This window comes from Schistocerca serialis, chromosome 4 (assembly GCF_023864345.2).
Source record: "Schistocerca serialis cubense isolate TAMUIC-IGC-003099 chromosome 4, iqSchSeri2.2, whole genome shotgun sequence".
Lineage (NCBI taxonomy): Eukaryota > Metazoa > Arthropoda > Insecta > Orthoptera > Acrididae > Schistocerca > Schistocerca serialis.
Window position 1 is genome coordinate 606,870,872 of NC_064641.1, and position 144,179 is coordinate 607,015,050.

General features: G+C 42.6%; 1 long non-coding RNA gene across 1 annotated transcript; it reads left to right on the forward strand.

Moving 5' to 3' along the window:
• Window positions 1-11,289: 11,289 nt before the first annotated feature.
• LOC126475416 (uncharacterized) lies at window positions 11,290-107,716 on the forward strand. Its single transcript, XR_007586725.1, has 2 exons — window positions 11,290-11,506; window positions 107,548-107,716. It is a non-coding gene; the product is annotated as an uncharacterized LOC126475416 (long non-coding RNA).
• The last annotated feature ends 36,463 nt before the right edge of the window (window positions 107,717-144,179 follow it).

Below are 144,179 nucleotides of genomic sequence, written 5' to 3' on the forward strand. Positions count from 1 at the left end.
GCTACTTACCAACTACAAAATGGAAGAATCGTCAATCTACTACAAGTTGTACCCTCAGGATTCCTACTGCTACCTGCAAGCAGAAAAGGAAATAGGTCTACATGGCTTACTTTCCGTCAAGTAAGGGAGCTGTCCTCAGAGTCACACAAGTCTGAGCCTCTGTTTCTGCATTAAAACTTAACAATTTCATCAATTCTCTATGAATAATGGCATAAAACGCTAAATTTATATGAAATAATTGCTGCTCAATGAAAAGAGACAAATAATACTTTTAAAATAATATTTTGGAACATAAGTGCGCTATTTCACCATGGCATCTGTTGAAGTGACGCCTCTTTTATACTGTCCCTTTTCTATAAAAGTTAATTGTAGACTGTATTTAAATACTAACATGTTTTGCAAATTATACATACGAGCACTACTCTCTCCTTCAGTCGTCATCTCCAGCGATTTGGATTCCTCGCCGGAGTTTGGTCAATGTTTCACAATATATGTTTGAGTTTATTGTCGTCCCAGGTTTCATGAAACTGATGAGGAGTACCCCCTTCCGATCCCAAACCACAGTCAACATAAACTTTCCTGCTGACTGTATTTGTTTGAATTTCTTTGGTGGCGGTGATCCGGAGTGACGCCACTGACGAGATTGTTGCTTTTTCTCGGGGGTGTAATGACACACTCACTTTTCATCTCCCATGATGATAGAGTCTAACAACTTCTCCTTGTTGCCTCCCCCCTCACACTGTTGAAGAAACTTGCGAGCACAGTCAAGGCGTTGCTCCTTGTGTCCATCAGTCAGTATCCGGGGGACCCAGCGAGTACACATCTTGCGATAACCCAACCTCTCTATCAAAGTTCTTTCAGTTGTGCCATGGGAAGTTTCAGGAATGCGTTCAACAAGTTCATGGCCAGTGGCCTTCCCATCTTTGAGCAGCTCACTGTTGATCTCCTGGACAATCGCATCCAAAACCGGAAGTCTTCCACTCTGTTCTTCATCATGAACTTCCGTGCGACCCACAGCAAAAGCCCTGTGTCATTTGCAGATGTGCTGAATGGACATTCACTCTTAATCGTAAACCTCCGTCAGTTGCCAATGAATCTCCACTTAATGGATTGTTACTCACAGATACACTGACGGAAAAGAAACATCGCAGCGCCAGGAAGGAGTTGTGAGACATAAAGGTGGTATGCGTGTTTCTACATCTGGAAGATGATATCTTTTCATATTCTGCACCAGTCGCATCAGAGTGGCTCCAGTAGCGTCACTGTGTGGACGTAAATCAGGTTTGCTTTAAGTACACGCTTTAATGATGACTATGTTCGGTGATGACATTGCTTCCTGAGTGAAATTGAAGAAGAATTAAATGATCTGCTGAACGGAATGAACAGTCTAATGAGTACACAGTATGGTTTGTGAGTAAATCGGAGAAAGACGAAGGTAGTGAGAAGTAGTAGAAATGAGAACAACGAGAAATTTAACATCAGGATTGATGGTCATGAAGTCAATGAAGTTAAGGAATTCTGCTACCTAGGCAGTAAAATAACCAATGACGGACGGAGCAAGGAGGACATCAAAAGCAGACTCGCTATGGCAAAAAAGGCATTTCTGGCCAAGAGAAGTCTACTAATATCAAATACCGGCCTTAATTTGAGGAAGAAATTTCTGAGGATGTACGTCTGGAGTACAGCATTGTATGGTAGTGAAACATGGGGAACAGAAGAGAATCGAAGCATTTGAGATGTGGTGCTGTAGACGAATGTTGAAAATTATGTGGACTGATAAGGTAAGGAATGAGGAGGTTCTACGCAGAATCGGAGAGGAAAGGAATATGTGGAAAACACTGATAAGGAGAAGGGACAGGATGATAGGACATCTGCTAAGACATGAGGGAATGACTTCCGTGGTACTAGAGGGGCCTGCAGATGGCAAAAACTGTAGAGGAAGACAGAGATTGGAATACGTCAAGCAAATAATTGAGGACGTAGGTTGCAAGTGCTACTCTGAGATGAAGAGGTTAGGACAGGAAAGGAATTCGTGGTCGGCCGCATCAAACCAGTCAGTAGACTGATGAGAAAAGAAATGTTCGGTTTGTGGGGTGCTCAACTGCGCGGTTATCAGCCCCTGGACAAAGTCACAATCTTTACACAGTTCAATCTCGGCACGTTCACGAATGATAATGAAATGATGAGGACCACACAAACACCCAGTCTCTGCGTAGAGAAAATCCCCGTCGTATCCGCTAGTTGAGACTAAACTTGTGGAGTTGATATTAGTCAAGAATGCCTTTAAGGCGACAAGACTCCACTAAAAGCACCATATTGAAATTGAACGAAGTCGTGTAATGAAGCTATGTGAAGTTCTCTGTTCCCTGTGCAGGAAGACTAGGCAGGAATGTAGCTGCTGTATATGATTGCTGGCAGTGGTGATCACGAAACTTAACTGTTGCAAGGAGACCAGGCTCTTACAGTCACATGACACTACCAAGAGGAAAGACCATCGCGTGCGGCGTTTGGCTCTGGTGCATCGCACTGCATCTGCAACAGCAACTATTATAAATCAGTTGCTTCGCCGGCCGGAGTGGTCGAGCGGTTCTAGGCGCTTCAGTCTGGAACCGCGCGACCGCTACGGTGGCAGGTTCGAATCCTGCCTCGTGCATGGATGTGTGTGATGTCCTTAGGTTAGTTAGGTTTAAATAGTTCTAAGTTCTAGGGGACTGATGACCTCATCCGTTAAGTCCTATAGTGCTCAGAGCCATTTGAACCAAATCGGTTGCTTCAAGGACAGCTCCGAGCCAGACTCCCAGAAGCGTGCATTCCATTGCTACCAAATCACCGCCACCTGCGACTCCAGTGGCGTCATGTGAGAGCGCATAGAACGGTAGGGTAGAGATCTGTCATATTTTTTGATGAAAGCTGGCTCTGCCTTGGTGCCAGTGATGTGAGCGTGTTGGTAAGAAGGAGGTCAGTTGAGGGCCTGCAACCAGCTATCCCAGTGCTGGACACACTGACCCTACACCTGGAGTTGTGGTCTGCGGTGTGATTTCGTATGACAGCAGGCGCACTCTCGTCGGTATCCCACGGACCTTGAATGCGAAATTTTACTTCAGTCTGGTGATTCGACATTTTTCCCTGAATAGCATTAAAGGGGGTGTTTTCCAGACGGTTAACGCTCGCCTACATACCGCTGTTTTAGCCCACCATGCTCTACAGGGGTTACCTTGACCTGGTCGATCACCAAATATGTCTCCAGTCGAGCACATTTGGGCCATCATTGACCGACAGCTTCATTGTCATCTACAAACACCGTTAAGTGTCCCTGTTGGTTGGTTGGTTAGTGGATTTTGTGGAGGAGACCAAAATGTGAGGTCGTCGGTCCCATCTGATTAGGGAAGGATGGAGAAGGAAATCGGACGCGTCCTTTCAAAGGAACCATCCTGGCATTTGCCTGAACGATTTAGGGAAATCACTGAAAACCTAAATCACGATGGCCGGACGCGGATTTGAACCATCGTTCTCCCGAATGCGAGACCAGTGTGCTAACCATTGCACCACCTTGCTCGGTAACTGTCCCTGTATTGACCGACCAAGTGCAACAAGCTTTTAACTCCGTCCCACACACTGATATCTGGCACCCGTACAAAACGATGTATGCACGTTTGCATTCAACAGTCTGGTGGTTACACCGATTTTTAGTGTGCCAGTATTTCACATTTGCAATGGTTTGTACCCCACTTACATTAACTGTGATCTTGCTGTGTTAATCACAAATATGTTATCTAGAAAAATGTATTCCCAAAATGTCGTTAATCAACATTAATTATTTTTTGTTGTTGCAATTTTTTTCTGTCAGTATAATATGAAATGACTGATTCTAGATGTGACACACTAATCCTATAATCAAAGGAACAGAAGATCAGAACTTAACAAGACACAAACGACGGTTGACGATAAGATTATCGCAGGTGAACCACACGACAGGATTGCGAACAAAGTGTCGGCCTTGACGTATTCAAAGGAACCATCCTGGATTTTACTTTACGAGATTAAGGGAATCCCTGCTAAGAATACATCTGGATTATCGAACGGGTTTTGAATTACTGACTTCGCTAGTTTTCCCACTCGACCACCTCAGTTGGTTTTAGTCAAAATATACCACGCATTTCCGTTTCGTGAAGTGCACAGTTTTGCACTTCACTACATTAACCGCTTTTTAGCAATCACTGCAACAGGCTGTTGTTCCGTCGAGACCTTACTGGGTGTCCATGTAATCACTGAATAAAATTTCCTCATTTAAAACTGCGTCATGTTCGGAAAGCTTGTGAATACAAGTAATACTATCAGCTAACTAGTTAACGCACACTCCCTAACAAGAGAAGTGAAGCATCGGAGGACGTTAGATGTCACCGTAAATTTGTACACGCACACACCATCAGTGGGAATACAAATGACTAGAGCTTCAACTCTCTGTGACATGCTGAACAGCCACCTGAGCGCATTAGTGCTGCTTGTATTTAGTGTTGTTACCAAGCCTAGAGGGGTACATAAAGGATGACAGCAGCGTCAGGTGTTAAATGATCCCTATGAAGGGAGAGAAATGACATGTACTCATATGAGACAGCGTTATCAGCCCCTGACAGAGTTTGAAAAGAGTTTGGTTGATGGTATCTGTTCGGCAGGCTGGTCGGATTGCGTAGTAGCCACATATGTGAGGTGTTCGGATGGAATGCGGCCCGATGATGGACTTCATGAGAATGTGAGGGCCAGATACTCATAAGGGTTGCGGTTGATTACGTCTGACTATGATCGCCAAATTGTGCACCCTTCACTTCGGTACTTGCCATCCGAGAACAAGTAGTGGATTACATTCAAGATTCTTTATTACCTTGCACCATTGTTCGGAGATTAGCAAAAGCCATACTTGGGTATTACCAGCCAATGCGCACGCTGCAGTATACACCACAACACGGCTGCTTTGGAGTGGTACCGTGTGGAAGAAGCGTGGAGTGCTACTGAATGTAACATTTTGTTCATCCATTAACCGCAGTTTCGCACTACCCCAGATTACCAGCGTTTGCGAATATGTAGCGACCCAGGGAGGGGCCCAATTCATCCAATGTGTTGAAGACGCACATCACTGTTAGTCCTGGCGTCATGACGTGTGGAGCCATTGGGTATGGCTACAAGTCAGATCTGGTAGTCATTGAGGGAATTCTGACTATACAACAGTACGTCAGGGCTACTCTGGGTTCTCATGTATTGCCTGTCATGCGACGATATCGTACAGCCATTTTTCAACAGGCCAATGTTCTTTCACGCATGGTATGTTTCTTTTTTAACTGTCTGCTTGATGCTGATGTGACCAGCAAGGTCCGCAACAGAACATGTGTGGGACAAGCTTCGACACAAACTCCATCCAATTACAGTCTTCTCCTTATTTTTCTTCTTAGCGTAGCTGTCCGCTTCGTCCGAAGCGATCATCATTGCTATTCTGCCTTTATCAGTTGCCATGCGAAATAGATCTTCAGAGCTAACATTAAACCAAGGTCTAAGGTTGTCGAGCCAGGAAAATCTTCTTCGTCCCGGAGGTCTCTCTCCGTCGATTTTTTAGTGTATGATACATTGAAGCAGCTCATATCCTCCTTTTTTGATTCCTCATGAAGTGGCCAAGGTATTGTAGTTTGCAACACTTGATGATGTTGATCAGCTCTGGGCTTTTGTTAATTCGAGGTAGAACCTCGACGTTTGTCACTTTTTGAGTCCATGATATTCTCACCCTTCTTCTGTACAGCCAGAGTTCAAAGGCTTGGAGTCTAGCAGTGGTTGCCTCTGCATGTGTCCATGTTTTCACACCACAAATGGTTCAAATGGCTCTGAGCACTATGGGACTCAACTGCTGTGGTCATTAGTCCCCTAGAACTTAGAACTACTTAAACCTAACTAACCTAAGGACATCACACACATCCATGCCCGAGGCAGGATTCGAATCTGCGACCGTAGCAGTCGCACGGTTCCTGACTGCGCGCCTAGAACCGCGAGACCACCGCGGCCGGCTTCACACCACACAAAAGAACTGAGAACACACAGCAGCTGAGGAGCCGTATTTTTGTTGAAACGTCCCCTGAGAAAAATTAATGAATTACTATGCTGATAAACATCTTATGTTATTTGATTTTCAAACAGCTGAGCAAAACTGAACGTACTCAGACATTCACTGAAGTGACACACAATATTTTTAGCGCAACGGAATCTGACTTTCAGAAATCCCTACAAAAGAATGGCCCTGACTAACAATAACCTATACCTTTCATGAATTCTTACCTCACAAAAATCTTTGTTATTCGAACTACTGCAATACAGCGAGCGCCAATACTACCAGCTAAATAAAAGATTCTAACTACTGAAGGCACTAACTACTGATAGGTATAGTTAGCAAATGAAAGATTTTGATAGAGAACAAACGATGTATTTACCTTAATAGTGTTCAAAAGTCATTATATATATATATATATATATATATATATATATATATATATACATCCAGTCTTACAAATTTACTGGTTCTGTCCAGATCATCTGCTCTCAAAACTCCGCCATCTCACTCCCCACATCCACCACTGCTGGCGGTTCACCTCCAACTGCGCACCGCTACGTGCTGTTAACAACCAACTGCCCAACACTACAATAGCAGTATTGCAACAATGCAGACCAGCCACAGACTGCACACAGCACAGTCAGTGATTTTCATATAGAGCGCTACATGGCGTTACCAACATATAAACTTAAACAGCCTACTTACATTGTGTCCATGGTAAGATCGTGACTCTTGAAGGCTGAGCTCATCGAGTTGAAATCACTCCTCGCTTTTCTGATGCGACACCATCTCCTGCGAGTTGCCTCAAACTTCGAGTTGTCCCAAGATTCGTTAATGATGGTGCCCATATACGGGTCCTGTGAAACCCACTCTATGCTTGTGCCATTGATGTACAGATTCACACCTCTAATATTCTTCCTGCTGATGATCATTGATTTTGTTTTGTGTCTGTTGATGTCCAGGTCGAATTTATTGTTTGTTTCAAAAATTTTGTTGTTCAGCTTCTGCAGCCCTTCCATTGTATCCGCAAACACCACGGTGACATCTGCATAACGAAAATTACTGAGTGTGACCCCATTCACTGAGATTCCTTCTTCCACGTCAGGTATAGCTTCTTTGAATATGTGTTCTGAATACAGGTTAAAGAGTATCGGTGATATTATAAAGTCCTACGTGACGCCACGTGTTATTCCCACTTGTTCTGATCTTTTCTCAAGACTGCAGATTGGTTCCAGTATAAAATGGCTATTATTCTTAGATCTTTCCATCAATTCCTGTTTTCTTTAGTACTTCTATCATTTGTTCACGCTTCACACGATTACATGCCGTCTGATAATCAACGAAGCAAGCAAATACATCACAATTGATCTCCCAACATCTTTGGATCAATACTTTTATACTAAATACTGCTTCTCCTGTGCCAACTGCATGTAGAAACCCGAACTGGTTGGGCGCTATTTGGACTTCACAAATCTTGTATATCCGCATGTGGATCACTTTAAGAAACAGTTTTAGCAGTTGGCTCATTAAACTGTTGTTACGGTACTCCGCACATACTTCGGCATTCGGTTTCTTAGGTAGAGCAATGAACTCTGATGTAAACCATTTTGGAGGGATTTTGCCCCACGAGCAAATGTGGTTGAATACTTCTGTGATCATTTTTACTTTTTCTTTATTGAGTAGTTTGAGGAATTCTGCTTTTACGCCATCTGGCCCAGCTGCTTTCCCTTCCTTCATTTGATGTATGGCCACTTCCAGATGACTTACTAGAATATCTGGTCCCTGCGTGTCTAATATCTCAGGTTGTTGCCTCCTCTGGTCATCTCTGAATAACTGTTCTAGATATATCTCCCACTCTCTCTCTCTTTTTCTTCCTTATTGATTATGAGGTTGCCACTGTCATCTACTAGCTGCCCACTGTTTGATTTGTGATAATTTCCTCATGCATGTTAAAATCATCATACCTACTCTGATAAGGCTCAATTCCTGCGCTTAATTCAGTTTTTCCTTGGCTTCTGTAAAGAATATTAATGAGCAATTACAACAGTTGTAGACCTGCTAGCCTGAGGAGAGGGTAAATTGAATTTATGACACAAAATCAAACCGAATCCTGCATAAATCCAGGCCAGATGGAGTGCAACATCATAATGAGAAGTGGATTCATACTGCCAGTTAATTATAAATGTATATATGTAATCACTAAAAGAATATGAAATACACCCTCAGTCCACATTGCTTCAAATCGTTTCCTCTTCCCCTTCTGGGTGCTTCACGCTTTTGTCGGCAGTGCATAATATGAATGGCACCGATTCCATCACTGCTGAGGCCCACGAGAAAGACAGGCCACGGCGCGTACTTCGGTAAGGTAGGCCTAAAATCACTCGCTCGCTCATCTTGTGAGGGACATGTGGGTGCTCTTCTGTCATTCTGCGCAACGGATTAATCAGAGATGTACCCTTTACCCTGTGGCTCCTGCAAGATGTAATTTCCACCCCCACACTACTACAGAAGTCAGACAGACGCTCCTAACGTTCTAAGGAGAAATGCCTGAAAAACGTTCAGCAATAAATATCTTCTGGAGTCGTCCGCTGTAAGGAAATGACACAAAAATTCACGGAATTTCTTACGTAACTAGTGGGATGCTTGGGTACTGGAGTAGTGGTAGTTAGTGTAAGAAAAATATGAAACTAACGAAAATTATTATTTTTTTTTCAAAAATTCTGACAAATCACAATGGCACTTTTAGTTATGAACTGAACAAATTATTTCCGGGTTATTTTTGGAATGTAAAGTTACCTCTTAAGGATAGGATTCATTAATGAAATTTCTATACAAAGTTTAAGATTGTTGTTGACTTGGCAGAATGGCTGAGAGCCGCGCCTACTCAACTTGAATAATTATCCGTTAGAATGTTGCTAGGTACAGTTGAGGCTGTCGTGTGTGAAATGCAGTGAAGTGTACTGTTGTGGAGGAAATACGGGGCTCGCAACAGCTGTAGCGCACATTAGCGTAAGCTGCGATGACTACTGTCTGCGCCGCTCACTGCTGACAAATAAGATAACTCTCGTTCTATCTGGATTGACCTTCTTCAGTCAAACTCTCCCTACACCTTGATGAAGTGAAGGACTCCTATTCGCCCCTAGTCTAACTATTGGCGTGGCATACCAGTCAGATAACGAGTCCACTGCGATGCCACTCCGTTCACACCGCACAATAAGTGTGGCGGCCAACACAGTGAACAAAGCTTAATCGCAATGACTCAATATAGAGTCGCACTGTGATTCGCTCTCGACAGAGGTGCTCTCCCATTGAGGTACTGAGGAGAGACTTGTTCTTCGCTCTTTGAGTTTGAGTACATATACGAGAGCACACGCTCTCGTTACGTGTTCTCGCTCCAAGAGCGACAATGGAATGTCCCCTCTCCACGCCAGACGTGAAGGGGTATATCTTTTTGTCTCTTCCATTACTCCTTCAGCTCAAGGCGACAGGCATATCGTCTGCCAATCAGCATTGCTCTTCTAAAACGGGAGAATGACGTTTCGTTTAAGGCGACCAATCCAGAAATCTGTAGCATTGGCGTTTGGCGTTTGCTGTCTCCTTGTGAAAACCTCCCACACAATGTAGCGGAATTTGCTTTTGAGCCGAACACGGGGTCGTTCTCCCTTTCACTTGGGCAAACGCTGTCTGCTCTAAGGGCGGTCACCGGCCGACATAGATAGGTTGACTCGTCCTCTGAAGGGACTGGCCTCCTGGCGTGCGGTTTGCCTCTCCCGAACTAAAAGCTCCTGTGACCGTCGTGTCTTGAATATGTGTGTGTATGCCAGCCTCGAGTATTGCAATCTCGGTGCGCACTTGCGATTTACTTGTTATTTGCAAATCGCTTACATGAATTCATGCAAAATTGACTTTATCTTATCGATTTTGGGTTCGAATGAAGGGTCTTGATGTGCAGAATATGTTTGTGAGGGCGGAATATGTAAGCAATGAAGGTCGGGAGACCACGAGGTCTTACAGTCTCAGCAGACAAAATGCATTTCTAAACCTGTTAATTGCATATTGTACTGGAATATGCTATTATGAACTCTTAATGATTAAGAGTGCTACAATAAAATTTATGATCAATAATCGATATAAATGATAATACGTCTTGTTTATGGCATTTAGTCTCTCTTGCTTAACAGTTCTCGTTTCATAAAAGAAGTGGTGCTTTATGCTACTAATAATCATTCTGACATGATTTTAATTTTATTGTACTCCAGCACAGCCACAACAAATTATAAGTAGGCCTATGGACTTCCGATCATTGTAGGACTAATAACAGTAAAACTCCATAACAGCAGATTCCAGTAGAAGATGCAATTGTCGTTTGTACATTCACTCCCAACAGGTGCAGAAACGTAGTTTGTCTGTTGAGCGAGCAAACGAGCTCAGGCCTACCTTCATGACGTACGCGCCACGGTCTGTCTTTCTCGTAGGCCTCGCATCATTGCATTGTGGCAGTGTATTTTAGTTCAGTTTCTGTACTTCACTCTTCATCGAGGATAACGTGGCGCATCTTGCCTGTACGGTTGCACCAATTAGGTGTCACAAGAGGAATGTATTTTCTTTATTATGTATCGGTGTGGTAATAAATCAAAGCTTTTAAAAAATACAGAAATACCAAATTAACTTGGATTCGTCTATCTATGGGACAGAGACTATAATGAGTCATAGGGCGAGATGGGTGGTATATCGAGAGAGCATCTGTGGAAAAAACTCACTGAAAACATCCTCGAATAGTGTAATTGGTATTGCATAGACCACAGAATACAGATGAACAAGTTCAGCATATAATTTTAGCATCTACTATCAATGCAGTATATACCATACAGGCAATAACAGATTGCAATTTCCTTCACCTATTCATAAGCTCTTTTTCAGAAACCTTACATCAACGTTCCTATACAAAAGATTACAAAAGCAGCTTTAGAAACAGCACACACATCACAGCACCTGATTCTGGAACACGATTTGTTTATCGATTTTATGGAACTGTGGGTGCGATGTGTTATCCATACGCGTGCTACTGCAAAAAGCACAGTAGCAAGGATCATCTACTCCTTAACCATTCTATGCCGAAAACGTGTTCCTTCTCCGAACCTGTTTGAAGTGCGTAGCTTTCAGGCGAGGACGAGCGTGCGGGAAGACCTCGACAGTCTGCGTCATTCGTCTGTGTGAGCAGTGCGAGTAAGCATGTGGTCGCGCCGGCTCTGCATTGTGCTGGCTGTACTAGCGGCGTTCGCCAGCGCGGAAGACGACGGGTCTTCGACAGAAGAATCCGTCACAAAGAGACCTCTTGCTGTCGATTTGCCGGACCGATGTCCAACTGGCACTGTTTCTGTTAACGATCAGTGCATCAAGACCGTCAGCTTACCACCGGTGAGTAAGTAGTTTACCTGTTCGAGTCGTTCAGCAATTTTTATCGGAACTTCAAGTTGACTTCGCGTCTGCAAGCGCTGTCTCATCCAGAGTTATTAGTGCATTAGAACATAAACTTGCAGTAGACCATGACCTGGATTAAACTCAAGTGATGGGACATGACGACACACATAAGTGAAAATTTAATTACTTCTTGGTTGTATAGTATTGTATGTCAACCGGGGAACTACAAACGATGGAGAGGCTCCGTCCCCGTCGCAGCCGCAGTGGTCCACAACCCCACGACGACAACCGTAGTCCACTTCAACCCTCCGCCGCCCCACACCGAACCCAGGGTTATTGTGCGGTTCGGCTCCGGTAGACACCCCCCCCCCTCCACTAGGGAACGTCACACACCAGACGAGTGTAACCCCTACGTTAGCGTGGTAGAGTAATGGTGGTGAACGCGTGCGTGGAGAACTTGTTTGCGCAGCAATCGCCGACATAGTGTAGCTGAGGCGGAATAAGAGGAACCGGCCCACATTCGCCGAGGCAGATGGAAAACCGCCTAAACGCCATCCACAGACTGGCCGGCTCACCGAACCTCGACAGAAGTCCGCCGGGTGGATTCGTGCCGGGGACCAGGCGCTCCTTCCCACTGCGGAAAGCCGTGCATCAGACCGCTCGGCTAACCGGTCGGGCTTAATTACCTCTTACTCAATTCACGAGCATTGTTATTACCTTTCTTGTTCTTACGCGTAAAACAGACACAAGGCGACACAACTGCAAACTGTAACCACGTAAACAAAAAGAATGCTTTAATTGGAGGCTATTGTCTCGAAATCTTTAGATGACTTTCAACCAGAACAAGTGGCCGGCATTGTCAAAGATTCACTTTATATTGCTAGTGGCCACGAGTAATGGAGGTTCGAATTTTGACAATGTCAGCCACTTGTGGTTGCGAAATATAAAAAAAATCGTCAAACTGACGTTGACCGGAGATCCCGAGACGATAGTCATCCGGCAATATGTTAACAAGTGACCACGAAAGCCTCTACAGTTTTGTATAAATGGCTACGTCACATTCACTGTAAATCATTTGACATCCACTTTTAGGTAAATGCCCCTTCTTCAGCTTTGTACATCTGTTGCAGTAAATCATACGTACTCAAGTTGCTCCTAATGTCTTCTAATCTCATCTATCAACATACCAATGAGTCATGCTACCTGTTCTTTCTTATGTCTTGCAAAGCAGCTACATACTTCTACAGTCCATCTACCGTTAATTTGCCTAGTTGTATTCCTCGATGGTCTCCATTTCAGTTACATCACTGTCATAACTACATCTTTCTCTCGAATGTGTTCCTTGACCCATTTTTTCGCTGAGGAACCCTTTGTTTTTGAACGTTTTTAATATCAGAACTTCAGGTCTCACGGCCATCGCTCGAAATTGGTAATATCCACTCTTAAAAGCCGGCCGGTGTGGCCGAGCGGTTCTAGGCGCTTCAGTCTCGAACCGCGCGACCGCTACGGTCGCAGGTTCCAATCCTGCCTCGGGCATGGACGTGTGTGATGTCCTTAGGTTAGCTAGGTTTAAGTAGTTCTAAGTTATAGGGGACTGATGACCTCAGATGTTACGTCCTATAGTGGTCAGAGCCATTTGAACCAACTCTTAAAAAAGTCTGACTGCAATTTTAGTTATAAAAATCGTATTTACTTCATCAAACCGCTGTCTATAACAGAATCATTAGGAACAGAGCACAATGAGTGAATATGGCGTAAGATATTATCAGTGTTCTTTTCACATGAGCAGTCTCGCCATTCATATTTATTATTTATCGAAACTACGGGAAACCTTAAATCACGATGCCCAATTGGAGTTTTGGAGCTCTCTTTTTGCGACTAGGAATCCAGTGGCCTGATGAGTGAGCCACCTCACTGTGTAACTGACGTAAATAGAAAACTTGAAGAGTTTCTGTAACTTCTGTATTACATTATGTCATTTATATTTCGATGCGTTGAATGTATAACTTGTGTTAGCCCTCTGCGTTCCAACTGCAGAATTACTTAGAATTGTTCAGTATAAACATTTTCATTAATGTTTAGTGTAATGTAAATCCTCGCGGATTACTAGCGTAGCATCAGCAGAGAATTCCTTAGAACCAAATCACCCCTCTGTTAGCCAAGTGTATTCGGCCAAGTTTTCAATATCAATTTCCATTTCTCTACGCATCTCCAAATATCTCCATGGTATTGCCATGGTTTTACGAAGTATAAATATTTACTAAAGAAAACCGTATAAACTATACTAAAATAGAAAACATAGTAATATAGTCTAGACAACTATCAAATTGGGTATTAGGATAAGGTATAAACATGTTATGAAACTATCATCCATTAAGTCTGAGGCAACCCATGATAATTAAAAGATAACCGATATTTTCTCATAGCCATACAACTAGCTCAACTGGCGCAGCTGAAGTTTTCATTTAACAGAAGAAGGCAGCTGGATGAATCTCAGATCGCAAACAAAAAATGAAAAAAAAGATTTAGAGGCAAGAAAAGCCAAAATTTAAAATATTTGTTCCTACAGTCATGAAGTTTATTTTATATCAAAATATCTTTTATTGTAAATTTTGTAAGGCATTCCTGAAAATGGGGCACAATATAGTTGTGAAGGTTTAATGCCCAGATATTTTGCTTAGTAGGGACTGTTTAACTATCTGGTTAAGACACGTAACATATTGGTGAAATGGCACTCACAACAGGCCATTCTATTGATTTTCTTTTCTATGTAGCAGCTAAGTGAGTGTAAATAATAAAACAATACGTCTGTTTGCCTTCTTCCGCCATATAACAATTGTTACTGCACCAGAGAAGCTACAACACAGCATTCGGCAGCGTGCAATCCGGCAATGGAGAACTATGTAGTACGAGTTTGTGACCTTTTTTTTTTTTTTTGATAGATAGTTTCTTACGTAGTCTACACGACGGTTCCATGTTACTGTCACTGCACAGTAACAAAAAAAAGTGAGTGAAATCTTAGGGGACTTAACTGCTAAGGTCATCAATCTCTAAGCTTACACACTACATAACCTAAATTATCATAAGGACAAACACACACACCCATGCCCGAGGGAGGACTCGAACCTCCACCGGGACCAGCCGCACAGTCCATGACTGCAGCACAGTAACAGACGTTATCCTTGTTCCAGGTACTATATGCGCTGTTTCTCAAAGATAATCCATCTTATAATCCAGATATGATTTCAGAATATCTGTACTAGTTTATTTTTCATTGAGTACTGCTTTTTGTGTCTGCTTACGGTAGCCTGTCTGTCTGCTAAAATGACACGTTCGTGAAAAATAGATCTTGAAATACAAATAACAGGCAAATGAGGTAGTACTCAAAGGAGACAAAGGAAAATACAGAATTATAACAAAAAATATTTCCCTGCCTTTCCCCGCGTCCGTCACTAACGGTGCTGGCGTTATCGGAAAATAAATGCAAATGATCATTGAATATGTGTAGTATAAGTGACATGGTACATCGCATAAGGTGGTGTGATTTCAGTAGTTCCTGTACAGTATCGCGATAGTTCTTTGTCCTATGTTTACCCAAAAGTATCTTGCAGTTGCTTAGGAGGTACACCCATGCCGAGCGGTTCAAGGCTCTTCGGTCCGTAACCCCGCTGCTGCTACCGTCGCAGGTTCGAATCCTGCATCGCGCATGGATGTGTGTGATGTCCTTAGGTTAGTTAGGTATAAGTTGTTCTAAGTTTAGGGGACTGATGACCTCAGATGTTAAGTTCCATAGTGCTTAGAGCCATTTTTAGAAGTACATCCAAGTCATCTTCCAACATCACTCAACAAATCAAGGAAATCTTCATCAGGCATTAATTAACTGGTATACCGTCCTACAAGTAAACCTTCCTTTATTTTGGGTTCACTGAACTTTGATTTCTTGCAAATACATGAATCTACGTGAAGTTTTTCCATGGATTTTTATCAATGGCTTTCAGTTTAGACGAGACCTAATTTAATGTGAACTACACATTGTCAGTCTCAGGCATAGTTTACTCAGAGAAGGCTATTTTCTCCATTATAGTAATTTTCCTGTATCTGCTGTGATATTTGCGTAGAACGTAGCAGTGATCTGTGTACTCGAGCTGCATGCGGATATGAGGGAATTGACCTTGTAATCTTCACCTATATGGCATTTGTATTTCTCACATTGAATAAGTGCGACTAGCAGTTCCCATATCTGTTCCTTGAATTACCTGAACGAGTACGGAACATAAGAAAATTTGCTCTCATTGTAGAGACGTACTGCTTTCACACTAACTGCGCTACAAACTGTAAACAATCGTCTCTCATTTAATCTGATCATACCAGTGTCTCCGTAAAGGACTCGATATTACTTCAAAATGCAAATAGTGTGGCTCATTTGATACACATAGACCCTGAAATGTTAAGTTGGCCTGCTGATCACCTTCGCTGACTTCTACTTGCCCGCCACTGTACTCAACTTCACCGAGTGTCACATTCTCAGGAAGCAGTGGTACCGGCAAAGCTTCCCTGTGACTTTTTTTTTCATCTCACAGTAGTAACTGCAACGTATGCCCTCAATTATTTGATGGATGTATTCCAATATCTGTGTTCAACTACAGTTTTTACCCTTTATGGTTACCTCTAGGTAACTTCTAGGACACCTCCTGTCCCTTCTTCTTGTTAGTGTTTTCCACAAGTTCCTTACCTTGCCGATTCTGCGGAAATAATTCCTCGTTCCTTACCTTATCTGACCACCTACTTTTCAATACTCTTCTGTAGAACCAAATTTCCAATGCATCATTGTCTTCTGTTCCGATTTTCTCACAGTCCATGTTGCACTACCATATAATGCTATGCTCCCGACGAATAATCTCAGAAATTGCTTTCTCAAATTAAGGTCTATGATTGGTTCAAATGGCTCTCAGCACAATGGGACGTAACATCTGAGGTCATCAGTTTCCTAGAACTTTGAACAACTTAAACGTAACTAACGTGAGAACATCACACACATCTATGCCCGAGTCAGGATTCGAACCTGCGACCGTAGCGGTCGCGCGGTTCCAGACTGAAGCGCCTAGAACCGCTCGGCCGGTCTATGATTGGTACTTGTACATTCTATTGGCCAAAATGACATTTTTGTCATTGCCAATCTTATGTCTTCTGCTTCTTATGTCGTTTGCCCTCGAGGTACCAGTATTTCATAACTTAATTTACTTCCTGCTCCCAGTTCTAATGTTAAATTTTTGGCTATTCTCGATTCTGCTACTTCTCATTACTTTCTTCGATTTACACCTAATCCATATTCTGCATTCGTTAGACTGTCCATTCCATTCAAGAGATCCTGTAAGACCTATATCAGTTTCACTGAGTATAGCTATGTCATCAGAGAATCTTATCACTGAAATCATTTCACCCTGAATTTTATTCCCAATTAATCCCACTTTTGAACCTTCCTGTCACTGCTTCTTTGATGTATTCATTGAGCAGTGGTGATGGAAGATTGCATTCCTGTCTTACAACCTTTTCATCCCGAGAACTTCGTTCTTGATCCTCCACTTTTATTGTTCCCTCATGCTTCTTGTACACACTGTACATTACTCAACTTTCCTTATACCTTACTCCTACTTTTCTCAGAATTTCGAACATCTTGCACCACTTCACACTGTCGACGCTTTTTACAGGTCAATAAATCCTATGAACGTATCTTGATTCTTCTTCAGTCTCACTTCCATTACTAATCGCAAGAGCTTCTGGTGCCTTTACTGTGGGCTCCTGCCCACTCTTCTCGAATAGGGAGCCTAAAGGATGCTGCATTCTGGGAATGCTATACAACAGTTCAAGCAAATAGCATTAGTACTTTTACTTCAATAAAGCAGATTGGCAATACGTAACTTTGAATTTACAAAGGTGTCGCAAGCGATGGGCGACATGCAAACAATTTAGAGTCCTTTGCTGTTTACAAGGTTCATGAAAACAGCTGATATGGATCACACGTCACTGCTATTGTAGTGCCGGCGTACTACTGTTCTAATAATGTCCTAATAATGTCCTAATAATGTCCTATTAATGTCCTAATACTGTCCTAATAGTGAGCGGCCGAGGCTGGCAGGTGCGGTGCTTACATTCCCTTCTCGTAGAGGCCGCTACTGTCGTGGTGCGGTCCTAATCAGCGCACCGCTGGCGAACGTTATCTCACCGCCTTCTCTTCTCTTGCATTCTTCATCTTCGTTCGGGCGCTTGCGGTTACGCCAGAACATTTACTTTTCGTAAAGCCAAACTGATGGCCATATAACAGACCTCAATTTTCTATTTCTTACTCTTGTCCCGTTAAACAGACGGCGAGATGATTCTTATGCTCCACGGGTCTTCCTATCTTTAGAACTGCGTGATTGATGTTTTTTCGAATGTTTTGTGTTATACCGCCATTCTCATACATTATACGCACCAAGGTCAGTAGTCGTGTTGCCACTTCCAATATTGATTTGAGAAATTCTGCCTGATTTGATCTGAAGTCCTCCAAAGCTATTTTAAATTCTGATTGTAATACTGTATTCCCTATAACTTTTCTGTCAGCTACTGTTTCTCTTTCTACCAGGTCATCAGAGAACACTTCCCCCTAATGCCTTCAGTGTAGTCTGTCCACCTATCCGCCTTCTACTCTGCGCTGTGGGAGGAAGGATAATTGGCCCCCATTTTATCGATGGCAATCTAAATGGTGCAACGTATGCTGATTTCCTACGTAATGTTCTACCGATGTTACTACAAGATTTTTCACTGCATGAGAGAGTGGCGATGTACTTCCAACATGATGGATGTCCGGCACATAGCTCGCGTGCGGTTGAAGCGGTATTGAATAGCATATTTCATGACAGGTCGATTGGTCGTCGAAGCACCATACGATGGCCCGCTCGATCAACTTATCTGACGTCCACGGATTTCTTTCAGTGGGGAAAGTTGAAAGATATTTGCTATCGTGATCTACCGACACCGCCAGACAACATGCGTCAGCGCATTGTCAATGCATGTGAAAACATTACGGAAGGCGAACTACTCGCTATTGAGCGGAATGTCGTTGCTCGTATTGCCAAATGCATTGAGGTTGACGGACATCATTTTGAGCATTTATTGCATTAATGTGGTATTTACAGGAAATCACGCTGTAACAACATGCGTTCTCAGAAATGATAAGTTCACAAAGGTACGTGCATCACATTGGAACAACCGAAATAAAATGTTCAAAAGTACCTACATTCTGTATTTTAATTTAAAAACCTACCTGTTACCAACTGTCCGTCTAAAATTGTGAGCCATATGTTTGTGACTATTACAGCGCCATCTATCACAAAGCGAAAAAAGTGGTCCAACTAAAACATTCATATTTCTTTACGTGCCACACGAATATGTAGAAAAAGTTGGGGTTCCTATTTAAAAAAAAAACGCATCTGATATCCGTTTGACCTATGGCAGCACCATCTAGCGGGCCAACCATAGCGCCATCTGGTTTCCTCCTTCAAGCTAGACAAGTTTCGTTCTTTGTAGTTCTTTCGTTTGACGCTTATTTCGTGAGATATTTGGCTCGGTCACGATTAATGGACCACCTTGTATAGCGTCAAGAAATTTCAAGCGTATCTCTTTCTTCCTTAATACTGCTGTACTCCAATTCTTTGCACGCTGGTACTTCCTGACTAGTCTCTTAAATTCAATCCATTCTTCATCTTACTGAATTGTGGTCTGAGTCTGTATCTAATTCTGGGTGCGCCTTATAATCCAAAATATGATTCCAGAAACTAACTATGATGTAGTCTTACTGGAATATTCCCGTATTTCCCGCCCTTTCGCAACCTATTCCTCCTCCTTTTGTGATTTTTTAACGGTATATTCGTAATTACCAGCTGAAATTTATTGCAGAACTCAATTAGTCTTACTCCTCTCTCATTTATTGTACAAAGTCCGTAACCTCCCGTATTCATTTCTTCTGCTCCTTCCCCTACAATAGCATTCCAGTTCCCGATGCCTGTTAGATGTTCATCGCCCTTTAGATACTGAATTAGCCGTTCTGCATCACCATATCCTTTCTCTATCTCTTGAGCCTCATCTTGGGACGTTGGCATCTGTACAAGAGATTCTGTCGTCGGTGTTGGCTTGTTGTAGATTCTGATGAGAACACCTCTAACACTGAACTGTTCACAGTAACTCAATCTCTGCCCTACCCTACCCTACCCTACCTTCCCACTCACAACGAACCCCCTATCGTTACACCATTTCTACTGCTGTTGATATTACCCTATACTCATCTGACCACAAATCCTAGCCTTCCTCCCATTTTACTTCACTGACCACCACTATGTCTATATTGAGTCTTATTTTCCCTACCACTTTCTAACTTCTGATATTTCACGCCCCGACTCACAAATAACGTTGTACTTTCGTTTATTAATCAATCATTTTTTCATGGTCCCCTCACCATTGGCAGAGCATTCCTGGAAATGCGAATGGGGGACTAGTCCGAAATCTCTTGGAAATGGAGAGATCATCATGATACTTTTTCAATTACAGGCCACATGTTCTGTGGATACACAACCCCATTGCCTTCTGCATCCTGATGCCTTTGATCACTGCTGAGTCTTCCGCTTTTAGGTTCAAAAATGGTTCAAATGGCTCTAAGCACTATGCGACTTAACACCTGAGGTCATCAGTCCCCTAGACTAAGAAACCTAAATAACCTAAGGACATCACACACATCCATGCCCGAGGCAGGATTCGAACATGCGACCGTAGCAGCAGCGCGGTTCCGTATTGAAGCGCCTAGAACCACTCGGCCACAGCGGCCGGCCCGCTTTTAGGGGTAGTTTCCCACCCCAAGGGCAAAAGATTGTCCTGACCCTGTGTGAGCTCCTCCGCCCTCCTTCACAAGGGCGTTGGCAGAATGTGGCGTGACTTCTTATCTTGGAAGTCTTCGGTCACCGTTGCTAATGATTTTTGTTCAATATGTAAGCGGTGGCGGGGTTCGAACCCGGGACCGAGGACGTTTCGATTAGTAATCAAAGACGCTACCCTCTTTTTTTAAGGGCTTTAAGATGTAAGGTCGTGGTTAGTGGAGGCAAAGATCCTCGGGATGTGGTCCAAGGGATGAAATGATGTTTACTAATTCTTCATTTTTATTTGTATTTTATTTTAATATATTTTTTGCGAGTTATAGATGCAAAACACAACATTAATAAACTAAAGGTACCGTTTAACACATCCAAACGTATACGGATAGATTTAATGGATTCGCTAGCAAAAGAAAAACAGGACTCTGCAACGGCTCAGTTCGAATGTATCCAGGTCAGCTTCTCGCTAACTTAGAATCGTTATGTAGTCCCTTAAGTACATCAGGCGTGAACATTAGTTCCAGAATCTTGATCTGCCACCTCATTTCACTTCTCGCACCCAGAACACCACAGCTAACCGGAAGTTCCGTGAATAAATAACCCAAGTAATTAGCAAAACGTGCTCTATATAACCCGTGTCGCCGCAAGATCATTTCTTGCACTTGCTGTATGTACCAGAAGTCCATGACGTCCTAGTCAAAGTAGCGACACATATAATACCTCGCCACCACCTTTATCCGGTTTACGTCGTTTGTCCTGGGGGGCCGGCCGGGATGGCTGAGCGGTTCAAGGCGCTTCAGTCTGGAACCGCGCGAGCGCTACGATCGCAGGTTCGACTCCTGCCACGGACATGAATGTGTGAGATGTCCTTAGGTTAGTTAGGTTTACATACTCCTAAGTTCAAGGGGACTGATGACCTCAGATGTTAAGTCCCGTAGTGCTCAGAGCCATTTGAACCATTTTTGTCCTGGTGGTGGGAAAGTATGTTTCGTGCAGGAAGAGTACTTCGTCAATTTTGATCACCGTGTGGGCTGTACGAGGTAAAAGGGCGAACATTTTCGTCGTGAGAAGCCAACACTCGATTGCCGTGCCACAAACAGAACGTCGGATTCGACGACTGTACAGTGGGATGAAGTCGGCGTGTCGACCAGGTGAATAGAGGGCAGTCATCGACCGCAAATTTGCCGTTCATCGCTACGTACCACAAAGTACTTACCTCCGTAGAAAGAGAGGGAAGAAGAGCTTTTCTCCATATGGCCTGCCAGTGCATTTCCCGGTACTTTTGTTCGACCACGTTGCGAAGATGCTGTTGAAGCAAACTTCGATCTACATCTTTCGTTGTGGGCAGCCTGATCTCCGGCAAAACACACTTAATGTAACTGTAATGGACTAAGAAGACCTGAAGAGTGCGAGCGGTGCCGTGATGTGGCCAACATTGTCTGATGCGCAGAGTGATTGGGGAGGTCGGGGCACTTAGTCGATAACAGCGCCCATAAAGGTGACGAGCTCGGCTCTCCAAAAGCGTTGCAGCGCACTAAGAAATATCGCACGCGGCCTGCTCCTAACTCTTAGGAGTCCCATACCCCCCTCTCTCAGTGGCAGAGCAGCGTCAATGTATCATAGCGGATTTTAAAAAAGGAAGTCAGAGCTCATTAAATGTTCGAATTCTAACTGTAATGCGATAACGGCGGCTATTAGGTTGACGCGATCGTTGTGGGCAACGGCAGTATTTGTGCCTAATGACCTATTTTTGGTGCCAAATGGACGTTGACATGCTGTGCATTCTGGAACATATCTGTTGCCGGCAGTGTGTGTTGTCGTATCAATGAGCAAATCTGCCGCAGTAGGAGTCGATAATTGTCCGCTGCTGTACGTCGTCTATTTCCCAGACACTTGAGAGTGGACACGTAGGTAATGGACACTGCTGCCCCTGACGGCAGCCCTCTGCCCACTTCCATACATCATATCTTTAGTAGGTTAGTGTTACTACTCGCCACCGCCTCATACTGCTGAAGCCATCCCAGCGCCACCTGGATGTCGTCTCCTGACCTGACCAAATGAACGACGACGCCAGCGTGTGCGCGGCATAGGAGAGAGGCGGTCCCTAATTGGACGCCTTCAAGACGCCGTCAGTGTATGTGTAGCGTTCGTGCAACAGTGACTGCTGGTAAGATGACCGAAGGGGGAAACCTTGCCACGCTGAGCGCTGTATTGTGATAGGCTCTGAGCCAGCATCGTTTACCAACACTATCGAGCGTGCACCGAGAATCAACCGCACGATCGTCTCTACAGATATGAGGTTTAATCCCATCCGTTCCATGACCGCACGAAGAGACACATGGGCCACGCGGTCGAAAGCTTGATCGAAATCCACTGCCACCAGGGCTCCTCGTAAGCTACATGCCGTTATCAATGCTGTGAGATCAATGTATGCCACTAGTGCCGTGTGTATTTTGCACTCCGCACCTAGACACGTTTGATCGTATTTTGTTCTTTACTGCCGCTTGAAGACGGACACAAAGAATACGTGCAAAGATTTTGTGGTCTACGTTCGATAACATCAAAGGCCGGTAATCTTCTACGACTACAACGGTTATCACAATACCCTCTGTGAACTCGGTTGGGAACAGTAACGTAGGTGTGAAGACTTCATTGTACATCTGTAACCATGTCGTTCCCATATGAAGAGCAAAGGTGTGGTAGAACTAAAGAGGGAATCCGTCCGGTCCTGAGATTTGGTAAACGCACCACACCTTAGACCAGTGTCCAGATCATCAACGTTAATTTCAGCCTTAAGGCAGTCCACTTCATTGGAATGCTTGGACGCTGGCATTACTCGCAGTACCCCTGCGTGTCCAGCTCTGTCCAGCTGATCCTCAGCATAGAAACAGCGATAGTGCTGAGTGAAAATAGACGGAATAATCTTCCGTAACGTGGCCCGCAATCCAACGGTTATTTCGACGCCCATATAAGTGTACGCCCCCACAGCCGCCTTTCTCTCACTACATAGTGTAATGACGGTCGTTCGTCGCCTAATCCTTCGAACATCCTCGCTCGTGCTTTACCTCCTTTCATATTCACTGCTGTAAAAAGCAGCAGTTGTGCGTTGATATGTTGAACAGCCCGCTGGCGGTTGTTGGACGGAGTCTGCGTCACCAACTCACGTAGGGCTCTGAAATAAAATTCGGAAGTCGTCCGTTGCCAGTGTGAGTTATCTTCGAAAAATAGTGTGAACGTTCTGCGTAGAGCGTTTCACACAGCAGACCCCCATTTAATACACTGACGCCACGTTTCTTCAACCTCCTGGAAAGAGTTCCATACACCCTTGCTACGCCATGTACTTTGTCGTGGCAGAGCGCTGGTGCAGGTGTAAACCTGATAGTCTATACAGGCCATAGGCCACACTTAGCGTCAATCCTAGCGCTGCGAAGCCCACGCGCCACACTTGTCGTCTAGCTGAATGGCTTGTAAGGTACGCATTTCCGTGGCTGTAGCCTCTGCTTCTTTTCCCAGGTGTCATGCAGTGCAAGGCCCCGGACCAGCATTTGTAACGCCGGGCAGGCGACGATGTGTGGGCGTTGGTCCAGTGAAACAATGCAGGAACTACAAGTGGATGCCCAAACGTCGAATCGAACCCAATGTCTCAAAAGCTAGTAGAAGAACTTTTCATGTTCCAAAGGAACATTCCACCGTTCTTTTCAGCACTACAGGCACTGCCCTATCGCACTTATCCGGCGATGCCCGACAGTGACTTTCAGTTAAAATGTGCTCACTTGTGAGGGAACTACATAGTGAGTGTTCGAGTAGAGGCTGTGACGAGGCAATGTGGAAATTTGAGTATGGCCGTTAATCGTGCACGAATAATCAAAGCGGTTAAGTTGACAACTCGTGTAAATCAGAAAAACTGGGTTCGCGTCCCGCTCCTGCCCAAAATTTCATTGTCGTCATTTCCTTATATAGCTGATGATGGTCATATTCGCAACTGCGAACACATTTAGTGTATGTGATTCGTATACTTCACATATCGCGTGACACCACGTCATGTGACGCAATAGTGCTGCCCCTAGTGCATAAAGTGAAAAATAAAGAGTGTGTGACGTTAATGTGTATGGGGGTAACGCAACGATGTGAATGACACCCCTTGATCAAAAAGCCACGCCAATAAATGCCGCCTAAAAACCACCGGTTTTCTTGGAGTAAACTCGTTTTACTTTCACCTCATCTTAAGACACTTAAATTTACAAACGCGTCATAAACATTGTTTCTTTGCTTCTTTGTTAGAACACAAATTTGACATTTACATCGTAAATGAAATGTAGAATCAAATGCATCGAAGTTAATCGCAAAAACAGCTTGATGTTTATGGAATCCAGTGGCATTTACCACGAATGGGAAACAATTGGCGTGTAAATCCGATTAGCCGTCCACTGTAACCGAGCAGTTGTAGGCGCTTCAGTCTGGAACCGCGTGAGCGCTACGGTCGCAGGTTCCAATCCTGCCTCGATCATGGATGTGTGTGATGTCCTTAGGTTAGTCAGGTTTAAGTAGTTCTACGTTCTAGGGGACTGATGACCACAGACGTTAAGTCCCATAGTGCTTAGAGTCATTTGAACCATTTTGAAATCCGATTAAGGAATGAAAATACAATGTTGACTCCTACCACGCAGGACGGTTAACAAGGAGGTGCCCCCTTCACTAATATTAACTTTTCACATAGAACATTTTTTTCGTATGATGCTCGGTTTTCGAGAAATTTAGACTTTCAAGTTAAAAGAGACACTCTGTGCACTATTTGACCAGAAGTGTCTAGATACATATTAACTAGTGCGAGATGTGTTCACACTTTGGCATTATGATGGACTGAACTGTGTTTGTGACACATTCAGTGAGGTGTCTGAATGCTTACTGAAGAACAGAAACCAGAGAACGTGAAGATGTCGACGTTCTAAATCATTTCAAAGGTGCTTCTTTGGATTCAGGTCAATCCGTTTCAGAAAAGTTATTGTCCACAAAATACTGACTCAAAGAAACTGCTTTGTTTTAGAATGCATTGTTGTGCTGATAAAATCAGCGTCAGCAAATTGTTCCTGTGCACAGTACAAACTGTTGTAAAACATATGCAAATGCATCCACATTTAGCGTTTCTCGACGTATATAACAGAACCACATCCTAACCACAAAAAACACCATCATACACTAACACCACCTCTTACACTGAGGTGACGAAAGTCATGGGATACCTCCGAAAATGGTGTCAGACCACATGTTACCAGATGTACTGCAGCAACTCGACATTGCATGGACTGGCTCAACAAGTCGATGGAAGTCCCCTAAAGAAATATTGAGCAGTACTGCCTTTATAGTCGTTCATAAGTGCGAAATTGTTGCCGGTGCAGTATCTTGTGCAGAATGCGACCTCTCGATTATGACCCACAAATGTTCGATGGGTCTCTTGTCGGCAATGTGGGTGACAAATTATTCGCTCAAACTGTCCAGAATGTTCTTCAAACCAACTGCGGAAATTTGTAGCGTGGTGACATAACATCGTTGTGTGGGAACATGAATTCCATGAAAAGCCGCAGATGGTTTTCAAGTAGCCGAATACAACCATATTTCCAGGCAATGACAGGTTCAGTGGGACCAGATGACCTAGTCCGTTCCACATAAACACAGCACACACTATTATGGAGCCAATACCAGCTTGCACAATGCCAAGGGATTGTCAACTTGGAACTTGAGGTCTGCGCCACACTCGAATATTACTATCAGCAATTAACAGCTAAAATTGGGGCTTATCTCACCAGGCTACGGTTTTCCAGTCGTCTGTTGTCGAACCGATATGGTAACGAGCCCAGGGGAGGCGCTGCAGGCGATAGGTTGCTGTTAGCAAAGGCACTCGCGTCGCTCGTCTGCTGCCAACTCCCATTAACGCCAAATTGCCAGTCACTGTCCGGACGGATACATTTGCCATTCTTCCTACATTCATTTCGACTGTTTTTTCATCCAGTGTTGCTTGTCTGTTAGCTCCGATAACTTACACTCCTGGAAATGGAAAAAAGAACACATTGACACCGGTGTGTCAGACCCATCATACTTGCTCCGGACACTGCGAGAGGGCTGTACAAGCAATGATCACACGCACGGCACAGCGGACACACCAGGAACCGCGGTGTTGGCCGTCAAATGGCGCTAGCTGCGCAGCATTTGTGCACCGCCGCCGTCAGTGTCAGCCAGTTTGCCGTGGCATACGGAGCTCCATCGCAGTCTTTAACACTGGTAGCATGCCGCGACAGCGTGGACGTGAACCGTATGTGCAGTTGACGGACTTTGAGCGAGGGCGTATAGTGGGCATGCGGGAGGCCGGGTGGACGTACCGCCGAATTGCTCAACACGTGGGGCGTGAGGTCTCCACAGTACATCGATGTTGTCGCCAGTGGTCGGCGGAAGGTGCACGTGCCCGTTGACCTGGGACCGGACCGCAGCGACGCACGGATGCACGCCAAGACCGTAGGATCCTACGCAGTGCCGTAGGGAACCGCACCGCCACTTCCCAGCAAATTAGGGACACTGTTGCTCCTGGGGTATCGGCGAGGACCATTCGCAACCGTCTCCATGAAGCTGGGCTACGGTCCCGCACACCGTTAGGCCATCTTCCGCTCACGCCCCAACATCGTGCAGCCCGCCTCCAGTGGTGTCGCGACAGGCGTGAATGGAGGGACGAATGGAGACGCGTCATCCTCAGCGATGAGAGTCGCTTCTGCCTTCGTGCCAATCATGGTCGTATGCGTGTTTGGCACCGTGCAGGTGAGCGCCACAATCAGGACTGCATACGACCGAGGCACACAGGGCCAACACCCAGCATCATGGTGTGGGGAGCGATCTCCTACACTGGCCGTACACCACTGGTGATCATCGAGGGGACACTGAATAGTGCACGGTACATCCAAACTGTCATCGAACCCATCGTTCTACCATTCCTAGACCGGCAAGGGAACTTGCTGTTCCAACAGGACAATGCACGTCCGCATGTATCCCGTGCCACCCAACGTGCTCTAGAAGGTGTAAGTCAACTACCCTGGCCAGCAAGATCTCCGGATCTGTCCCCCATTGAGCATGTTTGGGACTGGATGAAGCGTCGTCTCACGCGGTCTGCACGTCCAGCACGAACGCTGGTCCAACTGAGGCGCCAGGTGGAAATGGCATGGCAAGCCGTTTCACAGGACTACATCCAGCATCTCTACGATCGTCTCCCTGGGAGAATAGCAGCCTGCATTGCTGCGAAAGGTAGATATACACTGTACTAGTGCCGACATTGTGCATGCTCTGTTGCCTGTGTCTATGTGCCTGTGGTTCTGTCAGTGTGATCATGTGATGTATCTGACCCCAGGAATGTGTCAATAAAGTTTCCCCTTCCTGGGACAATGAATTCACGGTGTTCTTATTTCAATTTCCAGGAGTGTATATTCAACGCAAACGCAACTGCTCTCGGTCATTAAGTGAAGGCCGTTGGCCACAGTGTTATCCGTGGTGTGAGGTAATGCTTAAAATTTGGTATTCTCTGCAGAGTCTTAACTCTGTAGATCGCAGAGTACTGAATGCGTCAAGCGTCTAGCTGCAGCTACCATTCCGCGTTCGAAGTCTATTTATTCCTGTCGTGCAGTCATAATCACGTCGGAAACAGTGTCACAGGAATCATCTGATTACAATGTAACAGCTCAACCAACGTTCTGCAAGTTTATATCTTGCGCACGCGATTCTACTGCCCTATGTATACGTTCATATCTCTCGCCCTTGAAGTTTGTCGTCTCAGGGTAAGGAAGACTGTGGAGGAATAGCAGTCCGCTCTTCCTCAAGAGCCGAATGAGGAAAAGGCAGTGGTGTTGGAGGATGAGATGTGGAGCGAATTCGCGCTACGAATACATCCCAAAGGTGTCCCATTGGGTTCAGGAATGTTATTGCCCACGAAACATCGGTACATGGATGGCACTTCATGACAAGGTGCACTTTGATAACAAATGGTCTAATGTAGCCCACTCTGCGTACACAGTCACTGTGATGGCTCGATTGCTGGTAGGCTTCCGAACTTGGGAGTCATTCCATCCGCTGTTTTCAAGCGTTTTATTACAACTTGTCTCAACAATGCCTGACGGTCTCTGTCCGTTAATCCGTAAGTTCTGCTAGAATTTGGTTTTATTGTTGTTGCTTCGCGTTTGCAGTTCACAAGTACGTCACCAACAATCGACTTGGACAGCTTTAGGGGGGTTCAAATATCCGTGATCGATTTTTTATTCAGAGGACTTCCAATGGCTTTCGCCTGACCTGTTCTGCTGTTTCTGCTTCGCTACTGACAGCAGAATTCTTGCCCGCCCTTTCTGTAATGATGGGTCGGCCACTTGTGTCATCTAGCGATCATTTCCGCATTACATAGGTGTGTCTACATCAGGTGTGTATATACATTCCGCTCTTACACTGAGGCGCCAAATAAATTGCTATATTTCAAATAGAAGAATAGAAGAATTTGGCACTGCGGCCGGCAACGCCTATGTAAGACAACAAGTGTCTGCCACAGTTGTTAGATCGATTATTGCTGCTATAATGGCACGTCATCAAGATGTAATTGAGTTTGGAGGTGGTGGTATAGTCGGCGCACGAGAGATGGGAGACAGCATCTTGGAGGTAGCGATGAAGTGGGGATTTATCCCGTACGACCATTTCACTGGAGTACCTTGCATATTAGGAATCCAGTAGAACATGAAATCTCCGACATCACTGCGGCCGGAAAAACATCCAGCAAGAAAGGACCAACGACTACTGAAGAGAATCGTTCAGCGTGACAGAAGTGCAAACCTTCCGCAAATTCCTGCAGATTTCAGTGGTGGGCCATCAACAGGAGTCAGGGTGCGACCCATTCAAAGAAATATCATTGATATGGGCTTTCAGAGCCGAAGACCCACTCGTGTACCCTTGATGATGACGTCATGCCACATAGCTTTACGCCTCGCCGCGGTCCGTCAACATTGACACTGGACTGTTGCTAACTGGAAAAATGTTGCCTGGTCGAACTAGTCTCGTTTTAAGTTGTAACGAGCGGTTGGACGTGTACGGGCATGGAGATAACCTCATGAATCCACGGATCCTGCATGTCAGCAGGGGACTGTTCAAGCCGCTGGAGGCTCTTAAATGCAGTTGGAGTGATGTGGGACCAGTGATACGACTAGATATGACTCTGACCAGTATACGAACGTAAGCATCCTATCTGCCCACCTGCATCCATTCATGTCCATTGTGCATTCCGACGGACTTGAGCAATTCTAGCAGGACAATGCGACACCCCACACATCCAGAATTAATAAAGAGTGGCTTCAGGAATACTATTTTGAGTTTAAACACTTCCTCTGGCCACCATACTTCCCAGACATGAACATTATTAAGGATATTTGGGAAGCGTTTCAACGTGACGTTCATAAGGGATTTCCACCCAGTAGTGCTCGAAGTAACCCGTGGTCTAGGGGTAGCGTCTCTCATTCGTAATCAAAACGTCTTCGGTCCCGTGTTCGATCCCCGTCCCTGCCTAAATTTTGATAAATAATCAGCATTGGCGGCCGAAGACTTCCGGCATAAGAAGTCAGCCTGATTCTGCCAACGGCCTTGTCAAAGAGGGCGGAGGAGCGGATAGAGGTTCAGGGTACTCTCTTGTCCTAGGGGTGGGAAATTGCCCCTAAAGGCGGAAGAATCAGCAATGATCAACGACATGAGGATGCAGGAGGCAATGTAAACAGCTGCATTAAAGACACGTAACGTGTATCCACAGGACATGTGGCCTGCAATTGAAGAAGTATCATGATGATCTCTCCATTGGCAAAAGATTCCGGAATAGTCCCCCATTCGGATCTCCGGGAGGGGACTGCCAAGGGGGAGGTCACCATGAGAAAAAGATTGAATAATCAACGATAGGATAACGTTCTACGAGTCGGGGCGTGGAATGTCAGAAGCTTGAACGTGGTAGGGAAACTAGAAAATATGAAAAGGAAAATGCAAAGGCTCAATCTAGGTATAGTAGGGGTCAGTGAAGTGAAGTGGAAGGAAGACAAGGATTTCTGGTCAGATGAGTATCGGGTAATATCAACAGCAGCAGAAAATGGTATAACAGGTGTAGGATTCGTTATGAATAGGAAGGTAGGGCAGAGAGTGTGTTACTGTGAACAGTTCAGTGACCGGGTTGTTCTAATCAGAATCGACAGCAGACCAACACCGACAACGATAGTTCAGGTATACATGCCGACGTCGCAAGCTGAAGATGAACAGATAGAGAAAGTGTATGAGGATATTGAAAGGGTAATGCAGTATGTAAAGGGGGACGAAAATCTAATAGTCATGGGCGACTGGAATGCAGTTGTAGGGGAAGCAGTAGAAGAAAAGGTTACAGGAGAATATGGGCTTAGGACAAGGAATGAAAGAGGAGAAAGACTAATTGAGTTCTGTAACAAGTTTCAGCTAGTAATAGCGAATACCCTGTTCAATAATCACAAGAGGAGAAGGTATACTTGGAAAAGGCCGGGAGATACGGGAAGATTTCAATTAGATTACATCATGGTCAGACAAAGATTCCGAAATCAGATACTGGATTGTAAGGCGTACCCAGGAGCAGATATAGACTCAGATCACAATATAGTAGTGATGAAGAGTAGGCTGAAGTTCAAGACATTAGTCAGGAAGAATCAATATGCAAAGAAGTGGGATACGGAAGTACTAAGGAATGACGAGATACGTTTGAAGTTCTCTAACGCTATAGACACAGCAATAAGGAATAGCGCAGTAGGCAGTACAGTTGAAGAGGAATGGACATCTCTAAAAAGGGCTATCACAGAAGTTGGGAAGGGAAACATAGGTACAAAGAAGTTAGCTGCGAAGAAACCATGGGTAACAGAAGAAATACTTCACTTGATTGATGAAAGGAGGAAGTACAAATATGTTCCGGGAAAATCAGGAATACAGAAATACAAATCGCTGTGCAATGAAATAAACAGGAAGTGCAGGGAAGCTAAGACGAAACGGCTGCAGGAAAAATGTGAAGACATCGAAAAAGATATGATTGTCGGAAGGACAGACTCAGCATACAGGAAAGTCAAAACAACCTTTGGTGACATTAAAAGCAACGGTAGTAACATTAAGAGAGCAACGGGAATTCCACTGTTAAATGCAGAGGAGAGAGCAGATAGGTGGAAAGAATACATTGAAAGCCTCTATGAGGGCGAAGATTTGTCTGATGTGATAGAAGAAGAAACAGGAGTCGATTTAGAAGAGATAGGGGATCCAGTATTGGAATCGGAATTTAAAAGAGCTTTGGACGACTTACGGTCAAATAAGGCAGAAAGGATAGATAACATTCCATCAGAATTTCTAAAATCATTGGGGGAAGTGGCAACAAAACGACTATTCACGTTGGTGTGTAGAATATATGAGTCTGGCGACATATCATCCGACTTTCGGAAAGCATCATCCACACAATTCTGAAGACGGCAAGGGCTGACAAGTGGGAGAATTATCGCACAATCAGCTTAACAGCTCATGCATCGAAGCTGCTTAAAAGAATAATATACAGAAGAATGGAAAAGAAAACTGAGAATGCGCTAGGTGACGATCAGTTTGGCTTTAGGAAAAGTAAAGGGACGAGAGAGGCAATTCTGACGTTACAGCTAATAATAGAAGCAAGGCTAAAGAAAAATCAAGACACTTTCATAGGATTTGTCGACCTGGAAAGAGCGTTCGACAATATAAAATGGTGCAAGCTATTCGAGATTCTGTAAAAAGTAGGGGTAAGCTATAGGGAGAGACGGGTCATATACAATATGTACAACAACCAAGAAGGAATAATAAGAGTAGACGATCAAGAACGAAGTGCTCGTATTAAGAAGGGTGTAAGACAAGGCTGTAGCCTTTCGCCCCTACTCTTCAATCTGTACATCGAGGAAGCAATGATGGAAATAAAAGAAAGGTTCAGGAGTGGAATTAAAATACAAGGTGAAAGGATATCAATGATACGATTCGCTGATGACATTGCTATCTTGAGTGAAAGTGAAGAAGAATTAAATGATCTGCTGAACGGAATGAACAGTCTAATGAGTACACAGTATGGTTTGAGAGTAAATCGGAAAAAGACGAAGGTAATGAGAAGTAGTAGAAATGAGAACAGCGAGAAACTTAACATCAGTATTGATGGTCACGAAGTCAATGAGTTAAGTAATTCTGCTACCTAGGCAGTAAAATAACCAATGACGGACGGAGCAAGGAGGACATCAAAAGCAGACTCGCTATGGCAAAAAAGGCATTTCTGGCCAAGAGAAGTCTACTAATATCAAATACCGGCCTTAATTTGAGGAAAAAATTTCTGAGGATGTACGTCTGGAGTACAGCTTTGTATGGTAGTGAAACATGGACTGTGGGAAAACCGGAACAGAAGAGAATCGAAGCATTTGAGGTGTGGTGCTATAGACGAATGTTGAAAATTAGGTGGACTGATAAGGTAAGGAATGAGGAGGTTCTACGCAGAATCGGAGAGGAAGGAATATCTGGAAAACACTGATAAGGAGAAGGGACAGGATGATAGGACATCTGCTAAGACGTGAGGGAATGACTTCCATGGTACTAGAGGGAGCTGTAGAGGGCAAAAACTGTAGAGGAAGACAGAGATTGGAATACGTCAAGCAAATAATTGAGGACGTAGGTTGCAAGTGCTACTCTGAGATGAAGAGGTTAGCACAGGAAAGGAATTTGTGGCGGGCCGCATCAAACCAGTCAGTAGACTGATGACCAAAAAAAAAGTGCTCTTACGGATTTATGGACAGCCCGAAGGATTTCATGGTGTCAGTTCCCTCCAGCACTTACTTCAGACATTAGTTGAGTCCATGCCACGTCGTGTGCGGCCTTTCTGCGTGCTCGCCGGGTCCCTACAAGATATTAGGCAGGTTTACCAGGTTCTTTGGCTCTTCAGTTTATTTTCATTCTTATATAAATTTCATTTTTTGCCCAGAAACATATGGATTACTGTTTCAGATCTGCCTCATTATATAGTTTATTTACTTCGTGTCCACTCCGAGGTGGGGTTAATGGAGCCCAGAGGCGTCCTTAGTTGGGTATATTTCGTAAGCGGTTTCCAGATGAGGCATTCTCTTGTAACAGATGGAAACCGACCACAGAAAACTGTTCCCGTAAAAACTATGAAGGATTAGTGTGTATTTCTAGAAAAGTGAAGTGAGTAATTCGTTCTTAAAGGTCTGCTGTGTACCTGGACTGTCGAGTCCTCAAGTCCAGTTTGCACTTGGCTCTATGGGACTCCCACTACAATAATATGATCGATAATGCAAGGCAGTGATCGTAAATGTTGACCTAGTGAAACTCGTTCATGCAAACTGTTGAGTGACTGGAAGCCGAAATACGATGTGACCAAATTATTTTGAGAAAAATGTGTCAGAATCAGTTTCTGAATCATTAATTTATAAGAGATTCAGTGGATAGAAAAATGTGCCGCATAATGAAAAAGAATTGACAGTAATGTTGAGTAATGCCGTCCTCAGCCCAAAGGTTAATTTAAGCCTCTCAGTGCATGGTCACAGTCAGAGCTAACGATTTCTTGCCGTCCTCCGACTTTGTAACATAGTTGCCAAGCCAGTTTAAGAAGACTTATAGTTTAACGTGGACTCAGCGTCACATTACCGCTTGGAATTGTTCACGTACACAAATCACCACCGGAGTTGAATACAAATTACGTAAAAAGCCTTAGTATCGATTGAAGAATCAGCACTGGGCTTTTCGAACGTGCTATATGACACACAAAATTAACAGTTTTTAGACGTCCCAGTTTCAGTGGAAATTGTGGCATCAATAACAATTGCACTGTTTATCCCCTCCTTTTCTTCTGCGACGGATGTTATGAGAGCAGTTCGATTATGGTCAGGGTCCATCTTACGCCGTTTATGTTGTGTCTGATTCGTATGGCTGTTGATTTATGTTACGGAACCGCAGGGGAAGGAGGAGGATTGGGGTTTAATATCCCTTCGACATCGGTGACTTTAACCACGGAGCACAAGCTCGCTTAACGAAAGGATAAGGAAGGAATTAGCTTGTCCCCTTTCAAAGTAACCATGCTGGCATTTGCACTTAGCGATTTAGTGAAACGACGGAAAACTTAAATCTGGATGGCAAGATGCGAATTTGAACCATCGTCTTCCAGAATATTCTTCCATTGTGCTAACCAATGCGCCAGTGACGTGTCCATCACAGAATTGTTTACGATTGGAGTCTAAAACAAGGTAGTTTTTAACTAATTTCGTTGTATAAATATACAGGACGATTCAGCTGGCCCTACCTGTGAATTTTATGCAACCTGCAACGCCTTCAAATACCACGAGTGACATTTCCATAGTCTCTCCCACGCTACGAGCAAACTATTAGTCTTGTAGGAAAAATGAACAAGACCTCTTTGTAGCAGATTTAAAGTAGTTAGATTTCGTACTGGGATACGTTTTCGCCAGAAGCCGGAGTTTTCAAACTATTCAAGAAGTACAAAAGTGATTTTCAAATGTGTTTTCCTTGAAAAATTCAAAAACTGTGGCCCCCAGTGAAAACGTATCCCAATACAAAAGGAAAACTACATTAAATTTCCTACGAAAAGTTCAGATTATTTTTTCTGTAGGACTGACAGTGTGCCGGCCGACGTGGCCGAGCGGTTCTAGGCGCTTCAGTCCGGAACCACGCTGCTGCTACGGTCGCAGGTTCGAATCCTGCCTCGGGCATGAATGAGTGTGACGTCCTTAGGTTAGTTAGGTTTAAGCAGTTCTAAGTCTAGGGGACTGATGACCTCAGATGTTAAGTCCCATAGTGCTCAGAGCCATTTGAACCGTTTTTGAACTGATAATTTGTGCACGTGGCGACCGAGAGGACATGAAACTATTGTGCGTGGGTTTAAAAGCGTCGTGGGTTGCATAAAACCTATAGTTAGGGGCAGCTGAATCACTCTATATATGTAGTCCTAGGCTTTCTATAGCACAATATGATGTTGTTCATTATCGTTTCACATTTATATCTGAAACTCTTTACCGAAAAGCTAATCTCAGACTGCTCTCAGTTCTGAGGTAATTGCAGTTACTTTCAAAAAAATAAAAATTGGACATTGTTTTAATGATTTCGCGATGCCTTCAGCTGTCTATCTCTTTAGTTTTTGTATGGTTGTACAATTTCAGCCTTAGGCCATTTGCAAGTATCTGAAACGGAAGCATTATGCATTGGATACATTAGTGACACTTGTGGTTTTGAGATAGCAAAAAGTCATGTCTAAGCGCATTATAATTTACTTTATGGACGACTCGTTACTAATATATTATGTCATATACGCCCTTGTTCATAAGACTGCATGTAATGGTCATAAAATAATTTTCAAAAGTTTTCGATATGTTAGTAGCACTTTACTTTCGAGCAGTTATTGCAAAGCTCTATTGTGTAAGGTCGATGTTTTAACACATTTAACACTAGGAAGATTATAATTATTTAACAGAAATTTCTTAGTTCACCTACATATACCTTGATGTCGAAGTAATCACTGAACAAAATTTTCTCATATAAAACTGCGTCATGTTCGGAAAGCTCCTGAGTGCAAGCAATACTATCAACTAACTAATTAAGGTATACTCCCTGACAAGACAAATAAAGCACTCGAAAAACATTGGATACCACTGTAACTTCGTACAATCACTCACACCATCAGGAGGTATACAAATGACTAGAGCTTCAATTCTCTGTGATATGGAGAACGGTCACCAGAACGCATTAGTGTTGCTTGTATTTAGTGTTGTTACAAGGCCTGGTGCGGCGTATAAAGAACGACAACAGCGTCAGATGTTAAATGATCTCTACGAATGGAGAGAAACGACACGTACACATCTGTGACAGCATTATCAGCTCCTCAATGAGTTTGGAAAGGGAGTCCTTGAGGGTATGTGTTCGGCGGGCTGGTCGGATCGCGCAGTAGCCACATATGTGAGGTGTTCGTATGCGAAGCGGCCCTATGATGGACTACATGAGAATGTGAGGGCGGGATACTCATAAGCGTTACAGTTAATTACGTCTGACTACCACAAATGTTGATCGCCAGATTGTGCACCCTTCTCATTGGCACTTGCCATCCGAGAACAAGTAATGGACTACGTGCAACGTTCTGTATTACCTTGCACTATTGTTCGGAGATTAGCATCAGACATACTTGGGTATTACCAACCAATGCGCAGGCTGCAGTAAACACCACATCACGGCTACTTTGGAGTGGTCCCGTGTAGAAGAAGCGTGGAGTGCTAACGAATGTCGCATTTTGTTCATCCATAAATCGCAATTTCGCACTACCCAAGATTACCAGCGTTGGCGAATATGGCAGCCACCCAGGGAGAGGCCCAATTCATCCAATGTGTTGGAGACGCACATCACTGTTACTCCTGGCGTCATGACATGTGGAGCCATTGGGTTTGGCTACAAGTCAGATATTCTAGTTATTGAGGGAATTCTAACGATACAACAGTATGTCAGGGTTATCCTGCGTCCTCATGTATTACCTGTCATGCGACGAAATCGTAGAGCCACTTTTCAGCAGGACAATGTTCTTTCACACGTGGTATGTTTCTCGTTGAACTGTCTACTTGATGCTGATGTGGCCAGCAAGGTCCCCGACAGAACATGTGCGGGACTAGCTTCCACACAAACTCCATCCAATTACAGTCTAAAGAATATTAATGAGCAATTACAACAGTTGTAGGCCTGCTAGTTTGAGGAGAGGCTACAACGAATTTATGACACAAATTTTAACCGAATCACAGCGTGAATCCAGGTCAGATGGAGTGCAACATCATAATGAGAAGTGGATTCATAACGCCAGTTAATTATAAATGTGACTCGGATATATAACCACTAAAAGAAACTGAAATACATCCTCAATCCATTAAACGTTGTGACAGTTTCTTTTAGTTCAGGGTCTGTACTTCACTCTTCATCGAGGATAACGTGCTGCACCTTGCCTGCACGGTTGCACCAATTAGGTGTCACAAGAGGAATGTATTTTCTTTATTATGTATCGGTGTGGTAATAAATCAAAGCTTTTAAAAAATACAGAAATACCAAATTAACTTGGATTCGTCTATCTATGGGACAGAGACTATAATGCGTCATAGGGCGAGATGGGTGGTATACCGAGAGCATATGTGCAAAAAGCTCACTGAAAACATTCTCGAACAGTGCAATTGCATAGACCACAGAATATAGATTAACAAGTTCCGCATATAATTCTAGCATCTACTATCAATGCTGTATATACTACACAGGCAATAACAGTCCGCAGCTCGTGGTAGTGCGGTAGCGTTCTCGCTTCCCACGCTCGGGTTCCCGGGATCGATTCCCGGCGGGGTCAGGGATTTTCTCTGCCTCGTGATGACTGGGTGTTGTGTGATGTCCTTAGGTTAGTTATGTTTAAATAGTTCTAAGTTCTAGGGGACTGATGACCATAGATGTTAAGTCCCATAGTGCTCAGAGCCATTTGAACCATTTTTTTTTTTTTTTTTTTTTTTTTTTGGGGCGAGGACGAGCGTGCGGTAAGACCTCGACTGTCTGCGTCATTCGCCTGTGAGAGCAGTGCGAGTAAGCATGTGGTCGCACCGACTGTGCATTGTGCTGGCTGTACTAGCGGCGTTCGCCAGCGCGGAGGACATCGGGTCTTCGACAGAAGTCCCCAACATCCAGATACCTCTTGCTATCGATTTGGCGAACCGATGTCCAACTGGCACTGTTTCTGTTAACGAACAGTGCATCAAGACGGTCAGCTTACCACCGGTGAGTTAAGTAGTTTACCTATTCGAGTCGTTCAGTCATTTTTATCGGAACCTCAAGTTGTCTTCACGTCTGCACGCACAGTCTCATCCAGAATCATTAGTGCTTTAGAAATGGTCTACGGCAAATAAACCTTGACCTGGATTAATGTCAAGCGATGGGACATGACACACACAAGTGAAAATTTAATTACTTCTTATTCAGTACACGAATATTGGAATTACCTTTCTTGTTCTTACGTGTAAAACATAAAAGGCGGCACAACTGCAAACTGTAATATCGTAAACAAAAAGAATGCTTGAGTTAGTGGCTATCGTCTCGGAATCTTCAGCTGAGCCTGCCGGTGTGGCCGAGCGGTTCTAGGCGCTTCAGTCTGGAACCGCGCAACCGCTACGGTCGCAGGTTCGAATCCTGCCTCGGGCATGGATGTATGTGATGTCCTTAGGTTATTTAGGTTTGAGTAGTTCTAAGTTCTAGGGGACTGATGACCTCAGATGTTAAGTCCCATAGTGCTGAACCATTTTTTTCTTCAGCTGACTGTGGTTCAAAGATCTGACTTTCTGTCAGAACCTGTGGCTGGCATTGTCAAAGATTGACTTTATACTGCCATGAGTAATGGAGGTTTAAATTTTGACAATGTCAGCCACTTGTGGTTGCGAAATATCAGAAAAATCGTTAAACCGACGTTGACCGTAGATCCCGAGACCCAAGTCAACCGGCAACCACGAAAACCTCTAGAGTTCTGTATAAATGGCTACATCACCTTCACTAAAAATCATTTGACATCCTCTTTTAGGTAAACGCCTCTTCTTCAGCTTTGTACATCTGTTGCAGTGAGTCATACGTACCCATGTTGCTCCTAATGTCTTCTAATCTCATCTATCAACGTACCAATGAGTCATGCTACCTGTTCTTTCTTATGTCTTGCAAAGCAGCACATACTTCTTCAGTCTATCTAACGTTAGTTTGCCTAGTTTATGCCTCGAAGGTATCCATTTCATTTACATCACTGTCATAAGCACATTTTTCTCTCGAATGTGTTCCCTGACCCATTTTTTCGCTGAGGAACCCTTTGTTTTTGAACGTTTTTAATATCAGAACTTCAGGTCTCACGGCCATCGCTCGAAATTGGTAATATCCACTCTTAAAAATGTCTGGCTGCAATTTTAGTTCTACAAAACGTGTTTATTTTACAAAACCGCTGTCGATAACAAGATCATTAGGAACAGAACACAATTTCGGATGTAGTGAATATGGAGCAAGATATTATCATTGTTCTTTCCACATGAGCAGTCTCGCCATTCTTATTTATTATTTATCGAAACCACGGGAAACATAAATCACGATACCCAATTAGAGCTTTGTGGCTCGCTTTTTGCGACTTGGAATCCAATGGCCTGGTGAGTGAGCCACCTCACTCTGTAACTGACGTAAATAGAAAACTTCAAGAGTTTCTGTAACTTCTGTGTTACATTATGTCATTTATATTTCGATGCGTTGAATGTATAACTTGTGTTATCCCTCTGTGTTTCCACAGCAGAATTACTTAGAATTGTTCAGTCTAAACATTTTCATTAACGTTTAGTGTAATGCGAATCCTCGCGGGTCTCTAGAGTAGCATCAGCAAAGAATTGCTGCTTGCTTGCGGCACAGTGCATTCGGCCAAGTTTTCAATATCAACTTCCATTTCTCTACGCATCTCCAAATATTGCACGCATTATCTTTTGGTATTGCCATGCTTTTGCGAAGTATAAATCTTTACTAAAGAAACCCGTATAAACTAGACAAAAATAAAAAGTCCAGACAATTATTAAATTGGGTGTTAAGGATAAGGTATAAACACGTTATGAACCTATGATCCATTAAGTCTGAGGAAACCCATGTTAATTAAAAGGTACCCGACATTTTCTCATAGCCATACAACTAGCTCAACTGGCGCAGCTGAAATTTTCATTTAACAGAAGAAGGCAACTGGATGAAATTCAGATCGCAAAAAAACTATTTAGAGGCAAAAAAAAGCCAAAATTTACAATTTTTGTTCCTACAGTCATGAAGTTTATTTTATATTCAAAATATCTTTATTGCAAATTTTGTAAGGCATTCCTGAAAATGGGACGCAATATACTTGTGAAGGTTTAATGCCCAGATATTTTGCTTAGTAGGGGCTGGTTAACTATCTGATTAAGACACGTAACATTTTGGTGAAATGGCACTCACAACAGGCAGTTCTATTGATTTTCTTTTGTATGTAGCAGGTAAGTGAGTGTAAATAATAAAACAATGCGTCTGTTTGCCTTCTTCCGCCATATAACAACTATTATTGCACCAGAGAAGCTACCACATAACAGTCGGTAGCGTGTTATGCGGCAATAGAGAACTATGTATTACGAGTTTGTGACTTTTTTTTCACTCACTCATACTCTAAGTTTGCTATTGATATTTAGTTACTTGCGCGATGGTTCCATGTTACTGTCACTGCACAATCCTTGTTCCAGGTACTTTATGCGCTGTTTCTCGAAGATAATCCACCTCATAATTCAGATATGATTTCAGAATGTCTGTATCGGTTTATTTTTCATAGAATAATGCTTTTTCTATATGCTTACGGTAGACTGTCTGTCTGCTAAAATGACACGTTCTTGCAAAAAACACCTTGAAACACAAATAACAGGCAAATGAGGTAGTACTCAAAGGAGTCAAAGGAAAATACAGAATCAGAACAACATATATTTTCCTGCCCTTCCCGCGTTCGTCACTAACGGTGCTGGCGTTATCGGAAAATAAATGCAAATGATTATTGAATACATGTAGTTTAAATTACATGTTATATCGCATAAGGTGGTGTGATTTCAGTAGTTCCTGTACAGTGTCGCGATAGTTCTTTGTCCTATGGTTACCAAAAAGTATCTTGCAATTGCATAGGAGGTACACCCATGGCGAGCGGTTCTAGACTCTTCAGTCCGTAACCCCGCTACTGCTACCGTCGCAGGTTTGAATCCTGCCTCGGGCATGGATGTGTGTGATGTCCTTACGTTAGTTAGGTGTAAGTAGTTCTAAGTCTATGGGACTGTTGACCTCAGATGTTAAGTCCCACAGTGCTTCGAGCCATTTTTTGAAGTACATCCATGTCATCTTCCAACATCACTCAACAAATCAAGGAAATCTTCATCAGGCATTAATTAACTGGTATACTGTCCTACAAGTAAACCTTCCTTTATTTTGGGTTCACTGAACCTTGATTTATTGCAAATACATGAATCTACGTTAAGTTTTTCCATGGATTTTTATCTATGGCTTTCACAGTTTTGACGAGACCAAATTTAATGTGAACTCAGGTAGGTACAAATGTTGGATTCAACAACACATTGTCGTCAGGCCCAGGCATAGTTTACTCAGAGAAGGCTATTTTCTCCATTATAGTAATTTTCCTGTCCCTGCTGTGATATATGCATAGAGCATAGCAGTGATCTGTGTACTCGAGCTGTATGCGGATATGAGGGAATTGACCTCGTAATCTTCACCTATATGGCATTTGTATTTCTCACATTGAATAAGTACGACTAGCAGTTCCCATATATGTCCCTTGGATTACCTGCACGAGCACGGAACAGAAGGAAATTTATTCTCATTGTAGAGACGTACTGCTTTCACACTAACTGTGCCGGAAACTGTAAGCAATCGTCTCTCACTTACTCTGATCATACCAGTGTCTCTGCAAAGGACTCGATACTGCTTCAAAATGCAAATAGTGTGGCTCATTTGATGCACATAGACCATGAAATGTTGACCTGCTGATCACCTTCGCTGTCTTCTACGTGCCTGCCACTGCACTCATCTTCACTGAGTGTCACATTCTCAGGAGGCAGTGGTACCGGCAAAGCTTCCCGATGACTTTTTGTTTTTCATCTCACAGTAGTAACTGCAACGTTTGCCCTCAATTATTTGCTGGATGTATTCCAATATATGTGTTCAACTACAGTTTTTACGCCGTGCGGTTAAAGGCGCTGCAGCCTGGAACCGCAAGACCGCTACGGTCGCAGGTTCGAATCCTGCCTCGGGCATGGATGTTTGTGATGTCCTTAGGTTAGTTAGGTTTAACTAGTTCTAAGTTCTAGGGGACTAATGACCTCAGCAGTTGAGTCACATAGTGCTCAGAACCATTTGAACAGTTTTTACCTTCTATAGTTACCTCTAGGACGGTGGTAACTATTATCTGGTGTCTAAACAGGTATCCTGCCATCCTGTCCCTACTTCTTGTTAGTGTTTTCCACAAGTTCCTTACCTTGTCGATTCTGCGGAAAAACTCCTCGCACCTTATCTGACCACCTACTTTTCAATATTCTTCTATAGAATCACATTTCAAATGCATCATTGTCTTCTGTTCCGGTTTTCCCACAGTCCATGTTGCACTACCATATATGCTATGCTCCCGACGAATAATCTCAGAAATTTCTTTCTCAAATTAAGGCCTATGATTGGTAGTACTACATTCTATTGGCCAAGAATGCCATTTTTGTCATTGCCAATCTTATGTCTTCTTCTTCCATCAATCATCGGCTTTTTGCTCTCAAGGTACCAGTATTTCATAACTTGGTTTACTTCCTGCTCCCCAGTTCTAATGTTAAGTTTCTCGCTATTCTCGATTCTGCTACTTCTCATTACTTTTGTCTTTCCTCAATTTACACTCAATCCATATTCTGCATTCGTTAGACTGTCCATTCCATTCAACAGATCCTGTAATGAGTTCATCAGTTTCACTGAGTATAGCTATATCATCACAGAATCTTATCACTGATATAATTTCACCCAGAGTTTTATTCCCAATTAATCGCACTTTTGGACCTTCCTGTCACTTCTTCTTTGATGTATTCATTGAGCAGTGGGGATGAAAGACTGCATTCCTATCTTACAACCTTTTCATCTACATCTACATCTACATCTACATTGATACTCCGCAAGCCACCCAACGGTGTGTGGCGGAGGGCACTTTACGTGCCACTGTCATTACCTCCCTTTCCTGTTCCAGTCGCGTATGGTTCGCGGGAAGAACGACTGTCTGAAAGCCTCCGTGCGCGCTCTAATCTCTCTAATTTTACATTCGTGATCTCCTCGGGAGGTATAAGTAGGGGGAAGCAATATATTCGATACCTCATCCAGAAACGCACCCTCTCGAAACCTGGCGAGCAAGCTACACCGCGATGCAGAGCGCCTCTCTTGCAGAGCCTGCCACTTGAGCTTATTAAACATCTCCGCAACGCTATCACGGTTACCAAATAACCCGGTGACGAAACGCGCCGCTCTTCTTTGGATCTTCTCTATCTCCTCCGTCAACCCGACCTGGTACGGATCCCACACTGATGAGCAATACTCAAGTATAGGTCGAACGAGTGTTTTGTAAGCCACCTCCTTTGTTGATGGACTACATTTTCTAAGCACTCTCCCAATGAATCTCAACCTGGTACCCGCCTTACCAACAATTAATTTTGTATGATCATTCCACTTCAAATCGTTCCGCACGCATACTCCCAGATATTTTACAGACGTAACTGCTACCAGTGTTTGTTCCGCTATCATATAATCATACAATAAAGGATCCTTCTTTCTATGTATTCGCAATACATTACATTTGTCTATGTTAAGGGTCAGTTGCCACTCCCTGCACCAAGTGCCTATCCGCTGCAGATCTTCCTGCATTTCGCTACAATTTTCTAATGCTGCAACTTCTCTGTATACTACAGCATCATCCGCGAAAAGCCGCATGGAACTTCCGACACCATCTACTAAGTCATTTATATATATTGTGAAAAGCAATGGTCCCATAACACTCCCCTGTGGCACGCCAGAGGTTACTTTAACGTCTGTAGACGTCTCTCCATTGATAACAACATGCTGTGTTCTGTTTGCTAAAAACTCTTCAATCCAGCCACACAGCTGGTCTGATATTCCGTAGGCTCTTACTTTGTTTATCAGGCGACAGTGCGGAACTGTATCGAACGCCTTCCGGAAGTCAAGAAAAATAGCATCTACCTGGGAGCCTGTATCTAATATTTTCTGGGTCTCATGAACAAATAAGGCGAGTTGGGTCTCACACGATCGCTGTTTCCGGAATCCATGTTGATTCCTACATAGTAGATTCTGGGTTTCCAGAAATGACATGATACGCGAGCAAAAAACATGTTCTAAAATTCTACAAGAGATCGACGTAAGAGATATAGGTCTATAGTTTTGCGCATCTGCTCGACGACCCTTCTTGAAGACTGGGACTATCTGCGCTCTTTTCCAATCATTTGGAACCCTCCGTTCCTCTAGAGACTTGCGGTACACGGCTGTTAGAAGGGGGGCAAGTTCTTTCGCGTACTCTGTGTAGAATCGAATTGGTATCCCGTCAGGTCCAGTGGACTTTCCTCTATTGAGTGATTCCAGTTGCTTTTCTATTCCTTGGACACTTATTTCGATGTCAGCCATTTTTTCGTTTGTGCGAGGATTTAGAGAAGGAACTGCAGTGCGGTCTTCCTCTGTGAAACAGCTTTGGAAAAAGGTGTTTAGTATTTCAGCTTTACGCGTGTCATCCTCTGTTTCAATGCCATCATCATCCCGTAGTGTCTGGATATGCTGTTTCGAGCCACTTACTGATTTAACGTAAGACCAGAACTTCCTAGGATTTTCTGTCAAGTCGGTACATAGAATTTTACTTTCGAATTCAATGAACGCTTCACGCATAGCCCTCCTTACGCTAACTTTGACATCGTTTAGCTTCTGTTTGTCTGAGAGGTTTTGGCTGCGTTTAAACTTGGAGTGGAGCTCTCTTTGCTTTCGCAGTAGTTTCCTAACTTTGTTGTTGTACCACGGTGGGTTTTTCCCGTCCCTCACAGTTTTACTCGGCACGTACCTGTCTAAAACGCATTTTACGATTGCCTTGAACTTTTTCCATAAACACTCAACATTGTCAGTGTCGGAACAGAAATTTTCGTTTTGATCTGTTAGGTAGTCTGAAATCTGCCTTCTATTACTCTTGCTAAACAGATAAACCTTCCTCCCTTTTTTTATATTCCTATTAACTTCCATATTCAGGGATGCTGCAACGGCCTTATGATCACTGATTCCCTGTTCTGTACATACAGAGTATAAAAGTTCGGGTCTGTTTGTTATCAGTAGGTCCAAGATGTTATCTCCACGAGTCGGTTCTCTGTTTAATTGCTCGAGGTAATTTTCGGATAGTGCACTCAGTATAATGTCACTCGATGCTCTGTCCCTACCACCCGTCCTAAACATCTGAGTGTCCCAGTCTATATCTGGTAAATTGAAATCTCCACCTAAGACTATAACATGCTGAGAAAATTTATGTGAAATGTATTCCAAATTTTCTCTCAGTTGTTCTGCCACTAATGCTGCTGAGTCGGGAGGTCGGTAAAAGGATCCAATTATTAACCTAGTTCGGTTGTTTAGTGTAACCTCCACCCATAATAATTCACAGGAACTATCCACTTCTACTTCACTACAGGATAAACTACTACTAACAGCGACGAACACTCCACCACCGTTGCATGCAATCTATCCTTTCTAAACACCGTCTGTACCTTTGTAAAAATTTCGGCAGAATTTATCTCTGGCTTAAGCCAGCTTTCTGTACCTATAACGATTTCAGCTTCGGTGCTTTCTATCAGCGCTTGAAGTTCCGGTACTTTACCAACGCAGCTTCGACAGTTGACAATTACAATACCGATTGCTTCTTGGTCCCCGCATGTCCTGACTTTGCCCCGCACCCGTTGAGGCTGTTGCCCTTTCTGTACTTGCCCAAGGCCATCTAATCTAAAAAACCGCCCAGCCCACGCCACACAACCCCTGCTACCCGTGTAGCCGCTTGTTGCGTGTAGTGGACTCCTGACCTATCCAGCGGAACCCGAAACCCCACCACCCTATGGCGCAAGTCGAGGAATCTGCAGCCCACACGGTCGCAGAACCGTCTCAGCCTCTGATTCAGACCCTCCACTCGGCTCTGTACCAAAGGTCCGCAGTCAGTCCTGTCGACGATGCTGCAGATGGTGAGCTCTGCTTGCATCCCGCTAGCGAGACTGGCAGTCTTCACCAAATCAGATAGCCGCCGGAAGCCAGAGAGGATTTCCTCTGATCCATAGCGACACACATCATTGGTGCCGACATGAGCGACCACCTGCAGATGGGTGCACCCTGTACCCTTCATGGCATCCGGAAGGACCCTTTCCACATCTGGAATGACTCCCCCCGGTATGCACACGGAGTGCACATTGGTTTTCTTCCCCTCTCTTGCTGCCCCAAGGGGCCCCATTACGCGCCTGACGTTGGAGCTCCCAACTACCAGTAAGCCCACCCTCTGCAACTACCTGGATCTTGCAGACTGAGGGGCAACCTCTGGAACAGGACAAGCAGCCATGTCAGGCTGAAGATCAGTATCAGCCTGAGACAGAGCCTGAAACCGGTTCGTCAGACAAACTGGAGAGGCTTTCCGTTCAGCCCTCCGGAATGTCTTCCGCCCCCTGCCACACCTTGAAACGACCTCCCACTCTACCACAGGTGAGGGATCAGCCTCAATGCGGGCAGTATCCCGGGCAACCACAGTCGTAGTCCGATCAGGGGATGCGTGGGACGAGCTGGCCGTCCCCGACAAACCCCCATCCGGACCCCCACAGTAATGCCCATTGGCAACAGCCTCAAACTGTGTGACCGAAGCCAACACTGCCTGAAGCTGGGAGCGAAGGGATGCCAACTCAGCCTGCATCCGAACACAGCAGTTGCAGTCCCTATCCATGCTAAAAACTGTTTTGCAAACAACGTCTGAACTAATCTACAGAGAGCGCAAACAAATCGACAAAATTTAAACGGTTATTAAAATACAAGATTGCCTAGTAAATGCAGTAATGCTGCTACTTGCGCACTGCTGACACTGCTCGGCGGCGGAAGGAGACTAAGCGAAATTACACTATTCAGGTACTAAAACGCGATGCTACACTCTCAAATACTATAATACGCCCGAATTTATGAATTAAACAATGCAAGTACCAAAAACACGCAAAGAAATTAAGAATTAAACTATGTAACAAATGAGTGAGCTAGGAGTATACGACTTGCTGCTCAGCTGCTTATCCAACGGCGGCAGGGAGCACACTGACTGTGACCAACCGACATTGGCCGTTCAAAACAAAAACATCCTGGGCACTTCGTTCTTGATCCTCCACTTTTATCGTTCCCTCTTGCTTCTTGTACATACTGTACATTACTCAACTATCCTTATACCTTACTCCTACTTTTTTCAGAATTTCTAACACCTTGCACCTCTTCACATTCTCGACGCTTTTTACTGTTCAATAAAACCTATGAACGTATCTTGATACTTCTTCAATCCCACTTCCATTACCAATCGCAAGAGCTTCTCGTGCCTTTACTGTGGGCTCCTGCCCACTCTTCTCGGATATGGCGCCTAAGGGATGCTGCATTCTCGGAATGCTATACAACAATTCAGGGAAATAGCGTTAGTACTTTTACTTCAATAAAGCAGATTGGCAATACTTAACTCTGAATTTACAAAGGTGTCGCAAGCGATGGACGACACGCAAACAAGTTAGAGCCCTTTGCTGTGTACAATGTCCATGAAAGCAACCGATATGGATCACACGTCACTGCTATTGTAGTGCCGGCGTACTACTGTCCTAATACTGTCCTAATACTGTGTAAATACTGTCCGAATACTGTGCAAATACTGAGCGGCCGAGGCTCGCGGGGGCGGTGCTTACATTCTCTTCTTGTTGAGGCGCTCCTGTCATGGTGCGGTCCTAATCAGCGCACCATTGGCCGACGTTGTATCACCGCCTTCTCTTCTCTTGCGTTCTTCATCTTCGGTTTCCGTGCATGTGGTTACGCCAGAACATTTACCTTTCCTGATACCAAACTGATGGCCCTATAACAGACCTCAGTTTTATATTTCTTTCTTCTGTATATTCCTCATGTCCCGTTAAACTGACGGTGAGATGATTCTTATGCTCCTCGGGGTCTTCCTGACTTTGAAACTGCGTGGTTGATATTTTTTCGAATGTTTTGTGGTATATTGCCATTCTCATATACACTGCTGGCCATTAAAATTGCTACACCATGACGTGCTACAGACGCGAAATTTAACCGACCGAAAGAAGATGCTGTGAAATGCAAATGATTAGTTTTCAGAGCATTCACACAAGGTTGGCGCCGGTGGCGACACCTACGATATGCTGACATGAGGAAAGTTTCCAACCGATTTCTCACACACAAACAGCAGTTCACCGGCGTTGCATGGTGAAACGTTGTTGTCATGCCTCGTGTACCGAGGAGAAATGCGCACCATCACGTTTCCGACTTTGATAAAGGTCGGATTGTAGCCTATCGCGACTGCGGTTTATCGCATCGCGACATTGCGGCTCGCATTGGTCGAGATCCAATGACTGTTAGCAGAATATGGAATCGGTGGGTTCAGAAGGTTCAAATGGCTCTGAGCACTATGGGACTCAACTGCTGTGGTCATAAGTCCCCTAGAACTTAGAACTACTTAACCTAACTAACCTAAGGACAGCACACAACACCCAGCCATCACGAGGCAGAGAAAATCCCTGACCCCGCCGGGAATAGAACCCGGGGCCCCGGCTGTGGGAAGCGAGAACGCTACCGCACGACCACGAGATGCGGGCGGTGGGTTCAGAAGGGTCATACGGAACGCCGTGCTGGATACCAACGGCCTCGTATCACTAGCAGTCGAGATGACAGGCATCTTATCCACTTGGCTGTAACGGATCGTGCAGCCACGTCTCGACCCCTAAGTCAACAGATGGGGACATTTGCTAGACAACAACGATCAGCACGAACAGTTCGACAACGTTTGCAGCAGCATGGACTATCAGCTCAGAGACCATGGCTGCGGTTACCCTTGACGCTGCATCACAGACACGAGCACCTGCGATGGTTTACTCAACGACGAACCTTGATGCACTAATGGCAAAACGTCATTTTTTCGGATGAATCCAGGCTCTGTTTACAGCATCGTGATGGTCGCATCCGTGTTGGGCTATACCTTTCATTCGGTCCCTGCGAAACCTACATTTCAGCAGGATAATGCACGACCGCATGTTCCAGGTCCTGTACGCGCCTTTATGGATACAGAAAATGTGCGACTGCTGTCCTGGCGAGCACATTCTCCAGATCTCTCACCAATTGAAAACGTCTGGTCAATGGTGGCCGAGCAACTGGCTCGTCACAATACGACAGTCACTACTCTTGATGAACTGTGGTATCGTGTTGAAACTGCATGGGGAGCTGTATCTGTACAAACCATCCAAGCTCTGTTTGACTCAATGCCCAGGCGTATCAAGGCCATTATTACGGCCAGTGGTGGTTGTTCCGGGTACTGATTTCTCAGGTTCTATACACCCAAATTGCGTGAAAATGTAATCACATGTAGTTCTAGTATAATATATTTGTCCAATGAATAACCGTTTATCATCTGCATTTCTTCTTAGTGTAGCAATTTTAATGGGCAGTAGTGTATTATAACCACCAACGTCAGTAGTCGTGTTGCCACTTCCACTATTGATTTGAGAAATTCTGATGAAATTTTAGCACCCCTACTGTCTTATTTGATCTTAAGTCGTCCAAAGGTATTTTAAATTTTTATTTATTTTATTTATTTATTTATTTATTGTTCCCTGGGACCAAATTAAGGAGAAGTCTCCATGGTCATGGAACGAGTCAATACATGAAATTATAACACGATATTAGAAACAGATATAATGAAATATAAAAAAACATTCAGGTGACAAGTCGTAAGGTTAAATAAAGAAAATCAACAATGCAACACTGGAATTTGCTTAACTTTTTAGCTCTTCCAGGAGCTCCTCGACAGAATAGAAGGAGTGAGCCATGAGGAAACTCTTCAGTTTATACTTAAAAGAGTTTGGGCTACTGCTAAGATTTTTGAGTTCTTGTGGTAGCTTATTGAAAATGGATGCAGCAGAATACTGCACTCCTTTCTGCACAAGAGTCAAGGAAGTGCATTCAACATGCAGATTTGATTTCTGCCTAGTATTAACTGAGTGGAAGCTGCTAACTCTTGGGAATAGGGTAATATAGCTAACAACAAACGACATTAAAGAAAATATATACTGTGAGGGCAATGTCAGAATTCCCAGACTATTGAATACGGGTCGACAAGAGGTTCTCGAACTTACACCACATATAGCTCGAACAGCCCGTTTTTGAGCCAAAAATACCCTCTTTGAACCAGAAGAATTACCCCAAATAATAATACCATACGACATAAGCGTATGGAAATATGCGAAGTAGACAGCTTTTCGTGTTGAAGTGTCACTTATTTCAGATACTGTTCTAATGGTAAATAAAGCCGCATTTATTTTCTGAACAAGATCCTGGACATGGGCTTTCCACAACTGCTTACTATCTATCCGAAAGCCTAGGAACTTGAACTGTTCCGTCTCGCTTATAATGCCCATTCTGTCTGATCAAAATATCGGTTCTAGTTGATTTGGGAGTTAGAAACTGTAAAAACTTAGTCTTACTGTGATTTAGCATCAAATTAATTTCCACAAACCACGAACTTATTTCATGAACTACATTATTTGTTACTGTTTCAATATTACACACAACATCCTTCATTATCAAGCTGGTGTCATCAGCAAACAGAAATATTTTTGAATCACCTGTAATACTAGAAGGCATATCATTTACATAAATAAGAAACAGCAGTGGCCCCAGCACTGACCCTTGGGGAACGCCCCACTTAACAGTGCCCCATTGAGACTGAACATGACTACCACACTCAATATTGCGGAGAATTACCTTCTACTTTCTGTTCTTTAAGAGGCGAACCAATTGTAAGCTACTCCCTTTACTCCATAATGGTCCAACTTCTGCAGTAATATTTTGTGGTCAACACAGTCAAAAGCCTTTGTTAAATCAATGAAAACACCTATCGTTCGCAACCTTTTATTTAATCCGTCCAAAACCTTACAGAGAAAAGAGAATATAGCATTTTCAGTTTTTAAACCATTTCTAAAACCAAACTGAACATTTGGCAGCAAATTATGAGAATTTAAATGCTCCAGTAACCTTGTATATGCAACCTTCTCGATAACTTTAGCAAACACCGATGGCATAGAAATAGGTCTAAAATTGTCAACGTTATCAATGTTTCCCTTTTTATAAAGTGGCTTCACTACCGAGTACTTTAATTGGTCAGGAAACCGACCACTCCTAAAGGAAAAGTTACAGATATGGCTAAGTACTGGGCTAACATACATAGAACAATACTTCAGTATTCTGCTAGATACCCCGTCATAACCATGAGAGTTCTTGGTCTTTAGTGATTTAATTATTAACTCAATCTCCCTCTTGTCAGTATCATGGAGGAGCATTTCAGGTAACAGTCTCGGAACACTTTTTTCTAAGAGCGCTATATGATTCCCTGTTGGGACTAGGTTTCTATTTAGTTCACCTGCTATATTCAGAAAGTGATTATTAAATAGTGTACATATATGCGACTTATCAGTAACACGGACATTCCCACTATGCACTGGTTCTATATCCTCGACCTGTCTCTGCAGGCCAGCCACTTCCTTTACGACTGAACATATGGTTTTAATTTTATCCTGAGACTTAGCTATTCTATCTGAATACCATATACTTTTTGCCTTCCTAACAACATTTTTAAGCACCTTACGATATTGTTTGTAATGGGCTGCTGCATTTAGATTTTGACTGTTTCTAACATTTTGATATAATTGCCACTTTGTTCTACAAGATATTCTTATCCCTCTAGTCAGCCACCCAGGCTGCCTGTTTGTGCTAGTACCCTGTTTTGAACGTTCTAACGGAAAGCAACTTTCAAAGAGCATGAGAAAAGTCTTGAGAAAAGCATTAAATTTATCGTCTACTGTATCAGTGCTATAAACATCTTGCCACTCTTGTTCCTTGATAAGGTTTACAAAGGTCTCTGCAGCAACTGGATCAGCTTTCCTAAACAGCTGATGACTATATTTGACACGTGCTGCAGCACAAAAACCTTTTAGAGTTAAAATTTGTGCATCATGATCTGAAAGGCCATTCACATTTTTGATAACAGAATGCCCTTCTGGTAATGAGGAATGAACAAAAATGTTGTCTATGGTTGTTCTACTGTTCCCTTGCACTCTCGTTGGAAAGAATACGGTTTGCATAAGATTATATGAATTAAAGAAGTCTACCAGCATCCTCTTCCTTGCACAATCACTTATACAATTAATATTGAAGTCACCACATATAACTAACTTTTTGTATTTCCTATAAAGTGAACCAAGAACCTCCTCTAGCTTTAGCAAAAATGTTGTGAAATCGGAGTCTGGGGATCTATAAATAACAACAGATAGAAGTTTAGCTCCGTTAAATTTAACCACACCTGCACAACATTCAAACACCTTTTCAGTGCAGTACTTTGAAACATCAATTGACTCAAATGGAATACCGTTTCTCACATACATGGCTACTCCCCCACACCGCAAAGAGCTCCTCGAAAAGCTGCCAGCTAATCTGTATCCTGGTAAAGGAAGCCTCTGAATTATCTCCTTATTTAAGAAGTGTTCAGATATACCAATAATTTCAGAGTCAACATCTATAAGCAGTTCACTAACTTTATCTCTAATACCTTGTATATTTTGATGAAATATACTAATTCCCTCATTACTAGGATATCTAAGCTTTGTCAAAAGTGGTTCCTTTGATAGAGAGACTTCCCTTAAGCAGGAATACCTATCAGCTAACTTCAATCTAAAAAAGGTGCAGCTCTAACACCCACTACTGCAGGAATTTTCTATAAGCTTTGCCAACCTCCCCTTCCCATACCTGTTGAGGCGCAGGTCATGTCTAGTGAAACCCGTCCTGCTGATAGACTCCACCGACACCACTGAAATGTGACCCATGCTCTCTGTCATCAGCGCACCCCCAAGTCCCATGTTATTACGCCTGACGGCTGTATTAAGATGAGGCCGATCGTGACGCTGAAACAGCCCCACGAAATGCACATCCGTGTTGCCAGTCTGAGTGGCTATCTTTTCCAGGTCACCATCTATGTTATACTCCCCATCCCTATCAATACTATTACTGACTGTAATACTGGATTCCCTATCACTACACTGTCGGATACCGTTTCCCCTACTATCAGGTCATCAGACAACTCCTCCCTCTAATATAGCCCTTCCGTGTAATCTCACCACCTATCCGCTTTCTCCTCTGCACTTACCGAGCGAGATGGCGCAGTGGTTAGACACTGAACTGGCCTTCGGGAGGATTACGGTTCAATCCCGCGTCTGGTCATCCTGATTTATCTTTTCCGTGATTTCCTTAAATCGCTCCAGGCAAATGCCGGGATGATTTCTTTGAAAGGTCACGGCCGACTTCAATCTCCGTCCTTCCTTAATCCAATGAGACCGATGACCTCGCTCTCTGGTCTCCTTCCCGAAACAACCCAACCCAACCCCTGCACTTAAGAGTGGAATTCCCATGGCACTCTTAATGTTAACGCCCTCACTTTTGATTTATTTGTAGGTTATTTTGAATTTTCTGTGTGCTGAGTCATTTCTTTTTCTATATCTTCACAATTTTCATGCAGCCATTTCGCCTTAGCTTCCTTTCACTTCCTATTTGTTTCACTTCTTAGTGACTTGTATTTCCATAATCCTGGATTTCCCCGAACATTTCCTACTTCCTTTTTTCGTCAATCAACTGAAATATTTCTTCTGTTACATATGGTTCCTTCGCAGTTATCCTCATTGTACCTATGTGTTTCTTTCAAGTTCTATGATTGCACTTTTTGGAGATGTCAATTCCTCTTCAAAAGAATTTTCTGCTGAGCTATTGAGTATAGCAGTATACATAGCTTCAGGAAATTTCAAGCGTATCTCTTTATTCCTTAATACTGCTGTACACCAATTCTTTGCACACTGGTTCATCCTGATTAGTCTGTCAAACTCGATCCACTCTTCATCTTACTAAATTGTGGGCTCAGTCTGTTTCTACTCTTGGGTGCGCCTTATAATCCAGAATATGATTCCAGAAACTATGCGTAACCATGATGTAGTCTTACTGGAATCTTCGCGTATTTTCCACCCTTTCGCAACCTATACCTCCTACTTTTCTGGTTTTTGAACAGTTTCATATCCCTTTAGATAGTGAATTAACCGTACAATATCATCATATACTTTATCTCTCTCTTCAGCCTCTTCTTGCGACGTTGGCATGTATACAAGAGTTATTGTCGTCGTTGTTACTTTGCTGTGGATTCTGTTGGGAACACCTCTAACATTGAACTGTTCACAGTAACCCACTCTCTACCCTATCTTCCCACTCATGACGAAACCAACTCCCGTTCTACCATTTCTGCTGCTGTTGATATTACTCTATACTCATCTGACCACAAATACTTACCTTCCTTCCATGTTTAATTCACTGACCCCTATGTGTACATTGAGCCTTAGTTTCCCTCCCGTTTTCCTTTCGTTGATTAATTAATCATTTTTTCATGGTCCCCACTCCATAGGCAGACCATTCCTGGAGATTCGAATGGGGGACTAGTCCGAAATATTTTGCCTATGCAGAGATCATCATGATACCTTTTCAATTACAAGCCACATGCTCTGCGGATACACAACCCCATTGCCTTGTACATCCTCATGCCTTTGATCACTGCTGATTCTTCCGCTTTTAGATGTAGTTTCCCATTCCAAAGGCAAAAGAGAGTTCTGACCATCTGTGCGCTCCTCCGGCATCCTTCACAAGGCCGTTGGCAGAATGTGGGGTGACTTCTTAACCTGGAAGTCTTCGGCCACCCTTGCTGATGATTTCTATTGAATATTTTAAGCGGTGGCAGGGTTCGAACCCGGGCTGAGGACCTTTTCATTAGTAATAAAAGACGCTACCCCGTTTTCTAAGGGTTTTAACAAGTCAGATCGTGGTTGGTGGAAGCAGGGATCCTGTGGTTGTGGTCCAAGGGATGACATGATGTTTTCTAATTCTTCATTTGTATTTGTATTTTATTTTATCATATTTTTTGCGATTTATTGATGCATAATGCAACATTAAAAAACTGAAGGTGCCATTTAATGAAACCAAACGTAAAACGGCTAGATTTAACGAGTTCACTAGCAAAAGAAAAACAGGCCTCTGCAACGGCCCAGTTCGAATTTATCCAGGTCGGATTCTCGCTAACTTAGATCCAGAACCTTGATCTACCACGTCATTTCACTTCTCGCACCCAGAACACCACAGTTAACCGGAAGTTCCGTGAATAAATAACACGAATAATTAGCAAAATATGCTCTATATTTCCCGTGTCGCCGCAAGATCATATCTTGCTCTTGCTGTATGTACCAGAATTCCATGACGTCCTAGTCAAAGGAGCGATACATATAATGCCTCGCCATCACATTTATCCGGTTTACGGCGTTTGTCCTGCTGGTGGGAAAGTTTACTTCGTCCAGGAAGAGTACGTCGTCAAGTTTGATCACCGTGTGGGCTGTACTAGGTGAAAGGGCCAACATTTTCGTCGTGAGAAGCCAACACTCGATTGCCTTGCCACAAACAGAACGTCGGATTCGACGACTATGCAGTGGGGGCAAATCGGCGTGTCGACCAGGTGAATAGAGCGCAGTCATCGACCGCAAATTTGCCGTTCATCGCTACGTACCACAAAGTACTTACCTCCGTAGAGAGGGAGGAAAGGAGAGCCTTTCTCCACATGGTCTGCCAGTGTATTTCCGTGTACTTTTGTTCGACCACGTTACGAGGGTGCTGTTAAAGCAAACTTCGATATACATCTTTCGTTGTGGGTAGCCTGATCTCCGGCAAACCATACTTAACGTAACTGTAATGGGCTAAGAAGACCTGATGTGTGCGAGCGGTGCCGTGATGTGGCCAACATTGACTGATGGGCATAGTGATTGGGGAGGTCGGGGCACTTAGTCGACAACAGTGCTCATAAAGGTGACGAGCTCGGCTCTCCATAAGCGTTGCATCGTACTAAGAAATATCGCACGCGCCCTGCTCCTAGCTCTTAGGAGTCTCATACCTCCTTCTGTCGGTGAAAGAGCAGCATCAGTGTATCATGGCAGATTTTAAAAAAAGGAAGCACACATTAAATGTACGAAGGCTAACTGTAAAGTGATAACGGTGGCTATTAAGTTAATGCGATCGTTGTGGGCAACGGCAGTATGTGCGCTAAATGACCTATTTTTGGTGCCAAACAGGCGTTGACATACTGTGCATTCTGGAACATATTTGTTGCTAGCAGTGCATGTTGTCGTACCAACGAGCAAATCTGCCGCAGTAAGAATCGGTAATTGCCCGATGCTTTATCTGGTCTACTTCCGTGGAACACCACTCCCAGACACTTGAGAGTGGACACCTAGGTATTGGACAGTGCTGTCTCTGACGGCAGCCCTCTGCCCACTTCCATACATCGGGTCTTTGGTAGGTTAGTGTTACTACTCGCCACCTGTTCATACTGCTGAAGACATCCCAGCGCCACCTGGATGTCGTCTCCTGACATGACCAAATTAACGCTTTGTCAGCGTATGCGCCGCATGGGAAAGAGTCGGTCCGTAATTGGACGACTTCCAGACGCCGGCGGAGGGCGTGACTGCTAGTAAGGTGACCGAAGGGGGAGACCTTGCCGCACTGAGCGCTGAATCGTGATAGGCTCTGAGCCAGCATCATTTACCAAGACTATCGAGCGTGAACCGAGATTCAACCGCACGATCGTGTCTACACATATGAGGTGGATTCCCATCCGTTCCATGACCTCACATAGAAACTCATGGTCCACTCTGTCGAAAGCGTGATCGAAATCCACTGCCACCAGGGCTGCTCGTAACATACATGGCGTTATCAATGTTATGACATCATTGTATGCCACTAGTGCCGTGTGTATTTTGCTCTCTGCAAGTAGACACGTTTGATCTACATGTATTTTATTCTTTATTGCCGCTTGAAGAAGGGCACAAAGAATATTTGCAACAATTTTGTAGCCAGCGTTCGATAACATCAAAGGCCGGTAGTCTTCTACGACCAGCACTTGGTTTTGGAACCAATTCATTGTACATCTGTACCCACATCTTTCCCTTCAAAGGAGCAAAGGGGGAGCAAGAGGGAATTCGTCCGGTCCAGGAGATTTGTATAACACAATACACCATAGAACAGTGTCCAGATCATCAACGCTAACTTTAGCCTTAAGGCAGTCCACAGCATTGGAATGCTCGGACGCTGGTATTACTCGCAGCACACCTGCGTGTCGAGCTCTGTCCAGCTCATCCTCCGCATAGAAAGTGCGATAGTGGTGAGTAAAAGTACACTCAATATCTTTCCGTAACGTGGCCCGCGATCCAACGGTTATTTGGACGCCCTTATAAGTGTACGCCTCCACTGCCGCCATTCTCTCACTATATGGTGAAATGACGGTTGTTCGTTGCGCAATCCATCGGACATCCTCGCACGTGATTTAACTCCTTTCATATCACTGCTGTAAAAAGCAGCAGTTGTGCTTTGATATGTTGAATAGCCCTCTGACGGTTGTGAGCCCGAGTTTGCGTCGCCAACTCAAATAGGGCTTTGCCAATGTGAGTTATCGTCGCCATAACGTCTGAAAGTTCTGCTTAATGCCAGTTTGACACAGCAGACCCGCCATTTAAGAGTGGACGCCGTCGAGATTGATGCCACATTTCTTCAACCTCCCGCAGACAGTTCTCATCCCGCAGGTAGGTAACGGTGACCTTTCATAGACCCTTGCTGTGCCATGTCCTTTGTCGTGGCAGAGCGATAGTGCAGGTGTAAACCTGATAGTCTATAAAAGCCGTAGGCCGCACCTTAGCGTCAATGGTAGCCGTGCGAAGCCCACGCGCCACATACATCCTATCTAGTCGACTAGCTGAATAGCTTGTAAGGTACTCATTTCCGTGGCTGTTGTCGCTCTTCATTTCCCAGGTGGCATGCAGTTCAAGGTCCTAGACGGGCAAGCGACGATGTGTGGGCGTTGGTCCTCGGGTTGCAGATTGCAGTTAAAGTGGCCGTCGACGATTTAATTCTCCGGGCGTCCTCGAAAGTGCGGTGACACTTCCACTGTGTAAAAGGTAGTGCATTCATGTGTCTTCGTCGAGTCAGACGACGCATAAACTGTCACCAAGTGGCTATCCCCTACAGTCAGGGCAACATTATGGGGCGACGGTAAGTAATCCACAAGTTCTGTCACTATTCCTTCTCGTAACAGTATGGCCGTACCACCGCTACTGTCGGCACCTATTAAACAATAGGCGTCAGACCAATATAACTCTATTGGGGTGTGATTCTGTGCCTCCTGCAGAAAAGCTATCTCGATGTCCTCTGCCAGTAGCGTACCTCAAAACATTTGGATCATTACCGGGTAGCCCGTACCGTTGATGTTAATTGTACCTACAGAGTAGGCGTCGGACGTCGTATGGACTGTGCATTGCTAGAGCATCACGCACCAACGAATCGGCTGGGTACGAAGCATTCTTCTTGGATCGGGACAGCACGATTGAACGTCCACCTCCTCCAACCCATTAATTTGGTCCATTTCTTGTGCTCAATGTCCCATTGTATTGATGGGGACGCTCGCTGTCAAAGGGTTTTTGTCTCTAGTGCTGGCAGGTGAGACGTCATCCAGTAGCATAGTTGCACCCATCGCGTCACCTTGAGATTGTCGCTCCACCACGGGCTGTAGTACAGACGCTGTGGGTCTGACGTCGTCCTTGCCAGTCGGTGGAAACGAATCGTGATCGTTCTCACTATCTTGTTCATCGCCTCGGCTGTGCTGCTCGTCTTTTGTGGCAGCCACCGCTTCTACTGCTTATTCTGCGACAGCTGTTTTCGTTGTCGCGTCTCGACATCTGGAGAGAGATGCTGTTAACTGCGACCCTCTTGCGGATCCGCTTCCATATCTGAAGATGGGAGCACGAAAGGACCCCCACTCTGCAGCAGTTGTGGGGCGTTTCGTTGGTGGCGTGACGAGTTCATTTTCTCCACTAATGACGTGGGATCGGGGACAATACTTGTAGACTATGTGCAACGGCAGACGTAGACGTTGCCCACGTTGTTGCGCAGCGCTTCCACGTAAATAAAAGGCCATGTCATATGACGTGGCGGGCGCAGAAGGCAGTCAGTTCGGACATGATCTTCCTGACGGCAGCCAGAGCTGGTCATCGGTTGGTCATCAATAATGACGATGCTCGACAATCAATTACTGCCTCGTAAGATAATATGTGCCCCCCCCCCCCCCAAATTCAGCCCCCTATTTGGGGCACCCTGTTATGTACGGGATACGTCTCGAAGCTGGTCCATTTTTCAGCAACTTGATTAAGAACTGTGCCATGTGGGCGAAATTCTGCGAAGTCAGCAGGAAATCCGAACAGAACTTCGGATACATGTACCCGTTCCAACTCCGAGACCTGCATGATAAACAGAATTCACACCCACGTTCTGGTCGATGTGGCAAAAACGGTAATCATCGTCGGATAGGCGACTGAGTCTGTCGCACGCTCCTTGTCTGGACACTATTGGCATGATAATTACTATAATCTCCCGTGGATCTAGCTTCACAGCATCGTGCACGAAATGTTTGATTTAGTGCGCGTTTGGTTTTGTTTATTCTGCGTCGAACGTGAACTTGATTGTCCCCTTCCGGTAGGAAGGAGTCACCTCAATTTGTAGTAATAAATACACTGCTAAGCGAAGCCTCACGATGTAAATAAAGTTCGTGCAGCCGAAGCGCTAGGCACGTCCGAGCCCCTACAGCGTCGACTAAAAATAGGATTTTCGGTTACAGCTTCATTTAAAATTCACTGATTATTTTTAAATCATATACTGGACGCTGCAAGGTCGTTTTTATTCCCTGCAGTTAGGCTGTCTCTGTCATTTCCAGTTGCTGCGTAACTGGCGTCATCTGCGTAAGGAATAGTTTCGTACGACACGATACTTGGCAGGTCAATCAAATAAAGTGTAAATAAATGTCAAGCACAGTGCCCTAGGGCCCACCACAAGCTATTAAAAAAATCAGGGATCTTTTGTCATAGTTTATAGTCTATAAGAGAAAAATCCTATCTCACAAATGTTACAATACTGAAGTGTGTCTATTAGAATCGGATGAGACACTGAATCACATGCCCTGTTACGATCAATCAATACGGCATAAATAAGTGATTTTGCCCCTTCTTCCGATGGAGATAAGAAATTTGTTCGACCTTTTAGAGTTTTTTTTAAATTTTCAGTTTTGTTATTGGCTCTAAGCACTACAAGACTTAACATCTGAGGTCATCTGAGTCATCAAAACCCGAGATTGAGTTATCCAGACAGAAACCTAGGTAAATTTTAGGTAAACGGTGCAACTGAGGCTGTTGGTTAATAAAATTAATATTTATGCAGTTGCTGACAGGGCCGCGAAATGTTGAAGATATTTAAACAGATTTTTCCATTTGGTAGTGGTTGTTGTTGTTGCTAGCTTGCATTGGAGGTTATCACTTTTATCAGAATATAAATGTACTTGAATGCTGAAATAATTACATGAAATAATGGTCTTGTTATTATTGTACTAAATTATTGATGCAATGATTAATATACCAACACAGGATTGATCCTTTACAAAAAAAGGTGTCAAAACCTTACTGATCATAAAATAGGACACATAATACAAACTAAATGGGATGGAAAACAAATCATGAATTGTTGGCTACACAAACAGACGCATCAGATAGTTAACATTCTACTGGATGGACGTTGGTTGGCAAAGACTAAGGTTTGTCTGATTAATCTGTTTACTCTGGCTCAAAACGTGGATAACGCAATCTAAAATTACCTAATGGTAGGTTTGTTCTATATCGAAGTTATTCCACTTCTGTGAACCTGAGAACAAGTGTCAAGACTATGATAATGTTCCCTCTAAGAAGCTGGAGCAGCAATACTGTAACCCTTTCTCGATGTGTAGCACTTGAAACCTCCCCTTAGAAAAATTTATGAATGACTGTGCTGGTAAACCCCCTTACGTTATTTGATTTTCAAACAGCTGAGCAAAACTGAACGTATTCACACATTTCCCTCTTTACTTATTCTGATCATGATTAAACTGACACACAATATTTTTAGCGCAACGCAGTCTGACTTCCAATAATCCATACAAATGAATGGCACTGACTAACAATAACTTATACGTTTCATGAATCACTTACCACACAAAAACCTTCCTTACTGTAACTACTGCAATATAGCGAGCGCCAATACTGCCAGCTAAATCAAGGATTCTGAAGGCACTACTGAAGGCACTAATTACTGATTGGCATAGTTAGCAAATGAAAGATTTTGATAGAGAACAAACAATGCAGTTACCTTAATAGTGTTCAAAAGTCATTATATATATATATATATATATATATATATATATATATATATATATATACACATATATATATATATCGGTTCATGACATCCAGTCTTACAAATTTACTCTTTCTTATGCACACATGTCCAGATCGTCCGCTCTGAAAATTCTGCCATCTCTCTCCCCACATTCACCACTACTGGTGGCTCACCTCCAACTGCGCAACCTTACGCGCTGTTCACATCCAACTGCCCAACATTACAATAGCAAATATTCCAACAATGCAAACCAGCCACAGACTGCACACAGCACAGTCAGTGATTTTCATACAGAGCGCTACGTGGCGTTACGAACATAAAAACCCAAACAGCCTACTTACACACTGTCTCAGGTAAAAGTCGTGGTGCAAACATCTCCAGAGTAGCGATGCGAGGCGGTTGTAATTCGTTGTCACGGGAACGAAATATGCAACGTTCCAGCTTGCTATCTGTTAGATAGATCGCTCTTACTCTGAAATGAAACCCCGAAATCTTAGCAGATTCCAGTGTGTGACACTACTCTTCACCGATCACACCATGGACCAATTTGACTCACTTATATAACAGTGTGCACAAGGAGATCAAACGAGAGTTGTCCGAGATTAGTGAGGGCTAAACTGTCGGTACAGCTGTCCTCACACGATCCCCACTCAAGATCAATGCCAGTGTGAAGTCACGTTCAAGATGAGTGTTTCAAGTGCAACCCACTCATAACTACAGTCAAGATTAGAATCCTCTCCAGACTGGAGTCTGAATCAGAAGAACAAGTCTCTCTGCTTCTCACTTTTTAGGAAACCTCGGTAATCTCCCCAAAATCACTCACACAAAAGCCGCTAAACGGGTTTTGAGGCAATCACGAGACTCCAAGAGCTCCATGTATCCCCTCTATCTTGTCTGCTCTACTCATCGGCCAATTCTAATCAAAATTAATAATTATCCTCTTTTCTAGAGAAGAAGCCAAATCCTGAATCGATTATTCGTGCACTGTGGATAAGACACTGTGCACCCGACTTGCTATTTCCCATGGCCACTTTGGCTGAATGTTTGGAGTTTCCATTTAGGCCTAAAGTGAATAACACATTTATCATAGAGTTCGTTATCAGGACGGGCCGAACATTACAATATGTCCGAACGGGTGCCTCTGTTAAACTAAGAGAAGTGCTTTTGAGTCCTAACATAAACCGTTACATAGCGACAATAAATGTTCTGATACACTATAAAATTCTTTTCAAGAACTTAGGCTTCTGAAAAACACGGCAGGCAGAGGGATGACATCACCTGACGGATGCTTCGATAGCACCCAGTCCACGGCGACCATGGAAACACGCCAATTTTTATGACTGCCATTCCTGTTCACAAAGGGCATTTACGACAAAGTCGAAACGCCTTAGCTGGCGACCTTTATTTCTCTTGCTTCCCTGCCCCTACCCTGGCTGCAGGTGTCTAAAAACCTGGTAGAGCCACGTACGCGCTTTACTCGTCTCTCCAACCAAAAAGCATTATCTGTACAGTGAGGCGAGGGATTCTTGTGACCAGCGTTTTGTCTCCGATAAGTACTTCAAGATATTTGTTTCCTTAATACACTACTGGCCATTAAAATTGCTACAACAAGAAGAAATGCAGATGGTAAACGGGTATTCATTGGACAAATATATTATACTACAACTGACATGTTACATTTTCACGAATTTTGGGTGCATAGATCCTGAGAATTTAGTACCCTGAGAAGCCACCTCTGGCCGTAATAACGGCCTTGATACGCCAGGGCATTGAGTCAGAGCTTGGATGCCGTGTACAGGTACAGCTACCCATTCAGCTTCAACACGATACCACAGTTCATCAAGAGTAGTGACTGGCGTATTGTGACGTAGCTTGACCACCATTGACCAGTCGTTTTCAATTGGTGAGGGACCTGGAGAATGTGCTGGCCAGGGCAGCAGTCGAACATTTCCTGTATCCAGAAAGGCCCGTACAGGACCTGCAACATGCGGTAGTGCATTATCCTGCTGAAATGTAGGGTTTCGCAGGGATCGAATGAATGGTAGAGCCACGGGTCGAACACATTTGAAATGTAACATCCACTGTTCAAAGTGTCGTCAATGCGAACAAGAGGTGACCGAGACGTGTAACCAATGGCACCCCATACACTCACGCCGTATGATACGCCAGTATGGCGATGACGAATACACGTTTCCAATGTGCATTCACCGCGATGTCGCCAAACACGGATGCGATCATCATGATGCTCTAAAGAGAACCTGGATTCATGGGAAAAAAATTTCGTTTTGCCATTCGTGCCCCCGGGTTCGTCGTTGAGTACACCATCGCAGGAGATCCGATCCATGATGCAGCATCAAGGGTAACCGCAGCCATAGTCTCCGAGCCGATAGTCCATGCTGCTGCAAACGTCGTCGAACTGTCCGTGCAGATGGTTGTTGTCTTGCAAACGTCCCCATCTGTTGACTCAGGGATCGAGACGTGGCTGCACGATCCGTCACAGCCATGCGGATAAGATGCCAGTCATCTCGACTGCTAGTGATACGAGGCCGTTGGGATCCAGCATGGCGTTCCGTATTACCCTCCTGAACCCACCGATTCCATATTCTGCTAACAGTCATTGCATCTCGACCAACGCGAGCAGCAGTGTCGTGATACGATAAACAGCAATCGCGGTATGCTAAAATCCGACCTTTATCTAAGTCGGAAACGTGATAGTACGCATTTCTCCTTCTTACACGAGGCATCACAACAACGTTTCACCAGGTAACGCCCGTCAACTGCTGTTTGTGTATGAGAAATCGGCTGGAAACTTTCCTCCTGTCAGTCCGTTGTAGGTGTCGCCACCGGTGCCATCCTTGTGTGAATGCTCTGAAAAGCTAATCATTTGAATATCACAGCATCTTCTTCCTGTCGGTTAAATTTCGCGTCTGTAGCCCGTCATCGTCGTGGTGTAGTAATTTTATGGCCAGTAGTGTAGATAATCTTGGCTGAAGAGCCCCAAATGTCCAGTGACCGAATCTACTGGTATATGACCAAACTGTTTGATTATTCTCAATTCGAGAAAATGTTATTCAAAGGGAGCCACTTTAAAGGTCCAGTAAGCGTTAACAACTCAAATTTCACACCAACGCCTGCCCATGTTGATAACTTCCTGTTGTCTCTCGAAAATGCTGTATTGGGTTCAAAATCATCATTAAAGAGTAGCCTTGTATAGTGAGAGAGCGAATTGTCCTCTCGCAACTTGTGCTAGTATGATGAGCCTTGTCTCAGAGCAATGAAAGAACCCACAGCTGTAACGAAAGTAGTTTTGCTTTGTCACAATATAACGTATTTATGGTGATTCACAGTGCGCTCCTCGAGTATACGAACGCAACATTTTAACCACAGAGACACCTGGCTTGGGCTATAATTACACGCTGAAAGCCGACTGGAAAGGAGAAGTTGAAATTAAAAAATAACGAAGAAAGAGACGATCTCACATCCTGTCAGCAACAAGAACATTATAGGCGAAGTACAAGCATAGACGTGTAGGAAGGAAATCGATGATGTTGTTTTGAAAGAAAGCGTACTCATGTCTGTACTATGCGGTCAAGTGAAATAATGCAGGAAGTACACGTGGACACCCAAACGTCGAAACGAACCCAGTGTCTCAAAAGGTAGTAGAATATCTTTTCGTGTTCCAAAGGAACATCGCATCGTTCTTTTCAGAAACACAGGCACTGCCCTATCGCATTTATCCGGCGATGCCCGGCAGCGACTTGCAGTTAAAATATCCTCACTTCTATGGGAACTATATAATTAGTTGACGAGTACAGGTTGTGACGAAGGAACGATGACATATGGAAATCTGGTTATGACCGTGAATCGTGCACGAATAATCAAAGCGGTTCGAGTGACGCTCCTGCACAAATTTTCATTGTCGCCATTTCCTTATGTAGCTGATGGACTGATGGTGGTCATATTCGCAACTGCGAACACATTTCGTGTATGTGATTCGTATACTTCACATATCGCGTAACGCCACGTCATGTGACGCAATAGTGCTGCTCGTAGCGCATAAACTGAAAACTAAAGAGTGTGTGACGTTAATGGATATGGGGGTAACGCAACGATGTAAATGACACCACTTGCTCAAAACGCCAGGCCAATAAACGCCGCCTAAAAACCACCATTTTCTTGGAGTAAATAAATTTTACTTTCACTACATCTTAAGATGCTTACATTTACAAACGCATCATGAACATTGTTTCTTTACTTCTTTGTTAGAACACAAACTTGACATTTACAGCTTAAATGAAATGTAGAATTAAATGCATCGAAGTTAATCGCAAAAACAGCTTGATGTTTGTCGAATCTAGTGATAGCTACCGCGAATGGGAACAAATAGACGTGTAAATCCGATTAGCATTCCGTTGTGACCGCGCGGTTCTAGGCCCTTCAGTCCGGAACTACGCTGCTGCTACGGTCGCAGATTCGAATCCTGCCTCGGGCATGTATGTGTTTGATGTCCTTAGGTTAGTTAGGTTTAAATAGTTCTAAGTCCAGGGGACTGATGACCTCAGAAGTTAAGTCTCATAGTGCTTAGAGCCATTTCAACCATATTGAAATCGGATTAAAGAATGAAAATGCAATGTTGACTCCTACCACGCAGGACGGTTAACAAGGAGGTGCCTCCTTCGCTAATATTAACTTTTCACATAGAACATGTTTTTCGTACGATGCTCGGTTTTCGCGATATTTAGTTCTTTCAAGTTAAAAGAAACACTCTGTCCACTATTTGATCAAAAGTGTCTAGATACTTATTAACGAACACTAATACGAGATGTGTTCACCCTTTGGCTTTATGATGGACTGAATTGTGTTTGTGACACATTCAGTGAGGTGTCTGAATGCTTACTGAAGAACAGAAACCAGAGAACGTGAAAATGTCGGGCCCTGGGGCCTGAAGCGAAGTCGAAGTTCTAAATCATTCCAAAGGAGCTCCTTGGGATTCAGGTCAGTCCGTTTCAGAAAAGTTATTGTCCACAAAATACTGACTGAAAGAAAATGCTTTGTGTCAGAATGCATTGTTGCGCTGATAAAATCAGCGTCAGCAAACTGTTCGTCTGCACAGTACAAATTGATGTAAAACATATTCATATCCATCCACATTTGGCGTTTATTGATGTATATAACAGAACCACATCCTAACCACGAAAAACACCATCATACACTAACACCACCTCTTACACTGAGATGACGAAAGTCATGGGATACCTCCGAAAATGGTGTCGGACCACATGTTACCAGATGTACTGCAGCAACTCGACATTGCATGGACTGGCTCAACAAGTCGATGGAAGTCCCCTAAAGAAATATTGAGCAGTACTGCCTTTATAGTCGTTCATAAGTGCGAAATTGTTGCCGGTGCAGTATCTTGTGCACAATGCGACCTCTCGATTATGACCCACAAATGTTCGAAGGGTCTCTTGTCGGCAATGTGGGTGACAAATTATTCGCTCAAATTGTCCAGAATGTTCTTCAAACCAACTGCGGAAATTTGTAGCGTGGTGACATAACATCGTTGTGTGGGAACATGAATTCCATGAAAAGCCGCTGATGGTTTTCAAGTAGCCGAATACAACCATATTTACAGGCAATGACAGGTTCAATTGGACCAGATGACCTAGTCCGTTCCACATAAACACAGCCCACACTATTATGGAGCCAATACCAGGTTGCACAATGCCAAAGCATTGACAACTTGGAAAGTGAGGTCTGCGCCACACTCGAATACTATTATCAGCTATTACCAGATAAAATTTGGGCTTATCTCACCACACTAGGGATTTCCAGTCGTCTATAGTCGAACTGATATGGTCACGAGCCCAGGGGAGGCGCTGCAAGCTATATCTTGTTGTTAGTAAAGGCACTCGCGACGCTCGTCTGCCGCCAACTCCCGTTAACGCCAAATTGCCCATCATTGTCCGGACGGATACATTTGCCATTCTTCTTACATTCATTTCGGCTGTTATTTCATGCAGTGTCTCTTGTCTGTTAGCTCCGACAACTCATACTGAACCCACAGTGTTATCCGTGGTGTGAGGTAATGCTTAAAATTTGGTATTCTCTTCACAGTCTTAACACTGTAGATCGCACAATACTGAATGCGTCAAGCGTGTAGCTCCAGCTACCATCCCGCGTTCGAAGGCCATTTATTCCTGTCGTGCAGTCATAATCACGTTGGAAACAGTGCCATATGAACCATCTGATTACAAGTAACAGCTCAACCGACGCTCTGCACGTTTATATCTTGCGCACACGATTCTACTGCCCTATGTATATGTTCATATCGCTCGCCCTAGAAGTTTGTCACCTCAGGGTAAGTACGTCTGTGGAGGAATGGCAGTCCGCTCTTCTTCAAGAGCCGAAACAAGAGAAGGCAGTGGTGTTGGAGGATGGGATCTGGAGCGAAGTCGCGCTACGAACACATCCCAAAGGTGTTCCATTGGGTTCAGGAATGTTAATGCCCACAAACCGTCGGTACATGGATGGCGCTTCATGACAAGGGGGACTTTGATACGATCAACGTCTCCCAAATGGTCCAATGTAACCCACTCTTTTTCACTGCGTACATAAAGTCACTGTGATGGCTGGACTGCTGGTAGGATTTGGAACGCAGGAATCATTCCGTCCGCTGATCCCAAGCGTTTTATTACAACTAGTCTTCACAATGTCTGATGGTCTGTCCGTCAAACAGTAAGGTCTGCTTGATTTTTGGTTAATTGCAGTTGTTGCTTCGTGTTTCCAGTCACAGAACGTCACCAACAATCGACTTGCACAGGTTTAGGAGGGTTAAGTATGCGTGATGGATTTTTTATCAGAGGACTACCAATGGCTGACATATTCTGCTGTTTCTACTTCGCTTCTGACGGCAGAACTCTTGCCCGCCCCTTCTGTACCGATGGGTCGGGCTCTTGTGTCACCTAACGATCATTTCCGCATTAAATAGGTGTGTCCAGATCAGGTGTGTATATACATTCCGCAGTTACACTGAGGCGCCAAAGAAGCTGGTATAGGCATGTGTATTCAAATATAGACATACCCAATTAGGGAGAATATGGCACTGCGGTCGGCAACGCCTATGTAAGGCATCAAGTGTCTGGCGCAGTTGTTATATCGGTTACTGCTGCTACAATGGCACGTTATCAAGCTGTACATGAGGTTGAAGGTGATGTTATAGTCGGATGGGACACAGTATCTCCGAGGTTGCGATGAAGTGGGGATTTATCCCGATACGACCATTTCACGAGTGTAACGTGAATATCAGGAATCGTGTAAAACATCAAATCTCAGACATCGCTGCGGACGGTGAAAGATCCTGCAAGAACCGGACCAACGACGACTGAAGAGAACCCTTCAACGTGACAAAAGTGCAAAACTTCCACAAGTAACTGCAAATTTCAGTGCTGAGCCATCAACAAAGGTCAGAGTGCGAACCATTGAACGAAACATCATAGGTACGGGCTTTCGGAGCCGGAGGCCCATTCGTGTACCTTTGATGACGACGTCATGGCACATTGCTTTACGCCTCACCGCAGCCCGTCAACATCGACACTGGACTATTGATAACTGGAAACGTGTTGCCTGGTCGGACGAGTCTCGTTTTAAATTGTAAGTTGCGGATGGACGTGTACGGGTATGGAGACATGTCAGCGGGGGACTGTTCAAGCCGGTGGAGGCTCTATAATGCTGTGGGGCGTGTGCGACTGGACTGAGTGGGGACCCGTTATAGATACGACTCTGACAGGTAACACGTACGTAAGTATCCTATCTCCCCACCTGCATCCATTCATGTCTATTGTGCATTCCCACGGACTAGAGCAATTCCAGCAGGACAATGCGACACCCCACACATCCTGAATTACTAAAGAGTGGCTTCAGGAACACTTCCTCTGGCCACTATCCTTCCCAGTCATGAACATTATGAAGCATATTTTGGATGCCTCGCAACGTGATGTTCAGAAGGGATTTTTACTCTGTCGTGTTCTTACGGATTTATGGACAGCCCTGCAGGATTCATGGTGTCTGCACCCTCCAGCACTACTTCAGACATTAGTTGAGTCCATGCCAAGTCGCGTTGTGGCACTTCTGCGTGTTCGCCGGGGCCTTGCAAGACATTAGGCAGGTGTTCCAGTTGGTAGTCAGTTTATTTTGAACAATATAATGGTCAACGAACATCCTTATATACATTTCATTTGTTACCCCGAAACATATGGAGTACTGTTTCAGATCTGCTTCATTATATACTTCATTTACTTCGTGTCCACCCCCAGATGGGGTTAATGGAGCCCAGAGGCGTCTTAAGTTGGGTATATTTCGTAAGCGGTTCCCAAATGAGGCATTCTCTTGCACTAAATGGAAACCGACCACAGCAAATGGTTCCCATAAAAACTAAGAAGGATTTGAGTGTGTTTTTAGAAAAGTGAATTTGTTCTGAAAGGTCAGCAGTGTACATGGACTGTCGAGTCCTCAAGTCCAGCTTCCACTTGGCTCTTAGGCTCTCGCACTACAGTAACACGATCGATAATGCAAGGCTTTGATCGTAAATGTTGACCTAGTGAAACTCGTTCACGCAAACTGTTGAGTGAGTGGAAGCCAAAATACGATGAGACCAATTTGTTTTGAGAAAAATGTGTCAGAATCAATTTCTGAATTATTAATTTGTAAGAAATTCAGTGGATAGAAAAATTTGCCGCATAATGAAGAAGAATTGACTGTAACGTTGAGTAATGCCGTCTCAGTCCAAAGGTAAATTTAAGCGTCTCAGCGCATCACTGTGCATGATGAGTCAGAGCTAACTTTTTCTTGCCATCCTCCGACTTTGTAACGTAGTTGCCAAGCCTATTACAAGAAGACTTACAGTTTAACGTGGACTCAGCGCCACATTACCGCTTGGAATTGTTTACGTACACAAATCACTGCCAGAGTTGAACACAAATTACGTAAAAAGCCTTAGTGTCGATTGACGAATCAGCACTAAGCTTTTAGAACTTGCTATATGACACACAAAATTAACAGTTTTAAGATGTCCCAGTTTCAGTGGAAATTGTGGCATCAATAACAATTGCACTGTTTATCCCTTCCTTTTCTTCTGCAACGGATGCTATGAGAGCAGTTCGATTATGGTCAGGGTTCATCATTTGCCATTTATGTTGTGTCTGATTCGTATGGCTGCTGATTTATGTTAGGGAACGGTAGAGGAAGAAGAGGGATTGGGGTTTAATATCCCGTCGACGTCGGTGTCATTAACCACGGAGCACAAGCTCGCTTCACAGAAGTAACCAACCCGGCATTTACCCGTAGAGATTTAGTGAAACGACGGAAAACTTAAATCTGGATGGTGAGATGCAAATTTTCACCATCGTCTTCTGGAATGTGCTTCCACTGTGGTAACCACTGCGACAGTGACGTGTCCATCACATCATCGTTTGCTTTTGGAGTCTAAAACAAGGTAGTTTTCCACTAGTTTCGTTGTATAAATATACAGGATGATTGAGCTGCCCCTACGTATGGATCTTACGCAACCTGTAACGTCTTGAGATACCACGAGTCACATTTCCATATTCTCCCCATCGCTACGAGCAAACTATTAGTTTTACAGAAAAAATGAACAAGACCTTTTTATAGCATATTTAATGTAGTTAAATTTTGTACTGAGACACGGTTTCGCCGAAAGCCGTAGTTTTCGAACTATTCAAGAAGTACAAAAGTGATTTTCAAATGTGTTTTTCTTGAATAATTCAAAAACTGTGGCCTTCAGTGAAAAGGTATCCGAGTAAAAAGCAAACTACATTAAATTTCCTACGGAAGGTCCTGATTATTTTTTTTGTAGGACTGCTAGTGGGTACACGCAGCGACCGAGAGAACATGAAACTCTCGTGCGTGGGTTTAAAGGCGGCCGGCCGCTGTGGCCGAGCGGTTCTAGGCGCTGCAGTCTGGAACCGCACGACCGCTAAGGTCGCAGGTTCGAATCCTGCCTCGGGCATGGGTGTGTGTGATGTCCTTAGGTCAGTTAGGTTTAAGTAGTTCTAAGTTCTAGGGGACTGATGACCTCAGAAGTTAAGTCCCATAGTGCTCAGAGCCATTGGAGCCATTTTTTTGTTTAAAGGCGTCGTGGGTTGCATAAAACCTAGAGTTAGGGGCAAGTGAATCACCCTGTGTATGTAGTGTTAGGTGTTCTATACTAAAATATGATGTTGTTCATTATCGTTTCACATTTGTATCTGAAACTTATATCTGAAACTCTTTACCGTAAAGCTAATGTCAGACTGCTCCCAGTTCTGAGGTAATTGCATTTAAATTTAAAAAAATAAAAATTGGACATTTTTTACTGATTTCGCGATGCCTTCAGCTGTCTCTCTCTTTATTTCATGTATGGTTGTACAATTTCGGCCATAGGCTATTATCAAGTATCTGAAACGGAAGCATTATACACTACTAGCCATTAAAATTGCTACACCATGAGGATGACGTGCTACAGACACGAAATTTAAGCGACAGGAAGAAGATGCTGTGTAATGCAAATTATTAGCTGTTCAGAGCATTCACACAGGGTTGGCGCCGGTGGCGACACCTACCACGTGCTGACATGAGGAAATTTTCCAACCGATTTCTCATACACGAACAGCAGCAGTTCACCGGCGTTGACTGGTAAAACGTTGTTGTGATTCCTCGCGTAAGGAGGAGAAATGCGTTCCATCACGTTTCCCATTTTGATAAAGGTCGGATTGTAGCTTAACGCGTTTGCGGTTTGTCGTATCACGACATTACTGCTTGCGTTGGTCGAGATCCAATGACTGTTAGCAGAATATGGAATCGGTGGGTTCAGGAGAGTAATATGGAATGCCGTGCTGAATCCCAACGACCTCCTATCACTAGCAGTCGAGATGACAGGCATCTTATCCGCATGGCTGTAACGGATCGTGCAGCCACGTCTCGATCCCTGAGTCAACAGATGGGGACGTTTGCAAGACAACAACCATCTGCACGAACAGTTCGACGACGTTTGCAGCAGCATGGACTATCAGCTCGGAGATCATGGCTGCGATTACCCTTGATGCTGTATCACAGACAGGAGCGCTTGCGATGGTGTACTCAACGACGAACCTGGGTGCACGAATGGCAAAACGTCATTTTTTCGGATGAATCCAGGTTCTGTTTACAGCATCATGATGGTCGCATTCGTGTTTGGCGACATCGCGATGAACGCACATTGGAAACGTGTATTTGTCATCGCCATATTGGCGTATCATACGGCGTGATTGTATGGGGTACCATTGGCTACACGTCTCGGTCACCTCTTGCTCGCATTGACGGCACTTTGAACAGTGGAAGTTACATTTCAGATGTGTTCGATCCGGGGCTCTACCCTCCATTCCCTGCGAAACCCTACATTTCAGGAGGATAATGCACGACCGCATGTTGCAAGTCCTGTACGGGCCTTTCTGGATACAGAAAATGTTCGACCGCTGCCCTGGTCAGCACATTCTCCATATCTCTCACCAATTGAAAACATCTGGTCAATGGTGGTCAAGCAAAGTCACAATACGCCAGTCACTACTCTTGATGAACTGTGGTATCGTGTTGAAGCTGCATGGGAAGCTATACCTGTACACGCCATCTAAGCTCTGTTTGACTTAATGCCCATGCGTATCAAGGCCGTTATTACGGCCATAGGTGGTTGTTTTGGGTACTGATGTCTCAGGATCTATGCACCCAAACAGCGTGAAAATGTAATCACATATCAGTTCTAGTATAATATATTTGAGCAATGAATACCCGTTTATCATCTGCATTTCTTCTTGGTGTAGCAATTTTAATGGCCAGTAGTGTACATTGGATACATTAGTGATACTTGTGATTCTGACATAGCAAAAAGTCATGTCTAAGCGCATTATAACTTACTTTATGGACAATTCGTTACTAATATATTATTCCATATACGTCCTGGTTGATCAGACTGTATGTAATGGTCATAAAATAATTTTCAAAAGTTTTCGATATGTTAGTAGCACTTTACTTTCGAGAAGTTGTTGCAAAGCTCTTATGTGTAAGGTCAATGGTTTAACATACTTAATACTAGGAAGATTGTAATTATTTAACAGAAATTTGTTAATTCACCTACATATACCTTTTTTTCTATTATATTTAATTATCGCTCGCTATTGGTGTGAATATGACTGTATGTAATTTCTTAAAGAAACTTGTAAATATTATTTCGGTTGTTGTGGGAACATTTCGTTTTGGAATAGTTGTTACACAGATGATATATAAATAAAGTCGATCACTGTACTCTCATGAAACCGTACTAGTAACTATGAGAATACCTGAAAATTGCTTTATGGCTGCGTGATCTTTCGTTTTCTCTCATATTTATTAATGAGTGTGGCAATAATTGTACATTCCATGGATTTCTAATTCTTCGTCGTAAAACTAGTAAAAATATGTCTATGAATTTTCCATTTCGCAGGTATTTATGCTCATTTAAGAACTTTGCCTGGTCTTTTAGATGAACAAAGGGACCTGTTGACATTACCAGATGCAAATGTATTTAGGGTATTTGGCACCGAATAATTCAAAGATTTACTTGTAGGATATATTATTGTGAAAAATATGCTTTATGGATATTTAGGACTACACCGGTCAGCTAAATAACAATGACCACTGTCCACCGCGTCGTTATATGTCGCGTGGAGGCGTTGGAGGCGCGTGATGCAGAAACAAAATTTGTAAGCGGAGCAGACACGGACAGCGGATCTTTCTACCGACGGTATGAGCTACAAATGTGAAAATTTGTTGAGATAAGAGACTTTGACAAAGGACAGATCATCATTTCTCAGAGCTTGTGGATAGTATCCCGAAAACGGCGAACCTTATCGAATGTCCACGTGCTGCTGTCGTGAGCATCTACGGAAAGAGGCAGAAGGACAGTGAAACCATCACTAGGCGCTTCACAGAACGTGGGGTTTCGAGACTTGTCTGCCCTGTAAAGTAGGATAGTTGGCGATCTCTGGCATCTCTGCCGAAAGGACACAACGCTGGTGAACGTACAAGTGTTTCGGAGCACACCGTTCATCGTACATGGTTCAACATGGAGCTCCGCAGCAGACCAGCCTTCATGTTCACATGTTGACCCAAAGTCATCGTTACGGGGCGCGGATCCATCGGGGTTCGACCGCCGATCAGTGAAACATTTCGGCTTTTTTGGTATTGCGTTTTTGCTGCACTACATCGCTGGTCGTCTCCACAAACGCCATCGTCGATGTGAAAGGCGGCACGGAACGTGCAACTCGCCACGGATGCAGGCTGGTGGGCAGCAGTATTATGCTGTGGAAGAAATTCTCCTGAGCTTACGTGGGACTTTCGGTAGTAATCAAAGATGCTCACTATTGCGAACCGCCTGCATTCCGGCGATGTTAAATGCATAGACATCTACTGCCACGTAACTCCACAAACCTACCAACAAGCTTTCGGGTCCCTGATACGAGAATCAGTGACGTATTCCGTTCCAAGGACGGACAAACAAGCTATTAAGCAGGTGGTCATAATGTTTTGCCTCATCAATGACGTTCGAAATACGAGGGATAAACTGTAAGTTTTTAGAAAATCAAAATTTTCCCCGTTAACATAAGCACATTTTAACATTCGATGATGGCACTCCTTAAAGCAATGATACAGTCTTCCTGAGGCCCTTTAGAAACCAGAATTTTATAATGTTCTATTGCTTCATCTAATGACAAGGAAGTGATTACACGAATCTTAACTTTAACTTTTAGAAGCAAAGACAAATCAGAAGATAGCTATCTGAGAGTTGTACGGTGAGTGGTCCATGGAGCTGACCTTTAGAGCATCCATGTCTTCAGTTCTTAGTTTTCCTGTAGGTAATGCTGGGTTATCGTGATGGGAAATTTATGAACTTCTTCAAACATTGCATTAAAGACACATCTTTGTGCAGTCGGCTGTTGCGGCTCGTGTATCTTCTGATACTAAAATTATAATCATATGGCCCGTTTTAGAAAAATAAAACTGGCAATTATCTCCTTACCAGCACTGCAAATTCGTCGGAATTTTCTAGGCATAGGTTGTGTTCGAGAGGCCGAGCTGATTTACAGTTCTTTTCAGGATCATAACAATGATTCCATTAGGCTGTACATCAACAATAACGATATTCCAAACATAACTTGAAGTGCCGCTTTCGATTATTTTCAGAGTTTTTGGGCACCAATGAGAACGGTGTTATTTCTGATCCGGAGTCAATTTATGTGGAAACCACCAACTAGGAAGTTTGCTCACGTCCAACCTGTAATGTAAAATGATTTGAATTTGATTCCTTGCCGGTCGGTGTGGCCGAGCGGTTCTAGGCGCTTCAGTCCGGAACCGCGCGACCACCACGGTCGCAGGTTCGAATCCTGCCTCGGGCTTGGATGTGTGTGATGTCCTTAGGTTAATTAGGTTTAAGTAGTTATAAGTTCTAGGGGACTGATGACCTCAGATGTTAAGTCTCATAGTGCTCAGAGCCATTTGAACCATTTGATTCCTCCAATGCTCAATGTCGCCCCAGTAAATTTATAGGATAGACGTCGATTTTCTTGAAGCAATGCTCGAACAGCGGCAATATTTTCGTCAGTAGGAGTAGTTCCTGGACATCCTTCGTGAAATTCATCATCAAGAAAATGCCGATCTGTATTGAATTCAAAAAATGTCTCTGAGAACTATGGGACTTAACATCTGTGGTCATCAGTCCCCTAGAACTTAGAACTACTTAAACCTAACTAACCTAAGGACATCACACAACACCCAGTCATCACGAGGCAGAGAAAATCCCTGACCACGCCGGGAATCGAACCCGGGAACCCGGGCGTGGGAAGCGAGAATGCTACCGCACGACCACGAGCTGCGGACGTATTGAATTCACTGCACTAACAAATTGTCGATTCATTTTGGGCTTCTTCGCAAAATGCTTTTCTAACGCGCTCTTTACGTTGTTTACGTGTTAAAAAGGATTTGAAATAGTAAAATAACATAGCCCAGAAATGGTCTCTGGTCGAACTAAGTTCACTGAAAATACTTAAATGATGATAATTAACAAATTACAAAACCAAATCGATCCAAGTATAGGACAATCAGTTCGCGAAGCATTAAAAAGTAGGTATCAAGTAACAGATTTCATTTGATTTTATGACCATGGTATTACTAAAAGTTTCAGTATCTCCATCACACGACGTTCAGAGGCTACAATCCGAAAGCATACCAGTCTTTCTTTACGATGGGAGCCGATTACTGCTGGCACTAGCAATGTGGTTACGTAATTTTACAACTATTCAAATATTTTTAACATTTTTGTACAGTCATACTTATTTTGTCTTTTTGAGTATTTGATTTTTCGCCTTAGATGAGACATTCATAGCTACTTCTCATTTTCCACACTACTACTCCTATATTTACTTAATTCTTTCACATTGACAGGAGATCTGAGGAATTTCAGCGATTAATCAGAAGAAGGAACTGACATCTTTAATATGGTAGTGAGGGAAATGTCTAAGCACCGGAATAATGAATTTCAGTTAGTGTATAAACTGTATGAAAAACAAAACAGACATGCTTACGACGTACACAAATTTCTGGCAAGAGGATACGAGCTGAGACTAATATGTGACTGAAATCCATTCTAAGTGATTAGGCTGTAGAAGTTTGCAGAGAAGTGTAACGAAAGACAAATGCAGTCAGACTCTAATACCAAAAGTGAATCAGCAGCCCTAAAAAATGTTGTCAATCGTCTCTCAGAGAGCCGCCTCTTATTAAATGAGAGTGAAGTCTTCATACTATATCCTTAAATCAGAGACGGTAACAAACCTTCCAGTAGAGACACAGTACATTTCGAGAGCTATCGTGTAGAAATTCGCTTGCTAATTACTAATAGTAGAACTGGGAGACTAAAAAGTCTCCGCGTTTGCCGAGAGAAGTCCGAACGTACATGGATTTTCAAAAGAGCCACTTTTTATGAAATGACAATGAAGTCTTCATACCGCATCTTGAAATGAGAAAAGATAACAAACCCTCATAGAGACATGAACTAAATTGTGAGAGCTAGCATGTAAAAATTCACTCACTAATGATTAACAGTAGACCTGGGTGGCTTTTTCTCCCCGTTTGCCGAAGGATGTCCAAATTAACTTGGAGTTTTGAAAGGGGCCATACCTCAATTGATATCACCAAGGGAGTTATAAGTCGGGAAGTGGTTGATGTTTAATGACTTGCTTCAATGTCACACAAAGATGAAAAATACAAAAATGCTACAAAAATTAGCGGAGAATCACTTTTACGTCCACACGTGTCAGGAAATATATCATGTAGATTTCAGGCGGTTATCTGTTGTGCCAGGCCAATAAAGTACCCAACAGATAATGCAAAGTTGCAAGTCTGCAATAATTAACAGCGTTGTCGTTAGGTAACCTTAAGAGGGCTGGTTTCCGCCGATTGTCTTGGCCTGTTAGTGGGAAAATTTCGTCATTTGATAGCTGGTTTCTAGTTAAGCGAGTAGTTCACCTTGAGGTTTTTACTGCCTCGGAGAAGAGCGCATCGTAAGCACACCGCATCCTGTAGGAGACTTCATTTTTGCCAAGAACACTGCGGAGGAAGTATGTTGTCGCATCTGATGTGTACCGTGCTAGTTCTGCACACCACATTTGCCGATGCAGACCACGCGGAAAATACAACAGAACCATCCGTAGACATTGAGGAGTATGCAACTGTGCTGCCCGAGGACACGAAGAATACGACCAATCTGACCCTTTACAACGCTTTGGATGTGCCTACCAGATGTAGATCAGGCTATGCTGATTACAACGGAAATTGTATCAAGACGATCAACCTGTCAGTGGTAAGTTGTTTCAATTTAGCTCAGTCATGGTGCATATGAGTGTTTTAAGCTTCTTTAGTGATTCACAAGCAAATGTAGAAAAAAAAAGTTTTTACCACAGGTTTTCTTTTCACTATTACAAATCAGCTTGCATACAATCATTTTACGTTATGGCTAAATCATCATGGGTCGTCATTAGCTTGTTATCATCTAAACAGAGACGAGTATCTGTTCCCGCATACGTCATATGTTTCTAAATAGAACATTAATTGCGAGAAGCCTCGAAAAACGCTTGAAGTGTGTAATGATACGAATTTGTCAGATCATTCCGTTAACCACCGTTTTTGTAGCTTCAGTACTTTCCTCCATAAGGTTCGGAAAATAGGGCCCGCCTGCAGTTCCCAGAGAAGATATACTTTCTATGTCTATTTCAATCACTTATTGTTATTTATAGTAAACAGTATTTTACTCATTGGAAGACATGTTATTGTAAAAAACTCTTACTGCGCATACATAGAAAGAAGGATCCTTTATTGTATGATTATATGATAACGGAACAAACACTGGTAGCAGTTACTTCTGTAAAATATCTGGGAGTTTGCGTGCGGAACGATTTGAAGTGGAATGATCATATAAAATTAATAGTTGGTAAGGTGGGTACCAGGTTGAGATTCATTGGGAGAGTCCTTAGAAAATGTAGTCCATCAACAAAGGAGGTGGCTTACAAAACACTCGTTCGACCTATATTTGAGTATTGCTCATCAGTGTGGGATCCGTACCAGATCGGATTGACGGAGGAGATAGATAAGATCCAAAGAAGAGCGGGGCGTTTCGTCATAGGGTTATTTTGGTAAGCGTGATAGCGTGACGGAGATATTTAGCAAACTCGAGTGGCAGACTCTGCAAGACAGGCGCTCTGCATCGCGGTGTACCTGGCTGTCCAGGTTTCGAGAGGGTGCGTTTCTGGATGAGGTATCGAATATATTGCTTCCTCCTACTTATACCTCCCGATGAGATCACGAATGTAAAATTAGAGAGATTCGAGCGCGCACGGAGGCTTTCCGGTAGTCGTTCTTCCCGCGAAGCATACGCGACTGGAACAGAAAAGGGAGGTAACGACGGTGGCACGTAAAGTGCCCTCCGCCACACACCGTTGGGTGGCTTGCGGAGTATAAATGTAGATGTAGATGTTATTGCGCAATTCAACACGGACAAAAATGAACTTGTAATACTCCAGATCTCTGGGTAATGTGGGACAGTAACTCATTTCAGAGTGTCGTGCAAAAAGAGACAGAACATTAGTTGTTACCATACACGTATGTAGTCACTTCATTTACTGCTATTTTGGGTGGACATTTTACTTGGCAAACATTGGGTGGGTTGAGAATGTGTGTAGCCCGAAACCCGTCACTGACTAAATAAACATCCATCTTAGTTGCCGCTCTGGCTGTCTCTTCTTGCATCACAAAAAATTGAAGTACTGGCATTAGTAAAAGGCATTAAATATTGCCCTGTTGAGTTCCAAGCTAAAATGGTCTCACTAAATTGATGAAAACTTACGAAGAACGGAAACGGCCCAGCATTCCCTTCCTATCTCGGCCACTGGGCTACATTTCGGGTTATCGGTGCACGCTTCATGGACAGACTCCAACCAGAGAGTCTCGGTTTGACTCCATATCAGGCACATAATTTAATTCTTATTTGTCATTAATGTTCATCCGAGCGAATATTTCGGTAATAGAAAAACATTACCTCAATACAGACATGGTGTTCTAGAAGATTATATCGCCATGTTTAGACATGACTCGTTGTGTTTAGTGATGAGATGCTGATTTATTTTGTGTAGTTTCATTACCTGCCACCTAACGTAATGATCAGATGGAACGTTGCAACTAACATAACAGACTGTTCATTTAGGTAAGGAAAGCTAAAATACAAGGTACGGTATCTGATCACGTGTACTATAGATCTAGAAGCATTTACGCTCACTTCCGAGTCCATGTGCTTACTCATTGTTATTTTTCTAAATAATAAAATTTCCATGCAGACCTAGACTGCCTGCCTAAGTTCCATAGCATGTACAAAGGTGTTTGACAGGTTTCATACGTAGGGAAAAAAGGACAGATTCCCAATAAATTCCAAAGTTGTTAACAATTACTTCAACAACCAACTGCCCAGATTCTAGGATTTAAAACTGTTGAACTCAACAATACCGGTAGCAACGTTCGTTATACACAAACGAGTAATGTTATGCCATGTCACCTTTAGATGATAAATTTCAATTATATACTCAATGGTTCACCTTCATGGTGCGATCTATGGGAGACGGTCTATGAAAAAGCTGTAAAAGAAAGCAATACAAAATATGCAGCGGGAAACACTAATATCAAAATGTACATGTCACGTACTAGACTTCCAGCTTCATATCATATCGTGAAAGAGGAGACAAAAGAACTTGGTTTACTTTCAGCTTCATATTGGGATAAAAATTTTTCTCCCATCAGTTTTTCTAGTTTCATTATTAGGAATAGACACTGACCATTGGGCGACTGTGTTGGTAACACACTGCAGCTCTGTTAAGTAAAACGAGATTGTTCCATTAATAGATGAAACCTCCTACTCAAACTATTCATTACGTTTTCTATGATGTCCTACTTTTGTGAATATAGTAACAAAATATGTAAAAAGCTGAGGAATACTTCAAAAAAGTAACTGATAAATATCACGCAATATGAAAATGGTTCAATGACACCTCTGTAGTGATTTTTACGTGTATCAATATTGATACATACAATAGCGATCTGCTGCTTTTGTTGTCGATTTATTCATAACTGAAAGGTACCTACATGTGCAGGACTACGAGAGACTGCTCAGTAAGACTTGATATAACGCGTTGTACACTCCATGGCAGAAATACGTGGAATAAATGTAATTAAAATGTTTGCAGAAAGATTAGAATTCCATTCCAGGTAGAAAAGATACGTCGTTACCTAGAGGATGATGTAATACGCAGTGTGAACAGAGAAACGTCTTGTTAATTTGACACGTGTTTCTTATTTCCAAAGTAAATTAAGTCATATTCATAATTTACAGATAGCTATGTTATCTAAGAATACCCTTAATTGTGTGATGTGCAATGTACCTGTTCCGAACGAATATCTTTGTAGTGAAAAATTTCGATTTCAGATGCCTCACGTAAGCTGAAATTGATCAGAACCTCGAAATAATATGACTGCTGTCTTAATTTACCCATTTGTTACTTATCTTCAAATTACGAAACTATATATTTTAGTGAATCACTTATAATTTTTACCTTCTTTATTCAAATTTCAATGCAAAAGATGTAGTTGTGATTTTAAACTACAAGACGAAAGCATTTGTCCACGAAACGCTCATCTTATCGTCGCATATCGCGAGCAGTATATAACGTGGTGTTTGAAGTGACTAGTATAACCTAAGGATCTTCCAACCGATTTAACTCTGTGAGCTAGATCACTTCCGCACTGTAGCTGCGGGCTGGGAGAGACTGTCAGTGAAGCTTATTTTACGCTATACTTACGTCACGTAGCGGGAAGAACTTCCTTTCAGGAGAAACTCATACAGTGTCAACGAAACTAACGTAAAACTTTGTAGCAAGAATCACGAATATTTCCACAACATTAGTGGCTGTTTCTAGAAATGTGTGTGACGAAACTAAAGTACCTCCAAATTTATCTGTGATTTCCCCCAACTGCACAACTGCGTAGCGAATAGCAAGTGCGGTGCAATATGTTAATCTTCTAGATTTGCCGATGGGAATGTTGAGTGTTCGAAAGTACGAGTAACTTTTCAAGTTGAAACTTTTCGTGAGACTAAGGTACACATTAATTAATTGCTCTATCTCAAACAACTGTAATTTTGAATATCACTATTCTATCCCCTTTTTCTAAAATTATATATTGTTGTCTAAGGAAGGTATGATAATCTTACTGTAACCTTTGAAATAGGCCTACGCTAAGCAACCTTACATTTCATCGAATGCTGTACGCTTGTATAAATCTTGTACGGGTGATTTCTACCGGTAGCTTAAGTATCTTGGCTTCACTTCCTGTTTCACTCTTTTATCTATCTTCAGTTTTCTGAGTTGTTTAATGCGTTCACCGGATCATTCCCTGTCTTCTGCCAACTTCACCATCTCCGAATAAGGCCTAAAGATAATGTCCTGAAATATTTGTTTTATATATTCCATCTCCTTCAACCGCTGCGATTTTTCCCCCTATACGACGTCCTCTATTACAATGGAAGTTGTTCCCTTAACTGTTAACACAAATCCTATTGTGCTGTTCCTCCTTTCACTCAGTGTTTCCCACATTATCTGACCAGTCCATTCTATTTTCGACATTCTTCTTTAGTACCACATCTCCAAAACTTTAATTGTGTTCTTTTCATGCCTTCCTACAGTCGTGTTTCAGTTGCTGTTCTTTAGACGTGCATTTTCAGGAACGTAATTCTCAAATAATGGATTATGCATGATACTTGACGAGAAATGCTCTATATGCATGTGACAGTGTCCTCCTTATAGTCTGCTACTTCATTCATCATCTTCTGTGTTGCTTCCAAGCTAGCAAAATTCTTTGATTTCGTCTGCTAAATGACTTCCGAAAAATCATTCCCGTTGCTCCTCGGTATTTTTGTGCTCCTTTCGTTTACTCTCAATTCCTGTTTTGTGCTCTGCAAATTTTTCATTCTACTCAACAGATTCTGTAAGTCTTCGTCACAGTTACAAAGAAGAGCAATGTGATCAGCGATTTCATTTCACCCAAAATTTTAATCCCAATTTAAAATATTTCGTTTCTTTCTGTCATTCCCTCTACGATTTTCAGCACTGACAGCAGAGGAGGGCTGCACATTTGCTTTGCGCCCATTTTCATCGGAACACTCTTCTCTTGGTCTTCCATTCTCTTGGTTCTTGACACGTATAACACTGTCTGTTCCTAGAGAGTACTGCTGGCCGGAGTGGCCGAGCGGTTCTAGGCGCTTCAGTCTGGAACCACGTCGCAGGTTCTAATCCTGCCTCGGGCATGGATGTGCTTGATGTCCTTAGGTTAGTTAGGTTTAAGTAGTTCTACGTTCTAGGGGACCGATGACCTCAGCAGTTAAGTCCCACAGTGCTCAGAGCCATTTGAGCCTGGAGAGTACACATATTTTTCTGAGAATTTAAAAAACTTTGTATCAATTGACATTGTCGTGCCAAGTAGGCCGTAGAAATTAAAATGTAAATGGAAAATTTATCGCTGACACCATAAGGCGGCCAGCTGCTTTGCTTGCAACCACTGCTACTACGAATGTTCCATGGTCGCGCTTATCTTCATCAGAACTTCAACTATGTGAGCTGCGGAACTCCAAAACAATAAAGATCGCATAACAACCTGACATTCGTCAGGTTTATACTTATCAAATATAATGAGAAAAAACATTACTTTGCAATTACTGTGAATTTTCGTGCTCTTCATTGTAACGGACAGTGAAATGGCCTAGCATTAACTGTGGTAACTCCAAGATCGAAATTCTGAGTCACGATATCGATATATTTTTGACAAGAAGCAGGCTGAAAGTTCTGTTTTCTTTTCATTAAAATACTTTCAGTTACTCGAACTTTGGTGGACACCGATCGGGAACAGTACACAAAAAATAACCTTCGAAGACATAGGAGCCCTCTGTAAACTGACGGAGATGTCCAAATGATATACATATTTCACCAAATCAATAAAAAAAAATTATCTGCGGTATTACTTTCAGTCGGATAATCAACGTTTAGTAACCACAGAACTATATCAGGAGCTGAATAAAACTTCTTAGCCACCAAATTGGAAAGTGACTAAGTCAGTCATAATGCAGTTCACAGTTCATGTTTGTTTATAAGTCGTTTCTTTAGCTTCCGGTTTAATACTGCAACACCTTCAAAACTAAATTCAAATCAGAATTCAGTCGACCTGCCGTTTGCGATTCTAGCGCACAAAATATTAGGATAGCATCAGCGCCTCTCGCAAAGAATAAAAACATATTAAGTATAGCAATTTCTCATTTAACTTTCATCACACCACCTTACTAGCTCGCATAGCTACCACCGAAATAAAAATTTAAATCGAGGTAGGCACTAATTCAGGTACAGACTACTTAAAATTATCCCTAATTTTCAAAACAAGCCATTTTTGAAAATTGTTACATAACAATAACTTCCACAGAAAAGCTCAATTTATACACAACTGGCCATTAAAATTGCTACACCAAGGAGAAATGCAGATGATAAACGAGTATTCATTGGACAAATATATTATACTAGAATTGACATGTGATTACATTTTCATGCAATTTGGGTACATCGATCCTGAGAAATCAGTACCCGGAACAACCACCTCTGGTCCCAATAGCTGCCTTGATACGCCTGGGCATTGAGTCAAACAGAGCTTGGATAGCGTGTACAGGTACAGCTGCCGATGCAGCTTCAACACGATACCACAGTTCATAAAGAGTAGTGACTGGCGTATTGTGACGAGCCAGTTGCTCGGCCACCATTGACCAGACGTTTTCAGTTGTGAGAGATCTGGATAATGTGCTGGCCAACGCAGCAGTCGATCATTTTCTGTATCCAGAAAGGCCCGTACACAACCTGCAACATGCGGTCGTGCATTATCCTGCTGAAATGTAGGGTTTCGCAGGGATCAAATGAAGGGTACAGCCACGAGTCGTAACACATCTGAAATGTAACGTCCACTGTTCAAAGTGCCGTCAATGCGAACAAGATGTGATCGAGACGAGTAACCAATGGCACCCCATACCACAATACCATCACGCCGGGTGATACACCAGTTTGGCGGTGACGAATACACGCATCGAATGTGCGTTCACCGCGATGTCGCCAAACACGGATGCGACCATCATGATGATGCTATAAACAGAACCTGGATTCATCCCAAAAAATGACGTTTAGCCATTCGTGCACCCAGGTTCGTCGTTGAGTACACCATCGCAGGCGCTCCTGTCTGTGATGCAGCGTCAAGGGTAACGCAGCCATGGTCTCCGAGCTGATAGTCGATGCTGCTGCAAACGTCGTCGAACTGTTAGTGTAGATTTTTGTTGTCTTGCAAACGTCCCTATCTGTTGATTCAGGGATCGAGACGTGGCTGCACGATCCGTTACAGCTATGCGGTTATGATGCCTGTCATCTCGACTGCTAGTGATACGAGGCCGTTTGGATCCAGCACGGCGTTCCGTAATACCCTTCTGAACCCACCGATTCCATATTCTGGTAACAGTCATTGGATCTCGACCAACGCGAGCAGCAATTTTGCGATACGATAAACAACAATGGCGATAGGCTACAATCTTATCTTTATCTATGTCGGGAACGTGATGGTACGCATTTCTCCTCCTTACACGAGGCGCCAACAACGTTTCACCAGGCAACGCCGGTCAACTGCTTTTTGTTATCAGAAATCGGTTGGAAACTTTCCTCATGTCAGCACTTGTAGGTGTTACCACCGGCGCCAACCTTGTGTGAATGCTCTGAAAAGCTTATCATTTGCATATTACAGCATCTTCTTCCTGTCGGTTAAATTTCGCGTCTGTAGCACGTCATCTTCGTGGTGTAGCAATTTTAATGGCCCGTAGTGTATCTTAATTACTCGATTCTCACTTCATTCTACTGTGCACTAATTTTGTGCATTGGACTTACACAGCACTTTTCATACATAAAAATCTCTCAACGTAGCATATGTAGAGCAGTCTCTCTCCAATTGCAGCAGGGAAACTCGTCGGTCGTGCATCTGCATTTAGAGACGCGATCACTCCCGCGCTCTGTGTCTATCACAGAAAAATCAGTATTGAATTTAGTTCATAGCAGATAGATGGCAGTAGCGCCACATTTCACGTATTTACGAAATGCTAAATAACACACGTACGCGCCAGTAACTTGACCTCAGTATTTAACTTAAAACTAAAAATAAATAATGTGTAGCCTGTGTCGCAATGTCTCATGAGTCAAGAAAATATTTCATCTATATCTACAACCACTTGAATACTCTGTAACGCATACTTAAGTGCCTGTCAAAGTGTTTTTCGAACCAGTTTTAGGCTAAAAAGTTTGTTTGCGTGGCTATCCTCCGTAGCATGCACATAATTATTAATTTTGTTAACAAAAACGGTCTTTTGTTGTTGCACAGTAATTTATTTCTCCATGACGTGTTTGGCTTTTATTTACTCTAAGAGATCTTCAGTGGTATCTATAACGACATAGTTTTGTACTGATATCCGTTAATTTTATATTTAAAACATTTCATGTTGCGTTTTTATGTAAATAAGTAATTACTTATAACTCCTCACATTTTTGTTTGGCATCTGCGTTTCCTCTCATCTCGTCTGGAGATCGTACTACCATTTCATTTACGAAATATAAGCAGATTTTTTATATTCCGAACTTCTTGTTTCACACTGTTCGTCTTGTTTACTCTTATTTTTGTGGTGCACTGTTATTCTTTAGCCACTAGTTATAGATGGAATCGGTGGGTTCAGGAAGGTAATACGGAACGCCGTGCTAGATCCCAACGGCCTCGTATCACTAGCATTCGAGATGACTGGCATCTTATCAGCATGGCTGTAACGGATCGTGCAGCCACGTCTCGATCCCCGTGTCAACAGATGGGGACGTTTGCAAGACAACAACCATCTGCACAAACAGTTCGACGACGTTTGCAGCAGCATGGACTATCAGCTCGGAGACCATGACTGCGGTTACCCTTGACGCTGCATCACAGACAGGAGCGCCTGCGATGGTGTGCTCAACGCCGAACCTGGGTGCACGACTGGCAAAACGTCATTTTTTCGGATGAATCCAGGTTCTGTTTACAGCATCATGATGGTCGCATCCGTGTTTGCCGACATCGCGGTGAACGCACATTGGAAGCATGTATTCGCCATTGCCATACTGGCGTATCACCCGGCGTGATGGCATGGGGTGCCATTGGTTACACGTCTCGGTCACCTCTTGTTCGCATTGACGGAACTCTGAACAGTGGACGTTACATTTCAGATGCGTTACTACCTGAACCGTGATTTATTTTCAAAGCATATCCTTAAGAATTTATTTTATTTACTTGCGATTCATCAAGAACATTTACACATTTAATCACACTATGTAAGCAAGGAAGTAGTTGCCAGGGAGTAATTGATGAATCCATAACCAAATTCCTTTTAACAAATGGGAATTTTATTCACTTTAATAGTGCCTAAAAGCATTTTTTTAAAGAAACAGATTTAAAACTATAATCAGTAAGCGCCCTCTAAATATCAAAGTTACAATTTATTCAGAGGCAGAAAGAAACAAGTTTTAACTGTATGAGTTTTCGGGTGGAGAACCTTGCCGCTCCCTTTTGACACGGCTGTAGTTACGACCGCTCATAACAGCCTCTGAAACACTACACTGGTGCAAGTCTGCAACACACCAGATAACTTTAAACTAAGAGTTTTAACAATTTACACAAGCACACAAACTATGCACCACCCGTAGGATGGATGGAAATGGTACAAAACACTAACAATTAAAATATTAACCTTGTCACCGAAAGTGCAACTTGATTTTAACTTCTAAGAAAAGTCTTACGGTGAAAGGGTGGCAACTTTATATACTAAAATGATCATTTAAGTAAAAGTCCACGAAATGCAATCGTATATAAAATTCTACAAGGTTGACCAAACAATAGTTAACATGCTCTACAGTACACACATGCCACCTCTCAAGATCATAGGCATAATATCAAAGTTTCCAAAGATCAAAACATATTTCAGGTGTTAGGTCGTTACACTCCAAGCAAAAAATTCGTTAACACACCAAATCCGAGAAACATGACAGAGGCAGCTACTAACGTACGGTAGATTAATAGGGAGATTACCTAACAATCCGAACCGCAGGTTGCTCTAACCCTCACCTACTCCACAACGGAAAAACGGACCACCCAATTTATAAACAACCACCTTCACACAGGTGGGCAAACGGATAAGAATGGTGAGACGACTCCAAAGCAAAACGGCTGGTAACCTAACCAAGAAAACAAGTAGAATTTAACAAGAGTAAATCAAACAACATACCACCAATCACTTAACTTCTAATAAACTGCGATTTCTGGCGAAGACCTGGCGCAGCACCCCCAAAACGCTCTCCCGAACCGTCCGCTGCCAGCCGCTTCAACGGACGCAGGAAGGCGCGCTGATCTCCCGTCTCACGGCGTCGCAACTCGCACCGGCCAGACCGATGTCGTGGGTTGACTCCTGTTGCTCTCGTGTCGACGGCGAAGCTATTAGCCCTCGCTATATGGAGCGGCCCACTGGACTCACGTGGCGACCTCACATGCGCCGACGCTCAAGACGGACAAGTCATCTTGTGTCCCAGTGCACGACCGACCAACCGGTCGATCCAACCGCCATTGACCATTGCCTGGACATGCTCGAGCAGACTGGCGGCCTAACGCGCAGACAAGGATGCAGGAACTAAACCCCGACCGGGCGACCACTCGCTGGGTTCTCTTACTGGCGGAGTGGAAAGACTCTCATTTATCCGGCTTTAAAGATTGATCTGAACGAAAGCCGTACTAGCACTCCGGACGACAGACACACTATCTGCCTCACAAATTCGGACGAGAGACAGACTAGCAAGCTGGGGACGAGAGACTGACCCAGACTGACTCCCAGACTGACTCAATGGTGAGCTCATAACGCCCCTTAAATACACGTGAACACGCAACCTTTCCCCTTTCCCACCAGAGGGAGACACCAAAGCTGCGATTGCTACAGCGGCGCCACCGCCAGAAACGGATTGCGACTGCTTCACACTACGCGCTGCGGCGAGCTCTGCATAACAGCAGTTTTTACCACGGCTCAAAGGCGATGAAGAGTAACAGAAGGGAGATATATATACACTAAAGAGCCAAAAAAGTTGTACAACTGCCTAATATCGTGTACGGCGCCCTCAAGCACACAGAAGTGCCGCAACACGAACTGGCCTGAACTCGACTAATGTCTAAAATAGTGCTGGAAGGAACTGAGACCATGAAACCTGCAGGGCTGGCAATAAATTCGTAAGAGTACAACGTGATGGAGATCTCTTCTGTACAGGAAGTTGCAAGACATCCCAAATACGTTAAATAATTCATGTCTGAGGAGTTTGGTGGGCAGCGGAAGTGTTTAAATTCAGAAGAGTGTTCCTGGAGCCACTCTGTGGCAATTCTGGACATGTCGGTTGTCGCATTTTCCGCTGGAATTGCCCCAGTCCGTCGGAATGTCGAATGGATATGAATGGATGTAGATGATCAGACAGGATGCTTACGTACATAAGCCTGTAAGAGCCGTATGTAGATGTATGAGGGGCCCCATATCACTCCAACTGCCCACGTCCCACACCATTACAGAGCCTGCACCGCGTTGAGCAGTTCCCTGCTGATATGCAGGGCCAATGGATTCATGAGGTTGCCGGCCGGGGTGGCCGAGCGGTTCTAGGAGCTACAGTCTGGAACCGCGCGACCCCTACGGTCGCAGGTTCGAATCCTGCCTCGGGCATGGATGTATGTGATGTCCTTAGGTTAGTTAGGTTTAAGTCGTTCTAAGTTCTAGGGGACTGATGACCTCAGCAGTTACATCCCATAGCGGTCAGAGCCATTTGAACCATTCATGAGGTTGTCTTCATACCCGTATATCTCCATACGCTCTATACGAATTGAATGAGACTCGTCGGACCAGGCAACATGTTTCCAGTAATCAACAGCCCAGTGTCGGTGATGACGGGTCCAGGTGAAGCGTAACGCTTTCTGTCGGCAAGTCATCGAGATGGCCTTCGGCTCTGAAAGCCCATATCGATGATGTTTCGTTGAATGGTTTGCTCCTTGACACTCATTGATAACCCACCGTATAAATCTTCAGCAGTTTTTGGAAACGTTGCACTTCTGTCACGTTCAACCATTCTCTTCAGTCGCCATTGGTCCTATCTTGTCGGATGGCTTTTAGGCTACAGCGACATATTTCTTTCAAAAGAAATATGGCCCATTGTACAATACTCATTTAGGCCCAAATCGTTTTCATATAACTTTCAAAGCATTCTTTCCCTATTCTCCATAGTTAGGGTCTTATATAGTCTACCCCCTCTTAAGCTAACTTAAATCTACTGAGCTCAGATATTAATCTAAGGGACGAGGCAATGCAGCAGCACAAAACAATTAACACAAACAGCAATGACAAAAAAATGGAAATTTGCAAAGCAAGCTACAGTAAATCTAAATTACCAAGCAATTCACATTACAACTAATATGAGGCAATGCGCAGCAAACAAGAAAAATAAATCTGGCTTAGCAGAGTAACACAAATTCAAATTCAGCAACACTATGCCTGGCAAACAGCAGCAGAAAATGAAATACCTAAACATGACATAGCTCAAGCAGAAAAAATAGTACACTAAAGATAACAATGCAGATAAGGGAAATGTATAATCACATCTTAATGTCTAAGTAATTAAAGTGGTGCACCACAACAACTTATTGTAAAAAAAAATATTACCATGTACTTGAAAAGAATATTATGTATGCAGTTACTGTTACTAGTCCCTTCGTATTGTTCTTTCCTTTCCAAGTGCTCCTTTTTTGAAGAATGTGGATCACAAAATTATTATTTAATAGATCTGTTGACAGAAAGTGTTCACATTAGCAAATGCATTTAATTTTATTTTATGAAACCAATGCTGCAACACAGCTGGAAAACAGATGTCAAATGAAATAAGCAATTATGCAAACCAAAGCATAACAACATCATTCAATAGCTATGTGGCATTTCGTAAGTCAGTAGCTCTCAACTCTCGTAGAAAGACACTTGCCATTATCAGGTTTGCAGATGTAAGAATATTTCCCATCAATTCATAAGCATTTCAGTAAATATCATAAATTAAGAGCTCCACAGTGTAATCATATGTTTTCAAGTTCGACCGTGTCGTTTTTGCGATGCTTTTTACAAAGGAATGTCAATAGCGAGGATATGGCCTCCCTTTTTTTTTTCTACCTGTGCCGCTGAAAGGCTAATGGCTTTTTTTTTCGGGCGGCTGTCGCCCAGGTGGGTGCCCGCGACGCATTACATGCAGGTGGTCACTAAACTTTCTTACGGAAATATTTACGACAGCAGTTTCCGCTACAGTGACAGTCTCACATAAAAATATTTCACAGGTCAAGAATTAGCGTTGCAAATCTGTAGAAACAAAATCCTATAAATATAAGTGTCCAAAAAAAAATATTCGTCAGCATTGTGATACAGTCACGCATTTACGCACATTTCATAACTCTTAAAGTACGATTCTTGGTTTCCAACATACTTCTTATTCCTCATATACGGTAGCATCACCTTATTGATCATAAACATATCTCAACAGCATAGTACACATCGTCGTCGTAATAATATCATAACATCTCAGTCAATTCTCAAAATCGTTGTAGCTTCCTCCAATAATTTCAAAACCTAAAAAAATTCTCTGCTCATTTCAATAGTGTCATCTACCTCAAACGTACTTTAAAATCATGCTCCCTTACCAAATATATCATTCAAAGCTCTCATAGTATCACAATGGTTCTGAAAAAATATGAACATTTCACAAAGTACAGACAAAATACAATTTCATAAGTGTGAAGTTATTCAACTGTGTAATTGCGTAAACATCTGTCACTGATGTAATAAAAAAAAAGTTTATCTCTCAGTTACATGATCAGATAGCTGTGTAATTTGTGTGTTAGAGAAATATGGTACCGATGTGTAAAGTTGTATAAGCAAATACCATATTAGCTAGGGTTCCTTGTGGTTGCCACACACATGGTACACAAAGTAAGCGTGTACCCCCCTGAGGATTAATGTAATTATACCCTCAGGTGTTACAGATTACAGCAATGGAATGAAATGTATCACGGAAAACTTTCTTTGTAATTCTAAACTCTTTAAAAATAAATGTTTTAAGTAGAAAATAAATCACTCAAATACGTGTACTGTAGCGCTAAATGTGCGTCTTGTTGCAACATAATCTGTGTGGAAGTGTCGTAGTTATCGTCCTCCGAAAGCTAAGTTCTGCAGAAGTTAATGTACTTACCTCATAATACACAAAAGTGAAATGCTTTGCGTATAAATGTCTTAGTTATTACGCTTATTGCCGTGATGAGGAAAGTCCTGTGCTGTAACGTATTGTTGTGCTACGGAAAAGGCAGTCTCATTGTAGCTATACCACAAAAGTTACTACTAAAACCTGTTTTACTTTCCAGAATAATTCAGAAAAACTGTGCAGATATAAAACAGATATAGCGCAAAAGCAACATTGTAAATTGTCACTCATTAGTGGCGTCGCGATAAAATCGTGTATCTGTCACATAAACTAATCACTCTGTCGTCTGGTATCTCACAGAAAGTACTTTAAACCCAGAATGTATTTTCAAGTAAACCAAAATGTTGCATTAAAATCTCATTAGCACTACTGGTAAATGTTCTATGTATGTGAGCCTTATAGTCATTATGTAATCGTGCAACTAACAAGCAAGAACGTACGCCCACAATAACACTGTGTCGCCTGTTCACAATAACAATGCATTCGTAATTTCTGTTTCAATAAGTTCTCTTGGTTCTTGACTGGATATTTAACTTCAAACATTGTTGCATGTTAACAGATTCTAAGTCTGACAAGCATACTAGTAATGTAAAGTGAAAAGTTTTATGGCAATGACAAAGTTAAAAAGCAGATTATCTTTCAATAAACGGTTTTACATGTGAAATGTGGTGTAAACCTTTACTCTTCCTAGTACGCAGAGTTTCAACTTCAACGCAATTATCATGTGGTATACGTCGGATTCTGTAAGGTCCATTGTAAACTAGAAAGAATTTGTGACTCAAGTGTTTCTTCTTATGTGACAATGAATGAGCTTTAATGAGAACTTTCTGACCAATATATAATTTCTTTGCATTTGCTTTACCGTGTAGTTCTCTCCTTTTGTCTGCTGCAGATTTTATATTTTTAAGAGCCAAATCAATTATGTCTTTGTGTCGAAGCTTACGTGTATTCAGGAAAGGTACAAGCTCTCTGATTCTGTTCGGTGGTTCTTCATTCTTCAGTACAAGAGCAGGTGGTAAAGCAGTGGAGTCGTGAGGCATTTCATTCAGCACGTTTTGAAATAAGTGTAAATATCTGTCCCAATGCTGATGCTTCCTGTGACAATAACGTCTGCAAAGCTTATTGATTTCTTTCATAATCTGTTCAGATGGGTTACAATGTGGTGAGTACAATGAAATAAAAACAGGTTTGATTTTATGATTCCAAAGCATGCGTGACCAAACAGCAGATCTGAATTGCGGTCCGTTATCTGAAATGACTTTACTAACGTGTCCAACTTCACATAAGAAATTTTTAACAAAGGCGTTGGATACAGACCGTCCAGTGGCTTTACGTAACGGTGTGAAAGAAACAAATTTTGAAGTAAGTTCAACAGCGACTAGAACGTATGCAAATCCATTAGATGTTCTGACAAGCGGTCCCAAGAGATCAACAGCAGCAAATTCTTTTAATTTAGAAGGAATGATAGGAAACAGCGGAGCACGATGGGAGATAGTAGATGGTTTCGCCTTTTGACAAAGTTTACAAATAGACAAGACTCTTCGAATTCTCTTTTCCATATTGTTAAAATAACAAGTCGTTCGAAGAATATGATAACATTTTCGTGGGCCAAAATGTGCATAGCTGAAATGAATGTACCAAATGAGCTTATTAACAAAGTCGTCAGGAATGAAAAGTACCCATAGCTTGTCATCAACAGTGCAGCATTTGAACAGTATGTTGTTTCTAACCAGATAATAATGCCGAATCTGAGTGTGTGTCTTTTCATGCCATTTGCTCTTGATGTCTTTCCAAATCGGATCTTTATCTTGTTCATGAGCAATGTCTATTAAAGATGTGGTGATGAAGTTTTCAAAGGCGACTTTCTGAATGTAAAGAATACTGAAATTTTTCTCGAGGTTGCCGTCTGTGGTACTTTTCTCAAGCCCAGCGGGTGCGCGTTGTCAGTGCGTCCGCAACAATGTTCTCCTTGGCGGGAATGTAGACTATTGTGAAGCGGAATTCTTGCAGAAACAATGCCCAACGTTTTAACCTGTCATGATTTAATTTTGAAGACATACGAAATTGTAATGCACGATGATCACTGTATACTTTTACGTGCTTACCAGAAAGAAAGAAACGGAATTTGTTAAATGCCCAAACGATAGCTAAAGCTTCTAATTCAGTAACGGAACAATTTTTTTCAGATTTTGTTAGCACTCGGCTAGCAAAAGCAATGGTTTTCTGAACAGTAGTGTCATTTTCTGTGGCTTCTTGAAATAAATGGGCACCAAGACCGACTTTAGAAGAATCCGTGCTAAGGCAGAAATCTTGTGACAGATCTGGATGAGCTAGTATTGGCGCGTTAAGTAGCGATTCCTTCAAAGAATTGAATTCCAACTGTGCTTGTTCGTCCCAGTTCCAAATAGTATTTTTTCCAGTGAGAGAACAAAGTTTTGGTGTAACAAGAATTTGCATATTCAGAAAACGACGGTAAAAATTTACGAGACCTAGAAAACTGCGGACTTGTTTTTTTGTGGATGGAACTGGAATGGCTCTGATTGCTTCTAACTTTTCAGGATCCGGCTGAATGCCTTCAGAAGAAATAACATGTCCCAAAAACCTCACCTTTGACCTACCGAATTCAAACTTTCCACGTTAACTGTAATTCCAGATTCTGCAAAAATACGTAACAAACTGTTGAGGATGCGATTATGTAATTCCCATGAAGCTTCTGCTATTAGAATATCGTCCACATATAAGGTGATGTGACGTTTTAAGAACTCAGGTAATATGGAATTTAGCCCGCGAATGAATGCTGCTGAAGAAATGTTCAAACCAAAGGGAAGTTTCCGAAACTGATAACAAACGCCGAAACAAAGGAAAGCTGTGTATTTTCTACATTCTGGATGAAGTTCGATCTGATAAAAGCTGGATCTGAGATCAATGGAAGACAACACTTTTACACCATTAAAATTTTGAAGAAGTTCTTCCAACGTTTGCGGCCTGTCTGTTTCAGGAATAATGATCGTATTGATTTGTCTCGAATCCAAGACAAGCCTGATAGATCCATTTTTCTTCTCAACAACATGTAATGGATTGTTGTATGAGCTTACTGCATGCTCAATAATGCCCTCGTCAAGCATAGATTGTATTTCTGTTCTAACATGGTCCCTATAATGTGCTGGAATTACATATGGTCTAACACAAAATTTAGTATGCTCACGAACACGAAATTGGTATTGAAATCCCTTGATTGTTCCTGTTTTATGAGTAAAAACCGTGGAATGTTCTTGTAAAATCTCAAAAAGGTCCTGCCTATCAGTGTCATTACAATTCTCAATTGTTTGAATTTTATTCTGAATTAACTCATTAATTTCAAATATGACGTCGATATCATCCCTGTCAGTTCTTGCAGAGTGATTGTTAGTGTCTAGTTCCGTAGAAAATTCTGAACTGTTGTCCAACAGAAGGTAAAGCCGATTGATTTCTTCGTCATGGTTTGAGAGCCAATCTTCAAATTTCAAAGCTATTGACTTACCTTCCTTCTCTAAACTTATTTCAGCATCGTGAAAGTTTAAGATTGCTTTGAATTCATTCAAAAAGTCTACTCCCAAAATAATTTCCGTCGACAATAATGGAACAATAAGAAAGTTCGTAGAGAAGCTGTGGCTTTGACAAAAGAATTCTAAGTTGGTTTGTTGGCGTACATCTACACTTTTTCCAAAGATTGCACCTTGTAATTTAATTTTACGTAACGGAAGTGTGGGGCAATCGTTCGATTTGTTGCATTTGCTAAAGGCTGTTTCACTAATTACTGAGATGGGACTGCCAGAATCAAGTACTGCCGTAAATTTTACGTCATTTACAGTAATGTGAATCACAGGATATGCAATGTTGTTAAGTTTTACGTCGTGTTCCTGGAGTAAGATGTCCCTAATGTCTTCCATTTTTACGTAATTACTACCTACGGCAGCTGCGTCATCAGTTTCATAAGTACGTTTTGTTGCTGCCAGCGGTGTGAGTCATTGCCTATTGTCTCTTTGTTGGCGCGCGTCGTTATTGGGATTTGGAGACCTAACTTCTACAAATTCACCGTGACGAGAGGGCCCTGCTCTGTTTGAATCCCGCCAGTTCTGATGCAATTCAGGTCTGTCGTTACGATCATATCGTCTGTCGTCATGTCGGTAGATTCCATAGTTTCTTTCTTGTCGGTCACATGGTGGAGAATTTCTCCCTGAATCGTAACTGCTCGCTGGTCCGTTGCGTCTAACGTTATTCTGTCTCCCTTGATAATATTTATTTTGGTTCCCATATTGTCTGTTTCTCTTATTGTCTCTGTGATAGTCATTACCACGGAGAGGTGATCTTTCCCTGTAGTTATTACTACTCTGCCAACGGTTGTCATACGGGTGGTGTCTGTTTTGGTCACGATTTGTGTTGTGAGAATAGCCTTGTCATGTCAAGTTATTACTTCTTTCATCGCGGAATTGCGACGGATGTGACCTGTAATTGTTGTGTTCCTGGTTTCGCGTTCCGCGATTGTCAGTGTCAATTTCTAATTCTTGTAAGAGTCCCTGAAATGCTTCAATGTCGTCTTTGCAACGTCCTGCCAAAATAACATGTCGTAAATGTTCAGGCCGTTTGATTAAGCAAATGCGGATGAGTTCTGAGGGGCTGTATGGGTTTGAAAGATACTGATTCTTATGCAACATGTATCAAAATATTTCATAAGACTGGAAAATTCAGATTGTTTGAAACGTTTCATCATTATGATGCTATGTTTTACTCGGTCTTGTGTGGCTTGAGACCAATATGCTGAGAGGAAGGCATGGTAAAACTCTCCTTCACTGTGACAATCGTGAATTACCGATCGCATTCTTACAGCTGGTTCATTCTCCAAGTAGCCACACATAAATTCTAATCTGTGCTCTAATGACCAGTTGGGAGGAAAACAATGAGAGAATTGATGAAGCCATGCTTGTGGATGAATGTCGTTGGCAGAATTCTTAAATGTTTTGAATTTACGTGTAGTAATGAACAGCTTATAGTCAAAGTCATCATGTCGGCGAGTAGCATATCGGTCATTGTTACGTCGTGTTGGCGGTTCCATCTCAAAATCCAATGCGCCTTGCCAATTTCTTTCATAATTTCCGAAATGCGCTGTGTCATTATTTTGTGGCTGTTCCGTATTTCTATGTCCCTCTTCCCGTATTGGGGCACGAGTGTCCTCTGAAATACGTAATTCTTGTACTACTTGTGCCAACTGATCTTGCACTTCCCGGTTTTCTCTTTTGTACTGTGTATTGATTTGATTTTGATTTTGTTTGAATTTTCTAATTTGTTCATACTCTTCAGTGTCCGTGAAGGCTACAGGTGTTGTGTCATTCAGATCATCATCTACCTTTGTAGATAAGTTAGTGAACTGATCTGAAAGTTCGGCTACTTTATTCGATAGTGAAATCATTTCCTCTGTATGTTTTTCTGAACCAAGTTTCAGAGTGTCCATTTGTGTTGAAATCGTATCTACTGTGTCCTTTAAGTTTTCCTGAGTTTTTGCAAGTTGCATAAACGTATCGGTAGATGCAACTGAGTCAATTTTAGCTTGCAAGGTGTCGTGATTTTCGTGAACAATGGTTTGCAGTTCTTTTATGGCTGCTTCGTGATTCTGTAATGCATTTTCATGCCGCGAAAAAATAGGTTGAAAATGCTCACAATTTTGTGTTTTTACGTCATTGCAGACTTCTTGACATTTCGATTCAATGTTATGTAACTCAGTAGTTAAATCTTCACGTGTTTTTTCAAGTGTGGTGTCTAACTTTTCAAGCTTTTGCTGTGTTTGTCTCTGATTTTGTTCCAGTGTGCCTAACTTTTCAAGCTTTTGTCCCATTTGTTGCATTAATTGTAATAACAATGCACTGGTGTCCGAAACATGTTCCTCAGTGCTTTTCGGCAGTGAATTTGCACCGGCAACATTCACATTTTGACAAGCGGAAAATGTGTCTTGACTCATTTGAGAAAACGGTGAGAACCCAAAACCTGAGTCTACAGTATTTGCAAAATTGTGTCCTGTCATTCCCGATTCCTGAGGCAAGCTGTTGCCGACCGATCGATCGATAATGCGTCCCTCTTCACTAATTGTTTTACTGTCCACGCCATTGTTTGCCGCCCGCTCCATTTCCCTATGTACAGTTACCAAATTACTACTTTGAATGTCTGTTAATTCATTACTCTGCGGCGCTAACACACTGCTTTCGTCTTCCCTGTCATTTCTCAGTTTACTTTGGAGCCTAGTATTAAGTTTTTCACACGCCATTATTGTCACAATATTTCACACGACAACACAGAAAAGCACAATTTGAAGAGCAAAAATAAGAGAACACATTAACATAACACTGAAAATAATATCTAGTTAATTGCAGCTGCGAAATACTTGGTGCAAATCTACATGCATGCCACAACTGTTTTACTGTACAACAATGAAAGACTGCAACTACAAAGGAGATTTTCTCTACAATTGCGCGCTAGCAATATACAAAGGCTACACTAATTACACAAACTACAGGGAAAAAAAATCAGACGATTCCAGTGAGGTATCCTAGGCGAAGGGTCGACATATGAAACGTCCCCTTTGAACAATTATACAAGACTGTGCTTAAACTGACACACAATATTTTGTTAGCGCAACGCAATCTGAGTTTCAAAATTCCCTACAAAAGAATGGCCCTGACTAGCATTAAACTATACCTTTCACAAATCACTTACCTCACAAAAATCTTCGCTGCTCAAGCTACTGCAATACAGCGAGCGCCACTACTGCCAGCTAAATAAAAGATTCAAACTATGGAAGGCACTAACTACTGATAGGGATAGTTAGCAAATGAAAGATATTAATAGAGAACAAACAATGTATTTACCTTGATATCATCATATATAAATATAGCAGTTCATGACAAATTTCAAAACTCCGCCATCTCTCTCCCCACATCCACCACTGCTGGCGGCTCACCTCCAACTGCGCAACGCTACGCGCTGTTCACATCCAGCTGCCTAACACTACAATGGCGAGTATTACAACAATGCAAAGCAGCCACAGACTGCACACAGCACAGCCAGTGATTTTCATACAGAGATGGCGTTACCAATAAAAAAACCTAAACAGCCTACTTACAAGCTTACCTCACCATCGTACACTCGCCTTGTAGCCGCATGACCGCAGCCTTTTTAAGATTCTAAGGCTTTATGACTATTAGTAGGCTAGCATGTCGATGCATCGCAACATAGGGCCTGCTATCAGTAAATTGCAGTTTGGACTACATTTCACGAAGGTCTGGAAACGCACGGCGTCTTTTGAACTAGCGGCCTGTGGTTTCTCATGCATCGGAATTAATTAAGTCACTAGTCTTTGAGGACTTCAACCCATAAGAGACCTACAACCATTCTCTACAGTACAACATTCCTGCAGAACTATAACAGACGAACTCGTCACCATCTCACAGCACGCAACGCACTTCACGTCTAAGGAGTGTCACATCACATCTCCTGGAAGTAATGAAATTGTTCAACAGAAACACTGGACGAAATAAGACAAAGTGTCAAAACAGACTGAGAAGAGAAACTTAGACAAAAAAGAATCTATGAGCCAGAAACGAGCACTAGCATAAGATGCGAGGAAGAAAGCTAATGAGGAAAGAACTCAATCACCATCAGGTGGGAGACCTTAGATCTGAGTAGTGAAGATGACTGGAAATTTGGATTTTGTAACTTTCTTCCAAAAAGGTGACTGGACCCGGTGTCAGGGTTGCATAACATGGCACTACGAGCGTTTTGTTGAGGCAAAAAGAAGAAAGTAGTTTGAGTGTGGCCGCTGTGTGTAAACATTTGAGTACTAGGAAAAACTGATATTTGTTATACCTTTCATGCTCGTGATTACGTATGAATGTTCCTTATTTGAAGACAATTATCTAGATTTGAAGTAGAACTAACATTTTACATGATATTTTCAGTTTATTTAGCATTATTCATATTACTCCCACAATATATCCAAATTTCACAATATTTTATCAGTTCGTAAAATCTTGCAAGCAGATTTGGTAGCTAAACTGTGAGATAAATTGCAGATATTTTTATTTTTTTAAAAAATTAAAGAGATTTTTTAAACATGTATGTACAATATATGTACTTATACTCGCAATAGCCTCCGTTATTTAAAAAAAAAAATGTTGAAATATCTGAAATTATATAACTTACCTCTTTACTCTAACTTGAACAATTTAGGAAATATTCGGGGTGAACAGCTTAGCTGAATCGGTCGCTGTTAATCTATAAGCTACAGTCTTCCTTTGCTTTTTTGCTCCTGACTGTTTAGAGAGACAGTAAGTGTGTGTCTTTGCTGTGGATGTGATGTACACAGCAGACAATTTGACTGCAGAGTATGAATTCAGAAGTGAATATTAAATAAGAATTAAGAGTACACAGTCTCAGATTTATATCTCAGTTAACATAAAATAACATTGTTGCTGTAAAAATCGACTGACGCCAGAAAAATATTACTACGAATATACGGAACAGGTCCGTAGTGCTATACACAATCATGATTAAAACACACAGCTTACGAAAACTTTCTTTAATAACGGAGCTGTATTTCATAAAGGCGTATGACTGTAACGCGGAACTATATGTAAACAAAAAATAGACTACTGGATATCTGGATAAAAAGAAAGTAGAACCGTTTGAGTTGTGGCACCATCGAATAATCTTATGCACTGGTGGGCAGAAGGTCGAAAGTAACTTCGCATGATATGTCGCTGCCAAGTATCATAGGTCGATAATACTTAGACCATACATAGCAAGAACTGGAGGGCGCTGATAATATCGCCGCTGAGCGCTCGTAAACCTGAAATAAAGGGACACACAGAAAGACCTGCCGTAGTACAGAAGGGAACTGAGTGGAATAAGCACAGAAACAAGCAGCAATTACACTGTTATTCAAATACAATAATTACACTGAAGTCACCGCGATTTGTAAAGGTTCCCTCGACATTGAAAAAGGCTGGACATGGTTCTTAACAGGTTGCATGAGCACCACAGATGGCAGCGCACACCCTACAGCAGTGCTTCTATTTTGGCCACTGTGTTGGTGATGAGTTTTTCGGGTGATGGGGCGTACTATTACTCCACCAAATATCCTCTCGTTCTAAGAGCTCCTCCAACGTGATATCTCGATGGTATCGCGCACCGTCGTACGTAAAAATGAAGTCAGCGCCGAGCGCACCCTGCAAAAGACGGGGAAGCAGTATAGTATTCGGGGGGAGCAGTGCAGGATTATAACAACGTTGACCGGTGAGTATATCGTGTTCAAAGATTTGGATGTCAGTATGCAAATCCAACATTATGCCTCCCTACACTGTAACACCTGGATTACAAAAACAATCATGTTCGACCAAGTTTCAGGTCGCATTGCATGTTCCCACCTCTTGTAACATGAAGGTACGCTCAGAACCACTACTCAAAATGAATCTCCTCTCATCCGAGAAAAGTACGCGACATCACTCCTTACTGGTCTAACTGATAAGCAAGTTGTTGATGTTGTAGTCTTCAGTCCAGAGACTGGTTTGATGCAGCTCTCCATGCTACTCTATACTGTGCAAAATTCTTTATCTCCAAGTAACAACTGCAGCCTACATCCTTCTGAATCTGTTTAGTGTATTGAACTCTTGGTCTCCTCTACGATTTTTACTCTCCACGCTGCCCTCCAATACCAAATTGGTGATCCCTTGGTGCCTCAGAACATAGCCTACCAACCAATCCCTTCTTCTTGTCAAGTTGTGCCGCAAATTACTCTTCTCCCCAATTCAATTCAGTACCTCCTCATTAGTTACGTGATCTACCCATCCAATCTTCAGCATTCCTCAGTAGCACCACGTTTCGAAAGCTTCTATTCTCTTCTTGCCTAAACTATTTATCGTCCATGTTTCACTTCCATACATTATTACACTCAATACAAATACTTCCAGAGAAGACTTCCCGACACTTGAATCTACACTCGATGTCGACAAATCTTTCTTCTTCAGAAACGTTTCCCTTGACATCGCCAGTCTACATTTTATATCCTCTCTATTTCAACCATCATCAGTTATTTTCCTCCCCAAATAGCATAACATTTGTTCTACTTTCTCTGCCCCATTTCCTAATTTAATCCTCTCAGCATCACCCGATTTAATTCGACTACATTCCATTAGCCTCGTTTTGCTTTTGTTGATGTTCATCTTATATCCTTTCAAGACACTGCCCATTCGTTCAACCGCTCTTCCATGCCTTCTGCCGTTTCTGACAGAATAACAATGTCATCGGCAAACCTGGAATTTTTTATTTCATCTTCATGGATTTTAATTCCTACTCCAAAGTTTTCTTTTGTTTCCTTTACCTCTTTCTCAATAAACAGACTGAATAACATCGGGGATAGGCTACAACACTGTCTCAGTCCTTTCACAATCCCTGCTTCTCTTTCATGCCCCGCAGCCACCTTCAGAATCTGAAAGAGAGTATACCAGCCAACATTGTTACAGTCTACAAATGCTAGAAACTTAGGTTTGCCTTTCCTTAATCTGTCTTCTAAGATAAGTCGTAGGTTTAGTATTTTGTCACGTGTTCCAAAATTTCTATGGAATCAAAATTGATCTTCCCAGTGGTCGGTTTCTCCCACTTTTCCCATTCGTCTGTAAATAATTCCTGTTAGTCCTTTACAGGAGTCTCTTATTAAACTGATAGTTCTGTAATTTTCACACCTGTCGGTGCCTGCGTTATTTGAGACTGGAATTATTCTGTTCTTCTTGAAGTACGAGGGTATTTCTCCTATCTCATGCATCTTGCTCGCTGGGTGGTAGAGCTTTCTCGGGGCTGGAACTCCCAAGGCTGTCAGTAGTTCTAATGGAATGTTGTTTACTGCCGGACCCTTTTTCGACTCAGGTCTTTCATTGCTCTGTCAAATTCTTCACGTAGTATCATATCTCCCATTTCATCTTCATCTATGTCCTCTTCTATTTTCATAATATTGCCCTCATGTACATCGCCCATGTGTAGATACGCTATATTCTCCTTCCACTTTTCTGCTTTCCCTTCTTTCCTTGGAACTGGTTTTCCATCTGAGTTCTTGATATCCATACAAGTAGTTCTCTTTTCTCAAAAGGTCTCACTAATTTTCCTGTAAGCAGTATCTATCTTACCTCTAGTGATATACATATCCTTACATTTGTCCTCTAGCCATCCTTGCTTAGCCATTTTACACTTCCTGTAGATCTCATTTTTGAGACATTTGTATTACTTTTTTCCTGGTTCATTTACTGCGTTTTTATATTTTGGCTTTTCATCAATCAACCTGATTGTCTCTCCCGTCACCTAAGCATTTCTACTATCTCGAGTCTTTTTACCTACATGATCCTCTGCTGTCTTCACTATTTCATATCTCGGTGCTACACATACTTTTGCTACTGTATTTATTTCCCCCGTTCATGTCAGTAGTTCCCTAATTCTCTCTCTGAAACACTCTACAACCTCTGGTTCTTTCAGTTTATCCAGGTCCCATCTCCTCAAATTCCCACCTTTTTGCAGTTTCTTCAGTTTTAATCTACAGTTCATAACCAACAGAATGTCGTCAGGGTCCACATCTGCCCCTGGAAATTTCTTACAATTTAATACGTGGTTCCTAAATCTCTGTCTTACCATTACATGGTCTATCTGAAACCTTTGTGTCTCTAGGCCTCTTCCACGTATAAAACCTTCTTTCATGTTTCGTACACCAAATGTTAGGCAGGATTAAGTTATGCTCTGTGCAAAATTCTACCAGACGGCTTCCTCTCTCATTCCTTACCCCATTCCAAATTCACCTACTACTTTTCCTTCTCTTTCTTTCCCTATTATTGATTTCCAGTCCCCCATGACTATCAAATTTTTGTCTCCCTGCACTATCTGAATAATTTCTTTTATCTCATCATACAATCTCTTCGTCATCTGCGGAGCTAGTTGGCATATAAACTTGTACTACTGTGGAAGTCAAGGGCTTCGTGTCTATCTTGGCTACAATAATGCGTTCATATGCTATTCGTAGTAGCTTACCCGCACTCCTATTTTGTATTTATTATTAAACCTATTCCTGCATTACCCCTATTTGAATTTGTATTTATAACCCTGTGTTCACCTGAACAGAAGTCTTGTTCCTTCTGCTACCGAACTTAACTAATTCCTACTATAATTAACTTTAACCTATCCATTTTCTTTTTTAAATTTTCTAACCCACCTACCCGACTAAGGGATCCATAGACCGCCAGTTTTCTTTCTCCTGATAACGACGACCTCCTGAGTAGGCCCCACATGAAGATTCGAATGGGGGACTCCCAAAAGGACGCCATCATCATTTAACCATACAGTAAAGCTGCCTGCCCTCGTGAAAAATTACGGCTGCAGTTTCCCCTTCCTTTCATCCGTTCGCAGTACCAGAACATCAAGGCCATTTTGTTTAATTTTATAAGGCCAGAAAAGTCAATCATCCAGACTGTATTCCCTGCAACTACTGAAAAGGCTGCTGCTCCTCTTCAGGAACCACACGTTTGTCTGGCCTCTCAACAGACACCCCTCCGTTGTGGTTGCGCCTGCGGTACGGCTATCTGTACGGCTCAGGCACGCAAGCCTCCCCAACAGTGCCAAGGTCCATCGCTCATGGGGAGATGGTGAAATAGCATCTTCGAAACCGGTGCCGCCGTTGAGTGAATGTATACGGAACACAACGTACTGCTTATCATACGAGGACACCATCCCTACGCAATCACAGTGCCACTGCGTAGCATGAAACTGCGTACCTCGGAGTCAAATGTGTTTGCAATTACGTCCACTGTTTGACTTGGGCTCCATCTTGCCTTCTGCACCTGTAGCTGTTATTGCTGCTGTAGTTCAATGTGGTCGACAACCCTCTCTCCCTCAGTCAACAGTGCCTGTGCTTCGGAACAACCCCAATGCATGTGAAACAAAATCTCAAGGAACACCACACTCCTGGGCTACACTCGTTAAATTTTATCCTTCTTCCAGAGTTCCATTGATTCTTTTCGATGTTAAGGAATCCAAAGGTTGTCTCCGGAACGTGTTACAATGAAGAAAACCACAACAATCGACTGTAAATGCTCGTCGATTGACACGCATTATCTTTTCCCGTCCCTTTAACTGCTTGGCGTTGCGGAGCCAGCCACATTTGGCGTCATCGTCACGCTGACCTCACGTAATGTGATATCCAGGTTTCTGTATACCACTGCGATACCTCTGGCAGCATGCAGGGAATGAAGCCGGTCAAAGGCCGTTACCATACATCAGGTTAGAGAAACATCGGCAACAGGAAGATTTCCCTTTTTAGCGAAAGGAAACAGAGACTGGAAACAGTATGTAAGAGGAAGTCAGATTAAAGAGGATGTAAGACGTAAAGATTGCAGTGAGCTGGAAACATTAACTCGGGACAGGAAGACACAGAGGACAGCAAGTTGCCAGTCAAAAGACCGACAAGGTACAATAAATCAAACTTGCAGAATTTCCGCTGAGAAGAAGCAGAACACTGAATTATCGTGTAGCCTTTGATTTGACCGATATGCAGGGTGATTATAATTAAAGTTAAACTTGAAAACCGGCGTAGAAGTAACACCACTGGTCAGAATAACGTCAAATTGCAACAGAATATTATCGGAGATCGGGCAAAACGAGTAGCAGAGGACAAATAAATGGGTAAAAATTTTAGCAATAGATGGCGCTGTAAGCATCATAATTTAATAGTGATCGCTTACAAATGGCAAGTGAATCTTACAACAATGCCTAAGCTGCGCGTGTGACGTTAAACAAACTGTACTACTCAGTGCGCGTGGGTGTACAGGTCTGATACTGTTAGTTACGTAAGCCCATCCACCAGGGCAAGGTCATATCACATCGGATCGGAAATACCGTGTTTTAATTGTCTTGAGGCCAAAAGTCGCATAAAAAGCATCAACCACATCGGTTTTTAATTTTCCTAAGGCCAAAAACTGCATAAAAAGCATCAATCAAATTCAAGCAGGATTATTAATGTTCGTGTGACTGGCGCAAAACATGTTCAATATGCTGTCCAGCGTTTTCTGCAACAAGCAGATGCGAAAGGAGGAAAAGCCGTGTACCTTGCGTGTTTACACCAACTTCAGTAGGTCGTGCGCATGACAGGTGATTTCATTTACATATTCTGACACATACAGCACCATCTATTGATCAGTTTTCACACTATTTGTTTTCTTGTGGCATACATTTTCCGCTTTCTCCGACAATATTCCATTGCAATTTGACGTCATTCTGACCGGCGGTGTTATTTATACACCGTTTGGAAAGTTTAACTTTAATTACAATGACCCCGTATTTTAATCCAGTTCGTCTTAATCATCCTAGTTACCGGCTACGAAATACTGACAGCACCTCGTTAGCTTATAGGCACAAGTAGTTCTCCTTCAGGCTAATGATTGTTGATGTTGTACTTTTACATGATGAAGAAAGTGAAACTCTGTCTATATAAGTGTATTAATATATTTATTCATGTTTGACTCATTACAGGGAATCACAGCATGAAGTATTGATTGTTATATAACAGTTTGTATTGGAATAAAACAGAAGGCAATAAACTCTACTACAGATATAAATATCAGATTTATTGATATGTTATTAAGTATTGTAGACTCTGTATGATACTGAAATTGTGAAACTACTATTAACGTAAGTCCACTTCGTTTTTCAGCGTGACAAGAAATGAGAAAAAGTAACCCAGTTCCAGTCAGTGTGATGGACTGTCCAACTGAAGCACGTCGGTTACCAATCGAACGTGGTTGTCACGTGTCTTGAAAATAAAGAACATCTTTATGTTATATTGATTTTAGAACAAATAAAGATATTTTTTAATAAAATAATGATATCTTTTCCTGAAATGCTTAATATATTGGTTCCTCACCGTTTTTTAACAGCGTCAGTCTTTCTGCCTTTAGCCTGCATGGTACGCAGAGTCGGTAGGTTAAGTAAGGATTTGGCATGGTTAATTGTAAGGGGTGGCCGGATGCCCTTCCCGCCGCCACCCCATACCCCCTGGGACGGAATTAGAGTAACCCAGCTGTCAGCGTCGAGTGTAAATCGTGAAATAGTGTGAATGTGTTTCAAATGTCTGCAACTGAGGCGGGACGTGGGGACCAGCCCGGTATTCACCTAGGAGGATGTGGAAAACCGCCTAAAAACCACATGCAGGCTGGCCGGCACACTGGCCATCGTCGTTAATCCGCTGGGTGTATTCGATCCGGGGCCGGTGTGCCTACCCGAGTCCAGGAAGCAGCGCGTTAGCGCTCTCGGCTACCCTGGCGGGTCTTTTTAACAGCGTCAGTATTCTGAGTAATAGATAAAGCAATGAGCTGATGAAGCTTCATCATTAACAACTTGATGATCTGTCATAATAGCTACACCAGTCATGGAGTTATTTATACTTGAACAATACAGTTTGTTAATATTGGGTGATTTCAAGTTAAATATTCCTTGAAAATAACACAAAAAAACGCTGCATTCATTTGTCACTCATTTGTTATGTTTGGTATATACATGCATGTAAGAACAAGAATCTGTAACCAAATATCCTCAGTGATGAAGTATTGCATAATGTTGGTATTCGACATACACATGAATTATTTGTTATTGTCGTCAACTACATCAAATTACCTAAGTACACTGAGAATCAGATTCAATTACCTATTAAAAACGATTATGAACAGTGTTAAATTTTTGTTGCTTTTTAAGAATTCCAGGCATGGCCACAGATATGCCGTTATCCCATAAATCGCACACGAGACTGAAAACTACTTCGCACTGTCGTTATGAGATATCATTTTCTTGGATGATATAAGAAAACTCTGACCAAGAGATTCCGTCCAATGAAGGGCGGGGAGGGAATGAAATTTTTGCTCTGTAGCGGAGTGCACGCTGACATGAAACTTCCTGGTAGGTTAAAACTTCGTGTCGGAGTGAGAACCGAACTCAGGAGTTACGCTTTTCATGGACAAGTACTCCATCGATTTCGCTATCCAAGCACGACTCACAGGTCGTCCTCACAGTCTGTAAGCTAGTACATAAGGTACAGGCAGAAGTAAAGGTGTGGCTAGGGGTCGTGAGTTGTGCTTGAGTAGCTCAGTCGGTAAGGCACTTGCCCACTAATGGCAAAGTCCCGAGTTCGACTCTCTGTCCGGCACACAGTTTTAACCTGCCATGAGGTTTCATATTGACGTAAGAGAGTATGACATATTGTTGTATGAAGTAGTCATTGCGGTCATGTTGTCAGCAACGAGTGAAAAGCAGTTGTTTGAGCAGAGACTTGGCGCGGTGACTATCGGGAGTGACTTTCTCTATGCAGCCATCCTAGACAAAGCTTAGCTCGCAGACGAATGTATATTCAGTGCATGTACATAGTCGTAATCGACACTATATTGTTAAGTTCAAATATCAGGAGTTGTGTGTGTCCTTTCAGTGACAAGACTGTTTCAGTTTGGTTATTTGTGCATATATCCTTCACCGTACAAATGTTCCTGCTGTGTCCTTGGTAATGTCTTCATTTGTGCTGAAGCTGCAGTCCGTGTGACAGTAATATGTACTTACCACATATATTCTGTGACGAATAGTAAGAGCAGACGAGATGCCGCATAGTCCTCTCACAGAAATGAAAACAGCAAATAAACATCTGTGAACTATGTTACATCGGTGGAACTCAAGAGGCAGAACTTCTAAAACGGAACGCAAGAGGCATAACATATGGTACCTGCGTAGATGAAGTAGGAGGTATGTACGCCTGCAGGCAACTTCGTTACACGTCGCTGTTGCAAACGGACAATACGCCACGACACACACACAAATTTGAAAAAAATGGGCCCGAGGGAATTTGAACCCACATCTTCCCCTTCGCAATCAATCTCCGTGACTGTGTGACCACGACTTGTATACACGTCGAAAGCAGCGAAAGAGTTAAACATCGTCCCTCATGTGTACTTACACAATATTGAACACCCTACTCCAAGCTGCTGACACCAATTGCATTGTTTACTCAACTTTGTATAACAAGTCCTATAGAGTACAAATAACCAAGGCTTGCAGTTAGTGAAACAATCACACACACACACACACACACACACACACACACACACACACACACACACACACACACACACGTCATGGGCATCAGAGCAGATCCACTTATTGCATGGGATCCTCTGCAGGAGTTACCTCCTTATGTCTCCAATATCCTGCTAACATGCAAGCCCAGCTGGGTCTACGAAGACGGAGAGACAGTGCATGAAATCTCAAAAACTTTAAGCTGAATGAAGCACAAACTACAGTGGGAATTAGAAACAGAGATAAGAAAAAAGAAAAACTACTCTAAACATAAAATCTACTATAATAAACTCTTTTTCATACAATGTTTGTATAAAATCATATTTTCACACACGTTGTTACATTAGGGGTGCTCATACTTTCAGTGGTCTTACATTTGAACATTAATTTCGAAGATCACCCAACTACCACATTTTGACAACTCTGCAAGGTCACCATCCAGAACACACAAAAGTAAGACATTTCTAAGGATTGTTGACGATTGTAACAAATAAGAAAAGAAACATTGTTGCACAAAACCTTCATTAATTTTTGTGTACATATTTACACACAGAAAACAACTCTCCTTTTATTTCTGTTAAGGTGAAGTTTTAATAACATCAAGATTAATTTTTAACTTATAATTTATGTCTACATTTCAGGGAGTTTCCCCACCACCACCAAAACAGTTGTTGCCAACGAGGCAGAATGTTTGCTGACAATGCATGCTTTTTGCTTAAAAGGGTGATTTATTTCTGATGAGGCAGAAAATTTTGGCGGCGTTAACTGTATATCAGGATACAGCTGCCTATGCGTCTTTGTCGTATATAACAAGCCTTTATAGGCACAACTCAACAGTGGTCTGTGGGAACAGAAACATAGTTTCCGCCAACGTGCTAAACATTCCTCAGCTATTAAAGACGAGAATAACTATCAAAGGATTTAGATGTTGATACTGTATATAACAGTAGTCTGCTATTTGTCTACTTGGGCAGTAAGATGTAATGGCTTGGAACATATCCACAGCCCAGTCTTACAAATGGGCTGCCATTCGTAAGTCAATGGTTACGACACTGACGAACCTACAGGGAGATTTCCTGGTTCGCCTACTACTGTATGGCAATAGATTGAATAGACCTTCTTGCTGTGCTCATAGATGAGAAGGTTTACAGCAAAAAGATTACATATGTATTAGAAATCCAGAAAATACCATTTTTGTTTCCTCAAACTACTGGATGGAGAAAAATTAGGTGATTTAGACGTAGATTTAAATTACATGTTGAAAATTTAGCTGGATGTTATTAAGACTACACCAGACAAAAGCAAAGGAGCATTTGTTTTCTGCATGTAAATAAATTAATAAAGCGTCTGTAAAATAATACTGATTTCCATATTAATTAGCCTCTCAGACATCCAAAAGTCTGCTAAATGTAACAGTCTGCTAAATGTAACAGTCTGCTAAATGTAACAGTCTGCTAAATGTAACAGTCTGCTAAATGTAACAGTCTGCGTGTGTCCTATGGTTTGTCATATTGGAATATAACTGATAGTACGTCGTCGGGTGATCTTCAGAAGTATAGCTACTAGGTAGTTGAAAGCATGGCAACCTTCGTCTGTTACCTCTGTGGTAAAGATAATGATGTCACTGATAAGAGTGCCCCTGCATGTAGCCAACCCATACTAACATATATACGTTTACAGATCAAGTGGGCTCCATTTTGGATTGTGCCATCCGTCGCCCTGCATACTTCAACACCAGATTTAAGTGCAAAGTGTGCTGGAAGCTTTGTAAATATACTACTAGTGCTGTAATCCACTGTCTGATACGGCATTTAGAACACAAAATTAGAGCAAGTTAAACAATGGGATACGAACACCACACAAATTTATTCACAGTAATTTCTTGTGAATGAGCAATCATGCCTGATCATATTACACAAACTTACACATAATTTACAGTCAAACGTTCATACATTATGTATATTATTAGAGCTGTTGTGTGGGTTTACGTTATTGATGGGTATACTGTTGCACGATTCTTGAAGTCCCTATTCATCTGTACCATTTGTATCAAAATTCCTTGCATTTAAAAAACTACTACTGTAGAAACCGATGCACTTGTACCTTCCACCACCATCAGCACTATTTAGTACCCATCTGCCTTATTTCTGATGGGCGCATCTTCACCAAATGAATCTTAACTTCCTATGAGAAACAGACAACACACGAACAAATAATACATTATTAAAATAAATTACCTACTTTTGTGTAAACATTTTCAAACCACTACAACAAGTTTATACTGCAGGAGCTATTCCTATAAGAAAGGAAACTGTTCAATAGTCAAAAACATATCGTTTCAGATGTCACGTTGTTCGTTTTTACCCCATTTATGAAAGAGTAAAGATCGCTGTTGAGAAAAAGGTCTGATCATTTGCCATTCCCTTCAACCAAGAGCTATTCAATCCAATCTGTATATCACGAAGAAATTTCTCCTGACTTTTGTCAAAGTCTGGCGTCTCCAAATTCTTTGTTGCACCATAATCTTTATAGACGCTCAACCTGCCCAAGACCTCGCTAAGCTTCTCTCATATCTCCTCAGTAACTAACACATGACTCTACTTAAATGGTTCATCTCCTAGAGAAAAACCAACTTCAGTATAGAATCATTACTCTTCACGTTCACTACATTGCAGTCCAAGTCCATAACTGCTACGTGGTCAACAAAAAGTCAACAGCTAAAATCGTATGAATTACCAAAATTGGCACTCCACTTGCCTCTGCACCTCAACACTTTTCCCTACAGTAGCCCTTTCCACCTGTAAAGGAAGAATGGCCCATAGGCTTACAGTGTCACACCTGTGACAAGCTCACTCACTCAACAAAGGCACCTGGCTATCAGTTAACGGAACACAGTATGAAAGAACTCGATTCACCTCGATTAGAAGCAGTGGGCCTATCAATAATTTAACATTTTCGTGGAAGGGCCCTTCACGTCCTAAAAACCCAACACGTTGAAATATTCATAGCTATTGTTTGTTCTATTTGCAGTACATGAATTGGCTGGAAATAGATATTTGAGCGACAACTTCTGACTAGGAGTAGAATCCATTTTTTCTGATAGATATTTCTTATTCTCATACACTTGTTTCTTAAAATCTGTGAATCTGCCAGTAACTGCCAATATTGCACAGTTACAACGTCCTAAAGCCTAACTCACAGGTAGTCAACATTTTTTACCTACCGTTCACTTTTGTATTTCTGTTAGCGGTAAAATTTTCTAAATATCCATCAGTTCCACAGTAACCGTGATCTATAGGGTAGAAAAGTAACTTTGCTTTATCAAATTTATAAAGCGGAATTACAGCAATTTAAAGCATATAATAATAGTTAGTTCCCAAATGCTTTATACCAAAATTGTATTAAAACGTAGTGTAAATGCTTTTCACTATGATAGATGGAACGCCCACTAGTGGGCAGCAGAGACCAGATCGACTACCACTGGACCAACCTGTCTCTCATCTACACTAATTTGTCCGTTGTCCACCTCAGAGGTCTTCTCAAAGAAATCACAGACAGACTCTTCATTTAAATGAGTGGTAATTATACCTCCCTGAAACGTCCTCTCCAAAAGATTCATAATTGTGTTAAAAGTTTTAAATTTTGATTTTTATTGCAGTAATGTCAGCTTGCCGTTCCGTTAGTCTCAACTTGGTCTCTCAATGTATCTGCACTAGTTTTCTGTTCCCTAACATTAGCGTCAATTCTTTTCAATTCCAGTACTGTCCTTTTTTTACTGTACACTAGTATGTAACTTCCCATTACGTTCTTTTGCACTAGGCCCTATTTTTCATAACTTCTCCATTTGTTCTTGTTTAATTGCCACAAGTGATTTCAATACTGCTATTACAATTTCTCCTGTATAGTACTACTTACTGAAGCCCACCAATTCTGCTTACTCACTTGGCATTCAGCGGACTTTGTAGGAACGGAAATTGATTGGATTTACTGTTTTTCAGTCTGAACAATAAAGGCAGCAATGTGAGTTGATCCTCAACCAGGTTATAACAAGTACTAGTAGAACGACGTTCAACACCATCTTACAATCAGCTGCACCCTCACTCAAAGTAACCACACTGAGTTGCAACACCAAGAACCATAATTTCAACACCCTCAGCTTGTCTGTCCAACATCACGTTAGAATTATCAGACGCTTCATCAACATACTGAATATTAGTGGTAAACTGAACATTACTAGAATCAAATAGCATTCCTGATCTAGCCTTCTCATTCCTTTTGCTATTCCTTACAGTTCTAGACTCTCGTTATTATAAGCTATTCCATCGTACAGTGTACAAAGAACAAATAAATTAAAGGTTTACCTTCAGAGTAACACACCAGACCGCACATTTCCGGAAAAAAGTTACAAACAGAAGTCCTACACCTGACAAAAGATACAATAATTTTCTACTGAATCACGAAAAGCTCCCTGTGACAAACCACAAGACAACGATGTTCCGACTTCCTTTTCAATGTCCACAGTATCTCAGAAAATCAAAATTGAATCAAATGTAGCATCTCTTAGAAATATTGAAAGATCTGTACGAATAAATGGGAAACAGTTAAATAATCACTCAACAAATGCTTATGACTAAATGATCTCAGAAGCACGAAATGACTCAGGTCATAGCCTACAATGATCAGTACTACCTCAAGTCAGTTCCAGACACACTTTTTTTTAAATTATGAAGCCCAATTACAAAAATTATGTGAATTGAAGAAACAGTTGGAAATTACGTATTGTAGTGTAATGAGCGCCTCCTAAAAATCTGAAAATGATTCCAAACTCAACTTTCCTCCAAATCACCCTCTTCCTTCGTATGTGCGTATGTGATCGCGGTGGGGGGGGGGGGGAGGGGGTTGATAGAATTTCCATGGTGCCCTCTCTTCCACAAACTGAATCCTTAAGAAAAAAGCACCTGTCCTTACTCTGCAGTGAAATCAGTCGTTGTAATAAACCATATGAAGTACACAAATGATTGGCATTGCATACATAAGAATCATTGACTGTATCACATATATGGAAAATCCAACAACATCTAACAATCATAGCATAGAGGAAAGCAGCCAACAATGCTTATTTCTACATAATGTGTGAAGCATAAACTCTTCCCACAGCACAACATAAAACGTATTTGCATAAATTTCAACACAAGAAATAAAAAAAAATATTCGGCTGTAACAATACACCCTTTCAACAAAACACTAGGGCGAGGAACATATTCGCTTTAAACATTAGAAAACAAGTCGTAGTTTCAGTGACTGTACAATCACTGCAACAGCCAACTCAGTTACAGTATCCATTACAACATACCACCAATAAGCTTTCCTCAATTATATCATGAAATATAGGCACGCATTTGAGCACATATAAGTATTGTGTACCTGATGTATACTCTAGTACATAAACGAAATTCTATGTTCAGAATGTGAGACTGCACAAATGTATCCAAGTGTAGACGCAGCTTCGTTAGCACAGGTAACAGCACTTCAATGTCGTAAACACTGTTCACATATATATAAGAATTTGACAACAATAATCCACTAGCAGATGTAGATTGAAACATAATTCTATCTCTTTCCGAAAAATGCTTTAAAGGAAAACATACGAACAAAATACTTCGACTAATATAACAACACAGATAGCAGTAGTAACTGTCTCACTATTACTAGCTGCCAACCCAAAAAACATTAAATTACTGCGTATACTTTTTTAATGCTGCTAAACAGAAACCTTATATGAAAGAAATTGTAGTTAATTAAAGATCAGAAGCTTTAAAGGAGCCATAATTCCAGATAAGGTTCGACAATTATAGGGAGACTTTTAGACAGGATTTCAAGTAAAACAGTTACATTTGCAGCTACTGATGCAATAGCGATATCACAGGAACGAAATATCTTGGCTGGGTGGGCTAAATTGTAAGTCAGCAGCTCTTTTGCGTAACTGAACTACCAGTACAAGTAGAGCCACTAAGCCCTGATTTAGTGAAACTATGCCTTTTTATATTCAAATAATGACCCAATTATTCAATTATTCATGACGTCTAACTTTGCCAGCGAGAAAGAAAGTTACAAGTGTAGCTCACACTCACATAAATAGTGCTACTTAATGAAAAGCAGGCATACTATGAAAAAATTAAACATCAACTAATAGCCAGAACCTCGTAAGACCCTACCAATATTACTAACAAGGAACTGCTTGAGTCGGTGTTCGCCAGTTCAATCTTTAGTAAGGTTCATTTGAAAGTATCGTGTTAACAGTTATGATAGGAAAAGTGTTAGCTGCTAATGACTCATCATGTGCTCCAGAGCGTGACAGAAAATGAGTGTCTGGGACTCCAGGAAGTTTAGGGACGTACGTATTACAATTGAAAAAAATGAACATCGTCGACATTTAAGCAATGTTTTAAGCAAACCATCATGAACGCCACATGAAAAACGGCGTGCCACAGGAACCACAAAGGTTCGACACTCAGGATCGAAGGAGAACTGCTTGGGAATTACAAACTGTGCATGACGTTGAATTAGTTACCAATTCTTAAAAAATGATTAAAGAATCGTGTTGGTATAGGGTCGATGGAATGTGATGGAATACAACCTAATGCGGAACAGTCTTTCATGGAGTTTATCGTGAAACGGGCTGTCCCTTAAGGCGTAGCGGCAGATGTCAGCCACTTTTTTTCAGGAGGGATAGTTTTTCTCTAATTCTGAAACGATTTTTTTATGCAGGCCAAGACTCAAGTAAAAGCAAGTTATTTCGAGCAGCTACTGGCCAAAAGCTGTGCTCATCCATTTTCCCAATCTAGCTTGCTGTGACGTAAATAATCACTACAGCCCTTGCAAGAGCACGTGTACGAGAAAAAATAAATAACTTTGCAACCAATTTACCATCCAGGTTAACAGTCAGTATAATTGTATGCTCTAAAATACTGATGGTAGTTTATCTTGATAGAGTTCTCTTGGTAACTCTGATTTCAAGGGTTCCTTTCATATGCATATCCTCTTGAAATCAAGACTGGTCAGAATTGAAACTAAATTCCTTGCTGAACGGTGGGGCACGTTTGTCTATCTCAGCTACAAATTTTCGCGCCGAGTCCATAGCTTGTAGCGCATCATCAAGTTAACGCATCGTTTGAAAATTCGTTATGTTATGTCTTCCAGTTCTGTAGCACTGTTTGAAGCTATGCAAACATCCACTGTTTGTCATGAAACCACTGTAATCTGTGTCACACGCAGTTTGAATACGTAATAGGTCACTAAAAAGAACATCCTGTAAATTTTCTCGAGCATCCTTGAAACGTACGAATACCAGTTTTTGCAACAAGTGCAACTGGTCCTCCCTTGAATATCCGTTGTTTTTCTCATGTGCTACACGGTCATATTAATACGAACTTATTCAAAACCTGTTCATAATCTGTTTTACTATGCTGCGGATCGTCATCCGTGTTCGTAACTGTGTTTAGTACCCGCTCCTTGGACAACGGTCGTCCTTTACTACATTTAGCTGGAGTGGGGATTTGTGGTTTCCTTCCAGGAAAGGAAGATGAACTAAATGGCTCGACATCTGCTTCAGTATCACTTTTACATGTTAAGCACATGTCGTCATCATTGTTCATTGTCCGCAGAGCCGAGCGTATACGACATCGCACGTTCCACTGAAACATCTTACAGAAACGGTTATATTTCACCTGCCACTTCTTCCTCACTCTGCAAACGTCCTTGGGTTCCTTTTTGATGAAATGACAATTTTCTGTAGATATAGTGCAATGTATGCTTTGTTGATCGTTGTTGCTCTGCGTCGTAGCAACACCACTAGCACTATAGCACTGTTGTGAGTTACTAATGGGCCAAGCAATTTAACTACGTTCCGTAGCGTCATACTGTATTCACCACTGAATACCTCTAATCTCTCCCGCTGTTGTCATTAACAGCCAATGTTTGTGGTTGCGTGATAGACAATATGCGGCGCGTCGCATGCCGTAAACACAACTGGTCCCTTCCGACCTCGTACTCAAGGGGTTCCCTATAAGTGTAACAGAGACCACCTTTTGGCCGACCAATGTGCAATAGCGATTCAGGTCCCCCGCTGTAACTGCAATTGTCAAATACCAAAAGTGAGCAACTGCTGATAATGTGTCTCACAATCATTTGAATAATGTACAGATAAAAAGACTTGAAATTGCATGATCTATTAAGCAATTCTAGATTCAACGGCATAACGTTCCCTGTAATTTAAATCAGGGAACGTGAACATATACACTTTACAGTCTCAGCCATAGCTTTTCGTCATTCAGGAATCGCCGATAACACTTACCTTCATAAACTGAATGCTATGGGAGTGGTATTTATTACAATAAATAAGGGGAACCATTTGAAAAAGGAAATGGTTCATGAACGAGGTTAAGAGTAACTGTTTAGTAGAGAAAGGTGTTAACTCGCCACTCGTGAATATAAAATGGTGATGTACAAGGCACATTTCTATGTATTGTTAGTATTTAATAAATGACGTAGGAGAAGGAAGAAGAATGTGCAATATGCACCTGAACTGAGAATATAAGCAACAACAAAGACTCCAGTACGCTTGCACTTAGAAACAACAATAATAGTCTAATTTGGTTGACAGAGCGTATGAGTTACTAACTGAATAATAAGCACATAACTTCGTAACTAAAGTCTAGCTTAAGAAATGCATTAAATACGAAGCTTTTCCAACAGTGCACAAAAGGGCACATTTTTCATAGCTAGTTTGGCACGCGAAATTCTCGAAAATGAAGCCGTGAGACACGAATGCCACACAAAAGTATTCATGGCCAGATCTCTCCAATCAGCAACCACTTCGAATAATAGCAAATAAATTAAATGCTCTCACCAATCATTGCAAATAAATCACTATGCTAGCCATAGCCAGCGTTTCGAAAATAGTGGACTCGACTAGTCTCTTTCAAAGCTTACTAAACGCATGTACTTTTGCGATATTGCAGCTCCTGGGAACTAGCATCAGTAATGACGATTGTGGTCAGCTGTTAGCGTGATACTGTCGTGAGCATCTTCGGAAAATGGTTAAAGGAGGATGAAACCACAACTTGGCGGCAAGCTGTTGGACGTCTACTCATCGTCACAGAACGTAGCATATCTGACGGTAGAAAGCTGGTACAAAAAACACATTTTTCGGAACACATCGTTGAGTGCACGGTGTTTATCAAGGGGCTCTGCAGCAGTCGTGTTCCCATGTTGAGCCAACGACATCGTCCATTACGATTGCAGTGAGCATTTGATCGTCGTCGATCAATGGAAACCTATTACCTGATCATGTGAATCACGTTTCTTGTGGAGACAGCAGTATAAATAAGAGTCATTCCATAGGACCTATGCTGGTAAATGCACCTTGACTACTTCTGTCAATTTGAACCTTATTGCAGATGAACTCCATCCATTTATGCTAGATCTTTTGCACAGTGGCGATGGCATCTTGCAGTAGACTAGCTGTCCCAGTTAGCAACTGCTCCAATGGTACGAGGAGCCTGATAATGGACTGGATGTCTTCGATACAAAATTAGCCATTTGTGAACCCAATGGAACACGTCTGGGACGTTATCGGGTGTCAGCCACCGGCCTTTAAATTACGGAAGCTGCCTGACCTTTGTATAAAAACCTGGTGCCACGTATCTCCGGAAACCTAACAGACACATTTAAAGTCCATTTCCTGTGGCATCGCGGTTTCAATACGCTCCAAAAGTGGACCTGCATGCCATTAATTACCATGGTGTTTTGGTTAATCAGTTCGTAAGTGTAAGACAGAAAGTTTTTACGACAATGGGAGCATGGCAACTTAAATGCAATATATTGAATGATCCATGGCTAAAACCCCTGTTAGGGCAGACATGTCATGGCCTGAATTGTATACCTACTCAGGACGCCTCGATGTTAAAATGGTGGGCAAAATGAGCAAAAGCAGTGTTAATATCGTTTAGCAACAGCATATTCGAAAGAGCTGGTAATTTAGCTATTTATTTATTATGCATTTATGTCTCCTGGTAATATGAGGGCGTTCGAGCCCTCTCTTACATCCAACCACACTTCATTTCAATTTGAATCGTGCATAGGCGATGTATAATAATAATAATAAACAGATAAAAAATTCTCATGCTTGCTCTTCAACAAACACGACTGACTGACAATGAAATCATGGACTACGGAAACTACCGCATCTTCAAGATCAAACCACAACAGAAGGTCGCGAAAGGCGCACCAATCTTCGGAATGGCCTTTCTTGTACACAAATTCATCATCAACTCTGTTAAAGAAATCACACTCATCAACAATCGAGTCATGGCCATGCGCTTTCAGAGTGTCAATAAAATATACACGATCCTCAACCCCGAAACCGCCGAAAAATTTTGGAACAAGCTCAGAAGAACTACGAGCAAAATTCAACAACACGACGTGAAAATCATTATGGGACACATCACAGCTCTACTCGGGAAAGAAAAAAACTTATCCAAAAATAATCGGCAAAAATTCTGCACACCAAAACATCAACACTAACTGCTCATGTCTGACTGCCATATGCCAACAACTCAACCTCCAAATTATGTCCACCCACTTCCGAAAACCACCACAAAAACAGAAAACTGGTGATCCCCAATCCAACATCTTCAGATTGACGACGTTGCCATCTCCTACGCCCACTACAGAATCATCAAGACATTCAAGTCCGAAGAGGTGCGAATATCGATTCGGACCACTACCTCATCTGAGTTAAAGTAAAATTCTTTCTGAAGAGAGTATATAATAAAAAATCGCATATCCAAAAGTTCGACACATCTAGAATTCAAGAAACAAAGATCACAGAAGATATGGAAAAAGAACCGACAAACATCGGGACTGACTTATGTAGCAAAATAATCAGAAAAAAAACAAAGAATTAATTCCATTTAAGAAAAAGATAAAACACCCATGGTGGGATTCCCACTGCGACGAAGCCATCATCAATCGCCTTTCAAAAACACAACAGCAACAAACCGCCGAAAACCCTTCCTCGATATCCGCAAATACACAAAACAGAACCATCAGGAAAACCAAACACATCATTGAAAATCTCAAATCAGCTTTCGCTAACAGAAGTAAAGTTTACTAAACACAAAATTTTACCTTCCAGAATAAAGAGGGGAAACTCGCACTCACCAGCCAAGAAAACTGAAAAGAACTGGCACACTATTTTTCCGACCTTCTTAATTCCCTGAACCATCCGAACGTTTCGTACACACATCCCCAAGTCACACGGAAACTGACACCGATCCACCGACACAAGAAGAAATACCACATCATCACAGAATTACTGAAAAATCTCGGAACGCGATCATTACAGGAAATTCCACAGTTCATCAGGACATATTGCAAAGTGAAGAACTCCCAGACGACTGGAAATGTGCACTCATCCACCCACTTCACAAAATAGGAGGCAATTCTGCTGTGAATAACTACAGAATTATCTCCCTCCTTTCCGTTCCTTACAGAGTCCTCTTCGCTTGCCTCTTACAATGCGCAAAAGAACAGCTCGAACCACTAATAGGTGAAAATCAAGCCGGGTTCAGACCGCACAGATCAGGCACCGAACACATTTTCAGCCTGAAATGTACACCGAAAATTCGAGCTACAGGAAATTTCCCAACCATCTGCTCATTTGTCGACTTCAATAAAGCTTACGACTCCATCGACTGACAGTCCCTTTTTAAAATACTCAAAGAAACAATCTGGATCCTAAAACACAACGGCTAATCCAACAAACCCTACAGACACAATTTCCAAAGTCAAATTCAACGGAGGAATCTCACAACCTTTTCCCATCGAATGGCGTCCGGCGGGGTGATAGCCTCTGCCCACTACTTTTCAACATCGTTTTAGACCAAGTCATCGAAGAATGGGAACAAGAACCGAAAAATCGAAATATCTGGAGGCCCATCAGGCTACGAAAAGAAGAGGGTAACATCGACGTCACATGCCTAGCCTTCGCTAATGACCTCGCGATCCTTTCTGGTGGTGAACAAACAGCAGTCCATCAGACTGAAGTCCTCAAAGAACGTGCCGTGAAAAGGTGGACTGCTAATTTCTTTATCTAAAACCGAATTCATGGCTACAAAACGCAAAATTTAATCTCAAAATATGGCACAGTAAACAAGGTTAACCAGTTCAAGTATTTAGGAGAAATTATTGAACCAAAAAGTATAGAAACATCAACACAATAAACAAGGCAATTCAATATGCGGAAAGCGTATGGGAAAGTAGCGACCATCTACAATAAAACTGCATAAAAATCAACACAAAAGTCCGACACTACACAATTTTCATCAAACCTAAAACACTCTACGCCAGTGAGAATCTAAACCTTAACACAAGGAGACCTCGAAAATTGAAAAAACTTGAAAGAAAAATCATCCGAAAAATCCTTGACCCAAAACTCACACACGAAGGATACTGTCTACAGTCACACACAGTCACAGAAAAATATTCCAACATCGAAATCGATTTCCGCAAACGCCGACTCAAGTTCTACAGACACATCATGAGACTAGATGACAACCAATTAACAAAGAAAATTTTGACGTACTAACAGAAACTGAAAACGACAGCAGTCTGTATAAAACAGGTACGAATTGATCTAAGAAATACCAAAATCTCAACGACTGACATCGAAGATCCAAATGTCTTGAGACATGAGGTCTACAGCTGGGAAATTTCATCACAAGACAAATCCAAGGTACCTACAAGTAAGTGGTTAGATGAACGTCGAGCTAAGCATAGCGAGAAGATGTAATAATTCTGGAAAAACTAGAAAAATAACAGCTAAGGTCATAATTTGCTTTATGTGGTCCTCTATAGGTCTAAACAATGTAAATAAATAAATAAAAGTAATCGTCGTAATAACAGTAATAATAATAATAATTTCTAAAGATGACAATATATATAATTATGAATATATGGAATTTAAGAAATGTCAGTCTTATCAACATTAAGCAACTTCCTCAATAGCTTCTTGCAGAATGCGAGTAGTTACATCTAACAGAAACTTATGACTACAGTACCAAGAGGATCGAAGTGGAGAAGAAGTTCAGCTGCCAGAGAACAAACGAGAAATAACAGGCTAACATTAGCAACTGAAACGGAATGAAGAACACAGGGAGAGGGATGCGAAAAGCATAGAGAGGAAAGCTACAGCGACAACACAAGACAAAGTCTTAATCTGCTCTTGAATACCGAGTGATTTTGGTTAAGTGTCAGGTTACAGAACAATGTTCCATAGTCCTATAGCTGAAATGAAGAAGGTGAAATACTTATTGTCATGTAAAGGTAAAACCAAGATGCTTCACACATGCAATCTGGTATTTCAGTTTAGGAATGATCGTAGGTTATGTGACACATAAGGGCGTGGGCCACAGTCACAGCCACGGGTTGTACATAGGGCACCAGTTACCGCCGAGACCACAGTCAGTGGCCTACGAATGCAGCTCTCTCAGAAAGAGCAGGTAGCTTCCGCGGTTCAGTATACTGCCATGTAGCAAATGCCGGGCCTAAGTCACTAGACCCCAGTCGAGATGCCTCCGAGCGACATACAAAAAAGGGCTTATTCCACATAGTCGCCGCCAGAAAGCTGTATGTTAACCCTCCGGGCCCAGCCTGTTATCGTCTAACCAGGGACGTTCGGTCTGTCCCAGATAAGGCCGCAGTATCCCCACCATCGAACCTACGACTCCTACCTGACCACTATCTACAAAAACTCTTGCACACAGTCCCGAAGACAACAGTTCGGGACAAGAGCAAGAAGTACCACTCAATGAACTTCGACGTCTTGTTGTTGTTGTGGTCTCAGTCCAGAGACTGGTTTGATGCAGCTCTCCATGCTACTCTATCCTGTGCAAGCTTCTTTTATCTCCCAGTACCTACTGCAACCTACATCCTTCTGAATCTGTGTAGTGTACTCATCCCTGGGTTCCCCTCTACGATTTTTACCCTCCACGCTGCCCCCCAATACTAAATTGCTGATCCCTTGATGCCTCAGAATATGCCCTACCAACCGATCCCTTCTTCTAGTCAAGTTGTGCCACAAATTTCTCTTCTCGCCAGTTCTATTGAATACCTCTTCATTAGTTATGTGATCTAATCTTCAGCATTCTTCTGTAGTACCAGATTTCGAAAGCTTCTATTCTCTTCTTGTCTAAACTATTTATCGTCCACGTATAACTTCCATACAAGGCTACGCTCCATACAAATACTTTCAGAAACGACTTCCTGACATTTAAATCTAAACTCGATGCTAACAAATTTCTCTTCTTCAGAAACGCTTTCCTTAACATTGCCAGTCTACATTTTATATCCTTTCTACTTCGACCATCATCAGTTATTTTGCTCCCCAAACATCAAAACTCCTATACTATTTTAAGTGTCTCATTTCCTAATCTAATTCCCTCAGCATCACCCGATTTAATTCGACTACATTCCATTATCCTCGTTTTGCTTTTGTTGATGTTCATCTTATATCCTCCTTTCAAGACACTGTCCATTCCGTTCAACTGCTCTTCCAGGTCCTTTGCTGTCTCTGACAGAATTACAATGTCATCGGCGAACCTCAAAGTTTTTATTTCTCCTCATGGATTTTAATACCTGCTCCCTATTTCTCTTTTGTTTCCTTTACTGCTTGCTCAATATACGGATTGAATAACATCGGGGACAGGCTACAACCCTGCCTCATTCCCTCCCCAATCACTGCTTCCTTTTCATGCCCCTCGACTGACTCTTATAACTACCATCTGGTTTCTGTACAAATTGTAAATAGCCTTTCGCCCCCTGTATTTTACCCCCGCCACCTTCAGAATTGGAAAGAGAGTATTCCAGACAAAACTGTAAAAAACTTCCTCTAAGTCTACAGATGCTAGAAACGTAGGTCTGCCTTTCCTTAATCTAGTTTCTAAGATAATTCGTAGGGCCAGTATTGCCTCACGTGTTCCAACATTTCTGCGGAATCCAAACTGATCCTCCCCGAGGTCCGCTTCTACCAGTTTTTCCATTCGTCTGCTAAGAATTCGTGTTAGTATTTTGCAGCCGTGACTTATTAAACCGATAGTTCGGTAATTTTCACATCTGTCAACATCTGCTTTCTTTGGGATTGGAATTATTATATTCTTCTTGAAGTCTGAGGGTATTTCGCCTGTCTCATACATCTTGCTCACTAAATAGTAGAGATTTGTTAGGCCTGGCTCTCCCAAGGCCGTCAGTAGTTCTAATGGGATGTTGTCTACTCTCGGGGCCTTGTTTCGACTTAGGTCTTAAGTGCTCTGCGAAACTCTTCACGCAGTATCATATCTCCCATTTCATCTACATTCTCTTCCATTTCAATAATATTGTCCTCAAGAACATCGCCCTTGTGTAGACCCTCAATATACTCCTTCCACCTTTCTGCTTTCCCTTCTTTGCTTAGTACTGGGTTTCCATCTGTGCTCTTGATATTCATGCAAGTGGTTCTCTTTTTTCCAAAGGTCTCTTTAATTTTCCTGTAGGCAGTATCTATCTTACCCTTAGTGATATGTGCCTCTACATCCTTACAGTTGTCCTCTAGCCGTCCCTGCTTAGCCATTTTGCACTTTCTGTCAATCACATTTTTAAGACGTTTGTATTCCTTTTTGCCTGCTTCATTTAGTGCATTTTTGTATTTTCTCCTTTCATCAATTCAATTCAATATCTGTCCTGTTACCCAAGGATTTCTATTAGCCCTCGTCTTTTTACGTACTTGATCCTTCGGTACCTTCACTATTTCGTGTCTTAAAGCTAACTATTCTTCTTCTACTGTATTTCTTGCCCCCATTCTTGTCAATCGTTCCGTAATGCTCTCCCTAAAGCTCTCTACAACCTCTGGTTCTTTAAGTTTATCCAGGTCCAATTTTCTCAATTTCCCACTTATTTGCAGTTTTTTTCAGTTTTAATCTACAGTTCATAACCAATAGATTATGGTCAGAGTCCACATCTGCCCCTGGAAATGTCTTACAATTTGAAACCAGGTTTCTAAATCTCTGTCTTACCATTATATAATCTATCTGACACCTTCCAGTATCTCCAGGCTTCTTCCATGTATACAACCTCTTTTATGATTCTTGAACCAAGAGTTAGCTATGATTAAGTTATGCCCTGTGCAAAATTCTACCAGGCGGCTTCCTGTTTCACTCCTTACTCCCATTCCATATTCACCTGCTACTTTTCCTACTATCACTCATGACTATTAAATTTTCGTCTCCCTTCACTATCTGAATAATATCTTTTATCTCATCATACATTTCATCAATCTCTTTGTCATTTGCCGTGCTAGTTGGCATATAAACGTGGACTATTGTGGTAGGTGTGGGCTTCGTATCTATCTTGGTCACAATAATGCGTTCACTGTGCCGTTTGTAGTAGCTTAACCGCTTTCCTATTTTCGTATTCATTATTAAACCCACCCCTGCATTACCCCTATTTGATTTTGTATTTGTAACCCTGTGTTCACCTGACCATATGTCTTGTTCCTCCTGCCACCGAACTTCACTAATTCACACTATATCTAACTTTAACCTATCCACTTCCCTTTTTAAATTTTTCTAACCAAATCCTGAGTAAGGATCCCGATTAAGGGATCTGACATTCCACGCTCCGATCAGTAGAAGCCAGTTTTCTTTCTCCTGATAACAACGTCATCCCGAGTAGTCTCCGCCCGGAGATCCGAATGGGGGACTATTTTACCTCCGGAATATTTTACCCAAGAGAACGCCATCATCATTTATCGACACAGTAAAGCTGCATGTCCTCGGGAAAAAATTACGGCCGTAGTTTCCTCTTGCTTTCAGCCGTTCGCTGTACCAGCACAGCAAGGCATCCACATTGTTGACAAAAACAGTACACAAAAGAAAATTGAAGATGTTGTACGGCTATCAATTTGGCTTCAGGAAAGGTAAAAGCGCCTGAAGGACGGTTCTGACATAGCGTTTGATAATGGAAACTGGGTTAAGAAAGATAAAGACAGTTTCACAAGATCTGGCGATCTAGAATAAGCGTTCGACGATGTAGAATATTGCAAGGTGTTCGAGATTCTTAGGAGAGGTGGTGTAATATGCAGGGTGATTTCGTGGGATCGGACAAAAATGTAAAGGACGTTGAGAATGTTCCACTGAAGAATTTGAGGTAGGGAGCCTGTGGTCGCTGAAACCAACTTAAGGAAATAATAGAAATAAAGTCACATTACTCCGCACTTTCTTTATTTTCTTTATTTACGTTAGTTACAGTCTCCTGCATTCGTCGAACGAGTGAAATAAACACTCGTTGTGATGGATTCTCAGCACACCCATTAGGTGTCCTACAGGCACTGTTGAAGTGAACGGCAAATGCATGAAACCTCTCCAACTATTAAGGATAAGACACAATACTATTTACAAAATATTAGCCTTTATCAGTCAGATATTTTACATTTGTGTCCAGTTCGATTTGGTTCGTAAGTTCAGCCCACTGCGTGTCAACTTGCTGATACGACATTGTGGTCTCTCATTTCGTTACATTTTTTCCTGAGGTGGGTTGTATGTTCTGTACGGTGTCCCAAATAAACACCGGAAGCCTTTATGGATGGGTTCCTTACAACAAAACAAGAACAAAAAGTCGAGTTGACATTGGCACTAAAATGCTTATCGTGTGAGCTGTGAACATTTGTTCGGATGTGTTTCACACTAGTGAAGATGAACAAGTGCTCATAGCTCTTCAAGTATGCGGTTTAGACCCCACGGACATTTTTTTTCTTCGTTTGCTCCACGCTACCTTCTCCCAAAATATGGGAAGCGAAGTCCTTGCAGTACAAGAGTTCTGTGTCATAGTACTGAAGACGGACAAGCGCTCATAGTTTATAGGGTACGCACTTCAGAGCCCATGTTTACTAGATTTTTCTCTTGCTTTGGTGTAAGGAACCGGTTCCTAAAAACTGTCGCTGTCTTTGGGACACCCTATGGTCGCCATAATAGTAGTGCGTCAGTGGAGATGCAAACGCATATCGTAGTTAACAAAATAGCCAACCAATTGATTCAAAAACAAGGCCGACATGATGAGAGTTGATGTGGTCACCTTGACGACAACAGCAATCCAATGTGACTGCAAAAATTTATTATAATCAATGAACGGTTTCTGTCATCATTGCCGGCCGTAGTGGCCGTGCGGTTCTAGGCGCTACAGTCTGGAACCGAGCGACCGCTACGGTCGCAGGTTCGAATCCTGCTTCGGGCATGGATGTGTGTGATGTCCTTAGGTTAGTTAGGCTTAATTAGTTCTAAGTTCTCGGCGACTGATGACCTCAGAAGTTAAGTCGCATAGTGCTCAGAGCCGTTTGAACCATTTTTTCTGTCATCATGATCAACATCAAACTGACCTAAAGAAAGGATGTATAATATTTATTAGTAAGAATATTATAATATGTTAATAACACTATAAGTAAGCGAGTGAGGCGGCGCCGTGGTTAGCACACTGGACCCGCATTCGGGAGGACGACGGTTAAAACCCGGGTCCGGCCGTCCAGATTTAGATTTTCGTGATTTCCCTAAATCACTTCAGGCAAAATTCCGGGATGGCTCCTTTCAAATAGCACGGCCGATTTCCTTCTCCACGCTTCCCTAAACGGAGCTTATGCTCCGCCTCTAAGGACCTCGTTGTCGACGGGACGTTAAATACTAATCTCCACCTCCAACACTATAAGTAGTGGTGTTGACAGACATTATATGAGAATTACCTAACTAGAGACGTGCCCGTCTCCTTACGGTTAATAAAGGAGACAAATAATCTTCATAGGCATGACTGGCACCGTCATATTGAAAAAAAAAAGAAAGAAAGAAAGAAAACGTAGAATAGTAATAATAACTCACAGGTCATGATGTAGAGCCTTCGTTAACACACTGTGCTTATAAATACCGTACAAAAGGTGAAGGGGCTTGGCCGCTAGGTGTCACTGCCCGTAAGCAGTATAACCAATGGCCTCTTACGGTACATTACGTGGCCGCTGCCACCTTGCCACATTGGTAACACCGGTTGCCGTCAGGTCCCCGGAGTTTAGCGCTGTCGAGCTGGGCTAGTATCTGGATGGCTGACCATAAGGTCTTACGAGCGCTGTTGGAAAACGAGGTGCAGCCAGTCCTTGTGAGGCAAAGTGAGGAGTTACTAAACTGAGAAGTAGTGGCTCCGCTCTCGTAAACTGACCTACGGCCGGGAGATCCGTGTACTGACCTCATGCCCATCCGTAATCGCATCCAGTGACGTCTGTGGGCTGAGGATGACACGGCAGCCGGTCGGTACCATTGGTCCCTCATGATCTGTTTGGGCGGAGTTTGATTTAGTTTCGTTAAGGAGATACGATGTATATTATGAACCAAAATAGGATGAGTTAAAAATGTAATTAAAAGGAGCTAGAGCTTAAACATGGATCCCCAGGAAAAGTCACTTAAAATTATAAACAATAGCTCTCAAACAGTTGTCTGCGACATTTATCGTATCTAATGAAGAACAGAAAGTACCATCTCGAAACACGCCAGAAGCCACAGGCACAGTGGACTCGTGAAGAAAGAGCTAAGAAAACGTTTTCAGTTCGGGGTCAGGGAAAGAAAACAGTTGGACAGGAAGAATTAGAGCCCGCAACAACTGCAAGAGCGTGTCATATAGTGAAAAATATGGTGTCTGTGGAAGCTCGTTTTATTTGTATGTTGTTTCTCAGTTCCTTAGATTGCTGAACATTGAATAGACGCTATTTCGCGCAAATATCTATGTTGGTTAGCATATACCTGTTTTCAGTCGGGTATTATCCAAATGCAGTTTTTTTTTTCTGCAGATGTGTACTTTCTCTAACCGTAACACTAAAATTTCTACCTTTCTTTCCAGTATAAAATTTCCCGCAGTCATCGCAATGTATTTTATAGACACCCGAATTTGAAAATTTATTAGGTTTGTTATCTTTGTTGTGTCTAAACTACAGTTTATCGGTAACTATCTGAAATCCGCACCTGCTGGTTGTGTTGATCAGTTGTTTATCTAGATGTTGAGAAGTTTTTCCATAATTAATCTTCTGGACAATAATTTGGTTGTTTTTCGTTGCACTTGAGAAGGTAAACAAAGAAGAATATAAATACATAAGAGCACAGGATCCCACACTAAAAGTAGCTGATAAAAAAGAAACATAGGAAGGAAACAGAAATACTCCTAATACTCCTCAACACTTATAGGAACTAAGTGACGAGGAAGACCTGCTAATATTGCTACAGCTACTTCACTGAATAAAATGTTATGTTGTATGAATCACGAAGTATTCGAAATACAGTAATTTTTCCTTTAGAATTGTGGAAATTACCGATTTTCTTGTTCGTATGTCAGTACGCAAATCTAATTAACGGTCGATATTACAGTACTGATAAAAAATCAGAACAGGTTTAGTTAAGTACCTTACGTGACAATCTAGTGAAAATACATATTTTAATGTGGAAAGCATGAAATAAAGAGCTGCTAGACTGAAAATAAATTAAATACGAAAAAAATTATGAGACTAAATTCTTTCAATAAATGTTGGATGTAGCAAGTACACTAGCTGGTCAAAGGCATTGGTACACCCTATAAAATGCGGAATCGACCAATGGATACCACGAGACGCGCGCCCGCAGCATAAAACGAGATGGGGAGTGTTGTGTTGTCAGTAGTGTGTCAGTAACAGGAGAATGGGTCAGCCAGAAGGCTTCAGTGACACAGAATAGGATTAGTTATTGTACAAAATGAGTGGACAAAATGCGTAAGAAAATTCGCAAAAATTCGTTAGTTGATAAATAGGTTCAGCTCATTGACGAGCCATTTTTAGATCTATGAAACAATTACTTAATTCTGTGTGTATCCCCCTTGAGACATTGCGCATCGTCATAATCTGCTTAACTGAACCGCTCTTGTTGTCATGTACATACTCAAGTAGAAGGTCGTCATGGTCACGTAATTTATAGCCACATATCATATATACACTGATCAACCAGAACATATGACCACCGACCCACTATCGATATAAAACCGTCCAGGTGATAGCAGCATCACCTGGCAAAGAATTAGGCCTACTATTAGTCAGACACACGCGTAGTGCGTGTAGTATTAGTGCTCGTGCTGTCCTTGTGTAGAAGAGAATGACGCGCTATCTGTCTGACAATGACCGATGGCAGATTTTAATGATCCGGAGGCCCCGCACGAGCATTTCAGAAATTGTGCGACTTGTCGGGTGTTCGAGGAGTGCTGTGGTGAGTGGCTTCAACACGTGGCGAAACCAAGGTTAAACCACGTCGAGGCGTCGTGGGGTTCGACGGCCACCCCTCATTACTGATATCGCACGTCGTAGGCTGGGAAGATTGGTAAAACAGGATAGGCGGCTAACTACAGCGGAACTATAATCAGACTCCAACGCTGAGCAGAATACAAATGTGTCTGAACTCACAGCGCACCAAACACTCCTGACGATAGCCCTCTGAAGCTGACGACCCATGAATGCGCCAATGTTAACAGCACGACATCGGCAACTAGGACTGAACTGTGCACATGACTACGACAGTGGTTGGGCGTTGCATGATGTGATGAATGCCGATAACTTGTTCATCATGTCGATGGGAGGGCAAGAATCCTCAGCTTGCAGGGGAACAGCTCCTTGATACCTGTTCTGCGGGATGGAGACAGTCTGGCGGCGGCTACATTATGCTCTGGGGAACATTCACGTGGGCATTCATGGATCCAGTGAAGTTCTTGCAAGGCACCACGTCGGCTACATTGATTGCAGCCGACGTACATCCCTTTATGACCGTCATGTTTCCCGACGGGATTATCATTTTTCACCAAGATAATGCCATTCACAAGGCCAGGAGTGCTGTGGAGTGGTTCAACGAACACAGTAGCGAGTTGAAACCGATGCGCTGGCTCCCCAGATCGCTAGATTTGAACCCAATCGAACACATCTGGGGTGTGAGTGAACGTGGCGTCAGTGCTGATCACCTCCCTCCGCAGGAATAACCGTTATTACGTGACTTGTGTGTGCAGATGTGGTTCCTACTCCCTCCAGTGACTTACCAATACCTCACTCCTTCTGTGCCACGATGCGTCGCCGCTGTTATCTGTGACAAAGGTGGAAATAGCAGCTATTAGGTAGGTGACCATACGTTCACACTTGTGTCTCGATACAAGGCGACTGACAGTGGTAACAGTTACATAGACCATGTGTGGATGTAAACAAGGCCCATTACTCGCAACGCTAGCTGTAGGAACAAGGTAGACTTGTATTGTGGCTGTTATTGTTAACGGGACGTTAAATCCTGTTGCTCTTTCCGTGGCCTTCATGCAGTTATTTTACAATTTTTATTACGATTTTTTTATGAATTAGAGGAAAGGCGTAACCCTGGAATGAATATTTACTTTGGCTGTCTTTCTTTTCAACCAGAAATATTCGGCGTTTCGTGGCTTCAAGATTCTCTGACTCGTTCTTCTATGTTCATAAAAGTGTGGTGATATTTGTCTGCAATTTACAGGTTAACATTCAGTTATTCGGTCGTATAAGAAAATGTTCAAATGTGTGTGAAATCTTATGGAACTTAACTGCTAAGGTCATCAGTCCCTAAGCTTACACACTACTTAACCTAAATTATCCTAAGGACAAACACACACACCAATGCCCGAGGGAGGACTCGAACCTCTGCCGGGATGAGACGCACAGTCCATGACTGCAGCGCCTTAGACCGCCAGGCTAATCCGGAGAGGCTGTTGTATAAGATTTCTTGTTAGTGTTGTTAGAGATAAGTTCCACATTAAATAACTGTAGGTGACTTTTGTGTCGGTCCTTGATAGATCATGACAACGATAGTAAGTAGGAAGCACCTTCCCCATGTTCTGCCAGATCTTATTTATTTGGTCACACTCTCCCTTTTGGCTTATTTGGCCGTTGTCGGTGGAGTACGAATTGATTTAAAAATAGATCACATCACATAGCTAGGACGAAGATTTTCGGGAATGTTTTCTTTGTTACAAGGCGAATTCCTGAACTAGTAACCCTTCTTAGTATTTCCTATGGGTCACCTGAAACGGCGGAAAGTGTAGGAGGGGAGTCGGGCACTGGTTTGTTTGTGAATAAGGGTCGCTTGGGTTGACAATTTTGTTCTTCAATTTTTTTTTCTTCTTTTCTCAAATTCCATCAACGAGTCCTGAGATGCGACGCCTATTAGGAACGCCGGAAGTCCTGGGAGTGAGCGAAGTGCCGGACGGAAAACCTCACCCAGCGGGATCAACGCTGCCTCGGTAGCAACGACAGTGAACACCGGTTGTCTATCGTGAGTGCGAGACTGAAGACAAACGGAAGCACTCTTATTCTGAAACTTATCTGAACAAGCAATTTGACCTCACTTCAAGCAACACCACCAACAGATGACATTTAAAATCACACGGAAACAGCCAGTTGAACTATGGCAACGTACTCAGAAATATATTGACAAAATTTTTTGGCCACAATAAAATGTTCAAATGCGTGTGAAATCTTATGGGACTTAACTGCTAAGGTCATCAGTCCCTAAGCTTACACACTACTTAACCTAAAGTATCCTAAGGACAAACACACACACCCATGCCCGAGGGAGGACTCGAACCTCCGCCAGGACCAGCCGCATAGTCCATGACTGCAGCGCCTTAGACCGCTGGGCTAATCCCGCGCAGCTCCACAATAAATATTGAACGTGGAGGTAACATACAAAATGGTTAAGAAACAAGGATTCACAATCAACGAATTTACATAACAGTTTTCCGCGTTAGTAATAAAAGCTGTCAAACATTAGAAGACAGTAGCGGCCACTCTAAGCTACCCCCATCTACTTGAGCTAGAGCTCCCACAACACGTTTAGCGAGCTTTACGTCACTTATATCTATGCTAGTAGGCCTTATTAACTAATCACTCAGCTACTCAAGACTGGTTACAACTTTAACTAGGGATCCAGTTAAAGCGGGGAGTTAACTATCATATAACAAGAGTGCACTAGCCTGACTAACAGTAATACCCGGCATGCAGTAGTAGCCTTAAGAGCAACCATCTGCTCAGGCTCACTTTTGTCTAAAGCAATTAAAACGGTTCTGTGTAGGTCGTTGCATATGAAAGATTAAGACCATCACTGAGGAAAATGTACCACGTCGACGACGAACGCACATTCATTATTCCTTATGCAATACAACGGCTCAGTTTCAAAATATGGACACATCCGTACAACAAGCAACACGGACAAGTATACGAAATGTTCACCCAACAAGCAACGTGGACCTCGTTCTTTAGCAGCAGCCAAAACATACAACGGCAATCCTGAAACAATACGCCGATCGATAGACAAGTAATTTCTAAATCACGAAGGGAACACTCAAGACACAGAGGAACACGGGGCAGCGAAAACCAGTCACATGCTCGTTCATCCAACAACCAAGCAACAGGATAATTACAGATGAACTGTCACGTATATGCAACCAATATGTGCCTATGTTCGTCTGTCAAAATGGACTCGATAAGCAACCTGAGCTGTCAGTAATCGTTATCTAACCGGTGTAGCAATGTGTGCGTATTGTACGAGTGTCAGTTTCATTGCCATTTAAGCCCTCAACAGATCGTTACATGAAAAACTTAAAACTAACCTTGGATAAGCTATCCGACTGCGTATTTGAATATGAAAAACTACAGGAACAAATGAACCTGTACCAATGAATACCTAAGCTATTGAACTGCGTTTTTGTATAAGAATTCACAAGTGATACAGAATCTTACTTGTGCAACGGAATTTACTGGATTAGAGTACGTGACATACTGTGGTGTGTAGGTGTCTCTGTTTTGACCCTAAGTTTTGCACTCACCTCTTTAGATGGCTGTCTTTTTCCATGAGGTTTGCCGGCCGCGGTGGTCGTGCGGTTCTAGGCGCTCCAGTCCGGAGCCGCGCTGCTGCTACGGTCGCAGGTTCGAATCCTGCCTCGGGCATGGATGTGTGTGATGTCCTTAGGTTAATTAGGTTTAATTAGTTCTAAGTTCTAGGGGACTGATGACCACAGCAGTTGAGTCCCATAGTGCTCAGAGCCATTTGAACCATGAGGTTTACAGTAATTCGCAGCAGCACGCAGCAGCAGCGGCAAAAGCGTATTGTTACTAAGAATGAGTTTAATAAACAGGAGTCCAGGTAACTACTAAATAACCTGTAAGAAGGGATTCCGTAAATAAAATTTAAAACTTCAGAATCATCATAACCCATAACCAATAATAGACAATGACGGCTGAGTACCAGATTAGCAAATGCTACATTAACAAATTATTTCAATTTAATTTACATAACATTTCATAATCACAACATATTATTTAGATGTGGAGAATAATTATTATTATCTGGAGGCTAAGGAGGCTTCTTTAACTGACAAGCATAACATGGGATTATTGCAAACTTGGACAAGTAATTACGAGCCTAACCCTGCAATTGATTTTGCGCTATGTTGCGAATTTTACCTTGAATTCCATCTTCAAGCGCAGTTAAGCCATCTAAATCTCTCCTGGCTATATAAATGATATCAGACCTTGAGTGTGGTAAGGTCTGTCGTCGCCGACGTGAGAGCAGCGTGACACGTCTTCTCTCTCTCAGCTCTCGACCGACGCTACTGCTTCTTCTCTCGCAGACAGACCTCGTCTCCCAACAATGCTTGGAATCGCGCTCCCATGTTTCACCCTCAGATTGTTGCTATCGATATCTGAGTGCTTATGCAATGCAAAGAATATTGTTAAGTTGGATATATTGTTATTAATGTAATGGAGAGTTCTGACACACTTCTTCCATAATAAAATACAGCCCGTTAAGTTTCATAGTGTCGGACATGGCTCTCACAAACCACGTCGTCGAACAATACTACTGCGTAACCATCTAAGGCAGAGTATTGCCTCCAGTCTTAATATAGTTGCCGAAGATACGATACAAAAGCACGCGTGATTTTCTAGTCGTTGTTCTCAAATTTACATGCAACACTTATTTCCTCACTAATAACTAACTACTCTTATAGTACCACATAGATAAGAAATCAGATTTCTGGTGGCACGCCGGCCGGCGTGGCCAAGCGGTTCTAGGCGCTTCAGTCTGGAACCGCGCGACCACTACGGTTGCAGGTTCGAATCCTGGCTCGGGCATGGATGTGTGTGATGTCCTTAGGTTAGTTAGGTTTAATTAGTTCTAAGTTCTAGGGGACGGATGACCTCCGATGTTAAGTCCCATAGTGCTCAGAGCCATTTGAACCATTTCAGATGGCACAAAGAGCACAATACAACAACATAGCACACCAGACAGGCCAGTTATAAGCCACTAATCATTCATGTGTTTGTCCCTCACCCCCCCCCCCCCCCACCCCCTCCCAAAAAAAGTCACTTGTGTGTCTAATCACAGATCACACACCATTGCGGAACCACTCACGATGAGGTAAACCGATTCTCGAACCGGTGATATAGTACAGACCAGGAACACAAAGCCACTTTGACAACACCTTGTCGATGTTTGCCGTAGCAAATAAAACCCAACCTGCGGCTGACGGAACGTGAGAGAAGCTAGTCCGTAGCTTCGCATTCCAGAAGCAAGTAATTAAGCCATGTGATTGCGGAGAAAATTTAAAACGCTCCTATTTCGAGGGCATACCACATAGCATGTTTCGTTGCACGCAACTGGACTCACTACAGGAATAATGCAGCCATTATTACGAAAATTAAATAAGGAATTTGAATCAGACTGCGCAACTCAGATCTCAATGTACAACTGAGAGCGTGAAGCAACAACAATAAACTATCGAGAACGAAACCTCCAAACGATTTGTATATATGCCAATCGTAAATACCCCGTTACGAACGGCAATCGAAAGCGATCAAGAACGATATCACTACACGTGGTGGCTAAACCTGCCGGCAACACACACACTCACTGGCGCGCCTGATGAGACCGACGAATATTAATAAAAATTCCTACACACAGCTCGCAGACCAATCAAACAATATGTATCCACAATCACTGAACTCGCGTCGTTTGCTAAACCACCCACAGTGAAGCCAACGCATTTCAGAATACGTTATACATAACTAATTACGGAAAACACACACTGAACTCACAAAGAAATCTCAGAGACATTGTCTTTCCGGTCCCTACGAGAAACTACTCTTACTACAGCTGGTAGAAAGTAAGAATTCTATCCGATGCTTCCACCATTCGACCAACGAGTAACCACGACGGAACAGCTGGACGAATTACTTGAAGGACTTCTGCTACTAGGAACATTTCTAAACAGCAACTCCACTGCATATGATATGACGGTGCGATGGATAGCGTGTTACAACAAGGTATAAATATATGACTTCACGTCTCGCAGCACGGTCTAAAGCGCGGCTCCCTCCGTCGGAGGTTGGAGTCCTCCCTCGGACATGTGTGTGTGTGTGTGTGTGTGTGTGTGTGTGTGTGTGTGTGTCTGTGTGTGTGTGTGTGTGTCTGTGTGTGTGTTGTCGTTAGCGTAAGTTTAAGTTAGATTAAGTAGCGTGTAAGCCTAGGGTCCGATGACCTCTGCAGTGTGGTCCTGTAGGCACTTACCACAAATTTCCCAATTTCACGCCTCAGTGATACAACGAGGAAACGAGGAAAACCTATCACCACAACTACTACTGGTCATGAAAGAGAATGCAAACACCCTGGCTGCTATAAGACGCCGGCTGGAGTGACCGTGCGGTTCTAGGCGCTGCAGTCTGGAGCCGAGCGACCGCTACGGTCGCAGGTTCGAATCCTGCCTCGGGCATGGATGTGTGTGATGTCCTTAGGTTAGTTAGGTTCAATTAGTTCTAAGTTCTAGGCGACTGATGACCTCAGAAGTTAAGTCGCATAGTGCTCAGAGCCATTTGAACCATTTTCTTTGCTATAAGACGCCAGACTTCGAAAACAGCCGCTAGAGAGAGTAACTCTGACAGACAGGACCGCGAATGGTAGATGGCGGAATTACAAAAATCCGTGCGAGGCAGGATAACACGGAACACTACGACCGTGCCTCGATACCAGCTCACCCTCCTGCAACTTATTAATGGCTTACTTGGAACTGGTAGGGTGGGGGGGGGGGGGGGCAGATGAAGGAACGGATGGTCTCAAGTAGCGCATTATTGCCCTTCCGTGTAGAGAGTGAAAAGCACGAAGTGCCTCCAGATACTAAATTTCGATGACCGATAAAGAAAACAAAATCATCGCTAAGTGAGAATATTTACAGTGGTTCACTGATTACTTCTCGACATAGTCGCCAACACTGTTGAGGCATTTTTCCTAAGGATACACCATCGGTTGTAAGCCCACGTGATAGGAGTCGCTGAAAACATCCAGAGCCACGATGTCACTTCATTCTGCAACTCAGCGTCGTTGTGGAAACGTTTTCTTGCTAGAACATGCTTCATAAGACGGAAGAGGTGAAAGTCAATAGGGCCGAGTTCGGGGCTGTAGGGTGGAGGGTCCAACGTATCCCATCCAAATCGATTCAACAAATTTCATGTGGTATCCGCTGTAAAGGTTCTTGCACTGTCTTGCACAACATCCCACATCTCGTATTATGGATGACCCTCCTCAGATTTTCCATTGTCTAACAATATCGATCAATATTTACGCTTTCCCCTCTCGGCAACGGTAAAATAATCTCGTACAGTAGGACAGAAGACAGTGCGCTATTTTTTTTTTATTTCATTTGACGGAGGCTGCCTGTTTCACAAATGCACTACTATGCCACCACCGCATGATTCGTTTTATTGTTTCTAGCTTGGCATGTACACCCATGTTTCATCACCAGTAACTCGTCACCTTTCTCTGCGTCCCGCTGTAGGAATATCAATGCTTCTGCAAGACGTACGTTTTATGTTCATCTTTCAGTTGTCTTGGCACCCGTCTTACACTCACTTCATGAAAACCAAGCCACCGGGAGACAATATTATGCAACAGCGAGCGAGACATCTGGGGAAACTGATGAGAGAGTTCTCTAACTGTGAAGCGCCGGTTCTGCAAAATTGCTTTCTGCGCACTTTCCATCAGCTCTGGCGCCACAGTGGACGGTCGGTCACTACAGTCTTCATCGTGAATATTGGTTCGTACTTCAGCGAATTGGCGATGGATCTCTGCTGGAGAGTGTTTCTGAGCGTACAAAAATTGGATAACTGCACGAACCTCGCAGTTGGCGGGTGACAAGAACAGAGCGCCATTTTATCCTAGCACTGTGATGAAACCACTGCCCTACCAATACTGAAACTGCACCAAATTATTCCCACATGCCTCCCATAGGACTAATTATATCATCCTTGGACGCTATTTGAACTGGATTCGCCCCGTATTTTCCAAGAATCAAGGGTATCGACCAAAAATTTTAGACAGTTATCCCCTTATTGTAAGGCGAATGCCGGAAGTAGACTCTCCTGCTAGTTATTCAGCCAGGGAAGCTCTCTGTGCGCGGTATTCAATTGGGTGGGCTATTTGACTGGCAAGAACACTGTTAAGCTACCATTACCCTTCATCTCGTTAGCAGGGAATCATAATAAAATAATAATAATAATAAATCATTTCAGTAATCGTAATCCTACTAGAAAGAAACTCAGAAAAAATTTTCAGTCGTACAAGTGCTGTACTTCGATTGGCGTTTTGGGAATCCTACACCCTTATCATTAGTCCCTCAAAGTGGCACTTAGCAGTTGTGGAACACATCCAAAATAAATGTCAAGTTCACTTACGACAACATATCAAAGTAAACAAAGATGAAACTGCTTACCGAATTTCGCTTACAACAATTAATGCCGGGCAGTTACATAATGAAATTCCCAGTGTGACAACGAAGAACCGTCCAGCCAATGACAAGAAAAAACACAATTCGTACGTAAACATCAAATGAATCCGAAAAAATTCCTTGGAAACAAAATCCAGTTGTCGACGAGTATAATGGATCCTGTCACGAACAAGAACTACGACTGCGCATTGCTCGATGCAGTAGCCGGGAGGAAAGTAAAACGATACCCAGCTTTGGCAAACGTTGCAACAATATTTGTGTCACAACACCTCAGCATATGGAGATGTCTGAACGTTTCCGTGACTCTAATAACATACCTCGACGTTCTGTGAAAAATCTCACGGGGAAAGCATTTAACGACGCAGCTTTATCATTGCTAGGGAAAAGTTTAAATTTTGCGACGACTCCCAAGAGTTTGCCAATGGTTGATTTTACTAGTTCTATTGAATAGCATCCTTTTAAACTGCTTCCTGATGTTGCAGAGGAGGTTAGGAGGGGGGCATGTCATGTGTTGACCGAGGTACGACTCCCAAGAGTAATATCACAGCAACTGAGAGGACTGCTTAGGGCTGATCCGTATATTGTTATTTTAACCACAGACAGAGACAATGCTACCTTGTTTTGGACAAGCAGGGTTACTTTCAAAAGCTGCAGTACTGTCTGATTCACCGTATCACAGGATCCGTGGTGACCCCACGAAAAGTTTTGATAGACTAACGGTCTATGAGGTAATGTTCCTTTTCGCAAAACACTATGAAATGTTTTAATTCTGATTAAGCTGAACCTCTTAAAGTTGGATGGCCTTCCTAAGGTCCACATGGAAGGGATTCCTCTACGTCCGATTGTAACATAGGAGCTCCGACATATCGTGTTGAACAATATAGTAGGTCGGTGTGAGCATCACAATTAATAACGGCGGATTTCTTACATCGATGGAGAGAATGCGTTTGGATGATTCTTTATATTTTAGTAAGTTTCATCGTGGTCTCCCTCCTCATTGATGTTCCCCTGTCTAATACGTTACGGCTGACCGGGGTTATATCTAGTGTTGAAAAACCGAAACATTTTCTACATATGTTGACTTCCACTTACTTGTTATTCAAAGAGCAGTACCACGAGCGGACAGATGGAGTTTGGATGGGAAGCCGATTGCCACCTGTTACTTCCGATTTCTGCATGGAACACTTCGCGTAATGTGCCTTGCAGTCTGTGGCTTTGAAGCCTGTGTGCTTTTTGTAGAACGTAAACAATATATTTGTTGTTTGGTCTCGTGGCAGTGAGAAGTGGAACGACTTTTCGAACACGTGAATTCAATCCACTCAAATATTTGTCTCGCGATGGAAGTGGAAAGATGGCTGTCACCCCTCCCTTGATGTGTTGATCACGAGGAAGGATGATGGTACGTTGGGTCGCATCTGCAGGCTGACACCTGTCACCATTCGGCTCAATGTGAAGGGATATTCTGTACCTTGGCTCACAGGGCCCATGTCATCCGGAACCCTGAGAGTTTGTCAGCTGAGTTAGCCCATCTCGAGATCAACTTTCGTCAGTGTGGTTTTATTGAAAGACAGATCAGGCGTGAGCTGCACTATCGATCAACTGTGCACCGGGTGAGTGATGATAATACCGAGGTGGGTACAGGGAGCATTTCGAATAGGATTGGTCGTATTTTGAAATGCCTTTTTCGACCACCATATAAGATCAGGATCCTTTTACGTTCGGTAAAGGATGACCTTGGTTTGAATAAAGCGAGTGTCTACCGCATTTCATACATTGATAACACTGTGAGGACTGTGGCGATCGGCCGGTGTGGTCGTGCGGTTAAAGGCGCTTCAGTCTGGAACCGCGTGACCGCTACGGTCGCAGGTTCGAATCCTGCCTCGGCCATGGATGTGTGTGATGTCCTTAGGTTAGTTAGGTTTAATTAGTTCTAAGTTCTAGGCGACTGATGACCTCAGAAGTTAAGTCGCATAGTGCTCAAAGCCATTTGAACTGTGGTGATCAGTGTATTGAGCATAAGCTTCACATCAGTTTACAACAGCCGAGAAAATCCGCCGTTGCAGAACATTGTTTCGGCACCGCTCATCCTATGGAATATGCACTGAAATGCTAAAGAAACTGGGATAGGCAGATGTATTCAAAGAGAGAGAGATATGTAGATGGGCAGAATACAGCACTGCAGTCGGCAACGCCTATGTAAGACAACAAGTGTGGATCAGTTGTTAGAGCGGTTACTGCTGCTACAGTGGCATGTTATCAAGATTTAAGTGAGTTTGAACGTGGTGTTAAAGGCGGTGCACGAGCGATGGGACACAGCATCCTCGAGGAAGCTATGAAGTGGCTATTATCCCGTACGACCATTTCAAGAGTGTGCCGTGAATATGAGGAATCCGACAAAACATCAAATCTCCGACATCGCTGCGACCAGAAAATGATTCTGTAAGAACAGGACCAACGACGACTGAAGATAATCATTCAGCATGACAGAAGTGCAACCCTTCCGCAAATTGCTGCAGATTTCCGTGCTGGGCCATCAACAAGTGTCAGCGTGCTAACTATTCAACAACAGATAATCGATATGGGCTTTCGGAGCCGAACGCTTACTCCTGTACGCTTGAGAAATGCACGACACAAAGCTTTACGCCTCGCCTGGATCCGTCATTACCGACATTGGACTGTTGATGACTGGGAACATGTTGCCTGGTCCGACGAGTGTCGTTCGAAATTGTATCGAGCGGATGGATGTATAGGGGCATGGGGGCTGGATCTCTACGGATATCGAGACAACCGTATCAGCCGGCCGAAGTGGCCGTGCGGTTAAAGGCGCTGCAGTCTGGAACCGCAAGACCACTACGGTCGCAGGTTCGAATCCTGCCTCGGGCATGGATGTTTGTGATGTCCTTAGGTTAGTTAGGTTTAACTAGTTCTAAGTTCTAGGGGACTAATGACCTCAGCAGTTGAGTCCCATAGTGCTCAGAGCCAACCAACCGTATCAATCCATACTTTTAAAGCTGGTGGCGGCTCTGTAATGGCGTGGGGCGTGTGCAGTTGGAGTGATATGGGACCCTTGATACGTCTAGATACGACTCTGACAAGGTGACACGTACTTAAGCACCCTGTCGTATCACCTGCATCCATTCATGTCCATTGTGCATTGTGACGGACTAGGGCAATTCCAGCAGGACAATGTGGCACCCCACACGTCCACAATTGCTACAGAGTGGCTCCACGAACATTCTTCTCAGTTTATACACTTCCGCTGGCCGCAAAACTCCCCAGACATGAACATTATTGAGTATTTATGGGATGCCTTGCAACGTGCTGTTCGAAGAAATCTCCACCCCCTTCTACACTTACGGACTTATGGACAGCCCTGCAGGATTCATGGTGTCAGTTCACTCCAGCACGGCTTGAGACATTAATCGAGTCCATGCCAAGTCGTAATGTGGCACTCCTGTGGTGCTACGGCCCTTGTGCGTGCTCACGGGGGCCCTACACAATATTAGGCAGCTGTACCAGTTTCTTTAGCTCTCCTCTGTAATAACATGGAGAGCCTGGCGGGGACTTCCAGATATTGGGGTGCTGTTATTAAGGAGGAGTTGAAATTAAATTAGCATATAACGTTAGAAAGAGAAAAGGTTGTTTTTGTTTCACTTTCTGCCGGACCGCGCTCCCTCCCTTGCCAGATTAAATACTGTTGATTAATAATTTCGCTATCGATAACTTCTGACGTCAGTCATCTTTGGTTTGCGTTGGCTCTCATGTTTTTCAGTGTGTGTGTGTGCGTGTGTGTGTGTTTTATCTTTCAGGAGTTTCTCTGCGAACAGAGAATTCAGATCCTTTTTTACAGCCATTTCCTACTTCAGTTATGCCTTGAATGGCAGGTTGTACCCCTGTCGAAATACCGGAGGTGGTCGATAACGTCACCCTGCTGCATTCCCGAAGTTATTTGAAAAATCAACACGGTGTGCACTGAAGCTCACTCCACTTCTTAACCAGAATGTAGACCTTAGAAAAGTCAGTGACAACCATCTGGGTTCCTTGGAGAGTAATTCATTAACGATCATACACAGATAACATACAACCATTGTTAAATTATATTAGATTATATATAATTTTTGTTCAAATAGATTTATAGTGAGGAGATATTCCAGGATGCAGAACATGTGAGAAAACAAGAATATTTAGAAAGAGAAACGGATTTGCTAATATACCTTCCCCAGATCTCAAGTGAAAAAATTGTCCCAATGGATGTGGAATAAGTCAAAAAATCTGAAAAATATTTCCATTTTAAAGGTATCAGCTAACATCTTTTCA